The 144,179-nt window shown below is 34.0% G+C and overlaps 7 protein-coding genes and 3 long non-coding RNA genes across 21 annotated transcripts; 7 read left to right on the top strand and 3 right to left on the bottom strand.

Annotated features, from left to right (window-relative positions):
- Positions 1-5,809: 5,809 nt before the first annotated feature.
- Positions 5,810-9,579, top strand: LOC103498064 (potassium transporter 8). Its single transcript, XM_008460529.3, has 8 exons — positions 5,810-6,008; positions 6,075-6,570; positions 6,681-6,734; positions 7,350-7,610; positions 7,693-7,745; positions 7,859-7,982; positions 8,069-8,323; positions 8,403-9,579. The coding sequence occupies exons 1-8, from the start codon at positions 5,973-5,975 to the stop codon at positions 9,446-9,448; spliced, it is 2,325 nt and encodes a 774-aa protein (XP_008458751.1). The 5' UTR covers positions 5,810-5,972; the 3' UTR covers positions 9,449-9,579.
- Positions 9,580-14,772: 5,193 nt separating this feature from the next.
- Positions 14,773-18,543, top strand: LOC103498062 (uncharacterized). Its single transcript, XM_008460527.3, has 7 exons — positions 14,773-15,215; positions 15,346-15,426; positions 15,533-15,709; positions 16,371-16,541; positions 16,805-17,017; positions 17,109-17,197; positions 17,565-18,543. The coding sequence occupies exons 1-7, from the start codon at positions 15,131-15,133 to the stop codon at positions 18,297-18,299; spliced, it is 1,551 nt and encodes a 516-aa protein (XP_008458749.2). The 5' UTR covers positions 14,773-15,130; the 3' UTR covers positions 18,300-18,543.
- Positions 18,544-30,675: 12,132 nt separating this feature from the next.
- LOC103498061 (folylpolyglutamate synthase) lies at positions 30,676-39,164 on the top strand. 3 transcript variants are annotated; one of them, XM_051089625.1, is made up of 18 exons: positions 30,683-31,167; positions 31,272-31,305; positions 31,953-32,111; positions 32,216-32,346; positions 32,423-32,488; positions 32,889-32,998; positions 33,323-33,383; positions 33,546-33,629; positions 33,732-33,788; positions 33,911-33,971; positions 35,603-35,649; positions 35,736-35,813; positions 36,167-36,331; positions 36,426-36,719; positions 37,310-37,388; positions 37,810-37,962; positions 38,110-38,273; positions 38,825-39,164. In XM_051089625.1, the coding sequence occupies exons 3-18, from the start codon at positions 32,102-32,104 to the stop codon at positions 38,879-38,881; spliced, it is 1,617 nt and encodes a 538-aa protein (XP_050945582.1). In that variant the 5' UTR covers positions 30,683-31,167; positions 31,272-31,305; positions 31,953-32,101; the 3' UTR covers positions 38,882-39,164. The 3 variants fall into 3 exon arrangements, with proteins under 3 accessions (XP_008458746.2, XP_008458747.2, XP_050945582.1); XM_008460524.3 differs by lacking the exon at positions 31,272-31,305 and having other exon boundaries at positions 30,676-31,167; XM_008460525.3 differs by lacking the exons at positions 31,272-31,305; positions 38,825-39,164 and having other exon boundaries at positions 30,677-31,167; positions 38,088-38,236.
- Positions 39,165-41,142: 1,978 nt separating this feature from the next.
- On the top strand, positions 41,143-41,598 carry LOC107991628 (uncharacterized). The gene has a single exon (XM_017046829.2). The coding sequence runs from the start codon at positions 41,143-41,145 to the stop codon at positions 41,596-41,598; it is 456 nt and encodes a 151-aa protein (XP_016902318.2).
- A 3,276-nt stretch (positions 41,599-44,874) lies between these two features.
- On the bottom strand, positions 44,875-46,982 carry LOC103498060 (RING-H2 finger protein ATL46). Its single transcript, XM_008460523.3, has one exon. It carries the CDS (start codon positions 46,428-46,430, stop codon positions 45,303-45,305), a length of 1,128 nt encoding a protein of 375 aa, XP_008458745.1. The 5' UTR covers positions 46,431-46,982; the 3' UTR covers positions 44,875-45,302.
- A 15,426-nt stretch (positions 46,983-62,408) lies between these two features.
- On the bottom strand, positions 62,409-64,695 carry LOC103498181 (probable inactive receptor kinase At2g26730). Its single transcript, XM_008460697.3, has 2 exons — positions 63,990-64,695; positions 62,409-62,947 (listed from the first exon to the last, which is right to left on the bottom strand). The coding sequence occupies exons 1-2, from the start codon at positions 64,693-64,695 to the stop codon at positions 62,409-62,411; spliced, it is 1,245 nt and encodes a 414-aa protein (XP_008458919.1).
- A 2,708-nt stretch (positions 64,696-67,403) lies between these two features.
- LOC103498180 (uncharacterized) lies at positions 67,404-76,404 on the top strand. Of its 9 annotated transcripts, none has more exons than XM_051089624.1 (8): positions 67,404-67,809; positions 70,173-70,234; positions 73,565-73,660; positions 73,751-73,809; positions 73,939-74,057; positions 74,337-74,386; positions 75,681-75,826; positions 75,934-76,404. In XM_051089624.1, exons 5-8 carry the CDS (start codon positions 74,012-74,014, stop codon positions 76,133-76,135), a joined length of 444 nt encoding a protein of 147 aa, XP_050945581.1. In that variant the 5' UTR covers positions 67,404-67,809; positions 70,173-70,234; positions 73,565-73,660; positions 73,751-73,809; positions 73,939-74,011; the 3' UTR covers positions 76,136-76,404. The 9 variants fall into 9 exon arrangements, with proteins under 9 accessions (XP_050945581.1, XP_050945573.1, XP_050945577.1 ...); XM_051089623.1 differs by lacking the exons at positions 67,404-67,809; positions 73,939-74,057 and adding exons at positions 67,849-69,556; positions 69,639-69,692; XM_051089616.1 differs by lacking the exon at positions 73,939-74,057 and having other exon boundaries at positions 67,404-67,798.
- A 2,299-nt stretch (positions 76,405-78,703) lies between these two features.
- Positions 78,704-79,628, top strand: LOC127150895 (uncharacterized). The gene is made up of 3 exons (XR_007823451.1): positions 78,704-78,823; positions 78,899-79,090; positions 79,172-79,628. It is a non-coding gene; the product is annotated as an uncharacterized LOC127150895 (long non-coding RNA).
- Positions 79,629-95,815: 16,187 nt separating this feature from the next.
- LOC127150894 (uncharacterized) lies at positions 95,816-98,617 on the bottom strand. 2 transcript variants are annotated; one of them, XR_007823450.1, is made up of 5 exons: positions 98,219-98,617; positions 98,028-98,112; positions 97,842-97,941; positions 97,546-97,595; positions 95,816-96,741 (listed from the first exon to the last, which is right to left on the bottom strand). It is a non-coding gene; the product is annotated as an uncharacterized LOC127150894 (long non-coding RNA). The 2 variants fall into 2 exon arrangements; XR_007823449.1 differs by lacking the exon at positions 95,816-96,741 and having other exon boundaries at positions 96,761-97,595.
- Positions 98,618-99,686: 1,069 nt separating this feature from the next.
- LOC103498059 (uncharacterized) lies at positions 99,687-102,249 on the top strand. Its single transcript, XR_539521.3, has 3 exons — positions 99,687-99,830; positions 100,739-100,820; positions 102,034-102,249. It is a non-coding gene; the product is annotated as an uncharacterized LOC103498059 (long non-coding RNA).
- Positions 102,250-144,179: the final 41,930 nt, after the last annotated feature.

Genomic DNA, 144,179 nt, shown 5'->3' with positions numbered 1-144,179 from the left:
AAACAAAAATAGTGAAACAATAAAAAAATTCAACATAAAAATTTAAGTGGTTTATTAATAGTGTGCTACATATGTTAATAGTTTATTATTAGAGAATAACTTATAATATAGCATAGTGGTGCCTTTGAAGTAAAAGAAATTTACATAACACAATTTCTCTAAATTCTATAGCTAAAATTGTTAACAATATAAATATGCAAAAAAAAAAAAAAAAAAAAAAAAAATTGACAAGAAGAACCATGTACTTGGTTGTTTGAAACACCAAATCGTAGATTTATGGACTTTCAAGAGATTTCCACTTGATTTGAATTATCTTACTAATAACAAAGGTATACTGGATACCTGCAATTTAAATCATTGTTAGACATACCCAAATTAAACTTCTCTCTCCTGCCTCGTAACATCTCATAAAGATCCATCAACAATTTAAAACATTCGGCATGTCCAAATAATGATGAAGCTAGTCATGTGAAACTAGCTTAGTGAACATATGAACATGATTATCAACTTTTCTAATTTTCAAAGTGTACGTCAAATTATAAATTCAAGGTATTTCAAGCAATTTTATCAAAATGAGTTAAATAATAACAAAAACAATAATTTCTTCGTACAACCAAAAGTTTCATTTACCACCTTCACTTAAACACAAATGTCGCATTTGGATATCCAAATCCCTATACTTTAATTTTCTCATGCATTAATGATCTTTCTCTTTAATGATTTTGAAAATTTTTAGTTTCTTTGTCACACCACCATTCTATTATATATATTCTTTTTGAGGAAAAAAAAAAAAAAACAGGGAAGAACACACATGTGATATGTTGTAGTAGTTATAATTATTGATAAATTAATTAAAACCTTCAAAATTGAAGAAATCTCAAAGAACAACATAATTGAATTCATTGTATTTGAATATTCATCATCAATAATCCCCTCTTAAGGTTTATATGATTGTTTTTGTTTAATGAACCTTTTTTCTTGGCACAAAAACAAAAGACAAATGCTAATTTGTTCCTCTCCCCACCTCAAAAATCAAACAGCAAAAACATTAAATAAAAGGGGGTTGTACATATATATATTTGGATGCAAATTAAATGAGGGTTTTTGCCATAGAAAGATGACAAAATAAGAGGTCACTCTTGGCCATGGCTGGATTCCAACCTTGTACTCATCCCCTTCATCATCATACTACTCCTTCCTTCCTCCTACTTTAATTTTTTGTTGGTATATCGTTTTATTCGTGGCTTTCAAAGTTTTTCAATTTCAATCTTTATAAGGGACTAACATGGAAAAGAATTATCCAAATATAAAAGTTAAAATAATATTTTTAAAAAAATTATCGTAAAGAATAAAACTACTAAAATGGTGTTATATTTTTTGAAAAATTAATTTAACTAATTTTAAATTAGAATCCCAATAATAACTCCAAAGCCAAAGCCAAAGCCAAAGAAATAGTGCAAAAAAGTATGGAAGGGACAAACAGTGAATAGTGGTTTTGGTAGTGGAAGGGTGACAGAGTGCCACTTCCTTAACTCTTCTTCTCTCACTTAATTTCATTTTCAATATTTCTATCTTTCCCCCTTTCTAATTTTTTTCTATACATATTCACACCAAAAAGAGAATAAAAGTTTTGAAAATTAATCAATATGATGTTGTCATTTTGGAGGCATGGTTATGGTGTTATTTGGAAATGAAAGAGTAATCTTTCTTTTCTTTTACACCTAATATCATATTACTTAAAATTAATTTTTGTAAAGATATAACGAAATATTAAAAAAAAACTTTGGTACCCTCTAGAGCTTTATACACACCACAATGTGTTGAAACTTTTGGCAACAACATGAAAAATGAGACAATGTCAAACTTTTTGCCTTTATCTTTAGTTTTTCCTCAATACAAAAGGAAACTTAAGACAAATCAGCGATAATATCATTTTTTTTAGCATATTAACATTTGATACTCTGATGGAAGATCAAGACTCTAGCCCAAAGCAAATCACCATCGTTTCAAAGAGCTTCACCCCTTGTGGCATATGGGGACAAACTTCAGATCCGCCAATCGTACAAGATTTAGGTAGTCCATGAAGCCCTCAACCTAATCCACTTGCATTGATATATAGAGAGTCGTCCTAAAGACGAAAGATACATCTGTTTATTCAGCTTCCAATAATACAATGGTTAAGGGGATTGTTAAATGATCTTAGCTAGGACTTGGACAGGAAAATGACTTACTTAACACGTATAACATAAAGTAGTCGATATTATCGCTTTCCCTTTATAATACATAATGGTGATGAGTGTCTTTTTGAAACTAATGAACCAACCATCATATAATTTTAGAGTTATCACACACATAGTAAATTCTTTTAATCAAAGAATGTTAGTATATGGTAGCTATAAATTCTTATGTTTTCATTTTTCATCCCTAGTTTAGTCCTACCATTCTTGAGTCTCTCAAGTTAAAAATATATTATTTTTCTTAACTTAAAAAATATATATACATATTATAAGAGTTTAGTAAAATTGAGGAATGTTGAGTAAAATCTCTCTAACAACTCTTCGTTATTTCAATTATTAAAGTTTCATTTAGTAATCATTTAAGTTCGTTATACCTTTTACTTTAGTTTTTAAAAATTAAGCTTATATACATCCTTTTGATCACTTCTAAATTTATTATTCATTGTTATCTATTTTTTACTCATAATTTAAAAAATTAAAAAAATTAATTTTGAAAAACTTGTTTTTATTTTTAAAATTGGGGTAAGAGTTTAATCATTTTACTCGATCATGATCATCGTGAAAAAAAAAAAAAAAAGCATAATTTTCAAAAATAAAAACAATCCTTCACTTTTCTTTTGTTATTATTATTTAAAAATTAAATAAAAATTTCCTCAATTTCTAGCCATATGTCCTCATTAGATAAACCTTCCAAATATCTTTGTTATATATATAGACAAAATATCTACCATTAAAAATTAGATAAAAAAAATAAATAAAGAATTATAAGTTACTTAAAAGAAATGCTGGTTTTCTATTAATTCAATATACTTTTATGCATTCACATATATTTATATAATATCTTCAAAGTGAAAGATTACTTTTCATATATATATAAAAAAATAATCCTATGATCAATCGTATGATCAATCGTGGAATAATTGACCTAATTTTAACATCACTTCATATTCGAAGTGCTATTTTGAGGCTCCATTTGTTGAATTTTTGACCACATAGCAATTAATATAATTATTTTAGTGCATATATTGCCTTTTACTGTTATATGAATAAGATTTGCATTAATGGGTATATGAATCATTACCAAAGATATATAAATATATAGAATTAGGTTAGGAAATGAAACATTATTTATTTGTTTGTAAGTTTCTTTTTTGTTTTTGTTAGATTGAAAATATAGGGTGTCTTATTTAATTTATTTTTTTTAGATATAGTAATAGAGAATTGTAAAAACTCGTAAAATTAATAAAATATTCGTTATTATCAATAGAATTTAAAATTTTACTATATTTTGTAAATATTTTGATTTATTTTACTACATTTGAAAATGTTTTATAGTTGTATTATTTTTTGTAATAATTTGTTTTCATATGTTATGAAAGGTTTTAAAAAAAGAATAAAATAAACATAGTTCAACTTGATAAATTTATAGGAAGCACAAAACTTGTTGGTCAATCGAGTTTAGTTTTCGAAATGTTATCTTAAAATTTTCATTTTGATTTTATTTTAGTTTATCAATTTCAAAATGTTATAATTTTTATCTTTGAGATTTGAATTATTTTTCAATTTAGTTCATACATTTTAACCATAACTTGACTCACTTTTTCTTATTTTTTTTTACTTTAGTGTTAATATCTGTCAATTAATTTAAAAGAATTACAATTGATCAAGTGACTATTTTTTCCATCATTATTAAAATTAATTTTACATTTTTATTTTTATAATTATTCTAAATCAGCTAATAAACATTAATCCCAAAACTGAAAGCGAGAATTTTTTGTGAAAATTAGATTTATAAATTTTGAAATTTGGACCAAACAGAGAAAAAAGTCAAAACTTAAAACCGACATTTTCAAATTAAAAAAAAAAACTTTAAATGAAAGTAAACTCAAAACTTAAGAAATAAAAATGTAACATTTTGAAATTTAGAAACCAAATAGAAACGAACCCAAAAGTTAAGATTTGAAAAGATATTTTTTTCATAAACTTATGCTATCAACCTTGAAGTCAAAGATTCAATTTCTATCCTACTATATGTAAGACAAAAAAAAAAGACGTAAAAACTATCCCTAAAGTATAGTGGTAATTGCAATTATACTTTTAAACTTTTAATTTCACAAATTGATCGCTCAAAACTCGTTACAAATGCTAAAATTAGATCACTTTAACCTTTAAACTTAAGTGATTGTACAAATTATAACATTTATATTAATTTGAGATTTCAACTTTTATCATTTATTTGTATATTATCTATCTTTATTATAAAATTGAATGCCTAAATTAAACCCTGAGGGTAATTGTATTACTTTCTTTTTGTAATTTTACCAAAATGAAACACACACAACTGGAGAAGAGTGATCTAGAAAGTGCATTTTGCAACCAACCAATGGGCCAATGTGCAATGCCACATAGTACCCATAGAAAATGTGTATTGTGGGACCTTGTTTCCACCCTCATAATTTCTTAAACGTCACATGTGCTCTCATAATTTTCCATGACACTCCAATAGTGTTTCGACACTTCACCGTTTTTTTCTTTCTTTGAGAGTCCTTGAGTTCAGACAACAGGATTTGACTAATGTCAAGAATCAACTCATTAACTTTACAACATTTCGATGGTTATTCTTTTTTATTATTCTTATATGTGACCATATAATGGTTCGAAGAACTGAAATATTACATGGTTTTTTAAAATCAAATGAGTGATAGAAAACGTGGGTAATAGAACGACAAAACAAAAATAAGATTTTAAAATGTAAAAATAGTGAAAAAGAGAGTTAAATTAAAAACTATCGGGACAAAATTTGTTTTGTATTACAAATCAAGCTCATAACGTTCAATCTAAATATGAATTTTGAATTACATTGCAGTACAAACTCATCATATTATGGATCACCAAACACTTTATTTTTCTTCGACTCCTATCATTTCTTTACTATGCTTTTACTATGCATTCATCGATTTTTAAAAATTATTAAATTTTGCTATTCATTCTCTTTTTTTTTTAAATAGTCGATTAGCTTCTTTTCTCGTATTTAAAAAAGAAATAAACTACATGTATTTTTGTTCTTACCGATAATGACTTTATTTATTTTAGTTTGGATAAAAGGAATTATGATAAAGGAACAAATTTTGCATGCTTTGTTTTATTTTATTCTGTCTAATTATTCACTTTCTATTGTCACCTCTTGTTAAACAATAAAATTTCATAAACCCAAGTTTTAACTAAATCTAAATCTAAATTATTCTTTAAAATTATATAGAACTAGTTTTAGAATAATAGAAAATAAATAAATAAAGGATTATCCAATGCATTTCTATCTCACTGAGCAAAAGAAAAAACTCAAAAGAAAATAAAAAACAAAACAAACAATAAACAAAAAAAATCCTAAAAAGCCACCATTTTATTTATGTTCCATTGCTTTCATTGCAAAGGAATTTGAAATTTTCAATCACATTTCATGTTATTTGACACAACCACCCATGTTTCTCTTTTTAATCAATCTTAAAAATCATTCCTTTATTCTCTCTATATATATCTTTTCATGAAACATGAACAATTAACAAATTATGTCCCATTCTAAGAAGAAATTGCCACCAAAAACCCTTTTCTAAAAAAAAAATTCATTGTTCTTTGCTCTTTTTGCATTTTCTCTTGCAATATATATACCTCCATGCAACTGAGAAAAAAGCTTCCTTTCCTTCAAATTTATACCTTTACTCTTTTAATTTAGCCTCAATGGATACAACCTTGTTCTGGGGTCGTCCTGAAAAGGTAAATTATTTCTTATTTCATCAAATGGGGTCTCTAAAAATCTAATTTTTTTGGTTGTTATTGCAGAGAGATTCATGGAGAACAATCTTCACTTTAGCTTATCAGAGCTTAGGGGTTGTTTATGGGGATTTAAGCACTTCTCCTTTGTATGTTTACAAAAGCACTTTTGCTGAGAATCTTCAACACTCTGAGACTAATGAGGAGGTTTATGGAGTTCTTTGCTTTGTGTTTTGGACTTTGACACTTATTCCTTTACTTAAATATGTGTTTATAGTTCTTAGAGCTGATGATAATGGTGAAGGGGGGACTTTTGCTCTGTATTCATTGCTTTGTCGCCATGCTCGATTGAGCTCTCTCCCAAATCATCAACTAGCTGATGAGGAACTTTCTGCATATACAATTGATAGGCCTCAAACTGAAAACAGTAGTAATTTTAGTTTTAGTTCTTGTTTGAAATCAACTTTGGAGAAATGTAAAGTTCTGCAAAAAATGTTGCTTGTTCTTGCTTTGATTGGGACTTGCATGGTTATTGGAGATGGTGTTCTCACACCAGCAATCTCAGGTGACTGCTTTTTTTTTTTTGGTTTTGAGTTTTTCTTTTCTGGGGTTTAAGAATGTTTAGAGTTTTTGTTTTGACTGGTTTGGGGTTACTTGTTTGTTCATATGTTGCAGTTTTCTCAGCTGTTTCTGGGCTCGAGTTATCTATGGCTAAGGAACATCACCAGTGTATGTGTACCTTTTATTTTTGGTCATCCATAAATTTTGGAACTCTTCATCTACTCTATGTAAATTGTGAACCTACATACACATTACTATGTGAAATAATACGTTTATAGGAGGTATGTGGGAAGTAGGGGGGTAGAATCGGTTTTGTTTGGCTTGATTTGGGTCTCCAACTGAAACATGGGTGGACTGGGCTGGGCCTTGGGAACAATGAAACAAAGGGTGTTGTTGTGGTAAAGTGCTCGACACAATTGTTTTTCTTTTCCAAGGATGAGGATTAAATTTTTGACTTAAAGGTTATGTCTTATCGATTACTATTGAACTAAGTTCGATTATCCAATCTCTAGATTAGAAGATCATGTTATGCTAGCTACCATGGAACTAAGCTCACTTGACCATTCTTAGTTTAGCGACATCTACACCAACCTGCAATTTTAATGAGTCTCCCAAATTTTAATATCTATTCTTTATTCTGGGGTTCGGTTTTTATATTCCCATTTGTGTTTCAAAACCAAACCCTACTGAGCATAATTGGGTTTTAATATTTTCAAACCAGAACCAGTAACTGAACAAGTTTCAACCTGAACCAACAAACGATTTCGTTATATTCTCTTGCAGATATCGAAGTCCCTCTAGCGTGTGGTATACTGGTATTCTTATTTGCATTGCAACATTACGGAACACATCAAGTCGGGTTTTTGTTTGCTCCGGTTGTAATTGTATGGCTTCTATGTATCAGTGCTATTGGTTTGTATAATATCTTCTATTGGAATCCCCTGGTTTACAAAGCACTCTCCCCATACTACATGTATAAGTTCTTGAAAAAAACCAAAAAGCAAGGTTGGATGGCATTGGGTGGAATTCTCTTGTGTATAACAGGTGCAAAGACATTGGATCCGACTACAATCGATTCCTTCGACTTGTTTTCTTTGTTTCTGATACACCCTTTTTTGCATTTTAGGCTCAGAAGCTATGTTTGCTGATCTTGGGCACTTCTCACAGTTTTCTATCAAGGTATTAAACTGAAGCAAAACAAAGCACAAATTTTAGCGAACGTGATATGAATGTAAAAACAATGTTTACCGTTTTCTCAAATGTTTCCGTAACAGTAAGTCACAATGCTGCAGCTTGCTTTCACTTTTGCGGTTTATCCGTCCTTGGTTCTTGCATATATGGGACAAGCTGCTTATCTTTCTAAGCATCACAATCTCGACAATGAATATAGAATCGGATTCTATGTTTCTGTTCCTGGTAGTTTGGCTCATTACTAACTTTTTCTTTTGGAGAATCAAATTAGGCCTTTATAAAGTTATGTTAAGTGTTGCCTTTTGTTACAGAGAAGGTAAGATGGCCAGTTCTTGCAATAGCAATACTTGCAGCAGTTGTGGGTAGTCAAGCAATCATCACTGGCACATTTTCGATCATCAAACAATGTTCTGCTTTGGGTTGTTTTCCAAGGGTGAAGATCATCCATACGTCTTCCAAAATACACGGCCAGATCTATATTCCCTTGATCAATTGGATACTAATGATATTATGTTTGGCTGTTACCATTGGGTTTAGAGACACAAAACGACTTGGCAACGCAGCAGGTATTCGTTCATAAATGTTTTTCTACCTATCCATTTTCCAAAATTAACAACACAACTGATCAATTTGTTCATCATACAGGGTTGGCAGTTATTACTGTTATGCTCGTTTCGACGTGTCTGATGTCGCTCGTCATTGTATTATGTTGGCGTAAAAGTGTGTTGCTTGCCATAGCTTTTATACTCTTCTTTGGCTCCATAGAAGCTCTCTATTTCTCTGCTTCTCTTATTAAGTTCTTTGAAGGGGCTTGGGTTCCTATTGCTCTTTCAATGACATTCCTTGTGGTTATGTATGTTTGGCACTATGGAACTGTGAAGAAATATGAGGCTGATGTTGAAAACAAAGTCCCCATCAATTGGCTCCTCAGTATAGGACCCAAAATCGGGATTGTTCGAGTCCGTGGGATCGGCCTTGTACATACCGAACTCGTCACGGGGATCCCTGCCATTTTCTCCCATTTCGTCACCAACCTTCCAGCCTTCCACCAAATTCTAGTCTTCCTTTGCATCAAATCTGTCACAGTGCCTCATGTGAGGCCTGAGGAAAGGTTTTTAGTTGGAAGAGTTGGGCCAAAGGAGTATCGACTCTACCGTTGCATCGCACGGTATGGCTACCGTGACATGCACAAGGACGACTTGGAGTTCGAGAGAGATCTTGCTTGCAGCATTGCAGAATTCATACGGTCCGAGAGAACGGAAAGCAACAATTTTAGACATGAAAACTTGGATGACAATGAAAGAATGACGGTGATTGGTACTTCATCAACCCAACTAGATGGTATACAAATGTGTGAAAACGAAACATATGCTTCGCCAATCATTAGGACTTCAGAGATAATAAAATCGGAGGCGTTGAGGAAAAGAGTAAGGTTCGTTCTTCCCGAGAGTCCGAAAATGGACATCGGTACTAGGGGAGAGTTGGAAGAGTTGATGGAGGCGAGGGAGGCAGGAATAGCATTCATAATGGGACATTCATATGTGAAGGCAAAGAAAGGATCAGGTTGGATGAAGAAGCTTGTGATTAATTATGGATATGATTTCTTGAGGAAAAATTCAAGAGGGCCATCTTATGCTTTGAGCATTCCTTATGCTTCTACTCTTGAGGTTGGTATGGTTTATTATGTTTAGAAAATTCTTGAGTTGTGGGTGTGATTTTGTATACACTAATTTGTGCAATATGCAATCTTAATTAAACGTGTCGGCCTTAGGGAGGTCTCGATGTCAAACACAATGATGAATAACTAAGTTATAGTTATGTATATTTTGAAATTATGGCTTTGAGGTTGAAAGAAAAAACCGATCGACCGACCGACTGTCAGATTGGCCGATTTTGTTGGAAGCGGTCGAAGTCAGTTTTGCAACATATGTACCGACTTGTGGTAGGTTCGGAGGCGGTTTGATCGGAAAATTGACCCCGATCGTCCGCTGCTCACCTCTAATAGAGATGGAGACAAAATATATATACTAAAAATTATAAATTACTTTATTAGAGGTGACAAAATATCTATACCAAAAAGTTATAAGTTATTTAAAAGAAATGCCATGGTGGCTTTTTATGTTGATTCAAACTACTTTTATGCATTAATGTAGATATAAAATATCTTAAAATTGAAAATTTCTTATATATGTATATATATAAAGTATATTTGGTGATAAATAATTGACCTAATTTTAACATCATTTCATATTAAAAGTTCTAATTCAGTGGCTATATTTGTTGAATTTTTTACCAGATAACAATTTAATATTTAATATGATTATTTTAATGCATATAAATTATATTGCTCTTTACTGTTGTATGAATAAGATTTGCATTAATATATGAATGAATCATCACCAAAGATATAGAATTAGGTTGAGAAATGGAAGGTTATTTATTTTATATGTCACAGAAGAAAAATAATATATAAAACTCTTTTTTCTGGAAAAATGTTTTTAATTAGATTAAAGATATGCGCTCTCTAATTTAATTTAATTCTTTAGATATAGTCATGGATATTTTATTTGTAAAATATATATATATATATATATATATATATTTTATCGATTATTTTATTATAGATATAAAGAACGACTTAATACCGATATTATAATTTAGTCAGATCTTTCTTCATTTTTCAGTACTACAAATATAAATTTTTAAAATATTGTTGAGTTATACTCTTTTCGATAGTTATAATACTTTTCATAATATTTTTTTTATATATATAATATGAAAAGTTAAGAAAATGATTTAGACGAGCCAAAATACATGACTAAACTACATAAAAATTTATAGAAAAAATAAAAAACGTACCAATCAAAATCAAAATATTGACATATATAAGATTATTTTTTAAAAAAGATTGCAAATATAGCAAAATTTGTCGGTGGTAAACTTGACTTTCATGGTCTATCAATAATAGACCCTACCGTTGGTGGTCTATTTGAAGCGTTAACTTGAAAACTCATGTATGGATTGTTTGGGAGCTGTAATGGAATGAACCTATAATGCTATGTAATTTTAAATCAAGGTATGAATTAAACATTTTGGGCTAGATCCATAATAAAGAACTCATTTTGTTCTCACAATTCTTAACACAACCTTGTTTCTCACTCTTTTCACGTTTTCGGAGTTCTATCCTGGCTCCTAAGGTTCTCCATTCATTCTAACACTTTTTAGATTCTCGATAGCTTCCAAACGCTCCATATCATTTGAGAAAAAAATTGTAATTTCACTCATGAGCCAAATTAGAATATTAAAAGGTAGTTTAGGAATAAATTGGAAACATATATAAATATGTTAGCAGTATATTTTTCAAAGTTCATATTGTTTAGTTTCATAAATCTTTAAAACTACTAAAAAATCTTTTTTTAAAATAATGTTATCTTTAAAAGTAATGTAAAAAATAAGATAGGAGAAAAAGTATTGACAAAAATAGTATAGTGAAGTCGTCAACCCCATCTAGGACTGGACGAAGTGGTAGACGGGGTCTAGGACTTTGCTTAGTTGGCAAGTCGTGAAAGAAGTCCACAACTTCAACGTGTTGACCGCGTGGACCCACGTTTTTTTTTCTTTTTTCATTATATATATATATGTAATATATTAAATATTCCAATATTCAAATTCTAATTTCCAAGAATATTTTTCATTATTAAATTAACATCAACCTCCAAATTTTATGTTAATAATCTTTTCAAGAAAAATTCCAATTTTCATCTTCATATTTAATATTAATTTAACTTTCCTTATTAAATTGGAAGATTGAAATTTCAAAATTGAATTTAATAAGAAAAATTAAATTTAAAAGGAAAAGTAAATTTAATAAGAAAATTGAAATTTGAATATATATATATATATATATAAACAAAAAGAATAAAAAATATTTGTTAACGGGGAAATGTGAATTTATATATATACACACACATATATAAAAGAATAAATAAATTTATTAATAAAAAAATAATTAAATTAAAATTGGAATGTTTATGTTAACTTAATAAGAAAAGATATTCTTAAAAATTAGAATTCGAAGATCAAAATATTTAATATATATATATATATATATATAATGAAAAATAAAAAGGTGTGGAGTCCATGATCAACTCATTAAAGTCGTGGACCCTATCTAGGACTTCACCTATCAACTTAGTAAAGTCATGGATACTGTCCATGACTTCACCTAGTTGTAGACGAAGTCCATAACTTTACTACGATATTTTTGTCAATGTTTTTTCCATTATCCTATTTATTACTTTACTTTTAAAGATAACATTATTTGAAAAAAAGTTTTAAAAAAAATTCTTAAAATAAATATATATGATGAAGTTTTAGAGCAATGGGCCATGTAGTCACAAAACCCAATAAGCAAATGGAATGGCCTTGAGGAATAATATTTATATAAAAATTGCATATACTTTGTTTTATAAGCAAACTTAATATTGACACACATATGAAACTTTATAATAAAGATTAATTAAGAGATTCATACAAAACATTCCTAAGAGAGAGAAACATCATAGACTTATTATTATTATTATAATTATTATTCCGCACATAATAATTGAGATCTGAACTATGAAATAATAATAATAAGAAAAGAAAAAAAAAAGGCATGTGATTTGCTGAGGATGAAGAAACCAAATGGTCACCAATTAAATAAGATAATATTTGTCAATGCACACAATATTTTTGTTAGTACAAAATTTGTTTAACCATAGAAATCTGAGTCTTTTATTTTAATATTAAAGGTGCACGTCAATTATTGTTAAGTTATACTCGTTTACTATATTGGTAGTGGTACATATAAATCCTAAACTAAGAGTATTTTTTTCATAAACTCATCATAATCTAATAATATATAAAATATTTTTAAAATTACTTGTTTGTTTTTTCGATTTTTTCATATATTATTTATTTGTTAAAATCGAGAGTAAGGAATTTTATTAAAGTCAAAGTAATAGTTTAAATGACATAGAAGTATGTTAGTAACCATGAAATCTATGATTCAAACCATCTTATCCTCAGTTGTATTAAAATATTATAATTATATGTAAGACTTCAAAGGAGAAAGAATACAAAGAGAAAATTGAACTTTTGACTTTAAAATTAGAATTTTGAGGTGAATTGCATACTTGAACAATCTTATAACCTTATAACCTATTGTTCTATAAATAAGTCAAAGATTTAAAAACTATAGTGTTGTAAATTTTATTCTTCTTTTCTTTTCTTAAAAAAGAAAAAAGAAAGAAATCAATTACATTTCAGTGTCAAAGCTTTCTCCTTTGAAATTAAGAGAAAAGAAATTCCAACATTTTTTAAAATTTCAAATCACATTATTTGTTTGTTATTCTTTACCTTTTTCTTTTTCTTATTATTATTGTAATTTGAAATTAACCTTAGTAGCTCCATTTCAAATTTTACATTTTTCACACAAATTAATGCTAATTTGATAACCATTTTTGTTTTTTTTTTCTATTTTTGTTTTTAATAAACAAAAATGATATATATTTGGTAATTGATTTTTGTTTTCTGTTTTTAAAAAACAAAATGTATTTTTGATTTTTTTTTTCATCTTCAACTTTTCTTTGTAATTTTAAAAACAAACTTCTTGTTTAAAAAACCAAAATATTAATTAGTCATCAAACACAATTACATTTAAAAAAAAAAAAAACAAATAGTTTAGGAAATATTCTCTAAATGATTAAACTCACAAAGTTTCAATTTATTTGTATTCAACAAATTTAGAGTTCAACACAATACAATTTCATATCATCCCATTCTATATAATTTGAATTAGTTCGGTGGTTCTTTGAAGTTGATGTTGAAACAAATCTCGTAATTTTGAATACTTTGGTAATAAAGAGTACATTAAAGCTTCAAATGAATGGTGAATTGAACCTTTGATGCTGGTTGTTATTTTTTTCTTTCACAAACTTGGGTTTGAAGTTTTGGAACAAAAGCATAGGGAATTTGATTCCCTTATTATCACATAACATGTATCTTTATGTAGTCTTCTACCCTCTTTTCCCTTTGGCTAAAACAGTAATTTCATATAATTTCTTGTTTTTGTAGATACTATTTATTCTTTTCCATTAAAAAAATATTTTTTTGGTACATTTATATATATATATATATATATAAACTAGATGTTCTGTGAACTAAATACAATAATAAATAAATAAAAACTTAGAATCGTAGATATGAAATTCAAATTTATGTCTAATAAGTCAATTAATTTTCAATAATTCAAGCAAGTTAACGACTTTTTTCACAACATTGAAAGTTCAAAAATTTATTGAACATTCTTAAATTTAAGAGACCAATCAAACACGTTTTAAAAGTTCATGACCTAATTAATAAACTTAAACTTCAAAATTTAAGAAAAAGACTACTAATTTAACTAATACTATATATATATATATATATATATATATATATATATATATATATATATATATATATATATATATATATATATTTCTAAAGTTGTATTCAAAAGTTACTTAAATGTTCAAATCTCTATTTTCACATTTATTAAACCTAAAAACAACCATAATGAATGTTTGCATAAGTTTAGTTGCATTCAACTCTCTTTTGAATTAACATCAACTTCTTGAACGTTGGAAGTTCAATTTTCAACTTTATATATTATAAAAAAGAATATTTTGTTATTTTCAAATATAATAAAGTAAACATGAATAATAGACATAAGTAGATTGTAATATTTTATTATCGATGGAGTTTGTACTAATAGATATAGATAGTCGTCTATCACAATTTATTAATAATAAACAATGATATCTTGTTAGGTTCTAAACTTTTTTTTATTACTTCGAGAATATGATAACAAGAAGAAGAATAATTATTTTAAATGGGAAAAGGGATTACTAATTATTAAACAGAGTCCAAAATCTTAAACTTGTAATAAATGAAGTTATTTCGATGAAGTTTACACTAAAGGGAGGGAATGCGATTCGCTTCTTTCGCATCTCATTACTGCCAATATCATAACAATTAGCGATATCCCATAGCATTGCCTTCTTCGTCTGCCCTCTTTCGGCTTTGGTTTTGGCTTTACTTTACTCTTTTTTACTCTTTGGACAGCTCTCTCTCCTCAATTGCATCTTCTAAAACCACTCAACCTTCTTTGTCTCTTTCACTGTCATTCCTTCTGAGAAAAAGGGTACCACATGCTTGCTATGTAGAGGTGAAAAGTAGTCAACTTTTTTTTTTGGGGGTGTCTCTACTCAAGTGCTTCCTCAAAATGTGTAGCTTCAATCCCTTTAGTTTTTGAGGGTTTTGTTCCTCAATCTTCTTCATTTTCGACAATGGCGAGGATTTGGGTTGCTTTTGCTCTTGTTTTTCTTCTTCTTTTTGGTGGGGTTTCTTCTGTTTCAGCCACGCCTCCTGCAAGTAAGTAATATAGGATAATGATGATGATTATGAAGAAAAGGAATCAAAATGAGAAGGACCCATGTTCTTAATCTTATTATTTTTGCGATTTTCCCTCATTTTAATACGCCATTTCCACTCTTTCGAGCAGAAATTGTACGAGGGGTTCTTTCGAATGTGGTTTCTTCTCTTGTGAAGAAGTTGTGGTCGATGAAATCCAGCGCCAAAACTGGTAATGGATCTTCTTTAGCTGCTTTGCATTCTTCCATTTTTGCTCAGGGAAATGAAGTTGTGTTGTGTATAATTTCTTAACTGGGTTTTCTGTTCATTTTTCTCAGCTGTTTCTAGCCGTTCGATGATGAAATTTGAGAGTGGATATACGGTTGAGACGGTGTTTGATGGTAGTAAGCTGGGAATCGATCCATATTCTGTTGAGGTGTCGCCTAGTGGGGAGCTTCTGATCTTAGATGCTGAAAACAGTAATATCCATAAGATCTCAATGCCGTTGTCTCGATGTAAGCAGCTTTATGGCTTAACATTACATTTTCATGCATTTTTCTTTGCCACATGATAAAGATTGAGCTCTTTAGTATCTTGTTCTTGCTATTCCTGATTGCAAGTTTGAATTTGAAGTTTGGTTTCATTGTTAAGTTTCTGCAGGAGTGTTAATTTTCCACTCTTTCTTGAGCTCTCGATTAACTTTACTTGCAGGGCATTTTATTTTTGTTTTGAAGAAGGTTCCACTTTTTGGTGTATAATATACTTTTGTTAGTTCTCTCTCTTGCCACTTTTAAGTTGGAACTAGCAGTTTTGGACGTTTATTACTTTCATTGCTGTATTTCTGTACCAAATCCAATGAGTTTATTATGTACTTCTGTTGTTAAAGTTTGTGTACCTAAATGAGATGCTTTTGAGCTTCCTTAGGAACACTCATTTCAATTTTTGTTTGGTTAAAATGTGCTTCTTCCTTAATCTTTTATGCATTAATAAACCATTTACTTGTTCCTGAAATCACTGAAGAAAGCATACATACTTCTGTAAAGCCATTAGCCAAGAGATGTGGCATTCAATATTCACTATCTGAATGAAATTTTTTGTTTTATGAAAGTGTCTGTGTATGCTTTGCATGGGCTTTCTAGTGAAGTTGCTGTTATCTTATGTCTTGGATATTTGTAGTTAGCAGGCCTAAGCTGGTTTCGGGATCAGCAGAGGGATACTCTGGACATGTCGATGGTCATCCAAGAGAAGCGAGAATGAACCATCCGAAAGGTCTTACTTTAGATGAAAGGGGAAATATATACATTGCAGATACAATGAATATGGCTATCAGAAAGATTAGTGACACAGGTAAATTGACAAATATTTCAGAAATTCCCTTTCCAAGCACCCAAAATTCATATTTCAGTTCGACTTTTGTGGCAGGATCCAAATTGGTAGCTACTTGTCTTCATTTACTCATATTTTCTGCTCTAAATTCTGCACATCTCGATTACAAATGTTTCTTAAATCATAATGCTTATGAAGTCCAAGACTGTAAGCAAATGGTGGCCGTGTTGATTATCTAAGGGTAAAAACTCTCGTATGTGCGAGCTAATCTTTATTAACTACAGGGGTTACAACGATTGCTGGTGGAAGATGGAACCAAGGGAGTGGTCATATTGATGGTCCAAGTGAAGATGCAAAGTTCTCAAATGATTTCGATGTCGTTTATGTGGGAAGTAGCTGCTCTCTTTTGGTTATAGACAGAGGAAACAAGGCAATTCGAGAGATTGAACTCAACTATAATGACTGCAATACGCAATATGCCGATAGTCTCAACTTGGGTAGAATGAAAAGCCTACATCCCTACCATTTTCATTTTCATTTCTGCTATTTATTCTTATTGGTGACATGAAATGTACAATCTCTCTGCAGGGGTAGTATTGCTGGTTGCTGCTGGTCTTTTTGGTTACCTTCTTGCTTTGCTCCAACGTAGGGTGCAAGCTATGTTTTCCTCACAGAAGGTAGCTCTTTCCCAAAATGTTCTTTTTCCAAACAAATGATTATGTTGTCTCAAATATACCTACATTGTTATGAACGTCTCGGTTCTACCAAGGGGATGTGTGTAGGCTTTGATTGGACTCTGGTTTCCATGATCTTACAATTACTGCCTTTTCATGTGTCTTTGCCATCTCTTGTATTCTAGGAGAATTGTGCGTTTATATTTTTTGTATTAAAGAAAAGTCATTTGTGATGATAATGAACTATCAGACTGTGTTAACAAAATGAAGATCTTATTTGGGGATCTTCAGTTGGCTGAAAAAGAAATGGACTCTTAAAGCCTCATGTCATATTGAAACTTATTCTTCTTTTTCTTTTTTGTGTGGTTAGGATCAGGATGTAAGAAGTCAGCAAATGATGAAAGCAACACCAGTTGCCCCATACCAAAGACCTCCTCTGAAGTCAGTGAGGCCCTCCTTGATTCCAAGTGAAGATGAACCAGAGAAACTGGAGGAAGGCTTCTTTGGTTCTCTCGGGAGGCTTTTTGTCAACAGTGGCTCATCTATGGCTGATATCTTTGGGGGATTGCTATCTGGATTTCGGAGGAAGCCTCTTAATCACCAGATTCATCAGCAGTTTCAACCAGTTAATAGACATCCAAATGCTTGGCCCTTGCAAGAAAGTTTTGTGATTCCAGATGAAGACGAGCCACCATCCATCGAAACAAAAACTCCCACAATAAAGAAAACCTATCCATTTATGACGCAAGATCTCGATCGATCTCACCAGTTCAAGCCGAACAGGAGCTACTTTAGTGGGTGGGATGGTGAATTCCATCAACAGCAACAACAACAGCAAATACAGCATCATCATCAACAGCAGCATATACAACATCACCACCATCAACAGCAGCAGCAATATCACCATCGACAATACTCAGCAGGTCCAACGACCTACTACGAGAAGAGTTGCGAAACAAATGAAATTGTGTTCGGTGCAGTTCAAGAGCAAGATGGACGTCGTGAAGCTATGGTCATAAAAGCTGTTGATTATGGAGATCCGAGATATAACCATCACAACATTCGAGCTCGATACAACTATACTGGTAACCCCAACTCTTATTGACAAGAAATAGAACATATATCAATGCTTTCAGTTAGTATATTGGGGAATATGTGGGAGTAGAGTTAGGAGTCAAGATATGTTTGTTTTTGTTTAATTTCAAAGTCCTCACCATGTTTTTATGGGGAGAAATGCTAGTTTTCTTAGAGTTCATGCATAATCATATATGTTGTTTGCACATCATTGGTCAAAATCAAGGAGATACTCATACTTGTTAATGTTGTATGCATATCGTTTGTTGATATCATGATTACTCATGCGCTTGTTAGCATCCCAACCTATCATAGACAGTAAAACCAATATGAACAAAGGAATTAATTGCAAGACTTCATTTCTGGACAAGAAAAATGTCTTAATGTTCATTAGGTGCAAAAGGGTATTGTTTGAACATATCATATGAGATCTCCTAGATGTCAAATGTTCAGATCTACAAGCTTTGTAATTTGTATTGATAGTTGTTACCAAGTAAAGGCTAGTTGTCAAGTTTGTTGGGTTGTTATTAAATATGATTAATGATTCCTTCTGATTTAACTGAAAAGTCAGTGAATCTAAAACAATTTTTTAACGTTCTGAAAATATGATGAAATTAATAGTTTTAGTGTATAGGTAAACTTTGTAGCTTTCTTAGACATATTATATTAATTAAATGTGGTAACTATCGATGTCTAATATCAATAGCTTCATGATTCTAAGTGCTATTAATGATTTGAAGCAAGACAAGTAAAAAAAGGTTTGATAGAGTTCTCAATATGAAAGTGGAAAAAGCAAAAAGGTAATAACAATGATGCTCTTTAAAGCGTTATAAATGGGAATAAAGTTTTGCAAACTATAGGGACTAGGGGTAGGATAGTAATATTGAAAATTTGTGCATAATTTCTTCAATAATAAGAACAAAGGCTTAAATTTGTAGGCCAAACTTGAAAATGAAGTATGCAATGATGTAAACAAGTCTTATTATATAGGGCATGTAGCTCAAAAATGGACTTGATAATGAAATATATATATTTGCATGTATGCCTTGCCTCCTTATTGAGCAGCCTTTGGCTCCAAGTCCTCTAATCTATAATATAAAAAAAATTTCATTAAAAAAAATCCAATTAAGGGGACCACATAGAATAAAGATCTAAAAAATCACCGATTATTTGAGTTGTACAAGATGAAACATATACGGTCCTCTCGAGAGTTATTTTGATTTACCTATCTCAATAAAATGTATGATTGGTTCAAAAACTGTCTTGAAATTAGGGATTGTAGGTGATATAACATGCTACATAATGAGTCACTCTATTTAGAACACAAGTGCGGAAAGAGAAAGAGGTAATTCCCAAACGATCTCGTCAATTGTATTCTTTACTTGTAAGGTTCAGGGGTAAAAAGGAACATGAGATATTAAGACCCTTAATGATAATTAACTTGATCTAACAACTTGATTGATCACTCTTTGACTCTTGAGCAATTTTGGAATCCAACACAAAATTGGAGATGCAAGGGAGTCATGTATCATCCCATCGCTTCTCATAGTTTCAAGAAACACCAACGTCATCAATTCCTATTAGTTCGGCCTTTTAACCTTTTTTTCTCCTATTTTAATCCCTACTATAAATTTGATTTAAATAAAGTAGACGGATATAGCTTTTGATATGTGTAAAGCGTGTTAGTTCGAGAATGAATGCATACCAAATAAACAAAATACAAACATTGGCAAACCATATCATGCAAAAACCACAACATAGCAACGATCAACATGGCTGTTTTTAAGGTGAGAAATTAAAAAACAAACCTTCTTTCAAAAGAGCCAAAATAGTACATTAGGGATAGTGGACTAGACAGACAATGAACCTTAGATGAGGGAATTACAAATTTAGGGCATTGGGAAATGAAAGCAAATGTTTTTATTTGATTGTATAGTGTGATTATTAGAGAGAATCAATGACCATCGCCGGAGGCACTTGGACCGGAGTGCTTCATTTCCCAAACCCCAACAAACGGATCAATGAAGTAATGTTGGCGGTGCAATGGACGCCCTTGTGCGCAATAAAGCACCAATATTATGGTCAAAACTAACACAACCAACCCATTTTTGGCTTCCAATTTCATTTTGTTTGTTGTAGTCGAAAATACAAGTTGTGCAGTGACGAACCACTATCCTGAAAGTAATTACGACCGATCGAGGTGTTAATACTGCTTACTTCCAAGGTTAAGACCGCTCTCCTATTCAGATGTACACTTGTCAGAACAAGAATAGAAACAAAACCAACAAACTAGATAAATGTAGAGATCGGGACATAAAGATAGTTTTCTTATCCCAACTTGATGAGATTGACAAAAAAAAAAAAAAATAAATAAAGAGGGAGAAGAGAAACTTAAGGGGCAAAAATTAATTACAAAAAGTTTTATAACGTGTTAAAACATAATATTATTAACATAAAAAAGTTACAATATTTGTAAGCATCAAAATAATAATAATAATAATAATTATCATTATCATATTTTCTTCACCTGATTTGTCACCTATTTTTGTGTTTGATATTGCTTGTATGATGATATTTTATTGCTCCCATTGTCTTCTATTTATACTTTTTTGTTGTTGTACCTTCTTCTCTTTTGACTATTGGAAAATTTGGGTTGGTAGGATATGTGTCAAATGTTAGGGACAACATAATTTCTGTAGTGATATAATATTCAACTATTTTTTTTTTTGTCATATTCGAAATCACTGTATTATTAAAATTGATTTTGAATGATTTAAAACGATTTTGGAATCATATTAACAAATTTAGAATTATTACTCCTAAACATGCAATTTCTTTCTTGGGGGTATATAAGTGTTTGATTTTATAGCTTTGTTTCAAGCTAAGGAAGATCAATTTTGTTCATCTTCTCAACTTTGGTTACGTTCTTAACAAATACGATAAGTGTTTTTTTTTTCTCTTTTATCATTTAGACATTTAGATGTATATATACATAAATATTAGGGTGGATATCAATTTATATCGATAAACTTTAGGAGTTGTATCAACAAAAACCTTAAACTAATAATTGTATCGATTTATTACTTTGAAGTGATTCAATATGTAGAAGATTTTCCAAAGAAATTTTATCTATGAATATGTGCAATTCATTCACAAAAGTTTGAGGATTATAGTGACACAATTATAAGTTTCATCCAAAACTTTTTCAAATGGAACATAATGAAAGATGTAAATATATTGATACACTTATATAAGAGTTCAAGATACAAATTTTAAAGTTTACATATACAAGTTTGATATTTTTCCAAAAACAATTACAATTAAACGTTTTAAAAGAATGTTGGTAAAAAGGTGGTTCAAATTAAACTCAAAAAGACTTTTGATGTAATTTGTGTATGTACTGTTGGAGGAATATAGAAGTTGGAAAATAAATTAAAGTGTTGGAAATTTACTTTAATGGTAGATGGATGGAAAATACTACCTTTCATTTGAATTCCAAACTTTGATTTTCTCTATATCTTTTCTATTCTGCCTAATTCTTTTTCTTCTAATTAAAAGATAAAATAAATTAAAAAAAAAATTACATCAGATGGACCAAAAAAATATTTAGAAAACGTAGTCCATAATATTTTTTTTAATATTGTAAATATGATAAATAATTATGATATATCAGACGATTATAAAAAATTTGCTATTTTGTAATTTAAAAATATAGTAACATGAGTTCTATTATTATACAATTTTTTGCTAATTTTGCAAATGACCAAAAAATTAAACATTATAATAAAATTAGGAACATGTTTAAATCTAACAAAATGAACAAAATATTTATAAAATACAACAAAATTTTAGATCTATCATACCGATGTCTACCAATGATGATATTAATAAATACCGATAAAAATCTATACTAATACATGATTAATGGAATATGAAATTTTGTTATAGGTTACAAACACTTTAATTGCATTATGTATTTATAAATGAGGGTTGTATTGGAATTAATCCCCAATTGTCATTCAAATTGTTTATATAGTTGTGTATTAAATAAAAAAACAATAATCAAACATTATTTATATACACATAAAAAGTGAAGGAAATCCATGAATTTAAATATTATTTGATTGATTTGCTCAAGACTTGGACTTTCTGTTTTGTTCTATTACCAACCAAGACGAAGAGAGAATTCAAGAGAGAATAAATAAGTGAATACCTACCTAAATTGCATTGGTAAAGAAGTTTGAACGACAACATTATTAGTTTTATAACTTTTGTTATTTACTAGAAAAAATATATGAGATCATACAAATTTGATTATCGAACTTAAAAAAAAAAAAGGAAATATTAGAATATTGATGTCAAAATTTAGACCGGAGTAAACATACCTAACCCTCATGTGCTTGCCAAAAGCAATGATGCTTCAAAAAAAAGGTATAAATGTAGCGAGCATTGAGTTTATGTATTAGAATGGACTTAGTATCCTGGGAATTATCTTGATGTATTTACGTAGTTGACCTAGCTCAGGAAGTACGTCTCCCCTAAGGCTTTCAAGTTGCTTTAGGTTTATCCTTTGACTTATTGAGTTGAAACTCATGTAAGGGGTCGTCTGCGACTTGTTAGGCCTTTGATTAGGGTTGGCCTCAACCTAGGTCAAGTTCAAGCACCTTATTTTTGTTATATATATTTTGTGTTTACAATAATCACTTGGATCGAGGCATGCGTGTACTACGACAAAATTGAGATTCAACAACATCCAATAAGTGTCACGAACATATTTCATGACACTTAGTTGTGTGACACTTAATTTTTTTATTAACTATAAAAAAAAAGACTATCAACAACACCTATTAAAAATGCCATTAATCAAACAATTAATGACAATAAATAATTGTCAATAGTTAACAATTACTAACAATGATAAATTGTCATTGTTAAGTTTACTATGACATGATATCGTCATCATCAATTGGATCAAAATCAACTAATTTTGTAGCATTATGGTTATTGACGACAACTATAAAATGTCAAACAAGAAAATATAATGACATTTGTTTCTTGTCAAGAATATATGGTATGGATCGTGACACTTATTGAACTTCTTCATTACACACATGATTATCATCATCAACTAATCCTAATACAAAATTGGCATAAACATAATTATGAACTTTTATATATAAGAATAAATTAAAGTTGGACGACGTTCTTACAAAGAAGCAAAATACAAGGAGACTATGGAACATCCCAAAGGGACAAATACAAGTAAACTAACGACCAAAACTTGGTAACTTTAAATCTTTACAAAGAAACTAAATACAAGAAATTGTCTTAAATAACTACATTACAACATGTTTTATCACTAACCAAACATCAATCACTTGCTTGGTAGCTTCACCACTCACGTGAGTTCATGCAAGACTTAGTAAAATCACAACGTATTCATTTTTAGAGTTCAACTTAGTATACCAATATCAACAATATTCACAATAAATCTACTTAGACTTTTTCATTCCCCTCTCCTCATCCCACAAGGTGCATAAAAGTTTAAGCCTTATTTAATATGTATATAAACTTAAAAAAAAATTCTTTAGGCTTTGATTTCATGTTTATAGTAAATCTCCAAAATTTCAATTTTTTTATTATGTCTAATAACTTTTTGATCCATTTAATTTTTTCTACCATTATATTTGTTGAATGAAATTCATGAGCTCACTAGATGTACATTAAATTTTAAAGATTTAATTTCTTACATTCAGTTTTAATTTTATACCTAATAAACTTGTTAAATTTAAATAATATATTCGACATTTGTCTTTATTACACATAAAATTTGAAAGTATCATAATATGTTAGAAAACTTTTTGAAGTTGATTTTTTAAAAACAAATTGAAAATGGGATAACCTATTATATATATTCTTTTTTAAAACCCTATTAAACACGACATGAACCTTTATGGAAAATCTAAAAATAAATGAAATATCAAACAAATAATAGAGTGACACAACTCCTAGCAAAAATCACCTCAAGAAAAAAGTGATTTTCCGATGCCTAAAATGACCGTTGAGAGAGAGTTGGCTAGAAAAACATAGGAACTCTTGACATTGTATGAACGTCGTTGGAAGTTGGTTAAGAAAAGCGTAAGGAGTCCTCCTCTAACTTCCAACACTGGTGGATAATGTGGGGAGTTAAGATCTTTAAAAGTTTCTTTTGAACGAATTCCCAACAAAATTTATATAGGCATCGGGAGTTCGCCATTAATCCCAATGTCGTCAATTCATGAAGTCTAAAGTTGGTTCGTATAAATTGATATGAATTTTCAGATCTCATTTTTGTTAGAGCTCTAAATCCCTTCCTCCTCCATCTCCCTTAGTTGTTGCCTCTCCCTTTCTCCATTTCATGGCTTCAAGCCATTCTTTTCTATTGAAATTTGTTTCATTTTATTTTTCTAAAAGAAATTGAATTGTTTTTTAGATAAATTGTGTTCTTCCATAGATAAATTTGTGTTCCATAAATTAGGTTTTTCGTTGGGTTTGTATGTTATTATTAATGGATACATTTGATTTTGATTAATTAATATACTTTAATTTGATGACAGATGTGTTTGGTAAGTATATAATGTGCTTTTAGGACTTAAGCATAGAAGAAGTATGAGTTCTTAATAGAGATGGTGGATGAATTTGGTTGGATTTATATGCTAATTTGTTTTTTATATATACCTTTGATTGAATTAGCTTGAATTTGATTGGTTGTTAATTTGTTTTGATATAGAAAATGGAAATGTATCAATTCGGTTGATAGAAGTTGTTTTTGAATAATTTAATCTTGGAACCAAAGTGATGGGCTCAAGAGCTCAAGTTTAAGACTATTGTATTACTTAAGTGTTAAAATGGAAGTTACTTGTTATCTGGTGTTAAAATTAATTGAATTTTTATAATTATACAGTATTCTTTTCGGCGTCTGCAAAAATGGAAAATAAAATTGTGATAATAGGACATATGTTATTGTATTTTCTAAATTACAAAAGTAGCAAATTGAAAAACATAGATAATATATATATATATATATATATATTATAGGCTTGGTTTTCAAAATAAAAAACAAAAACCTAAGACCACGTTTGTATCTATTCTGTTTTTTTGTTTTTTTGTTTTTTTTAAATTTTGTTTATTAAAAACAAAAACCATATATAAAAATAACGGATTAAAAAAACTTGTTTTTTTTTTTTTTTTTCAATTTTCCTTCCTAATTTAAAAAGTAAATTTCTTGTTTGAAATAAATAAGTGAATTAGCTACCGTTTGCACCCATTTTTTAGAACTAAAAATAAAAAAACCCAAAATAGAAAATGAATGAGTTACCAAACAACCTTAAGTAATCAAACGTATATTTCTTAAGTGAAAAGAATATTTTTTAAACACTTGAAAAGTCATTCCAATCTATTTTAATTACAAGTTTTCCTTTTAAAAAGAGTAGTGAATTCAACTAAATTGGCTTGGCTAATATTTTTAAACTCAATAACATACCATCAACGGAATGCTAATATAAGTTCAAAATTTTAAATCTTTAAGAGCTCATTTGGTAATGTTGAATGAAAAATTCTTTACGCGTGATAACACTATGATAAGTGTTATGCGATAGTTGATAGGACTAAGCTGTGCGAATGATAGTCTTGAGAGTCCTACGCGATATAGTTTTCAATTATGTGACATATCGATCATAACTACACGATAGTACGAACTATGCGAAATGCTAGAATATCTCATCTCACATTCTAACATCTTAGGCTAGATGGTCAAGCGAGATGAAATGTGATGAATGACATGATCTTTATCACATAATTAAAGAATCAAACGATTTATTACCGTTGTGTATTTAATGTTCAACATAATCTTTCCAATAACTATAAACATTTCCAAAAATTAATACTTCCAATAACTACAAACGTTTCCAAAAATTAATTTCCAACATTGTTTCTATTTGCTTTCCTTGAAAGCCTTTACATCTTTATATTGGGAGTGAAAAATTACAAGTAAGAAAACTCTCTATTACAACTTTCTTTGTGAGATTCTGAGCAAATAGTGTCTATTTTGAGTGTTGAGATTCTGATTGGTTGTGATGCAAAACTAATTGAAGAACACGACTATTTTATTCTTGAACGACGAGACATTTGGATTATGTTTGCATAAAGGAGCAAAGTCATAAAACGTCTTAAAGAGAGCAAGTTTGCGAATCAACCCTTCTAACTAGTTTTTGTTCTTGCAGTAATTTGCGTTTTGCATTTTGACCCGGCGATTAAATCAAGCATTCTGACCACCGAGCATTTTTGGTCATTTGGCGAGGTGATAAGTAGGTGACTTGACCAGGCGAGATACCAGTACATTATGCGAGATACAAGGCAAGGAAGCACACATTCAGCCTAGGCGTTTTGTCTAGGGGTCAAGGCTTCTCAACCTCCTACTACTCCTTCTTAGGTAGTCATTCTTAGTTTTAGTTTTACTTTTTTCTTTAATTTTTTTTATTAAAAACAAAAACTATATATGCATGTAGGGTAACTGATTTTGTTTTTTGTTTTTTAGAAACAAATATTTGTCTAAAACTTCTTTTTTCCATCTTCAATTTTCTTTCATAAGTTTTTTAAAAAAATTCTTAATTAAGAAATAAAAAATTTATTAGCTATTTCTTTCATCTTCCTCCTACATTTCGTCTTTCTTCTTTCCTATTTTTTTTTTCTGCAATTTCTTTCCATCATCTTTCTTATTTTTCAATTCTTTATTTATGTCATTTAATCTTTCTATCGTTTTTCTTCTTTTCCTCTTCTTTTTTTTCTCTGTCATTTCTTTCCATCGTTTTTCTTTTTTTTACGTCGTGTACAAAAAATAGAAAAATCTAAAAGATCGTGTATAAAGAATCTTGAAAAAAAAATCATTTAGATTGGAGTAGCCAAATGTAAACTATCGTGTAAAAGAATAAACAATGAGGTAAAAAAATAAAAAATCGTGTATAAAGAATCTTGAAAAAAATCATTTGGATCTAAGTAGCCAAATGTAAACGATCGTGTAAAACAAGTAAACCATCGTGTAAAGAAAACTAAACGATCGTGTACCAAAAGAATTAAAAACATCTTGTACCAAATTTTGAAAAAAAAAAATAGATTTGGGTCCCCAAATCTTAAATGGTCGTGTAACCAAATTTAAACGTAATCAAATTAAACGATCGTGTAACATAATTAAACGATAGAATTGAAAAGATAAATTGTACTCATATCTAAACGATGACAAATATATTACGTGTGCGTTATGACGGCGTGGTTGACGAGGTATTTTTAGTATTTTACACGGTGGACCTATGGACTTTTTTCGTTTTTGAAATTGTTTTATAGAGCGTAAATATTTTGTCGCTTTTTTATATTTTTTTAAAAGACTCCTTATTTTTAAGAATTAATTTTAAAAACAGTTAAAAGAAAAAAAAAAGTTACTAAACAAACCCTAACTTTTAAATGCAAATTCAAATATATATTATAAAAAATTGAAAAAGTTACCATTTTATTCTTTGAATTATAAGTAATACATGTGTTTTGGTCCATGAGTTTTGAAAATAAACTGTTTAAGAAAGAGTTTAAAATGTCCATTCCACTAAGAGAAAGGAAAATTATAATGATAATGGATCACAATTTTAAAATAGAATTTTAAATTTATTTATTCAGTTATTCAAAAACTGCCTCTTCTTTCCTTCTATCTTAGTATGTTGGCAAAAAATATCCATTTTTTTTCGGCTATTCAACAATAGGAGAGTTACAAAACTCTCCTATATTTATTTTTTTTCTTTCTTTTTTTCGGCTTTACATTGTTTGCTGCTCTCTTTCTTCACCAAACTTTCATTGAAAAAGAACAATTTTGAAATCTAGTCTTGTTTAATTTTCATCTTTAATTTTAAGGGATAAACCTTTTAAGCTCATTAAAAACTCGAAAGATTAAAACATCGATTTTGAAGATTAAGGGATCAAAAACACGTATTACATATAATCGTATAACTCAAGACCAGGGGAGAATTTGAAAAATTGACAAAACTAGTGCCTTTTGCTTTAATATTAAGTAGCATATTTTAGAAAATTTGTAATTTTTTTTTCACAGGGTCAATCTCGGCCGAGATTCCCCCAAGATTCTTTCCAAATTTTAAAAACTCTTTGAAAAAAATTTCTCGGTCTCTCTCGACCGAGTGCGTCACCGAGAGAGTATGTTTTCATTAAAAATATGAACTTGAGGTTAACTCTTCTCGGGCCAAATTTGCCACGAGAGTCCCAAGTTGAAAACGCACTCTCTCAGTGACATCTCAAAGCATTTAGGTTAACTGTTCTCGAGCCATCGTGGCCCCGAGATGCACAAAGCTAAAATTTTTAAGAAATTATGTTAATGATCCTCGGCCAAAGTTGCCCCACGATGACTCTGAACTAAAAAAACATAAGCATTATGTAATATGATCTTGGGCTAAGGTTGCCTCGAGATGTCCCCGAGTTTAAAAATAGAAGCTAAAATGAAAACTAAAAATTAAGACTTAGACAATTTTTAGTTATTTTTAGGAAAATATCTTAACCATAAATTAAAGAAGATTGCCAACATGGAAGCTCCTCCATTACTTTTTTGGAGGTCAGTCATTTCTTAGTCAATATATAGAAGAAAATTATTGAACTTTTTCTTGAGCAAGTTGAGTTCAACCTCACGGCTTCTTTCTACAATAATAGACTTGATTCTTTATGTTTCATCGGATGAAAAGATTTGAAAGATTTTGTGTGTGTTGAATGTTGGTCTGTTGGATCATAGAGGTTGTTGGTTGACCTGTTTGATAGACACACCATAAAGACTTCATTAAAGCTAACACAAATATATCATAGATTAGTTTAAAGTTCAATTTTAGTTATAGAAGGAACAATCCCCATTTCTTTAAGGTTGTTCTTGCTGATAATCTCAAGGAACAAAAGTTTGTAAGCAAAATTATTCTAACATCCAAAGTCTCTTGTTATATTGTTCGGTTTCTTTGTCTTTAATTTAATTTTTAATAAAAAAACGCACTATCTCGGCGGCACACTCAATCGAGAGAGATAGAGAAATTTCCTTCAAAGAAGTTTTTAAATTTGGGAAAAATCACGGTGTTGATCTCGGTCGAGATTGACCTATAAAAAATAAATTACGAGTTTTCTAAAACTACGCTACTTTTGATAGGAGTATTTTTTAAAATAATGGATTTTTTTTAATAATGACAAAAATAGGATATTATGAAAAGAAATTTTAGAAATGAGGTATAACTTCAAACTATTGTAAACAAAGGGAAGTCGTGTACTGGATACATGACTTCCATTAATCCAAGTCACTCATATTTTGACCAATTTAACCTACTCAAGGGAAGTCGTGTACCTTTAAAAAAATAAATTCACAAAAAAAAAAATTAAATATCGAACAATTAAAATTGAAAACTAAAATGTTAATAAAAAAAATCAAATTAAAATTTTGATGCGATCTTAATTTAACAAAGAAACATATTTTTAGCATTGAAAAATATCAATTTAATAAGGAAAAACATTTTTAGAATTGTAAATTAGGATATTTAATATATATATATATATATATATATATATATATATATATATATAAATAAAGAATAACAAGTTTCTTAATAAGGAAACAATTAAATTAAAATTGGAAATGTGAATTTAATAAGATGTCAAGGGATCTCCCGACGCTATATTTTATGCATCAGGAGATCCTCTCTCGACTCATTTCCCCTGACGCCATTCTCAACGCGGATTTGTGCGTCGGAAAAGGATTTTTCGATGCTTTTCATATATCTCCTGACGCTTTTGTGCATCGGGAGACCTCCATTTTCTTGTAATGATCGAAGATTGAGACCCTAGCTGCCCATCTCCGATCACCTTGTTCGTCGCTCACCGTCAATGACTCAGACGAAGTCGCCGCGAGTTTTCATCGGTGTAGCTGTTTCTCGTTCCGTCAAGGAAGATGTAGCTGTCGTGCGCGAAACCCATCGTCCACGTCGAGCTTCTGCATCTCTCTCCGTCTTCCTCCGTCGCACGCCGCTGCACAAGGACGCTGATCCCCTTCGACGAACCCATTTGTTCGCAAGTCCAAGCCGCTCGAGCCGATTCTTCCATTTCCAGTCGAGAGTGAGCCGCCCTCTTATTCTAGCCAAGGCATGAGTATTGTTTTCTCTTTCCTCGAGGCATTTAAGCCACTTGAGTCTTGTAATCATTTCTAATTTTGACTTTACCTTATTTTTGTCGATACTTTCATTTCTATCCTATTTTTTATATTATTTAAAAAAGTCCTTTTGAGATATAAAACAAAATAAATGCTATTTCTCACAAACATTTGAGAGAATTTTTAAAAATAAAAATCGAACCAAAAGAATTTAAACCGGTCAGTCGTAGATGGAGAGCGAAAATGGAAGTTCGTCATATCCAACGATGTCGCTCGTAGCTTTCACTTGCTTATGAAATTCCGCGGTAGGGAAATTCCAACGACATTGATTCGACCTCTCCACCATCCCAATTCCCATCAACAATTTTCAGCGACTTTTTATCTTATTCTTTCTTAATCCATTCAACCAATTCCTCATATTCACAATCCCCAATTCGAATCCTGCCAAAACCATCTCTTTATCCTCTGTTTTCATGGTCCAAACGCTTCTTCACTTCACCCCCACATAGCCCTTTTCCTCATATTACTCTCTCTTTCTCTCTTCCTTAGCTTCTCCTTTTGACCCACAATCCATTTCCCTCACTTTCTCCGCCGCATTACCCTCCCTCCGGTTATCGACAGGAAGCATTTGATGAAAAGACGATGACCCTTTTCTCCCTTCGACCTCTGTTCTTATCTCAGCAATCAATAAATGGTAATTGAATTTCTAATTGTGTTTTATTAACATTTTTCTTTTCATGCCAATTGAGTTATGCCCGCCTTGGCTGTGTTTAATGAATAATTACTTTCTGCATCAAGGTGGAGAAGAATGAAGGAATCTATCTGCATCAAGGTGGAGAAGAATGAAGGAATCTATCTTTCTTTGTTGTCGTTGTATAGGAAATAGGAAATTTGATGTCTAATCGAATGATTTCATAGTTCGACCAGGGAAATAGCTAGACAATGAAGAGAGCTATGAATAGAATGTAAATGTGTAAGAAAATACTACCTAATCTGAAGCGAAATTCTAATTAGTGAATAGAATAGAAGATGCTTTTATGTAAATCGGAAATTCTCGATTGTTTTATGTGTTCAAAACCATGCATTAGAATAAAAGAACTTGCCCCCACCACATGTAAATATTTCGTAGTAGCTTCGTTAGACCGAACATCTTTCTTGGTATATCTAGATAATTGGTAGAGCATAAACTAAAATATTCTGGAACTACCAAGATAGTAATTAAATCATTAACAACGCACACCGCATAAAAACATTCTGAGTAGATGTTAATACAAATAACAGAAACTCTGTTATAGTCATTTTTGTAATGTGTTCTACAGATTGAGAAGTACATAGAGTTGAACATAACAAAATAAGAAATTGAAAGAATTTGTCTGGAAATTTTCTGAAAAGTTAATCATAGGTTCTTAGAGAAGGGATTGGTATATCTGGAATATTATATGCTTTTCTCGCTTTTGAAATCCATAAGCTTTTTTGCAGATTGAAGAATAACAAGTGTTGGGGGAGACAACAAGAAGATGGTGCTCTCCGGTGCCCAGCCCATTCAATCTTTTGGACTGGTGGATGTGTAATTTTAAGCTACCCTGAATCCTCAAGATATTAGAGAACTTGGGGGTCATCTCGTAACCATGGTAGAAGGTATAGATGTCTTAATCTGAAAATAATGTTTGAAAAGAATGTCTTAAGCATTTCTGTTGTGTAAAACTGAAAATGTTTGTGGGTTGTGATTGGTGCTTTTGAAGGTAATGAGACATTGAAAGACTCACAGATGGCCTATGAAGAGGCATTGGATGCACTATCCTCATTGATTGTCAACCGTAGACGCTGTGATAAATCTGGAGATCGATTTGAGTTGATGTTTGAATATGTAAAGGTATTACTTAAACTTAACACTTCATTGTTGCTGGTATACTGGGGCTGATGATCATTGAGTTGATTTAATACAATAGATGCTTGATTTGGAGGAGTCCATGTCGCAAATGAAGGTCATTCATGTAGCTGGCACCAAAGGCAAGGTATCATTATTATTTATGCAAGAAGTGTGAAATTAGAACCCCTGGGCCCTGCTACAATATTTCCTTTACATCTCATGTTAATTTTTCAAGAATTCAAGCAAGGGGATCTTATGTTGATATCTAAGGTAAAGCATTGGGGTGGAGTGTTGGACATATATTAAAAGGATTAACTTTACCTTAATTTATCCATCTAAATTTTTGAACTAAATGTAACTTAACAATTGTCAAATTGTCTTTAATCAACATTAATGTTGCTTCATTGAAGTCCATTTTCTTGCGGACGATTTTCCTCACACTTACTAGCGTCTCTATCTTATTTTTTAAAAATTTGCTTATAAATTTATTATCAAAAATGATGTTGTGTTAACTGAAATTTTTCCTTTTATTGGGACTTGCATAGGGATCTACATGCACCTTTACTGAATCCATATTGCGTAATTGTGGCTTCCGCACTGGCCTTTTCACTTCTCCTCACCTTATTGATATCCGAGAAAGATTTCGCTTGGATGGGTAACTACTTTGCATACTACATAGTTTTGTTGTTCTTAAGGGGAGAACTTGGTCTCTCGGGTAGCTTCGTCTACAAAGAGCTACCTTTTTTGTTTGAGATGAGGCAGATGATTGTCTTCATTGTACAGCCATCGTTTTTCCATTGCTGCAACAGCTTGCATCACATTGTCTTATTTTATTTCTGTATCAAGTGCCTTTACATGCAAAGCTTAAGCTCCTTTTCCATTTTGAAGTTGCAGACTCTTGATTACCTTCTTGATAATAGATTCATTAATTATAAATATTATTTTACTTTATTAATTTTGCTCCAATTTTTTGTTGCAGCATTGATATTAGTGAAGAGAAATTTTTAACCTATTTCTGGTGCTGTTATAATAGGTTAAAGGTATTTCACTAGTCAATCTAATTCAACTGTATTATATTTCTCAGACTACTATAAAGTTGCAAGCTGTAATACTGTATTATTAGTGAAGTGGTTTCATTTTAGATTTCTTGGATTACTATTTTCCTAACCTTTTCTGATTCTATACAATTTTAATTTCTGCAGGAGAAAACTAGTGAGAACATACCGATGCCTCACTTGTTTCGCTTTCTTGCATTACTTGCATTCAAAATATTTTCAGATGAGCAGGTTTGATGCCTAATTTTATTTTGATCTTTTTTCTGGACAAGCTTTCTTTGGTCAATTTATTATGGGGATTAGAAGGATAATGTTTTATTGCCATCAATGAAGGTGGATGTAGCTATATTGGAGGTTGGCTTAGGTGGAACTTTTGATGCAACCAATGTGGTATGATCTTTCTCTTTTGGTTTAAATAATAAACTATTTCAAGTCATTTGTTCTTCATGTATTTTAGGAAGTAGAAACCTCATATCAAGTTATAGCCATTTCATAGATTCTAATGTTTTCAGGTCCAGGCACCCATTGTATGTGGTATAGCTTCTCTGGGTTACGACCACATGGAACTTCTTGGTTAGCCTCTCTTAACCTTGAGAATTCCTTTTCATGGAAAAGAAATGATAGTGTTTGTGTTTACTTTGGCTTATGCATGAGCATAAATGGTTTGCATCCTGTTTGATACGGTTAAGTATGCAATCAGAAAATCTCAACAAGAACTAGAAACTCGGGGGAATAGCCTCTGTTATCAATATATATATAATCTTCAAGTAGGAACAAAGTACACCAAACCACAACGTCTCAAGACCAACTTTAACGAGCTGAAAAATAAAGAGCAAAAGAAAGAAGATAACTCCCCTACAATTTCGAGAGTGCCGAAATACTTCAACCAAACCTTTTTCTACTTTCTATATTGTGCTTTGTCATTACTTCTAGTTGGAGAATGGACAAGAGCTACTTGAACTTGGAAACGTCTTGTATCAGTTATAGATAAGTTACAAGTAGACCCTAGCATGCATATCAGTTATAATGGCTTTCATTACCTTGAAGGTGCTCATCCTAGACCACTCGCCTGAAGGGGAAAAAAAAAGTACATCAATCTCAAGGCTTTATTAGTTCTAAACACTTCCAAGCCTTGATAGTGTCATCTACTATTTGTCTTCTTTTTGATACAACTCAACTCGGTCTTGAGAATGGGCCAGTTCTGAACGAGGAAGTGGGCCGTATATTTTTAGTTAACGGCCCATAAACAAACGGGATAAGTACGACCATGGGTGGACTGGCATATTGGGCTCGTGAAAGACGGCCCAAAAAAATGTTTCACGGAAAATGCATAGACAGTCTCAAAGGGTGTGGAGTTGCAAAATTGCAAAAGAAATGGAAAGGGACAGAAATGTAAATAAGGGCAGGGAAAGGGATCAGTTTTCAGAGCTGGGCATCTTGTTTTACCATTTGTCGTTTTTTTAATTTTGGTTCAAATATTATTTTGATATTTGTATTTTCGACTTTCCACTTCCACTAAGTAATTATTGGTTTATTGTTAGATTGTTTAAGAAATTTTTGTTACTACCTATTCGAATTACAATATTGGAAAAATATTTGAGTCTTAAATTGGTCAAAAATGATAAGCTAATATAATTTGGATGGTGATTTTAATTCTAAACGAAGAGTAGGCAAATTGTAAAAGGCATCCATTAAATATGGGTGTATAGCTGAAATTACACCTTAAAATTTTAAGTGTAAAAATTTAACCTCATCATAGTCATATGTTATTATAATTTAATCGTAATAATTTGTTTTTGAAGTATAGATTATTTTAATTTGATTATAATATTAAGTGTTTGAGATATAAACTATTATAGTTTGAAAAGAAAGTAGTAAACAGTAACAACGATAAATGTAAAATAGTAACAACTATAATAAATAGAGGGTTTTGATAATGTTAATTGTAGTTATTTAAAGAGTGCAAACGAATATGTGTAAGCTAACAGTCAGTGGCTCAAATAATGATCCTGATTATGGAATGCTGTGTACGTACTCAGTGGGATTTTGGGATACTAGGAAAGAAATGAGAGAAGTACTCACTAGTTGTCTAAGTTCAAAAGCAAGCAGTTATTTTGTCATACTTGAACGAACGTGATACTAAGGATGAATATATTAAGACAATGAGTTCTTTGATTTCATTCTGCTTTGAATTTTCTAAATAGGAAACACTCTTGGTGAGATAGCTTCAGAGAAAGCTGGTATCTTTAAGGTTAGCTTCAAACAACTTTCCTTAAAGTATGAGCGACTAGGACTAATCAATTTAATGTTTGTTGTTGTCCTTTCACTTTGGTACAGCATGAGGCTCCGGCTTTTACTGTATTTCAACCTGATGAAGCCATGCGTGTGCTTAAAGATAAGGCTTCGCAGTTGGATGTATGTGAGAGATCTTCATTCCTATAATCACCATAAAACCTGATCTGAATTGTTCATCCTATAATTACCATAATGTTTGAATTTTATTTTACTACATGAATATGAATTGTTCATTCTAGGACATTTGAAACAATGTCACGTTAAATTCGTACAATCTGAATGTTCTGTTTGCTACACTAAATGAGAGCTTAAATGATTTCTTGTAATAATCTATGCTTTTTCACGTCTACATGACTATGTGGCTGAAGTCTGACACTATTATATCAATTTGGGCTGATTGGTACTATACCAGCTAGGAAATGTTTATGGTACAACCTTCCCTCAAAATGAATTGCAACAATTTTGCACCACAGGTGCAACTTACAGTAGTGCCATCATTGGATCCCAAGCTACTTCACGGTCGTAAACTTGGGCTTGAAGGCGAGCACCAGTATCTAAATGCTGGTCTTGCTGTTGCCCTATCCTCCACTTGGCTTCGCAGGACTGGCCATTCCCAACTGTCATATGTAGAGCAAAGTGTAAGTTCTACATGGAGATTTGTTTTCAGTCTTCCATAACATTTTCTTGTGTTTTCTGATTCTTTTTCTTTAAAAAAAAAATATATGTTGTCAGAGGTGTTTGCCTGAGCAGTTCATAGAAGGCCTTACCACTGCCAGCTTTGAAGGACGAGCACAGATTGTTCCTGATAAATATACTGATGTTGAATCCTCAGACGATCTTGTATTTTATTTGGATGGAGCCCATAGTCCTGAGAGCATGGAGGCTTGTGGTAGATGGTTTTCTGCTGCAGTAAGACATAACCAGCTAGGCAATTTCAAAAATCAGTCGGAGGATAATGGTAGTGGTACATCTTCAAATAAACTTCAAGGATATGATAACGATGAAGCAAGGAAGAAATCAGTACAGGTAGACATCTACTTAAGTTCGACTTTTCCAAGCTCATTTGTTTGTTAAGAAAAAGTAGACCATAAGTAACTAAATTAGATAGTTTCAGTTTGAAAACCTATACACATGGCATTATTGGGTTTGAATCAATATATCGAAAGGTGGGAGATCAGGAACAATGAAATTTTCCTTTGCTAACATAAAAAAAACATACTCCGGCAGGGTCTCCCCTCGCCTTCAAAGTGTTATGGTGGTCTATCGCTCACAGTACAAGGGATTCAGACTAGGATTAAAATTAATAGTCATAACTCAGATAGGAACAATTATTGTCTTCCTTTGCGGAAGTGTGAAGTTTCAGGACCATAACCTCTCCTAGTGGAGAAGTGGCTTAACAAGCTGATTGACTCTTATTGATATTTCCTTCGAGTAAAGTATAAGAGACAGAATTTTCCCTTCACTTTAACAGCTATATTCTAAGTACATCCATTAAATGTTTAAGCCCTCCTTTCTAGTTCTACCTTCCATAAAGATAAGCATTTAACTCATATTCACTTATGTGGCGCTTCAACTTCTATAGGTGCTGTTTAACCTAGTATTGTTGGACACTGTAGGTACTACTGTTCAATTGTATGGCCGTGCGAGATCCACAATTGCTTCTTCCACCTCTGATCAAAACGTGTGCAAATAATGGTATGTATTTGTCAAACTCTTGCAACTGAATAGTCAGGTGGTCAGAAGGGATTCACACATAATAATTTCTACATCTATGTGTGTGTGCTTTTTTAAGATATAAAGCCAATATAAAAAAGGCTCAACTCATATGTTGGTTTTTATATCAGTTCTCATTCTGGTTGCTCAAGGTATTCTTGTCCTCAAACCTCTCATTCATTGCAAGATGATTATTTTCTCCAATGTGATCATCCATGTTAACTTTTTTATTAGTTGTTAATGGTAAAGAGAACTTGAACAGATTTTGTTGGCATGCTAAAATAAAATGGACCCAGGGATAAGGATGGATATCTCAGGATTCAAAATGAGAGTGAGTATACTTTAGGTACTAAATATAACATTACTCATAGACTAATAAAATAAGTTTTCTTATATAACTCAGGTATCAACTTCAAGAAAGCACTCTTTGTTCCAAATACATCAGTCTTTAACAAGGTTGGAACCCATGGTTTACGAGAAACAGATGGGCAAGTGGACCTTTCTTGGCAGTTTCATGTTCGAAGGATATGGGAAAACACCAAGCCATGTGACAAAGGTATTATTGGCTTATGCCAATGACTTTCCTGTAACCAAACTAATTTTTTAGAACTGTTTGGATTCCTCTTTTTTTAAGAACCTTTTTTGAACTGTTGGAACCATTCTTTATCCTTCCCCAAACAGCTTACGTACTTTGACATATCAGGAAGTGATTCTAAAGGGACTAGTGCTGTACTTGAAGAAGAAAGTGAAAAAGCAGAAGTGGGTGGTAAGAATTGTGAGAATAGCACAGTGTTTTCTTCTCTTCCACTGGCTATTAAATGGCTCCGGGATAGTGTCTTGCAGCAGAATCGGTCCGTTCGACTTCAGGTAATGCCTTTTCAAGAAAATGAGTTCTTTTTTCTTTTTTTGAAAATGATCCAATATTTTTTAATTGACAATAGTTATTTGGGACAAGTCAAAGTACTTAAGTTGGTTTTTGTACCATTTGTTCATAGACCATAGATCATTACCCCCAATGTAAGATTTTTTAGGCTAAAGGCATACTTTTACTAGCTAAACCCTAAACCCTGCTAAGATAAAGAATGAAAGTAAACTTCAATATCTCCAGGAAGATTCCAAGCACTACCGAAATTGGATTGTACATCCAAAATAGCCCTAAGAAAACATGATCCCAAGGCCCAAGCAGACACTTGACATGTAACCTCTCTTATGGATCCATCACAAGAAAAAGAAAACCAAGATTTACTTTATTGGGTATCAAATGCAAGCTACGAGAAAATAGAACACCTTTTAGAAGTATCGATATTGTTAAAAGAAAATGCATGAATATGTTATACCAAGAGAGTCATTCCAAATCGACTCTTCTTTATCATTGAACTTAGATTAAGGAGGAATATTTTGCGCTTTCTATTTTTCAGGTTCTTGTAACTGGATCCTTGCATCTTGTGGGAGATGTACTGAAATTAATTAAGTGAAGTATGGGATCTGTTTGGAGTTCATTGTGATGGGACTAAGCTTGGCTGGGGGACAAGAACCTGGGTGCTAGATTTCTCTTGAACATTCATCTTCTCAGATTTTGAGCCACAACACCATTTTTGTTAAATAATTAGACCACAAGAATTTAGGTAATATTGGTCATATCAGGGCCACATTTGTTCTCTATTTCATTAATTATTCTTATGCTTCAGAACTGAGCAATAATGAAAATTGGTAATATAGAAACTATTCTTAATGTATCACATTTCCAGGGTTGGTTCACTGTTTCTGCCTAATAATATTCTTAGATATTATATTATCATTAATAGTAACTAATAAGTTTATTGAACAAAAAGGTTATAGAAATATTATAACCCACTACAGCACAAGATCTAAATCTGACATCAACTTGAGTTTTTTTTAACATCATCAAGAATTTAGCATCTTGTCAGTTGGATGACTGAATTGCCTAGGTTGTTGTGTCAGTTATTATTTTATTTTATTATTTCTTTCTTTTTTTTTTTTTTTTTTTTTTTGAGATTGAGTTGATTCCAGTACGAGGTCTCTTTGGGGTAGGTATGCCCTAACAAATTAGCTAATGTTTAGGCTAAATTTGAACTCATGATGTCTTTTGACATGTATTTTGATATCATATTAAATCACAATTAACCTAAAAACTTAAGTAAGTTGGTGTAATCTAATGTTATTGAACAAAAAATAGTATTAAACTTCAATGGTCATTAACAAAGGGGTTATAACAGAGTTATCATTGTTTAAAAATATTTTTAAAATTTTTGAAATTTTAAGATATTTTTGACATAATATTAATTATTTCCATCTAAAACTAACTGGAAGGATACTTTAGTCTTTAATAAAATAGTTTAGGGATGAGTCATGTAGTTTAAGTTGGTAATTTTCAAATTGGTTGATGTGATTGACTCAAATTTGCAAACCTCAAGAAAATAATAATAAAAAAGGAACATAATTTCAATCTAAAAACTATATGTAATCCACGAAGAGCAGAAAATGGAAAAGCATTATGAAGCAACACAAATTAAACTAATGCTGCAGGCTACACAGCTGGAAATTAACAAAATAATTCAATCTGTTGGCATTTGGCAACTTAAAAACCATATATATATAAAATACTAAGCTGTGACTATTTTGTTGATATTTACTAAGTTAATGTTATTTTTAAAATTTTTGAACGTTCATTAATATTTTTTCCACAAAATCATCTAAAACTTAGTGTATATATTCATATCTTTTTAACTCATTTTGGAAGTTCGGGCTATTTTTTGAAACTTCTAAAACTTTAGGAGCATTCTTGATACAAAGAAGTTCATAGGCAATTAAACAGAAATAGATTCTTATCAATAAAAAAAAATATCCTTTACCCTCTCTTTTACAATTTTTATTCAAAACTACATGATTTGATATCTGATTTAATATTTTTATGATAATAAAGTATTAAGTTACAATAAATAAAATGTGAGATGCCAAAATCACAATTAATTTAAATATTTATTCTCAACTTTAATTTAAAATATGAAAAGAAGTATTGTCACCACTTCCTAAATTAAGGAAAAAAAGATTGTTGTACACCAACACTTGTTGATCAACGTCAATGACAAATATTGAAAAAAACAAAGCGAAGGTAAACAAATTCCTACTATTAGATTAGGAAAGGTTCAATAGATTTTATTATATTTTGTAAATAATTTTAATTTTTTTTGTTATATTTAAAAATGCTTTAAATTATAAAAATTATTTTAAATAACCCAATCATCGAAAAATTATTCATAAATATAGTAAAAGAATGAGATATAATACCACCTGAGATGTTTATATTAGAGATTAGACCGTGATATTTAATTATGTATGAAAATGTCTCTAAAAAACTATAAAAAGGCCATTTTTTTCATCCAAAATAGAAAACAGAAAAAAAAGTGACTAAAACATCTGGCTAGTGGCATATATGGTAATAAAGATTCAATTTTTCCAGCCTATTTTCCGTTTCTATTTTCCCCTAATTCTTCCATTTCTAATCACATAATTATATAATTAATTACGACAACAACACCTCCTCTTCCCCCTCCAAAAAAAAAAAAAAAAAAAAAAAAAAAAAAAAAAAGAAAAAGAAAAACCCTCTCCTTTTCAGATTCATAGAGAATAGAGAAGAATCTCTGTTCGAATTGATTTGCAGGAATTGGATTCAATTTCTGCAAATCGATTCCAACACATCCAATTACCTTTTTTGATGTCTCTAGCCCAATCTCCCGACTTCTCTTCCGACGAAAATGGCTTCCATAGCAATGACCTTCACGACGCCGTTTTCGCTACCCATGGTTGTTGTTTCTGGATCCCTTGCCTGAGATCCAATTCCTCACAGTCATGGTGGGAGCGAATTAGGGCTGCCGATAACGACGATGAATGGTGGCTTAGAGGCTGGAAGAGATTTCGCGAATGGTCTGAAATCGTCGCTGGCCCTAAATGGAAAACCTTCATTCGTCAATTTCATAAGAATCGAAACCGTCAATCTACTTTCCGTTACGATCCCCTCAGTTATTCTCTTAATTTCGATGAAGGTCCGGCTCGTGAAGATCCTTTCACCGATGATTTTGTACGACGTGACTTCTCTACTCGATTCGCAGCCATTCCGGCTTCCGCTAAATCGTCTATGGACCTTGTTAAGGACAGTCCGTCCTTAATTTGAGTCCGGAGTTGCGGCGGAATAGACGGCATTGCCTTTGGAATCTCGGTTGGGTCTAGCCGGAGCCCCCGTACGCGGTGGCCTTCGGAAAGATTCCGGCGGAGGAGCAGCGGTGGGGAGATTAGCCGTTTTGGGGACGATGGAAACTATGAATCTGAATTTGGGTTAATTTCTGGCCATCGTAAAAAATTAAAAAAGTCGGTTTTTCTTTTCTTTTTTCTTTTTTCTTTTTTAAGGTTATTTTATTTTATTTTATTTATATATATAATATATATACTTAAAAAAAAAAAAAAAAAAAAAAAAAAGATTGTAATGATTTTGTAAAATTTGAGATTGTAATTTGTATATGATTATTGTGTCTTTGTGAATCCTATTATGATAGAAAGTTTAATAGAGGCCACAATTCACCTACCTCGTTGGATCCTCATTGACACACACACATTTTGTTTGAGACTCGGATTCAAATCTAACTACTTTATCTTTGTTTTCTTCACTAACTATCAATTTTGTGTCAAATATTATTGACATGTTCGATATTTCTTTTGTCTAAAGTATTGGTGAGTGATTCTTTGTATTATTGAAACTTTAATGTGGTAAATGCACATTATAATTGTAAAGTAAAAGAATTTGAAAAAAAAAAAAGAATAAATAAATCGATTTGTAAGTATGTAGTTTAAAAGACTAATTTTGTCGGTTGTAGTTATTTTAAGGCCAAAATATTGATATCTTTTAAGATGCAACTCTACAAAGTTTAAGACCTTAAGTTGGAAATATAACATCATTAAAACTTTAGACCCCACAAAATCAAACACATACACTTATAAAGCTTAGGGTTTAAAATATTAGTTAGATTCATGATGAGTTATTGTGATCGGAAAAAATGTGCCTATTTGATTATTTGTAACCAACTTTTTATAGTAAGTTTCTTTAAAAAATTATTTGACTCATTTCAAACATATTTGGTTAAGAATGAGTTCGATTAATGATAAAATATTTTTAAAAAGAAAATACTTGTTAGAAATGAAGTCAATTACTGCTTTACTCTATTTTTTGGAGTGGGTGATTTTGTAAATAGACTGTGATATTTTATTATATTCTATAAATATTTTAGGAACTTTTACAAAAATAACAAAAAATTATAATAATAAGACTCATGTAGCTATATTTTTTAAATTGCAAAACTAACAAACTTAAAAGCGGATAACCCTCTGATATATCTAATTACTTGTCATATTTGTCATATTTGAAATATGCAAAAAAGAGGTGTTATGAGTTGGTTTTTTCTAAATTTTTTGTCATTTGATGCAATTTTCCATTATTTTATTTCATTTTACTATATTTTAAGTCATATTTATTGAGGAGAAAAATTATAATTGGGTTATTTTTAAAAAATGAAAATAGTATTTGTTAAATAGTCAATAGAATGCCCCATGTTAATTAATAAGACACAACAATGAATTAAAGTATGATAGACAAAAGCCCCTCTTGTTTATAATCCGTAAATAGCATTAATAACTAGTAGTAAAAAAAATATGTCTATTAATATGACAAAACAAATCTTCAATGCTTACATTAAAAAAAACAATATTAAAATATTTCAAAATAAACAAAGCAAAAAAAAAATAAAATCTACCATATGATAAGTTAGATATCACTCGAGATGCATGGATTTAAACACCAAACCTCTTTAATCAACACCAAAGCTCTTTAATCAACTCGAACAACTAACTACTTTGATATAACCTAAATCATTAATTGACTTACACATTTTAAGTATTTGAATTAATCAATAATTTAAAATAGTTGTAAAGTTGAAAATTTTCTTCAAAATCGACATTTGATTGATGTTATTTCATTACTTTACACGATATATATATATATATATATATACACACACACACCCATTTTTACACACTACATCAACCTTTTCTCTTACCTTTAATAATGTTATCCAACAAGACCAAATCTACTTTTCCAACATCTATCAAACATACTAATTTTATTTTCAATTTCCTCTCCCCCACAATCTTTATTAACTTAATTGCTAAGAACTCAAAGGTGTTTTCTAAAATTATTGTCAATTTTTTTAATGCAAAATAATTATGAATGGAAAAGAAGGGTGTCAAGATAAAAAGAAAAAAAAAGGACAAATTCAAACTAAACTGACTTTTTCTCCATTTAGTGTAAACAAAATTAGACACCTCAAAGTATAGCTCAACTAATCACATTTAAGACAAAAGAGAGAAAGAAAGGGAAAGAGGGAATGTGTTGGCAATTCAATTAATTATATGAATATGTATTTAGTTAGATCAACATCTTCACATGGGAAACATACAAAAAGAAATAGAAATAGGACCCCATTTACTCCCTAATACTAATAAACACCCACTTTTTGAATAAGAAAATCTCCTTCATTATTAGCTAACTCACTCGAGCAAGTTTCGAACAAGACAAAAATACTCAAAAGTAGTTTAGGCATATACCTTAACTTCGATTAACAAGAGAGAAATGCTCAACTAGTTTAAGCATATATATTCAATTAGGTGTGTGCTGCAATAGAACTCTTTTCCATCCAAACTGCCACCAAACCAACTATGTTTGGTTTGGTAAATGTTCAAACCTATCTCAATTGTCGAGGAGTCTAAACCTACCGTCGAAAGGTCGGTTTTATTTTTCTAAAATAAATTAATGATGGAATTTTTTTGCAAGCCACTAACCAGCCCCCTTGTCTCTGATCGGCAATCAACTCCTAAAACTCTTACATTTAAAAGGGTGATGCAAAATCATTGTGTGAAACCTCAAACCTTTGATGGATCCCACCATCACTCTCTTCCTATCCCCTTCAAAACCACATTATTTTCAAAGCAAGAGGGGCCTCATAAAAGAAAAGCTTCTTCCAATTGACATAAAAGAAGAATGAAAGAGAGAGAGAAAGGGAAAGTGGTTCAAAAGCTATGGAAAAAAAAAAAAAAAAAGTAAGAGGACATGGTCCACTCATTGGCACATCTTGGACAGATGATAATGTTAGGGCAAGGCAGTGAGAGACAGAATGCTTTTGGAGCCTTCTCCTCCTCTGCTTTGGAAGATTTTAACAAACTAAAATATGCAAATGCTAAAAGAAAGTTCTTTGGAGATTTGAAATAACCCAAAATAAAGAAAAAGGAAAACCCCAAAATGTACAAATTTCAGAATCTGAAACTTCAAAAGTGATTGAATGATGAGATGTGTTTGTACAATCAATTACAGAGACAGTGAAATATCAACAAAAAAAATGAAACATACCAAGAAAAAGAAAAGGAATAGGTATTATGATCTTTGTAGGCCTTCAAAATACAAACATCAAAATGAATCAAAAGATCTACCACACTAGCAGAGTTCATATCTATTGCTCCAAACTTCCTTTGAATCATGTCTACTGTATTAACGTTCGAGACATCATTGCTCTTCCTATTCTATAAGTCCTATATTCACATCATAAGAAAGTCGAGAACAGTTCAGAAGAAAAGTGTACGATTTCTGGTTTCAGTAGTAGGAGGAAGGACTATTGGATTATGGATACTAACTCTTTTGTAATAGTCAATAACTCACAAGTTAGCACCAAGGTAATTTCATAGACAAAAATCTAAATAGATACAACAAACATTGATAAGGATCATTTTCAACTAAAAGAAAAAGAGAAAAAAAAAACAGTTTTGAGGCCATTTTTATCATGGCCCTTGTGTTTGCCTCAACCATGGCGGCAAGTCTGTATTTAGAGAAGAAGGCATACCAATCTGCGGTTCAGTAGAACCTGAGAACTTCCCCTTTTTAGACCAAAGCCAGATCTTCGAAACAGAGTAACTCTCTCCTTTAGCTACACTACTAAGCTTCTTTCCATCCAAATCTGCTTGGACTGGAGAGATGCTGTTTGATTCCGCCTCTTTTGAGGGCTGTTTATTATCACCCTCTCCTCGAGCTTTAGACAACGCAATTCTGAGGTCAGCGTCTATAACAACATATTGATACGATCCCATCGAATAACATCTCCTAGCATCCAAATTACTACTACTGGTCTCACCAACTTCAGTCTCTACCACCTCCGCTGCATCCATCCTTCTGAATTTCCCTAGTCTCACTGGGAAAACCCCTTTCTCATTCACTACCTCTTGAATTTCCATTGTTTTCTGACAATTAGGTAACCTGTGTTCTGCATTACCAGCGCATTCATCTTCTTCACCCAGATCGTCAAAATCGTACATTGGATTTTCAATCGAAAAACCAGGATTAAAGAGTGTTCCACGACAAAGAGGACACGTCGAATTCGACAAGAGCCAAGTGTCTATACAATTGACATGGAAGGCATGGCTACACATAGGAAGTAATCTGAGTTGGTCCTTCTCAGAAAACTCACACAAACAAACAGCACAATCAAATGGCTCCTTGAGACCCACAATTTCTTTATACTGAAACACAGGAAGTGCATCTATAAAAGCTTGATCTAAACCAGAATCATGAAGATGAAAGAGCTGCTGCAGCTGTCTCTGAAGTGCATCAGAAGGTGAAAGTTCTGGGTTTCTATTAGATTGAGAAGAAGCTGAAGAAGATGGGTGTTTTATAAGGAATCTAACAAGAAGATGAAGCAGACCAGAAATGAAAAACAAAACAGCCAAAATAACTATGATAAAAAGAACTGCTGGACTTATCCTCGTACCAGACGAGGATGGAGATGGAACTGCAGGTGGGTTTGGTTCCTTATTGTAAATTCCATCAAAAGGGGTTGAAGAAGAAGCCGCTAAAGGAGGAGGGTAGCTAAAAAACCCATCATTTTGAAAGATTTGATGTCGAATCCGAGCCATTTTTCAAATGGGATTTCTCCAAAAACCACTTTTGACATTCCACAGATCAAAATAACAAAAACTTAAACCATACCCTTCAAAATTCCAAAATCAGTGTAACTCCAACAATGCAAAAACAAACAAACCCCCAAAACTCTTGACCCCAGATTTGCAAAAAGTATAAGCAGCAACAACCAGAAGTGTCACAAACAACAGAACCGACCTCTTTAATCGATAATAAAATGACAATATCTCCAAGTAAAAGCCAAAGGAATGCTAGAAAAATAATGAGAAGGAGAAAAGAATATATAAATAAAATATTGAAAACTCACCAAACTGCCTCACCGCTAATGTAAATTTAAAATTTGAAGCCCTTGTTTCACACCCAAAAGAAAGGATTTGGAAAGAGAAGGATGGAGTTGAGTGGAACAAGAGAAAGAAACCCTAAAACAGAGGTGTTTGGAGAAGAGAGAAGGAGGGTTTTTAGAGGGTTGGACCCTTTTTCTCTCTTATGTCTAAATTGGAGAGAAATGGGAGAACCCCGTAAGAGTAACACTGAGACAAAGTGCTCAGAAGGGAAAAGGAAAAGAGGAGGTGGAGTGAGATACACGAGCTAGGAGAGTGCGTGAGAGAAGAGATTGGTCAACCATAAGAGACAAAGTAGTGTGTGAAAAGAGTTGGAGAGAGGGGAGGTGTGAAGTAGATTCAAGTTCAACCATCTTGTTCCTTTGTAATGTGGAGTCATTTGCTTTTGGCTATATTCTACAAACATGTTCATCAATTTTACCCTTTGGGTAAAAAATGTCTCAAAATGTTTCTAACTTTTCGGTAAACCTTCAAAAAAGAGTTCAATAAATATTTTATAGTTAGTTTCGGATCAAAATAGTTTAAAAAAAAATTTGTTTTAAAAAATATTCCTAAACTTTCTAAAATTTAAAAAATTTCTTAATTCAATAAAAGCTTAAAAATAACTCTTTGGTTAGTATTTAAACATAAATTATTAGTTACTCGTTTAGAAAAATAGCTTTAAAACTTCTTTTAAAAAATTAAAAAAAAAACCTCTACAATTAATACGATCTTCAATTTGTTTTACGTTTCCTTTAAGTACGAAAAGGACTTATTCAAAAACAAACTATATAGGTATCTTCATTTGTTTTATATAAATATTCTCTTAATTTTTCAATTCTTAGCTTCCACCGTTTTTTTTCAAAAATAAAAAATAATAACAAAAGAGTTCAAGATAAAACATATAATCCAATAAAATTTTACAAAATTACAAATCAAAATCGAATCATAAAACATTCCAAAACGACAAACAATCAAATAAAAGATATTTTTGGTTATTAACGTACACTCAACTACTAACACACATTTTTAATAAAATATTTAGGTGTGTCTTATTTATTATCTTTCTTATTATTATAGTTCACATATCTTAATTAAAGAGAAATAAAAAAAATAGCAAATTTGACAAACTATTTACAAAATATAACAAAATTTTAAATTATATCAATAATAGATATTAATAACATTGATATGCTTATATCAGTAACATTGATAGATAGTAATAAAAATTTATCAGTTTCTATTATTAATAGAATTTTAAAATTTGTTATATATCGTAAATTGCTATATTTAAAAAATACCTCCAATTAGAGTGTCAAATTTTATTTATTTATTTTAGATAAATAACAATCAAATAATTAATGAGGAAGGGAGTAAGAGATATTGAAAAAGGGAGTGTAGAAAAAGATAGAAAATAGAGATGTATAAAAGTATTTACTGACTTGGTTTATGTAAAGGTTTATGTAACAGTAATATATATATATATATATATATATATATATATATATATATATATATATATATATATAACTCTTTCACAACTTTAACCATATTTTTGAAACATTTGAAAGTTTAGAAATATTTTTAACACAAAATAATCCAAAACGAGAGGATACTATTTTAAAAACTCATTTTTTTTTTGAAGTATAAGAGTATTTTTGAAATTATTGAAATTTCAAGAACATTTTTTACCCAAAATATAAAGTTTAAGGACATTTTTTTATATAATTTAACATTTGATTTTTAGGTTTTTACATTATGCCTTTGTGTTAACGTGGATTGACCCAATTTAAAAAATGAATAGAAACTACTTTTTGTTGGTATCACAAGGCATACTACTGCAGTAGAAATATCTTTTCCACCGTGAAACAATTAGAGGGTGTTTGGGGTTAGGGTTTGGGCTGTGGGGTTAGGTTAGCCCAACCCTAACCCCCGTTTGGGCCCAATGTTAAGGAAACCCTAGTTTTAGGGTTTCCTTAACACGATTTCACTCTTCCTTTGAACGGCGATACGCGTGTTCGTGAATCCGGTTTCCTCCTTCAGCGCAATCCGTCTTCGATTTATCCTTCAAACCGATTTCATTTCGTCCTTCAGCGCAATCCGTTTTCGATTTTTCCTTGAAACCGATTTCATCTTCTTCTCAACCCTTCTTCCTCGATATTTTTTCCTTTTTCTTTCTTTCTGTCATCTCCCGCATGGAAACCACGAACCGTTTCGTCTTCTACCTCATGTTTTCTAGGGTTTGTGTTCGTTCATCGAATGTCCGGTCGATTTTGGTTTTTTTCCTTTCATCCTTTAATACACTCGTTCGTTTCGTCTTCTCCCTCAAGTTTTCTATGGTTTGTGTTCGTAATCTTTTGTCCGGTCGATTTTGGTTTTTTCCGTTTCATCCTTTAATCCATTCGATGGTTTCGTCTTCTCCCTCAACTTTTCTAGGGTTTCTGTTCGTTCTCTTTTGTCCGGTCGATTTTGGTTTTTTCCGTTTCATCCTTTAATCCATCGTTCCTTTCGTCTTCTCCCTCAACCTTTAATCCATTCTGCCCTTGCGTTTTCGCGATGAAACCGGATTTCGTTACGCCGAATCTCTCTCTAAATCTCTCTCATCCGTCTCTCTCACTCCGAAAGGGCTTCTGTTTTCGTTGAAGCCGACGAATTCGTTGGCTCCGAACACGATTTCCTTTTTGGAATCGTGGGTTTTGGCTCCTTGAAACCTTCTTGCCGTCGTGGTTCGTTTATGCTCTCGGGTCCTTCGATTGGCAATAGGACAGATTCTTCACGTAGCCATTGGAGCTTGGTAGGGAGGTTTGGAGTTCTCAATCCACTTTTTTTTAAAGCCGATGATGAGTTATAATTTGTGCTGAATTGTTCTGTATTGTTTACCAATGTGTTATGTGTTCTGTATTGTTACCTATGTCTTGTGTGTTCTGTATTGTTTACCTATGTCTTGTGTGTTCTGTATTGTTTACCTTTGTGTTGTCTGTTCTCTATTGTTTACCTTTGTGTTGTCTGTTCTCTATTGTTTACCTATGTATTCTGTGTTCTGAATTTTTTACCTATGTGTTATTTTTTAATGAATGTATGTAATTCCGGCCATGATGAGTTCGAATTTGTGTAATACTCAATTTGTGTAACATGTCTTCTCTGTATTGTTACCAATTTTCTTACAATTGTTGTTTTTTTTTACAATTGTTTTATTATTACCTCTCTGTGTACAATTGTTTCATTTTAAAATTTGTTACATTCTTTTTCAATTCTTGTATTGTTCTGTATATGTATTCTTTCTATTATTTTGCCATGTCTTATTGCTTTACTGTTGTCTCTTCCATGTCTTTTTAGTGTATGGATTTGACTTCACATTTCCTTACAAAATTTATTTCACTCTTCTATTCTGTTTTATTGTTCTGTTACAAAATTTATTTTACTCTTCTCTGTATTCTTTCTGTCCAGTGTTGTCTCTTCTTCCTTTCTGTCCAGTGTTGTCTCTTCCATGTTTTTGTAGGGTATGGTTCTGTTATAGGTTTCAGTATATAGCCTTTGACTATGCTATGCTTTATGTCAGTTGCAGAGAGATAGGGCCTGTATTTTATTGATAGTTGGCTGTACTTTGCTATTTTGGTCTTTATATTTTTGTTGACCTCCCTCCAAGTCCTATCAACTTGCCCCATCTTTCCCCTATATATTGGCACCTTTCCTCTTTTGATTCACTGCATTCTTCTCCCTCTTTGTATCATCTCTGTGGTTTTAAGTTATATTTTGTAAGTCCTCTTCTTCTTTACTGTTACCATGTGTCTTTTGTACCCTCTATGTGCTTGTAACTTATCTTTTGTATTCATTACCGTTACCATGTAGGTTGTCTCTTCCATGTCTTTTTAGTCTATGGTTTTTGCTATATGTTTTCTATACATTTCTGTCCTTTATTTATTTTTCTATAACTATGATGGAATTCCATTCATTATTTTGAATGGAATCAAAACTCTGAGGCTACTAAATTAAAATCAATCTTATTTTTACGGTTTTCCGATTCAATCTTCATTTGGAGTTTAATTTTTCGTCCTAAAAAGGTATGTATATTTAATTTTTTTTTCATACGTTTTTTATTGTGTTTTAATTACAAATAATAATCATATTCTTCTCTTATGTAGGACGTTGCGACGAAGGAGTTCGAAATTATTTGAAGAGGTACTCTTGTAATAGCCGTTTGTAGGCTTTGATAATGTATTTTATTTTTTTTCATTTATTTCCGGTTTTGTATAATTTTATAATTAACATTTTGTATATAGAACATTCGGGTTAATTTGTTACATAATGTATCCTTTTAATTTTCTGTTTTTTAACAATTTTTTTTCTATATAGTAATAAAGTTTGTACAAATGTGTTTGAAGCTTTAAAAATTTAGTACACACGTTCCAAAGTTTAATCACATTTTTTTTCATAATTTATTCCAAAGCGTTTTAAACATAAATTCTAACTTTTATTTTTCTACCAACAAATAATTAAAAAGTGTAATAAAAACTATTGTATATAGAATTGAGAGTTCGTGGCCTTATAAAAAGTTTTGCAAGTTGTAAGAACTATAAAATGGACATAGGTTGAGAAAATAGAGATACAAAAACTCTCCAACGAAAATGTATTTATTTCTTTCATAAAAAAACATAAATGATATATTATTTATTTCACTTCAAATATTTGGTATTTTGTTAATTTATATTTGAAGATCAAATGTTGAGATTAGTAATTATGAGCAATATAGAAGTCATAAAAAAATTCATATACATTCTAAATAATTAGGTTATGTAGTATATTGTGAAATAATTAGGTTAAAAAAATATATATACATTGAAAATAGGTTTTTTCCTAAAAAGAAAAAAGAAAATAGGTTATGTAGCATATTGTGACGTTAAAGAAAGAAAAAATGTTGGTGATTTTCAAACTTTTTTCCTATTCTCCATTCTAATGTTCTTAAGCCTCATCTAATACCAATTTTTATATTTAATTTAAAACTAATGAAACTTCAACTATTTATAAAGTTATTTTATTCTCACACATTTGTATGAAATTGTATTTTAACCACAAACTTATTAATATGTTTTCACCACATACTTTTTTCTTTTATTTTTACCTTATTTATGTTTTGTTGAATTTTTTTTTTCAACAAATTTCATTTCTATTTTTAAAATACTTATTTTAGAACTAAAATAGATTGTAAAAATTGTTGAAATAACCTTCTTTATTGTTCGGTTTTCAATGTTCTCGTCAGTCATAATCTAATTTTTTTGTTCTATGTTTATAGTTTTACTAAATATGGATATTACTAAGTTTACATATCTTTTTACAATATATCGATATTGTACTAATTTTAAATAGTACATGTTTTTAGGGAACTTTACATACATTGTAATGGATGAACAAACACTTATTAGAGTTCTAACTGCATTCACGTTGGCCCAACGTCAGATTTTACTAACGTTGGAGCTATTAATGAACAACAATTAGCGTCTCCCACATACACCGCCCGATACACGCCATAGAATTAGGGAGCTTGCTTACTTTCGCATGATACACGAGTCAGATCTTGTGTGTCGGCAAAGCACGCGGATGGATAGGCGAACATTCGCAATTCTATGCCATTTACTTAGAAATGTCGCTGGTCTTTCTTCAACTGAAATTGTCGATGTTGAGGAAATGGTAGCAATGTTCTTGCACGTCCTCGCTCATGACGTGAAGAACCGCGTCATACAACGAGAATTTGTACGCTCCGGTGAGACAGTATCTCGACATTTCAACATCGTATTGTTGGCTGTTCTTCGACTGTACGAGAAGTTGATAAAGAGACCTGTTCCGGTAACAAGTAACTGCAATGATCAACGTTGGAAGTGTTTCGAGGTGGGCATCCTAGAAGTTCACTATAATTGACCTTTAGGTACATCGCAGTTAATTCATTGTGTTCCTTTCAACCTGCAGAACTGCCTTGGCGCGTTAGACGGGACGTACATAAAGGTGAACGTCCCCGCAGGAGATCGGCCTACTTTCAGAACGCGTAAGGGGGAAATTGCCACAAACGTTCTTGGGGTCTGTGACACGAAAGGGGATTTCGTTTATGTCCTCGCCGGTTGGAAAGGATCTGCAGCAGACTCGCGGATCCTACGTGATGCGATTTCACGAGAAAATGGACTACAAGTGCCAAAGGGTATATCTTGTTTATAATAAAACACCGTCGCTTCCTACTTACCTATTTAAAGTTCATAAACAAACCATTTAATAACAGGATATTATTATCTGTGCGATGCTGGATATCCAAACGCGGAGGGGTTTCTCGCCCCGTACAGAGGCCAGCGATACCATTTGCAAGAGTGGCGTGGTGCTGCAAATGCGCCAACAAATGCAAAGGAGTACTTCAACATGAAGCACTCCTCCGCAAGGAATGTTATTGAGCGCGCGTTCGGTGTTCTAAAGGGTCGTTGGGCCATTCTTCGTGGAAAGTCGTATTATCCCCTGCAAGTCCAGTGTCGTACCATTCTAGCATGTGCCTTGCTTCACAATTTGATCAACAGGGAAATGACATATTGCGACGACGTTGAGGACGAGGACGAGGGGGACTCCACGTACGCAACGACCACCGCTTCAGAAGACATTCAGTACATTGAGACAACAAACGAGTGGTCTCAGTGGCGCGACGACCTAGCCGCATCGATGTTCACCGATTGGCAGTTCCGTAACGCTTAGCTAAGACAAATTTAGATAACAAGTTTTTTATGACTTCGTCGCAATTCTATCGTGTCTAACATGTACTGTAAAAACTAATATGGCCTGTTGCATATGTATTGTACGCGTGCCATAATTTGTATCATGCCTATTTTATTTTGGAGTTTAATGGTGAAATTACTTATGTACTGCATGTATTATTTCTAATTTCTGATTCTCAGTATGTCAACCTCAAATCGTGCCCCGAGACATGTTTGGACGAGGGAGGAGGAGGGGACTCTTGTCGAATGTTTAATGGAGCTAGTGTCAATGGGGGGCTGGAAATCAGATAATGGTACATTCCGCCCAGGATACCTTGCGCAGTTGGTACGCATGATGACAGAGAAACTACCTGGATGTCAGGTACGAGCAACAACTGTAATTGATTGTAGGATCAAGACACTGAAGCGAACGTTCCAGGCCATTGTCGAAATGCGGGGCCCAGCGTGCAGTGGCTTTGGGTGGAACGATGAAGAGAAATGCATCGTTGCGGAGAAGGAATTATTTGATAATTGGGTTATGGTATGGAATATAATTTAAACGTCACACAACGTTCACAATTTACATTTAGTAAACAATTTTTCAATTAGTACTCATACATCATATTTTTTTTCTGCCCGCAGTCGCATCCTGCAGCGAAAGGACTCCTAAACAAACCATTCCCGTATTACGACGAGCTTACATATGTATTTGGTCGCGATAGGGCGACCGGTCGGTTCGCTGAGACATTCGCGGACGTGGGGTCTAACGAGCCAGGTGGCGGATATGACAGATTTGATATGGGGGATGGAAACGAGGACTTCCCGCCCGTGTACAGCCAAGGAGTTGACATCTCGCAGGACGATGTACGTGCATCCCGACCTTCTCGCGCTTCAGAGGGTAGGACCGGATCAAGTGGATCGAAGAGGAAGAGGGGAAGTCAGCGAGACTTCGAGCTTGAAGCGATACATCTGGCGCTCGACCAAACAAACGAGCAACTCAGGCAGATTGCGGAGTGGCCAGCACGCAACCTTGCAAATGACAACCACGTGCGCACGGAATTTTTTCGCATATTGCGTGAGATGCCAGAACTTACGAGTTTGGATAGGGCGTTATTGCAAAGGCATCTTTTGTCTCGTATGGACGACCTTCGGGGTTTCGTACTCATGCCTGAGGATGAAAGGGAGGGCTTCTGTAGAGTCCTCCTACGAGACATAGAGAGATAGTTTCTGTTTGTAGTGACCTGTGTTGCTTATTATTTCGTTACGTTTTTTTCTGTATCATGTTCACTATTTATGCATTTTGTATTGTCAAGAACTTCTTTTCTTCATTCGTAATGTTTATTTTAAATGAAAGAAACTAGTCACAATTTTCGAAAAGCGTTATAACGGCTATTTATATAGGTTTAAATTTGGATGACTTCGCTATCGCCCATTAGAAATATTGAATAATTTTTTTATCTTTATAAGAAATTAATTGTAATAAATTTATCACAATATGTTCAGAAATTTATTTTAATTTGGGCAACTGTATATATTAATTTAATAACATTACACATACAACAAATAAAATAGGACAATAATACGCATTCGAGGATTTCGTAAAAAAATATGCAATAATTTTTTTATGATATTTACTATTGAATTTAAAAATATTATACCACATAAAAAATTAATTAACCCAACCCATTTAACAATTTTCCCAAATAAAATTTATCACAAAATCCACATAAACCTACCCACCTAACCCTTCCCCCAAACACATTTTATCATAAAATCCCCATTAAACTACCCACCTAACCCTTCCCCCAAACACATCTTATCATAAAATCCCCATTAATCCTCCCCACCTAACCCTTCCCCCAAACACATTTTATCATAAAATCCCCATTAACTCTTCCCACCTAACCCTTCCCCCAAACACATATTATCATAAAACTATCTTTTTAAACCCTTCCCCCAAACAAGGGTTATGATAAAACTAGGTTTAACTTAACACTAGTTTTATCTTAACACTAACCCTTCCCTAAATCAACCCTTCCCCCAAACGCACCCTTAGAGTTTGAGCACAATCAACCTACTCGTGATTAAAAATGAGAATCATGTCAGAATACCAATTTTTATTTTTATTTTTTTATTTTTTTATTTTTTTTTTGCAATAGGTGAGACATCTTTAACACGATAAGGAATTTTAGGTGGTGGTAGAGTACTATATCAAGTAATTTTCATTCATTTTATAGGATCTAGTCATTCTGAATTAATGTTGTTAGCGTTTGATCATTCAAACAAAAATCTCTTCATTTCTAAACTTTAACCAATTTTTAATGGTTCAACTTAAAATGCTAGATTGACAAAGTCATCAAAATCTTAATTTTATGAAAATGGAGAAAAACTAAATGAAACGTTAAATAAAAAATGTTTCTAACCAAATTTGTAATAAAAAATTAATAAATGAACTTTTTATACTATTTAAACGAATTAATATGTTTATTGTTTATATTATATTTACATCAATAACATTTTTATTAAATTTAACACCAACGGTATTTTTCGATTCATAATTTACTAAAGCTAATAATCTTATTAGACAAAAAAAAGTTTAAATTTAGATCTAATAAATTAACTAATTATTCTAAAAGATAAATGGAACAAGGAAAAAGAATACATTAAACACATTTGAAAATTTAGAGAAACTTACAATATTGTAGTTTAACCTAATTGTAAAGGTTGGATTTGGGAACAATTGGTAAAGAAGAACAAGGAAAATACAATATGATATAATATATATATATATATATATATATATATATATATATATATATATATATATATAATTAAAAAAAATGATATTCCTATAATACTTGAAGTAAGAACAAAAGTAGTTCACAGCCAAATTGAGAGAGATGAAGATAGAAAGAGGAAGATTTTGTGGCATTTATTTGAAGTAATTTATTACCTAAAATCATTGTCACTATTTGCTTTGGTTCAACACATTACTTGAAGATTGGGTTAACTATTTGTTTCTTTCAAGGATCTAACATGTGAATGCTTCTTTTTCTAAATAATAATAATAATAATAATAATAATAATAATAATAATAATAATAATAATAATAATAATAAGATTACATATATTTTACCAAATTACATTTTTAGCACCACACTTTCAAGTTTTGTTTATTTTATTTAAAAAATTAAAAATATTATATTTCAGAGTGTGTTAAACACTTTTTTTTTTCTTTTGCATATTTAAAACCCCTTTTACGGTAGAAAATGTAACAAGTGTATTAAGTATATATCAAATAGATATAGAGGGTATCAAGTGTGTATATGATGTATTTGTATTTTTTTACATTCTCGTATGTGTTTTATGTGTTAAGTTTTTTTTTTTTTTTTTTTGTCATTTTTGTAAAAGTAACCAGTCTAAGTTACGAATTTTATTTTTTGAACTTATTTTGTCAAATCTGCATGAAACTATATTTAAAAAGTGATGTCTAATAAATCTGTCAACTTTTAATTTTGTGTATAATTAATTATTGATTTATTCTACATGCTTTTTTAGTGGAACAAAATGGGAATGTATATGAATTTTCGAATCTCCAACCCGAAGAAAGGAACGGAAATTACCACTTAAGTATGCTTGTGATTGACAAAATTTTCAAGTCCATTAGATTCTAAAAGGCATAATCTAAGTTTTATGTTTGATAAATACGAGAATTTTCTTTTTCTATAGAGTGTAAATAGTTTGTTTTTTTTTATTTAAAAAAATATCCTTTAATACATTTGTTATATTCTAAAATTTTAGATTTAATATAATATTAAAAAAATATGTCATTAATCTATTATATATAAAGGATAAAAATTAAAGAGAATTTATTTAGACGTAGTTTTAAGTTTGAAGACATGAAAAATAGAAATTCAAGGAATATTACATATGGCATATATCCTCTATTTAAAATATGTTTAAAACGATATTAAGACGGTGAGTTTATCGTGAATTTGTGTTACAGACATAGACTATCTTAGTTTGAGTAAAAAATAATGGATATTGCAGCAAAGAGAGATTTAATATAATAATATTATAGTTAATTTTATGATATATATAACAGTTTGGAGTTCAAATAATTATTTTGTACTTTAGAACATGCGAAGTAAATATTTTAATAGATAATTATCATTGATTTATTAAAATAAAATAATTATTTTAAATTTGTCAAATTGATATTTATTAATTATTAATTATTTGCAACCTACAATTATATATAAAATAAAAAGATGAATGACTATCTATGAAAAAAGAGGATGTTTGAGAATAAGTTATTCTCCAACAATATGTTGATATTTATAAACTGTGAAACAAACAAAAGTTTTGTATATCTGTATTAATTTCGGTCTAAAAAACCTTTCGACTTCATTTTGCGAACCCACTCTATGGTTAAAAAAAATTTACGTTTAAAAAATGAACTCTATTTTTTTTTTTTCTTTTCATTGATAAAGGGTTAAAATTTTAAAGCCTGAGTTTGTCTTTTTTCTAAAAAAATATTTAATTTTAATGATAATTACACCTTAGTTTGGTGGAATTTGAATGTCATCCTCCACAAGCAATCATTTGCTTTTTTTCGTTTTCGGCAATTAGGCACTAAAGTGTTGATAATATTTGTAACAATTAATGCATTATGGTTTTCCTTTTTGTATGAGTTGGATTGGATGGATACCCTTTTATGTAATTGCCTTATTGAAAGTAAGTGGGAGGGAAAGTAAGATGAGTAATGAATCATAATTTGATTACAAGTTTGATTTCTTTGCTTTCTTTTAATGCAAAAATTTTGCAAATTGTGTCCTTCAAAATGTGTCATTAAAAGTTAAAAGCCAAAAAATTCTACTTTTTCTCCTTTTTCTTGTTTGTTTTAACAAAAAGTTGTCAACTTTTTCTTTTCATTAATCTCTTCAAATAGTTCATGTTAATGGAATTTATTCTTACTTAATATAATATTGGTCTTAAGAAAAACACTCACTCTCAACCCCCATTCTCTTTTTATTGCAAATTATTGTTTAGTGAATATACATAAATATACGAAATTTGAATTTTGAACTTCTAAGTTGTAATGTATACCAAACCAATATTTGTAAGTTAATTGATACATAACACAATATTTATAAGTAAGTAAGAGAGATCTATTTAATTCAAATATGAGTGAACTCTTATGTCACTAGCTAGACCAAACTATCTTATTCTACTTTTTAAAAAATATATCACATCAAAATTTTCTAATTTTATTAGTTAGCAATATAAGAAGGAGGGGTATGCCGACGCAACTTTACATCGGCATAATCTCGAAATGCGTCGGTAGAAGTTACATTGACGTCGGAAAGGATATCGTGAGAAATGCCCTCTCCCGACGTGAGAACGGGACGGCGTCTACAAAGATTACTACTGATGCACTCTTCACCGACATGGTCAATACGTCGGGAATGCAGAACTACGGATGCGTGTTAACAGCATTGCAAATGCCTCACTGCTGACATCGCCGTATGCATCAGCGTTGTCTAGTACGCGACGTCAGCAGTGCAATCATATTTAATTTTTTTAATTAACCTAAATTAATAAAAAAATAATTTACTTCTAACTTTTATTAATTAATGTAAACTTAATAAAAATGTTAAAATTCTAAATTGAATTACAATTAACATAAAATTGAAAAAAAATTACAAAAATACCAAGTCGAATTTATTATTATTTGAAATATTAAAAAAGTACACGTTCTAGGTTGTTCAAATATAAATTACATCAATAATACAAAGTAAAAATGAAAACTTAGGCATAATTTAAAGCGTCGACTTTAGTTTCTCAACTTCTGCACATTGTTGCCTCAACACCACTGTAGCTAATATGATCATAGGGACATGGGCAGGATGTGCAAAGAGGAAAATCAAACATTATTACGAGTAGCGTTGAGAGAAACACGAGGTTGCTTCAAACAAAAAGAACCCTTACTCTGGTGGTTCAGACAATTTAAAAGACTTTCTATGACTTACCTGTTCGGCTCTCGATCTTGTCATTTTATGTTTCTTTCTTTCTAATCAATTGTCCGAACCACTAGAGTTAAGGTTCTTTCTGTTTCAAGCAAACTTGTATTTCTTCGGACGCGACTCGTAATAATGTCCAATTATCCTCTTTACACATGCTGCCCATGTCTCTATAATCAAACTAGCTATAATAATGTTCAACTTTCCCTTCCTTTGTTTGAGTTCCTCCATTGCACATAATGGTGAAATACACAACAAGTTCGATATCAAAAATAGATATACTATACATACAATAGAACATACATTTGTAGGAAATAAATGAACAGCCATCAATAGATATTCAAAAACATTAACATACATACAACAGAACAACCATCAACATTTATTCAAAAGCATCAATATACATTCAACAACATCAACATACATACAACAGAACCCAATGTCCAGATTTGCAATGTTCTCAATGTTCAGATTTGAAATGTCTATACATACAACAACAATGTCCTCAATGTTCAGATTTGAAATATCCTTAAAAGCATGCTAAAGAAGTAAAGAATGATGGGACAATGCCAATATATATGTTTATTAAATTGATATGAACACAATGATATAAAAGAAGAGATAAAATTTATCTATTTGAAAGGAATAAGAAAATTACCAGTTCCAACATCTAAAGAAATTAATTGAAATAGTTTGAAATATAATTTACCGAAAATGGAAGAACGGTGGCGAGGGAGATGCATGACGGATCGCGGATGGACGACATGTGTTAAAGACCGACCAAGATGTGAATCTCCGACGATAGTTGTGTGTGACGGAGATGATAAAACTTGAGAGGATGGAAGATTGGAGAGGATGGAAAAACGGATGAGAAGATGTGGATTGGATCTTCGAAATTTCAGTTTTATCTCAAAATATATAGGAAAACTTTCAACGCCGTTATCTATTCGTCGGGAATAGTTAGATCAAGTCCCGATGAATCACTAATGTCGTCGAGAGTAGGTGAACCGATCCCGATGCTCCATGCATGGCGTCAGAGATCTTGCTCTAACACATAATTAGTGTTTAAGTTTATCCCGATGTCTCGTGTAACCCGTCGGGAACCATATTCCGATGCTATGGATCTTGCTCTGACACATAATAATTGTTCGAGTTAATCTCGATGTCTTGTGTAACCCGTCGGAAACTATATTCGTATTTCTGACGCCGTTTAATAAGCGTTGGGGCTGACTTCTTTTTTTCCAACGTTTTTCATGACACGTCGGACAAAGATGATATTAAAATAAGGATTTCGCTGTGTCCTGACGTATGAATCCCGACATCAGAAATAGTCGTTTGTCCCGACGTTTCGTTCGTGAACGCTGTTTTGCGCATTGGAAAAATCTCGTTTTCTTATAGTGTAGTTTCTAAACTAGATTTAGTAATTTGTTTTATTTCATACTTCAAAATATGTGAGGTGGAGGTTGAATTCTTTAATTGAAGGAAATAAAGGGATCGAATGATCGAACAAATGGACAAAGAAATTGACAAAGTAACTTTATAGTGTTGGCTTATCCATAAGTCTGGAAATTCAAGAAAGTTAATGAGCTCCAAAAATTATAAAATAAGCTTACGTCTTCTAATTTCAATATACTATCTCAGTTTTACATGTGGTATAATAGTTTAAGAGAGTGCTCTTGTAATCGGGGTCGATGAGAGATTTCTGTATGATTGTAATAAATTATCTGAAACAATTTTAGTTTGTAATTTTTTTTTTTTGATTTTATGAGTTGTAACTGTTTGAGTCTTTTGTTTTTCAACATAAATGTACGTATAATATATATTATATATCTATATATCCAGAAGAAATTAAATTAAATGAGTTTAAATTTTATTTGTTTGGACTATAGATTTTAGGGAAATATTGTACCTATGGGTATATTTGTTAGGAAATATAAAAATAAGATATTCAATGAAAACATGGATTTGTATTTTATGTTTTTAGATATGTGTTTAGTGACAAATTCAGAGATTGGATTCTAATTTTAAAAAATGTTTAAATGTGTATAATACTATATAATTATAAATAAAAAACTAGAATTACCTATTATATTCACTAAGGTTTAGTTGACAATAAAATAATATTATTTTATTTATGAATATAATTTAAATTTAAAAATGACTAAATTGTAAATTCAGTCCCCTTTGGAAAAGGTAAGAGTACTCTCTAATCGTTTTAATAAAGCTTCATATATATATAGTCTTTACCTTTTATAAAATCGTCATAAATAGTATCTAATATGATTATTTTCTATGATTTTATCAAATCAAATGGACTAAACTCAAACTATATAAATAAAGGGACTAAATTCCTTTACTTTTAAAACTACAGAGACCAAATTTGTAATTTAACCTAAACTATTTATATAATTATTATTTTTTAATATTCTATACTTTATAATACATATATGATATTTTAAAAATGATCATTTATAACATGAAATATATTGTATTTATAAATGTTTTTATATGTATTTAATATAATTATGCATTTAAAAATGTAAAATTCAAATTATTAAAAATTGAACGGTTTTGAATCATAAAATCCGATAACTATTTGTAGAAACAGAATATAGGTTGTCTACCAACAAACGTATATTTCTTAAACTCAGAGAATCTGAAAACATAGAAGGCAATATGGATTTTCTACCAAATATGTCCTAAACTTTCTCTATTTCATGTTTAACGAATCCCTGTTCCTTCCATTCCTAAAATTAACGACATAAACTTATTAGATACAAAATTAAAGGGTTGGAGGCATATTAAAATAATTAATATTAAAATTAAAATAGAGTTATAATGATAAAAGTATTAGAGACCAATTAATGTTATTAGTCTCAAAAACTACTTCAAATAAAAAAGAGAAGAAATTAATGAACAGAAATGATAGAATTACTTTCGTCTTCATCTTCCTTGATAGAATCAATCATATCAACAACTTGGTTCATATTGGGCCTTGCATTAGGAGAATTCTCAACACATTTAACGCCAACAACCAACAAATTCACCATTCTCTCTTCACTTGCAGCTTCAGCCATTAAAGACCTATCCAAAACTTCAGCAGTCCATTCTTCTCTAAGAACAGTTTTAACCCAATCTGCTAAACAAATCCCTTTTTCATCTATCACAAGTTTCCCTGTTAGAAGCTCAAGAAGGATGAGACCAAATCCATAAACATCTGATTTGAAGGAGTTATTGGCCGTTTTGTGGCTTTGGATTTGCATTAGCCCATATTCACTTATGCATGGCTCCATGTTACCATTGATGAGTATGTTTGAAGATTTTAAGTTTCCATGAGGTATTTCATCTTGTTCTAAGGCTTTGTGCATGTGTGCTAATGCTTTGGCTGTTCTGCTTGCTATCTCTAGCCTGTTGATCCATGGCAATGGTTTGTTGTTGTGGCTTGATTCTGAGATTTCAAATGAGAAAAATTAGTGCTTTTCGGATTTTGTAATTTGTTACGGATAATTTTGGATCACAACAATAAGGGAAAATGAAAACTGGACTGAGACCCATGACAAGATCATGATGGACCAATCTCTCTCACGACCTCTAAATCGGAGTAGTCCAATTGGTTGGAAAGAAACTTTTGGAGGTTGGAGGTAATTTGAAAGATAAAGTTAAGAAAACGGGATATTATTAATAACCTCTATTTTTTTTTTTTTTTGCTTGAGATAAATTATAAGATATCCTTGTATTTATACCAATTGACACCCTTAAATTTATGACTAGAATTTTGTCAAACTCATTTGTGCTCAAGTGGCTGCAAATAACTTTCTAGACTATTCTTTCCAATCACGCCTTTTCCTCATCTATTCTAGGAGTTCTATGATATACTTTAAACATCTCCTATGAATAATTTCTCTAAAATATTCTAATACTCGGTATTTTTAGAAATTGGAATTTTGTTTGGGCTAGACTTAAATACTTTTAATCCAAATTCAAGCTTATATTTTAACGCAGTCACCACATGAGGTGTGAGGCAGACCTTTGAGTTATCCACCCTTCGATTCATCCTCCCTTTGAGGTTGACATCAACTTTTGAGGCCGAAGAGTCATATAGAGTATGTCCAGAATGGTCCAATTCAATGAAATGACAAATTTTCTTACCAGATTATGAAATAACCGGACTTTGAAAGGGAACAGAAGAAGAAATATGTCAACCTCCTCTATAAATACATCATTATAAGTCCATATCCGCCAACTTAAAATCCTACTCTTGAACTTTCTACTTTTCACACTCTTTCGCTCTCTAACAGTATCAGAGTGTGAATGACCACGTTAGTTTGCAAGTTTTCTCTTTTTCGTTCTACATTCTTTTCCCTTTCGAACAGATTCACAACGGATGGATTATGAAAACCAAATGGGATTGATTTAAACAAGAAAAAACAAAGAAACCAGTTAGTTGTTTAAAGTGAAACATGACAATATAAAAAAGCTTCAAATCTTACCATGGAGAAGGTTAAATAAGCTTCCATTAGGCTGAAATTCATAGACCAAAAGCTTCTCATGATCAGAACTATAAAAGGCAAGTGGTGGAAGCACATTAGGATGCTTCACTCTATCAATCTTCCACATTCTTTTCATAAACTCATCTGTTGAAATCCCCCAATCCTTAAACCTCTTAACAGCAAACACCATTCCATAATCAAACATAACCTTATAAAGACTCCCATGATTCCCTTTCCCAATCAACTCAGCAGGAGCCTTAAGCAAATCCTCAAACTTCAAACCATTCACCACTGAAGTTGTTATCAATGAAGATGACAAACCTCCACTGTCATTTGAAATCATTGAAAACTCCGGCTTGCTAGTTTTATATTCACTTGACAAAGAAACAGTACTAAACTTGTTGTTAAGTCCATCATCACTCACTGCTACAATTCTGTTGCTTGAAAGCCTCGAGTCCCCTTTGTTTTCTTTTCTCCTCCTTTTACATATAATGAAAATTACTATAACTGTTACCAAAATACCAATCAATATGTATCCTGAGTATATCAAGATATGATCTTTACTATTGTGGTTTGATTCATAAACTTCTTGTAGCTTGAGTGAGTGCCATTTTGAGCTCTTCGTAGAATCATCCACAGCAATAGAATTGGGAAAGAGGAGAAGAAATGAACAAACAAGGAACGTCCAGATGGAAACTTGGTTCATTTTTTTCAACTTTTTTTTTTGGGGGAAAATTAAATTGGACAAGTTAACAAGAGAATGGCTAATAAGAAGCAGAGAGGATAAAAGTTAAAGGGTGCGTATAATATAAAGACATTTTGGAATTCTCTAAGCTTACAATTGGCTATGGGTTGTTATTTTATTGGTAAAAAATGGAATCTTTTTTTTATGATTTGCAATATAAAGATGGAGAAAATGCCATTTTTATTTTATTGACAGCATTTGGAAATATACAAGCCGGCTGCTCCAAATAAGAAGTTAGTTGTTGTTTTTTTATATACATCAGTAAATGGAAACTCAGAAGAATGTTTCTGCTATAAATGTTAAGACAAAACTCATTCATTTTGTTTACTATTTGAAGAAGTCTTTTAATCAGCTCTTGATCAGTGGTTGACATTGATCCACTATTTTGATCAAGGAGGAAAAATCCCTTAATTGATCTGTTGGACTCATTCTCGAGCTTATTGATAAAATACCTTCACTATCTGTTGGACCCATGTCTCCTATAAAAAGAAGACAAAGTAGGGATCTATTTGGAGTGACTTTCTAAAAGTTTTAAAAAAGCTTGAAAAACCATTCAAAAGAGGTTTTAAATCTATTCAGGATTCTAGTTCAAAGTTAGTATTATCTTAACAGATGATGAACTTCTTGAAAGAATTAGAGGTCTTTACCAACCTCTTGCTCTCAGGGTCCTTACCACAATTATGATACCTTCACTGTTCGAACAATAACCCTTGTCTCCAAAGGGTCTATACGAAATGAGTTTTCAAGAGTTCTAAAAACATTTTAAATACTTGAAAGATCATTCTAAAGACGTCTTAATAAAGTTACTTAGGATTTAGACTTAAAGACAGTATTATCTTAACACATGATTAACTTCTCGAAGGAATTGGGGGTCACTGCAACCACCTCTTGGGAGTTGGGAGGGACTAAACTGCAAAAATGAAAAAAAAGGAAAGATGGACCACCTTGGATGTTCTAAAAGCTAGTTTCTATGTGTTGTTGAGTAATAAAAACAAAAGGGCTTTGGTATGTGATGTGATGTAATTATAGCTATGGTTCTTTTGGCTTTTTATAGTCTTTGAAATATTCAAGCCTGCTGATAATAAGCCAATAAATTGGACTCAGAATCTGATGTTTTGCAAGGATTAAGCTGAGAAAGAATGAAGCATATGAGACAGAGAGAGGCCCCCAAAACAATTGGAATTGTTCCTTTAATTTGTTACCAAATCTCTCATTGACATATGTCGAGATCTTAGAGATTTTCTTGGTATTTTTATTCAAGTGATTTCCTTTTGTTTAATCGTTTTGGACATCACAAAGGCTTACCATTTCACACCTTAATTTTCTATTATGAAATAAAAAGTTTATTGACCACACAATATAGCAAAGTCACACACGAGTGTCAACAATCAGAATAACATAGATACAAACTTAGAAAAACAATGCATAGTTTGGTAAAGACAATTGTGTGCCTAAAATGGATATTTTTACTAACATAAAAATAAGTAAAATTACAACATTGTACATATCTATAATTATTCTGTAAATACTTATGACACACGAACCTTGTCTTAGTGGATGTTCACTTAGAGTTCCATAAAGTGTGAGTCTCTCCCTCAATGAAACTTAGTGTGTGTTTGGAACACATTTCAAGTATTTAATTTAAAAATTAAGTTATTTTGAAAAAAATTAAAGCGTTTAATAACCATTCAAAATATAATTATTCATCAAAAGAGTTTAAATGAAAATGAGTTTCTTAAAAAACAATTTCTTTTTCTAAGTGGATCCAAACAATCTGATAATTAAAATATCCTTCAAAATATGAATATATCAAATCATAAATTACTTAAACTCTTCTTAAATGAGAGACTCCTCAAATGTAATTTTTCCACCTTCTCATTAATACACTCTCAAAAGAACTAATTAGGCTTCCCTAAGGTAGAGAAGCATTTCTCAAGTAAGGATGTCTTAGGCTCCTCCTACCAAACGAAGACACCCTTCTTATGAAGAAAGCTTCAAGGATGATTTTGAGCAACAACTTCATGTTCAGTGACAATGGGAGTTGCAACATTCAGCTACTGCGGAAGACAAAAGGCTTAAGTAAAAACTATTCAAAAGCGACAACCCTAGCAGGAAAACAACTCCTTGCACTTTAAATAGGCACAACGGAAATAGGAAAGCTTCCACACTCGAATTCTGCAAAGCATAAACCACAAAAAAATAAATCTACATAATTTTCCACCAACGAAAAATATAAAGTTTGCAGAATTAGCATTTTGAGAGACTTTCTATGACAACACAAAAACATCCCAAGAAACAACAAGCAATCCTAATTTCTGCTGGTCAACGTTGAATTTCAGGGGTGAAAACACTGACCAATCGGTTAGGGTTGGATCAGTTTGCAACCAAACCGAATCGACCCGATTAAAAATTAACCCAACTAGTTAAAATATTTTTGTTCGTCTGCATTTCAATCTTTCTCACTACTACAAAATTGAGTTTTAACTATACCAGTAATCGAAATATTGTTTCGTTAAAAATAAATAAAAGATAGGGTAGAAGTAAAATGTGCCATTAAACATAACAAATGTAGAATTTTTAACGAAATAGTTTTTGCAAAAATTTTGCGTCGTTAATTAACGACAAAATTTACGTGTCATTCAAAAGTTATTTAAATAAAAAATAATTTTATACAAGTGTCAAAAAAAGTCCCTAACCATTTGCACCGCCTCTCTGCCCTCCGACGCCGTCTCTCTCAATCCAATCGCCGTCGTCGTCTCCCTCCGCCATCCACCGCTCGCAGACCTTAGCCGTCGTCTCCCTCCGCCACCCACCACTCACAGCCCTCCGACCTCAGCCGTATACGATTTTCGGCCGTCGAATCACTCGAACAATCCAACCGATCGTTGCCGTTTTCTCCCTCCACCATCCACCGCTCGCATTTGATTTCCGGCCGCCGAATCACTCGAACAATCCAACTGCTCGCGGACGTCCGCCGTCGAGTTCTTCATACCACCTCGTCTGCCTATTGAATTATCGGCCTCCGTCGAATTCCTCCAAAAGATTTTTGCCATCGTTCAGCGAGGTAATTCCGAGGTAATTCCGTCGTCTGCCTATTGATTCTGTGTTTTTGTTGAATTTGTGGTGTTTTGGGATATGGGTATTGTTCTTTGACCTCTCTTTTTGGTCTTATGATACCATACCGTTTTTTGGGAATTCTGACATGAATTTGATTCTCTGTTTTCGTAATATCTATTGGGTTTCTTCTTCCCCTTTGTTGGAGTATTGGGAATTTGGTTGGTTGTTATTCAGCTGTTTTTAGGCCCCTTGTTCAAGAAAATTCTATTGGGTGTAAACTGAAGTTGGTGACTGATCTTGGTTTTTTCTATTTCTTGTTTTGATAGTTTTTTTCCTGTTTATTGAGCTTTTTTTAATCCCTTCAATCATGGAGCTATTTTGTTATATAACTATGAAGGAGTGAGCTTTTTGTGTATAGAACAATGAAAAATCACTTGGAACCTACACAATTTTGAATTATAGACAGAAAATTTTCAATGTATAATTGAAAAGTGATCGATACTTTTGAGATACAAACTCTTCAAGTGAGGGAAAAAAGAACTTAATGGAACACAATAAGAGAACCATAAAAAAAGTTGTCTGGTGGAATTGAGAGCCAAGACATTTCTGTGGTGGCCTTTTTCTGTCGTTGAACTTGTTGGGTTTTTTTTTCTTTTTTTACTTAAACTGATAGTGTTTGTTTATTTTGGTTGTAACTTTGGGGTTCTTCTCGTTCGAGTTGTTTTTGGAATCTTGTAGATTTGTGTGTATTTACTGCACATTGAACTGTTAAGGCTTCCTTGGAATGCAGAGTGTTTGGTTGCATTAGATCATCACTCATCTTTAGTGGATCAATTGTGGTTGTGCTCGTGTTATTTTAGCTTCATCCTTTGGGGCTGTTATTTTGTTTTCTATGATCCAAGTTCGAAGATTATGCTAAAGCTTTGTCACACATTCATTGTATTTTGGTTTAATGTGTTATTGAATTTACCATCACCAAAAAGGCAGAAATTTACTTGGTTGTTACATTTGTCAAAGATCTTGAGATGGATATGGTTTTTATGCTTATCTGGTGTACAAAAGGGTGTAAGTGGTTCAGTTAGCTTGGTTCCTAGCTATAAACTGAGATAGTCACGGTTTTAACTTGTATAGTTGACTTAACCAGCACTTATTAACTGTACGAACTACGCTGATTTGGGGTTTTTTTCAGTTTTAAATTTACCCCTCTACTTCTCTGGGAACTTTCTTTTTATAGTTTCTTATAGTTTCCCAGCATCCAAGGAGACTCTAATTTTCCATCCAAGAGAAAGTAACCGCCAAGATCATGCTCATCAGCTCATGCATTAGACACATTTTTTTTATTTGATGTTATATTGAACTTACCATCTTGGAAACTAATGTGATTGATTCATGCACAGATTATCTTCTCTTCTGTATGAGGAATAAGACTATTGAAACTTTTCTAAACTTTGGTGCTTCAGTGTGAACTTTTCATAGTATTCTAAAATGCGTGTTTTATTTTTGCTTTCATTTTTAAAAGGAAGATGACAATATGTGAAGGTCTAATTGCTATCTTTTAACTTCCTCGCGCTTCATAATCTCATTTGATCTTCCATGTCCAGCTCGTGTTGTGGTGTTTCAGCATTATTCTCGCTATTTTCTTGTTACCTACAGTCCATTTGACTCCTTTTATTTACACATGGTACTGTGGCTTAAGATTCGAGTTATCGGGTTTTGAATGGTGTTAGTATATTGTCCAGGTTAAGGTTCAATTAGTAAATTCTCGGTGAGTATCGAGACTTTGATCCCTTTCGAGTTTATTGTTGCTGTGGTTTTCGGTCCAACTTTTAAAATTTTGTTGTGTTTAGGTTCGTATTGTTTGAATGAGGTTTGAGACGGTTTCAGAGTAAATGATAGCTCCGGTAAACTCTTTGAGCATTGTTTTGTGTAACTTAGAAAATGTTATTGGGTCTTAGAGGTGGGTATCAATTTAATTTTATGATTTATGATTGATTTGAGATGGTTGAAAGTCAAAAAAGGATTTGTTTTGCGGTAGGGAAATTCAATCAATGATGATGAGATGATGTAGTTTCATGATATGTGTAGTTCTTTGTCCACATTTTTGAATTATCTTTCTAATCAAAGTTGACAAATATCTTAATGTTTTGTCAATATTATGTCCATAATACTTCATAAACCTAAATTAAAAAAACATCAAAACTAAATACTCTAGAAAAAACGAGTCAATTGTTTTGATTGATTCGTGCATCTTGGCATGGTGAAGTTTTTGTGCCTAGGATACAGTTTGGTTGTGCGTTGGTTTTTTTTTTTTTTTTTTGTAGGATATGGTTTTGTTTATGGTTGAGTGTGGATTGCCAGCATTTCTCTGTTTGGGTTTGCAGGCAAACCAAGCAAGGAACAGACCCCACAGCCTCAATTTTTCACACTCAACCATGTGGTAATGGTAAGAAAATACATATATTTACTGTCAATTTTAGTTTCCTGAGTTTTTTTCTTTTTTTATTTTTGTCATTGTGCTGTCAAAGAATTTGTTCTTGGAAACTCAATCTCGAGTTTTGAGTTTCTTTATTATCTAACGTGGAAGCTGAATGATAATTACACTTGATTTTAATAAATGTACTGTCTTTTCTGTGAAAAATATAATTTCTCTTTAACCTTTCAAGAACCATACTCTTCGAAGCATATTGTATATTAAACTCTTCATTAAGAAGAACCTTTGCTTTCTGTTCTTACTCGAGTAATTATTAAAGCCCTCTTTATGAGAGAAAGATGTCTTGGTTGGAACTTCTTCTTGAACCTGAAATGCTAGTTGACCTTGACAGAACAGAAATTGGAATAGTACTTCCAGAGAGACAATTGAGATGGTTAGAAATTAAACCCTTTTAATGGTTTCACTTACCAAGCCTGCAGTGCAGAGAAAAAGGCAAAAGCCAGAAGGCATTCTCTCTAATAACAGTTAGATGGAAGTGTTGCACCAACATTGAGGTTGTAGGTCCACATTATTTCCTCTAGTCATTTCTGGTCAGTATCCACATCCCATTATCGCTACTTGGTCAGAGCTCTAAAGAAAAATCAGAAAAAAGATTTAGAGTGGGGGAAAAGTTTGGGTTGTATCACATCAGATCCAATGGCAGAGCTCTAGATTTAAGAAGGAATGGTAATGGAAAATGGAATCATGATCTCATAAATGAAGGCTATCCAATTGCATTGTTTCATCATTCCGTTGTTACTTAATGAATAACCATAATGTTTCGAATACGAACATTAAGGAAGGTTGGTCTGATAGTTGAAGAAATGCATACACCCAAAACTAGCTGATGGTTGTTGTTTTTATTGCAAGCCATTAAATTTGTCAAAGATATCCTACAAGATTTTCTCGTCAGTTTTGGTGTGCTTGCATCATCATTTTCAGGCTCTTTTCTCTCGCCTTCTCTGAGACTATCAAACAGAGAAGATTCATTCTGTTGTTACTTAATAAAGTTTTTAGCACAATTTTTATAGTAGCTAAAAAAGAGAGGTGCAGTTGGCAAAGTTTTGAGGAAGGATAAATGAAAGAGGGAAAAAAAGAAGTTGTTGGTGGGTAAGGAATAGGAATTCAGAACCCAAAACGTTGCGTTGAGTTGTTGTGTTGCCGCCGGATACGGTACAACTTATCCTCGAGGACAAAGTAAATAACTGAGTGAGTACATATTTTTGAGTACATATTCTATAGATTGTACAGCTTTGCCTAATTTATCATTTATTATCTACTTGGTTTCATTCCACTTTGTTTAAGTGAAAATGAGAGGGGAGATTGGGGAAAACCTTCAGTCAGATTGTTTTCGAAACTTACATATAAACACTCTTATTTTCACTTAAAATAATGCAACCCGATGACCCAACCCAAGAAATAATGTTTGAGCCCAAGAAATAATGTTTGAGGCAGGATCACTATGTTTTGAAAAATTGTATTTAGTAGGCAGTTTGAGAGTAAAATGTATCAGTTACGCATTTTAAAGTTATCTTGAAATTTGATTTACACTTACGTTGGTTGATTTTTGAAGTCATACTTAAGTATTTTTAAATTGTTTCGAGAGTTAAGTTTCACTTAGACACTTTTGACCTTTTTGGCTTCAGCTATCACATTGACTTTGTTCGGAAAAGTATAACTTCTTTTCCACTCGGTCACAACTGGAGTTTTTGAATTAAAGTTTAAGGTTATTTTGGTCAAGAACATTCCCTCTGAACCTTTTTGGCTTCAGCTAAGGTTTTCAACAAAATTATAATCTTAAGTCTCGTTCTTATTGTTTTAGGGACATATCCAATAGTTTAGTGGCTGTTTAGGATGTCTAGTAAGTAGATTTCTACTTGCCGAATTTTTTTGTTGTCTTAGCATGCTTCATATTCATATGCTTTATGATGATTTTTGAGCTGAATGTGTTGCTGTGATTTTGGATGTTAAAGCATGACGAGTTGTTAAGTTACAAGAGTATTGTGGTGATGAACATACTTACATGTTGACTTTGTTTGGAAAAGTATAACTTCTTTTAAGTTGTGACCGAGTGTGTTGTTTAAATGTGATAATAAAGTATAGTCTAAGTCTAGAAGGCATGTTTAGGTTATGCAGGCCAGCCTATTTAGTGTTAGTTTGGGGTATGGGTATTTGTTAAGCCCCCAATCATCCACACGTACCAGAGAAAGGGCAAAAGAGGAAAAATGGGGAATTGGTACGGAAGTGAATGTTGGCACAAAAATAAATGGTTACTCGAGTGTGGATCATCTGTGAGGGGTTTATGAGGGGTTCTGGAAATTATTTGGAGGTGTGATCATTTTAGGAGCTCTTGAGGCTTTTGGAGAGGGAGGCAGCTCTTGATTCTGCCCTATCTTCTCTTTATGTTTTCCTTCCTTCTTGTTCTTAGTCTTGTGCTGTGTTCTTGCTTTATATGAGTATTTGAGATTATCTTGTAGTCGTTGGACATTTTTCATTGAATATCATCTTCTGAAGTGATTGTTACTGTTTAGAGTTCTTGTTTTGTATTTCTCTAAGTGCAGGGAAGTTGATACCTAACAGTATTTTGATTGTGCTTGTAAATCGTAACGGTTGCTTTGCTATATATCCCACATCTTGTCCTCAAGGTGTGTTTGAAGGGCAAGATAATGTGAGGGTACTAATATGCTAAGCTTCAACACGAGCTGCAAAACTAATAAAACCAGAACACAGAACAACCAGAATTCTGGGAGGAAACTATTGTATTGAATTCTTTCAACACCAACAAATAGTTCTTCGAATGATACCAGCCAAATAAGAGGACTGTCCTCTCCCTAATGAACAAAGATGATAACCAACCCTAGTACAAAATACCCACATATATATTCCCTCCCCTTTTCTGCCACGTGGTTCTAGGACCACTGATCTCTCTAACTACCATGTTGTCTATGTAGAATTTCCCTTTTTACCCCTCCTCTTATACACTTGAGTAATGGGTGACCTAGCATAATAGTGAACAGTAGTAGAGTAAGGGTGTAATGGTAATTAGATAGAGGTAGTTTTGTTATAAATAGGAGTTAGGTTTTGTTGGAAGGGAGGTCATATTTTTGTAGGTTAGTCCATGGCGGGTTGATTGTGGGAGAAAGACAATCATCTCAAAAGGTTATTAACGTACATTATTATTTCTTCACTGATGCTGCAACGCTATCTTTTGTGTTTTTCATATATTTTTCTGTGTTGGATACCTAACACTTTAGTTTATACTTTGAGGTCCTAATATCATCCTACTTTGTGATCTAAGCGCAGAAGTTTTTGTTTTGAGTGTCGGTGAGGAAATTCCATTTTCTGATTCAAGTAATCAGAAAACTCATAAGTTGTTATTATGGGCAAACCAGTATCCCGGTAAGGCTGTATGCTTTGAGTTATCTTCTCTTATGTGTAGCTTCTTATTTTTTCATCAATCCTAAGTTTATTTGTCCGTTGTCCATGAAGGTCGGATGTGAAATCTAAAGCTGAACGCAAATTTGAGAAGAAGGTCCAGTTTTATGAGAGTGAGTTTGGATTTCTGACATTAAACTTGATGGTGTTTGTTCCATAAGTTGCTTTACCGTCTTTGTTTCAAAAAACTTTTCATTTTATTGACTCTATCTGATTTGAAATAACTGGAGCTTCTCTTTTAGAGAAGCATTATTTGAATACAGAAATATAGATTAACAAATGACAAAACATATTTGATAGCATCTTGCTAACGGGATGCAAATTGCAAAAGATGCAGACGAAAATTGGCCACCCAGTGCAGGTTATCAAAAGAATACAAGCCTAATTTTACTTCAGTTGTCAGATTTCATTCTAAAACTTGTTTTTGTACTTTTCCAAAGCAAGTATCAATGTGTTTTCAGTTGATTTTTTTATTTCCGAATAAATGGAAGGTCACCTTTCAGAATTGCAAATCAAGTTATATTTCAATACCATTTTCTTGTTTAGGATTTTCAATTTAACTCTTGGGATGTTTATTTTCATTTTCGAACGTTGTTTGTGGTATCATAAACAATTGAATGCTAAATCTGGCTACATGCAGGAGTTGGAGAAAGTATTGCTACCTTGAATGCTCAAAAGAGTATAACCAAGGTAACATTAGTTATTCATTCTATTACTTTGCGGCTCTATATTTCTTCACTAGTTATGGCCATTCAGTTTTCTTAATATTCCTTTTCATTTTTGTCATTGGTGGCTTTTAATACCCGTCCATTTTTATTATGTGAATAGTTCTCGAACAATCTTTTGTTTCTCCTTTTTATCTTTTAAACTGACTATAGCTCTAATTTTCTTGAAATTTTCGATGTACGACATTTGTTGATAAGCACAATCAACCTCATGTATCCGTTGTAGTTAGTGCCATGTAATAATAATTTGTGTCAAAGTTAAGCCAAGTTTTTTTTAATATAACCAAACGTTGGAAGGTCATAAATTAATGATGAGACCACATAAACACCGATATGAGCTTGCTAGGATATCAACTGGTTCCTTAATCTTCTATTTATTTTTCTCAAGGTAATTACAAACAAAAGACTGAAAAACAGACTTAAGAATCAAGAACCGGATGTCTAAACCAACAACAAAATAACCAAACAGTAACAGAATCCAAACAAGGATCAACACTCGACAATCTGGAAAATAACAAAAGAAAAACAAGAACAATAGCAAGAACAAAGTAACTTGATCCTTCTACTTCTCCTATCTCTCAAGGAGTAAGGCAACCCTTTCCTTCACCATAATCTTCCTTCCTCCTTCTCACCCCAACTTCCTATTTATAACCATCTAACTGCCACATATCTAATTACCTTTATATCCCTGCCCTATACTAATCTAAGTATCTAAGAGAGCTCCCTCAACTTTATGCTTTTTACATAATATATATAGATAAAACCAATATAATACTAATAATTGCATGAGTCCTAGGTTCAGATCTCATGCATTTATTTTTTAATTTTTCCTTCATTGATATAAATCCCCCATCAATAAAATTTATGGATTCATCATTGCACATACGTAGTTACAAGGGTTTATTTGTATACCCTGAAATTTTCATCCTCTACTATGATAAATTTGACGTGGAGTGCTTCAATCTTTCTACTTTACTTTCAAATTTTAATATTTGAAAATAGTCGTTTTAGTTACTAGCATTATTGCTGGTTCAATAATATGAAGTGATTGTCAATAACGAGGAACTTAGGAGTTGGCTCTAGTTAGAATAGGAGCATTTTGATTGGTTCAGTGTTCTAATTCCTTGTATAAAGTATCCCCCCTTCCCCCCAAACCCAAAAAAAGAAGAAAAAGGAGAGGGAATAATTGATGCATTTTTTGTCACCATGCTTTCATTTTGCTCTTTTAGTATTATTCTAAAGTTGAATATATGTAACAGAAGAAAAACCATCGTAGACGTAAAAGAGACTTGAAGGCTTTTGATCTTTCTACACTGTCAGAGTTTCTTCCTGGATTGGAGGCGACAAAACAAAAACCCTCCGCAGCAGAGTTAAAACTAAATTGCAAGTCTAGGCTAAAGTTCATGTAGGTTGCTTGTTAGCGTTATTGACATGTTTTGCATGTTAGCATTATTGACATGTTTTGCAATTTATCCTTAATATTCATTATTGTAATGAGGTTCATTTTATCAGATTGAAGGAGAGAAAGCAAATGGGTACTGTTCTTAATCACCCTGTGTTTCAGGCAGACCCATTGAGAGCTGTTCAGCTACATTTATTGGGCACACAACCAACTGAGGAACCGAAGAAAAAAAAGATGAATAAAAATGGAAGCAAGAAAAGGAAAGAGAAGAAGTTGAAAGCTTCGGCAAGACCTTCATCTATGGAGATGTGACTAATCTCTCACCGGCATTCTTTTGCCATGTAAACCTCTTTGGTAAATACTTACATGCTCATTTTTATCTATTCTATTAACTTGTTTGTTAACATTAACAAGTTGATCTCGCTTGAGCTTTGAATTTTCTCCTGGAATCAGATTCCGGTAGGCTATTCTTGTTTTTGAATGCATAGGCAACCCATCTTGATTCTGTTTGTTTATAGATAGGAGCAGCTTCTCTTGAAACATTGTCTTAATATTTTAAATATTATCTTTGACTGAAATAATGGTCTATTTCTTCTTTTATAAAAATCCAAAAAAAAGGAAAAAAAAAAAAGAAAAAGAAAAAAGAAGCTGCTAAAGACTCCAATATCTATACAAATTTACAATGTTTGACAACAATAAGTTTAAATTTGAGCTCATTATTAAAGAGAATTCAATGGCGAACAAGCTGCCAAACACCAACTCCTGGAATTGCAGTACTCGTGAGAATATCTATGTAGAGAAATGGACGAGTTATTTCTTGTAATTACCTCAAAATTTATTGATTCCCATCATAGTTTGTTGGGTATATCATGAATTCTTTTTAAAATAATGTATTTTTTTTTAAAAATAATGTCAAAAATAGGGTAGAAAGAAAAATATTGACAAAAATAAGATAATTTGGGCAAAATCTGTATGAGGTGTACAACTTCCAAACAAAGTCGTGTACCCGTCCATAACTTCAATGAGATAACATGTGGATTATACACCTTTTCCTTTTTTTTATTAATATTTAAATCTTCAAATTTTAATTTTCAAAAATATTTTTTTATTAAATATCTTTTCAAATTCTAATTTCCAATTTTCAAAAATATCTTTATAAAATATATTTCAGAATTTCAAATTTCAATATCCTAAAATATTTTTTCAAATTCCAATTCTAATCTCCAATTCTTTTAAAAGAGATATATATTAATAAAATATGTTATTAAACAAATATTTGCGATGCATCGATATTAACAAAATATTTAATTTTTTTTTAAAAATCAAAATGATAAAAGTTATGACAAGAATAATTCTATTGTATGGAAATTAGAATATCTAATTTTTTTAAAATCAAAATATCTAATTATATTATACGATAAGAATATCTATTTTTTTTAGAATCAAAATGAAAAGAGTTATGACAATAAATTATTTTGTTAATATTAGTGGATTGTAAATATTTGTCTAATATATCTTTTAATAACATATTTTTGTTAATATATATCTTAAGAAAAGAAAAATATTTAATAAGGAATGATATTTTTTAAATTGAAAATTGAAATTTGGAAAGATATTTTTAGAAATTAAAATTTAGAGATAATATTTTGCGAAAAAAAAAAAAACTTTTAGTCATTGAAATTTACGCTCCTTTCCAAAATGAAGAATAGTGGTAAGTGATAGACGATAGTGGTAAGCGATAGGCGATAACCAATGTGAAAATGAGAATTAACTCTAATGTATAAAATATTATAATATTAGTTTTCTACCCGGAAAACAAAATACAATAGAAAGCTAGTTAGAATTCAACAATAATCAAAATAAAAGTTCATTCCTAAAGGTCAAACTTATCATCACTAAATTGATCCTCATTCGTTGGACTTATAGCCATTGGTATCTTCTTCTTCCTGATCGGAGTCATTCAAATTTATTTGTTTGGGTGTGGTAGACGAGGATGAACATAATAGGTAAAAAAAAAAAATTATATTTGTTTTTTAAATTAAAGCCCAACCCAAATCAAAAAGCTCGTGCCTTTGGGCCTTTTGCGCCTACTGCGCCTGGAGGAAGGCGCGCGCCTCTCCATGAATAAGCGCGAGCTGTGCGCCTTGCGCCTAGGCGCGCGCCTTTTAAAACACGGATTCTAGCTATGTGTTTGTATTTGCTTATTGAATGTTTGTTTTATATGTCCACAACCATTATGTCATCGTCATATCCATGTAATAATTTTATGGAAACGGACGCTATGTTCCTCGAGTTTGAGGACGATTTAGATAACGACGAGGGAGGGTCGTCGTCTGTGGGCAGCAATACGGGTGAGTCTAAGAATTTTTTCATTTTAACTTACAATTATTTCATGTTCTTTTTTCTAACATTATATGTTATTATTGATTTATTGAGCAGAGTCTTCTTCTCAACAACCTGCGACTCCGACTCCTAGGAGACTTGCGCAGTCTCGACTCTTGGAGTTAGAGTGCCACGTTCAAATAAATGGGCACATTCCGATGACGATGGCTCCTGGAACGGAGAAGCCTATTTCCCATACGTCGTTCTCTTCAGCCAGGCGATAGACGTGTGCGTGCGAAAGACATTTCCCGTCCGCTGCCTTTAGTGGGCGGACGTTGGGAGAGAATACATTAAGGTCGTCAAGGGCAACCTCCAGGTAATTAAGTGCACTACACATTTATGATTTCATTTGAAACATATCTAACTTTAATCAATCTAATGTGTTATGTTTGTAATGTGTAGCGATTGTTTGTGCTTGATTTCAATGATCAAGCAATGAATAAGTTTGTTGAGCATTAGATGCTCATGACCTTTAAAGAGTTTCGGGCCGATTGTCACAGACATTTCAAAAAGTACAGCGATCTGGAGGAGGCTCGTGCCAACCCACCAAACGCATTGGTTGGACGTCATGAGGATTGGTACTTCCTCTACGACCACTATATGAGCCGTGCATTCCAGGTATTTGTCATGATTAATTATGATTTAAAGTTTTAATATGTATAAGAAATAAACAATATAATTGTTTTCATGCAGGAGCAATCACGGACGAACAAGGCTGCTAGATAGAAGCAGCCTTACAATCATAGTAGTGGGTCCAAGTCGTTTCTACAATGACAGTACGAGCTCACTGAGAGAAAAGGAGAGCTGGTCGATCGTGTCGAGTTGTTTCGGGAAACACACATTCGAGCTGGGACGTTCGTGTCGCAGGCCGCAAAGGATGCACATGTAAATTATGCCCTTATTAATTATCCTTTTTCATTATATATTTTCGTTTGTTACCTAAAATAGTTTTTAAATTTGTTGCAGAATCAAATGCTGGAACTCCAATCCCAGCCTACCACAGAGGGTAGTCAGCCACTCTCTGAGGATGAGATATGCGATCAGGTGTTGGCTAGACGACCAGGCTACTCAAAAAGCCTTGGTTGGGGACCCAAGCCGAAGGCCCGCAAAACGATGAGTGGGAGCAGTTCGTCGACATCATCTTGTTTGCAGTCCACACAAAAAGAGATTGAATTACAAGCTAAACTTAATGAAGCTTTGGAACGGATTGAAGTGTAAGATAGAAATCACCAAGCGTTAGCTTCACAAGTGGAACGAATGCAAAAGCTTATAGAAGACTTCACTCGTGCACAACAGGGACCACCACATGATCCCTAACTCTGCGGTACGTATATATGTCTCCATTATTCTTAAGTTTTTGCAATGATAGTATATAGTGAACATATGGATATATGTACTAAACTTAGTTACTTTTATATCATTTTAGGACCGAATGTGTAGAATGACGCGTACGCACCTCGTTAGGAGACTTTTTGTTATGTTTGTGTTTTCTTGTATTATGAGAACTACATTTTTTGTATTAAATTTACAAATATTTTGTGAACTTATTTGTATTATTAATTTTAATTTTTTTTTAATTTGTGTTTGTATTTCTTAATTTCTTAATTTATATTGAATTTGTTTTAATTTAATCCAAAATGTCTGGAAAAATATTTGAGCAATCTGAATGTCGTTGTGAATGTTTGAGCAAAATATTTTAGGGAAAAAAATTAGAAATTAAATATTAAAAAAAATATAAAAAGGAATTCCCGACGCAATGAAACGTTAGGAATATGATGCATAAGATACGTCGGGAAAGAGACCCCCACGCCCAAAAGACGTCGAGAAAAAAACGTCGGAAGAGGTTCTTCTCACCCCGTACCAACAAGGCATCGGGAGAGGCGTTCCCGACGCCTTACCAACACCGCATCGGGAGAGGCATTCCTGATGCGTTACCAACATGGCGTCGGGAGAAGCATTCCCGACGCCGTACCAACAAAGCGTCGGGAATGCATCTCCCGACGCGGTTCTCCCGACGTTTGTTCCGATGCTGTGGTATACGTCGACATATCCTTTCCCGACGTATTTTGCATTTTTCGACATTTTTATGCATCGGGAGTACCCTCGTCTCTTGTAGTGATGGTGATCACCAATCTAAAGGTCTAATGCACAAATATATATGTATATTGAACTCAGCAACGACATTTGCTGGTGTGGAAATTTCAATTCAGATGATCCTTTTTTTCTTATTAAATTCATAAACTATGGCAATAACTCCGAATAAACCCATTGAATCTTAAGATTTAGTGAGCAACAAGGACAAATCTACTGAAGAGCCACTAGGGGACATATCAGGAGGTAGTTTTTAACCCTCCCTCAACGGCTAGTTTCAAGTTTAAGGGGCAGAGACTATGGTTCTATCCAAAGTTATCTCAGCTATGAAAGTCAGTAAGCTACTCAACCAGGGTACTTGAAGTATCTTGGCTAGCGTTGTAGACACAAGAGAGCCAGGAGTTTCCTTGTCATCTAAACCAGTGGGGAGAGAATATCCCAACGTTCTCTCTGATGAGCTTTCAGAACTTCCACCTCCTAGGGGGATTGATTTTGCCATTGAGTTAGAGGCAGACATTATTCCTATATCTAGAGCTCCTTATAGAATGACCCTAGCTAAGTTGAAAGAGCCGAAGGTTCAATTACAGGAGTTGCTGGACAAGGGTTTTATAGTCGTTGCCCACTACATATATTGAAGTTTTTGCATGCTCCTAATTTGAAATCGTTGGAAATTATTGGTTTGAAGGGCGAGTTGAATGTTGTACCATTGAAAAATTATGAAAACCTCACCTCTCTATATCTTTCCAAGTTGAGTAAATTGGAGAAGTTGCCCGAGTGTTGGTAACATTGTATGAAAACTCTGCAACTTCTTTTTTTAAGTAAAAAATTTAAAGAGCCTATTAGAATGGATTGGCAACCTCACCTCACTCACACAATTAGAGATTTCTTATTGTGAAAAGCTAACTATGTTACTAGAAGAAATTTACAAGTTACCTCACTTACAAAATTGATTATTTCTCATTGCGAAAAGCTAGCTTTGCTGCTAGAAGGGATTCGAAACATCCATAATTTACAATGTTTAATAATTTGTGGTTGTTCCATATTGAAAAAAAAAACACACGCACGCACGAACACACGCACACACACGCACACATACACACACAAACACATATACAGTTCGATGGGTAAATCTCCCATCGTTTTCATCATAATTCTTTTTTTTTTCTTTCACAAATCTAATTTTTCTTCACAAATCTAATTTTTCTTCACAAGTATGGGATGTTCCAGAAGAAGATTGGCTTGAGATGTTAGAAGCATCTAGTTCAATTGGGGTCGATGAATCCATACATGATATCCCATTTTGTAGAGGCGACGTTGGACCTACTATTGTTAATCATCAAGAGATAGATAACCAATAACAATCCTCAATCGATGGACGACTTTATAAATGATGAACCTGAACAACTAGAATAATCTCCCGAAGAGGGCTCAGAAGGAATTAAATATTTTGATTTAGATGGTAGTGAATAAAATGTATATATTATATATTTAATAAATTTACTTATGGCATGTTATTTAAAAATCTAACAACTAATAGTTGATTTTGCAGCGTAATGATACGTTCAGATCAAGTACAACTGACATTGACTGAAGTTGAACAAACGAATACTCCAGTAGTCAATCCTTCCACTCATCAAGAGAGCACGAGGGCATCAGGTATTAATATGATATGTAAGTTTTTTTTATACATTACTGAAATTATCTAAAATTTCTTTTTTTAAGATATCAATCACAAACTAACAAACGAGGAAGGGGTGTGAGAGGATACGGTCGGAACATAGAATTAGACAAGTTTGTGGAAAAACATGGAAAAATCAAGATTGAGATTAACAAAGTTGAAGGAAAATCAATAAGTGCTTTTTCCCCTAAAATTGCATTAGGCATTGGTACTTCAGTTTGAACCACCATTCCACTAAGTTTGGAGAACTGGAAGGCGGTACCTATAGGCGTAAGGGAGCTCGTGTTTGATCAGTTGGAGGTACATTTATGATTCTTTTATGTATCCTTATATTGTTTTAAATGTAAAAGTGGTCCATTATTTATGCATTTATAATTGAATATGCAGAATCATTTTGAATTTGACTCCACTAACATGGTTGTGAGAAAATACTTGGAAGAAAATGCAGAATACCTTTAGAGAATTCAAAGCAGGCTTACATAAAGATTACCGTGAATTTGATGATCCTATTAAAGCTCGTGCCAATCCACCAGACAAGATATAACACATGAGAATTAGAACATTATGTATGATAGATGGGAAAATATGCATGGAAGGTATGCTTTTCTTAGTTCAACAAATAATTGTTTTACACGAATATGGTGTACTTGTTCTTATCACTAGTTCAATTAGAAAAAACGAGAGACAAACAGAAGAAGTTGCTCAGCTGCCAAGTTCAACCTTACTACTGGGGAGAAGTCGTTCCTCTAAGTTCGACATGAATTAGTATGATGCATTGTAATTATCTTTTGTACTATTGTATGACACTTTTTTTTTTTATAATCTCAATCGCATTGATTTATTTTTATAGAAAAAGAAAAAAGGTTGCAATATTGATGAGGTAGAGGTATTCTATAAAACACATTTTCGTGAAAAAGAAGGATGAATCAATGATAAGGCAAAAGATGCATATGTAAGTTTGTTTTATCATGACTAAGTAAATTCATGTGTTATTTAATAAATTTAATCTAACTAGATCTTTCATATAGTTGGAAATAAAACAAATCATTGCAGAGTCAACTAAAGATGATGTTCAGACGATCTATAGTGAGAAGAAATGCAAAATTATATTAGGGTGTTGCTTGATGCAAATTGTCAAACCAAAAAGTGGTGAACCGTGAGGTAGTAATGTGTCATCTACATGTGAGAAAGAGAAGAGAAGAGAAGAATGAAATGACATACCTCAAAGAATCAAATGAAAAGTTAACCAATGAACTTGGAAAATGGGAACAAAGGTTGGTTGATATTAAAAAAGAGTTGGATCTAGGAGAGGAAGAGGATGCACCTTCAAGCACTTTAGGTTTTTTCCAAGCTAAAATTGAAAATATTATATTGATAAAGCATGCTTCGATATCATGTGTGGCTATCCTGCAGTTACGGTATCAATCATGCATACATTTTACATTTATTTTATATTTGAGTCGAAATACTTTGTATCTATCTTGTAGTTACGGTAGCCAAGCATGTAAATGTGACATTTCACAATTAGGTTTTTGGATGGTTTGTAGAAGTATCACTTAGACACTTAGACACTTAGGCCATTTGCAGCTTGTTTGAACATTCACTTTTTTTAGGACTTTAAGCTTGTTGTTTTGATTGAAAACTACGAAATCTTTAGGTCTTTGGATGCTTTGAAACATACATGACACTTTAAAGCATATGACATTTTTTTTTAACTTTTTGGATGGTTTGTAGAAGTATCACTTAGACACTTTTTAGATTTATTGTAGTTGATTTTGTGTTTTAATTGTGATCACACTTAGGCATTTGAAACTTGTTTTATAGGTCGACTTTGAGAGTTAAGACACTTTTTAGCACATTTGTAGGTGAACTTTAGTTTCAAAGTCACACTTGGGGCATGTAAGTGTTGTTTTGAGAGTTAAAGTATCACTTAGACACTTTTGAGGACTTTTTAGGTTGGTTTTGGGTTTGAAAGTACACTTAAGAAATTTGAATCTGGTATAAACCTTCACTTTAAAAGCATATGACATTTTTTTAGCTTTTTGGATGCTTTGCTGAACTTAGTTGGTTTTGAGTTTGGTAGTCACACTAAGTTATCGTGGGTTGGCCGGTTTTGACACTTTTCAGGACATTATGTAAGGATTTTTTCTGAAAGTACATAGGTCATTTTTTTTTTACATTTTATAGGTACAAATGTAGTTTTACTTTATTTATTTTGATACTTGATTCATTTGAAATAAGTAACTAAGATTTAACATGTTCTTATTCATTTTAATATAAATTTTTTTTAAGGTTTATGTAGTTTGAAGGAGCGGGAAATGATTATTTTTGTGAAGACTTTCTGACTGAACTAACCATTTTTTGTGTATTTAATATTTTTTGGTTCATTTTGGTATGCCAAAATGAAAATTAATATAGCATATGTAACTTGACAGACTAAAGAATAATTATGGTTTGTTATATTTTGACAAAAGTATTAATGATTAAAAATCTTTTCATTTTTAAATTTCTTGTTGCAATGTTCGATATATTTTGTTATAACCATGAATATTCATTATATATTTGAGACCTTTCTGGCAAAAATATATTTCCAAATGAGGTCAATAAACAAATATCTAAATATAAGTTTATTTGCGTCGACTTAAGTTGTTTATAGTTTTAGATATGATTTGTGATCACTTTAAATAACCATTTTTTATTAATATCTAATTATGCACAAACAAGAATTAATTAATCATCAAATAAATCAATTAAGGACAGATATAAACCAAAATCATCTAATAAATACATTTTTTTTGACTTCATATTAATACCTTGTGGGGTAATTTAATTACGAAAGATTTAGAAAAGACACCTAGTTTAGATATGAAATTTCACCGATGTCCTAAAATTTCATTTATTATCTTAAGTAAGATTTCATTTCTTTTTGTTGTACCATTTTAACCTTCACATTAATATTTAATATAATTGATTTTCGAAAATAATTAGGAAATGTTACCTTATCTATACAATATCATATTTATTATATAATTTATAACTTCCATAATTATTGTAATAAATAATATACAATTATATTTGTATTTAATATTAGGATATCATTTAATGTAGATATGCTTCTAATATAGAATAAATTCTTAGCTAATATGGTAATAGTTTATTTATTTATTTCTACAAATTGATCGTTTTCAATTTCATAATCAACTAAAATTGTACATATTTTTCGGCGCTGACAACCGTTTTATTTTTCTCCACTTAATTTTTCCGTCTCCTTCAAGCGATTTTGGTTAGTTTTCGTCCTTCAAGCGATTCTGATTCTTGTTAGTTCTCCACTCAATTTTGATGATGGTTTTGAAAGTTTTCGTCCTATTCTTACATAAAACAGTAAACTACAGTCACGTTCTTGCATAAAAACACCTAGTTTAGGGAAGCCTACAAATCAGTTAAATAGTAAACTACATATATATTTCGTAATGCTACAATCATGTTTTTATCTGTAATATGCCTTTTTTATGCCTTTTTTTTTTTTTACATAAAACAGTAAATCGATTATGTAATACTAGTAAAATAGTAAACTACATATTCTCACTGCATATTATATACCTTTCGGTCATGTTCTTAATTTTTTGTTTATTATATATACATTTATATAGTATTATGTACCATATACAATTCAATATTATATAATTTTTAGTCGGTTTCGTGAACAATATATACATCTATGTAATATTATATACCATATACCATTCAATATTCTGGCCATGTTCTTAAAATTAATTTTGTTTCATTACGACATATTCCATTCATCTGGTACAAAATATTTACACATAAATCTTCTGTGAACAATATATACTATTGTATACCACAAAATAAACTGTCTGTTTTGTGATTTATTAGATATATAACCCTGCATATATACAATAACATGTATATAGTGACATATAGTTCTAATATTTTTTGTTAGGTATGGCCAAAATTGTTGTCTATTTTGATGGTTTTTTCAATTTCAACAACTACGTTAGTTTTAGCGTTTTTGATATAATAGTGAATAAACTTATGTCTTTTAAAGAATTATACAATATCCTTAGATCCAAGTTAGACAGTTATATTGATATATAACTTTGCCTAGGTCCTATAGAATGTCTTAAAAAAGATTGGGCTATAACAATGTTAAATGAGTTTACTATATAATAACATCTAATGTTGGGCAACATATTGTGCTTATTGTTCATTCGGTTGGCCTTTCAGCTATTACTTTGGGTTCTTCATCTTCTATTCATTTCAAATAGACACCCATTCTGATGGGTGGCAATTGTTTTTGAAAATATAGATATGTCTAACATAGATTCCACCTTTGAACTAAAAATACATGACATGTTTTCAATCAAAGCTTTGTTGAAACAGTTCTTGCAAGCCATTGTTATTAGAGACAATTTTCAATATGTTACAGTTAAATCAAACAAGGAAGTGTTGATTTTGCAGTGTGTATTTGAAGATTGAAAGTCATTACGTGTTTCTTGTTGTTTCCATGGGGATAGGACATTATAAGTTCTTACTAAGATCGATTCTGAACATACATGTTCCGTAGATGTTCTCTACATGCTTCTTGTTGTTTCCATGGGGATAGGACATTATAGGTTCTTACTAGGTTCGATTTTGACAAGGATCGGGCTTCTACGAACCATTCCTAGCAAGGAATGAACGAGTCCAGAGGAGAAAAGAATTTACGGAAGAGAGAGCTCAAATTTCGATCAATTAGAGGTATGGCTGAATGGGGCATTGGTTTCCTAAATCGACATAAAAGTGTATCATGGGTTCTCATCCCATTTCCTCCGGCACGAAAGTGGAAAGGGTGAAATTACGTGAGAGAAAGAAGGGTGGAGTCCCCCCGAGGACTGAATAGCAGAACTTAGTGACTAGGAGCAGAAAATACAGTTAGTTGCGCCTTCGTTTTCTTTGATCGGCCTATCCTCTTTCTCAAATTCTTTGCGCCGTTCGGCCACAGAAGGTTCATATGGATTTCAGAGTCAAAAGGCAAAATATGGATAAAAACAAGTCCTTCGGACAGGTCAAATCCCTCAATAAAAGGGTTTCAGATGTGTAGGAAGAGAAAAGAATTTGCAAAAAACAAATTTCACTAAAAAAGTCCTGAGGATGGACACTTTCCACTAAGTCAAAGATGAAACTAGATTTAACTACAGAGGGCGACTAGTCTTCTGAAATATATATTAGCTTTCCATTTTCATTCCACTAAAAGAAGCGAAGTGACTGATTGATGTTGTTGGCAAATAACATCCATAAAGAAATAGGAAGAAAAAGAAAAAAAATCCTATCCCTTTAAGCCTACATAAGGGAAGAGAGAATTCAGAAATTTGCACTATTCAAAGGCAAACTTTCAGTCGCTTCACTTCGTGCCTCCCCATTTTTTCTTGGTCGAACCTCGTAGTCAAGAGTCTGAAGGTGAAGGACTTGTTCATTCCACTGATTGTATAAAAAATGGAACTTACTAGGGCCTCCGGACCACTAAAACAAGTTGTCGAGCTCTTGTCCAGTCCGCATGTGAAAAGCAAATGCAAACCGATCCTTTCAATCCCTTTAATGGATTCATCCCCTTTCCAAGGCATCCTTATCTTGTTCTAAGATTCAAAGCCTTGCTTTCATTCTCATCACATGATAAAGGGTAGCTTTCCTTAGATGTAGAGGTGCAATGTAGAAGTTGCGAGAGCTAAAGCGAGTTCCCAAATAGTTCAATAGGTCTTTCTTTTATTCTCTCTTTTGGCTTCAAGGCGGGTTAAATCAGTCCATGCTTCGAACAATTGAGAAAGAATCGAGTGGTGTGTTTCTGAATTTTATGGTCGAAAGAAGTCAATGAACAAGGAAATCAAGCCTCCTTATTTAGCATCTCATTCGCCTAGCCATGGTGCAGCCTTAGGAAAGACGGACGAAAACTTCCAATTTTCATTTGTCTGACTTCTCCTAGAGTGAGCCTATTTCACTCTTTCTGTACTTCTACAAGAGCTTTCTAGCTTCATGTGATTCAGTCACCTGACTGGGCGAAAGGGAGACTTTTCCTTGTGATGAAAGAACTTCAGCTTCAACTGCGTAGTGTGCTGCCCAGCCAGGGAAGAAGATGAATGCAATGGCCCATTTTCTTTCTTTCTACGTCCCGCGATCTTGTGAGTTTGTAGGTTGATAAGTCAAAACTCACTCACTTTTGCGTTCTCCATAATAAAGGGCATCAAAGACGTTCACTCCAACCTCTTAAATTCTTCGAGCATCCTCTCTAGTTTAATTTCGAGACCTCAGTTTCATATTCAAAATCAATTGTTTCTTTAGTTCATTAGTGGTATTAATTTGAATATGGATTTCTCAAATTCTTTGATAATGAATTCGCTTTGCCCCTCTCATCATCTTGGGTTTAGTTATTTCATAATGCACTCCTTCTAAGTGCCAGAATAAGGAATTCGCTTTTAAATTCTTTGATAATTTTTTTGATCCTTATTTTCTTGAGTAGAGTTATTTCATAATGCACTCCTTCTAAGAATAAGGAATTCGCTTCGCCCTTCTCCTTATTAGTCGAGTTATTTCATAACCTATGGACGGACCTTTAATTTAATCTATATGAATCTAAAAGAGCTCAAATCCCTTTTTGAGTCAAGTCAATCAATCTTTATGATGATGAAAGATCCGTTGATCAACCAGTCTATGACCCAACCCATATTTATTTGAATTGCTCTGTAGAGAAATTCCTACGTGGGATTGAAGAAGAAGGTGCGAGATCAAGATAGGTTTTGACGCAAAGCTCAACCTTTTACCGCGTAGTACAAATGAGAGGATGCTCGTCGGATCGATCGGAGCTTGACCTAGTCTTTGGTTGTCAAGGTAAAGGAGGAAAAGAGGGAGTACGACCAACAACACCAATCGCGGTTGACCTGAGAGAAACTGTGCAAAAGGAGTGAAGTAAGGGATTCCATTCAACCGCATAGTGGGTAAGCACACCCGCTTTCGATGCGAGTTTGCTTTTGTCCTAAATGAAGGGAGGTGTGAGAAAGCCCACAAAGCGGTTTAAAGGTCGAAGTGGGTTGAATCCATACTAGTCCTTGTGCCCTCTTTGAAGTAGAGGTCCTTTTATCTCGGGATTGGAGTTCATTCCCCATTATCTTGTATATGAAGAATAGAATATTCCCATGGAGAAATGCTGGAATTGAAGGAGAAGACTTAAGAAAAAGGAAGGGTGAGCCTACGGAGGCAAAGAAAGCCGTCAACTAATAATTCCTGGTTTAGTGGACTCATTTCTCTTGATTCTGACTTCTAAGACACCTCTTGATCAGAGTTCCCGCCGACCCCTTTCTTGTTATATACTCAAAATAGTGGAAAGGGATCTACCGAACCTTCCCCCTCCTTGATCATACTCATTCCAATGCTTCTTATGCAGACCTATGAGATCAGGCTTGAGTTCGTCTAGCCCTCTTTTTAGATATTATGTTTAGTGAGACGAAAAAGAAGGGCTAAGAGGTGTGGGGTTACTCGGGCCTCTATCTATTCTCTCATTAGGTAAGCATTTTCTCGAAAAAGATTGTGAAGGTCTTCAAAAGAAAGAAGAAATATAGATAGGAATCATTACTCAAAGAAGAAGTCACGGAGAGAAGGGAGAGTCAGGATCAGTCTTGAACCAGATCGATGGGATAACATCTTGATTCCTTGAGTGCTTGGCTCCCTATCATATGATAAGAAGAATTTGACCATAGTCTAATTGAGCTGAGAGGGCCATTGAATTATAGAATAGATAGGAAGACTGTAAAGACAAAAAGATCTTTTTTTCTCATGTAGTGGGTTGGATGATGAAATTTGGAGAGGGGATGACTTTGTCCACTAAGGGAAAGAAGTACTATTCAAAATCTTACTCTTTTGTAAGACCACTTAGAGGTTTAAATCCTCCATTCTAATTCCATTCCATTTGGTTGGAACATCCTATTAGCAGAATGAAAAAGAATGAAAGCATATGAACTCGTACTCTCTCGCCAATCGAGGGTCTTTACCATCTCGAACTAATCAAGTGTTTTCCTCTTCTTTCATTTTCCTTTCATCCAATTTACTTAAGGTAGAATCATAGACAAATACGAGTATGAAAGAGAAGAGCTTGAGCACTTTAATATTTGAATATCTAGAGAAAGGTAAGCATGGTGGAATTCATCAACATTAGGATTCTATAATAAGATCAGATTGAGATCTATGAAAATTCGTCTATTAGATTATTTCATTCGTAGCGAAGAAGATAAAGATCTATTCAAGATAAGAAAAGAGCTTTATTTCAGACTATCTTTACATATGGATCCTTACCTCATTCCATTTAGGATTAGGAATAGGTGTAATCGGAGATTTGACATATTGAAGACCCCTCCGTAGGAGTCTTTTGGCTGATTATTGCAAATAAGGAAGAAAATCCTGAGATTATATACAAGATTTTGAGTCGTGTAGACTTTCATGGCTTCTTATCTGAATTAGGCTCAGTCATCTAGGTGCAGAAAGCCTAGCGAACGAATAAAAAGAAAGAGGACTCAAACTCCTTTATACAATTCAAATTAGTCGCTCTAGGAAATGAGATTTCGACCAAGAAGAACCGAGGTAGAGTCTCGATCCTTACTTGCCTTTTCTTTTATTTTTCATAAGAATAGGAGCTACTAGCTTGGCACCTAGAGATATAGGTGTAACCGAAGACAGTCTCGGCGAGATCAAAATTCCATTTCTGAGTATACTTTCTTTGGGTTAGGTAAAGGGGGAGGGAAGTGAAGCGGAGGATGGAAGTAGTACAAGTTTCAAAAGTAGAAGTAGTTCAAATTCAATGCTTCTAGTAGAGGCTCAAAGGATTTGAGGCTAGGAAATCAGGAATATCGGGAAAGAAAATACAAAAGGCTAGGTGATTTTTGCTATCATCTTCTTACAGAAGAAGAGGGAATCACGCCTGAGAATGAATGACTCTTTCGACTTTCTTCCCCTAGGAAAATTCTTGTGTGATCATCCGATTCCTTTTTAGAGTTTGCATCCAACATTGGAGGAAAACCTGACTTCAAGATTGAATTCTCTCTTCTATTTGACTCGAGGAATCAAAGTCTATATTCTACGTGATAGTACTGTATAGATAGTTTATGGAAAGTCTAACCTTCTTAACCATCGGTTGAGACTCTGTCAGACTTAGGGCTTGCCTCCTTCGAAGATTCCTTGTCGCATAGAAGGAGAGTCATTTTCGCATTCAAGTCAAAGCCTAGGTAGGAGTCTTTTGTATTTTAGGCTGAAAAACTCTCTTTAGTTAGGTTGCCAGACTGAGTCCACTCGAGCCACTATTTTCGTAGCAGAAGTTTTTCCTTTTCTGAAAAGCGTATATAGTATATTCACTTATATATATATATATATATATATATATATATATATATATATATATATATATATATAATAGATAATGATCTTCTCTATCTCGAAGGAGAAGAAGTAGAAGGATCCCAAGCGTTAAGACTGATTCGGCAGGTGTGCCCGCGCATGACCTATTAGCTTTTTATTCACTCAAAGATATGTACTGCTTAGTCGGCCTAGAAGAATTCTATTTCATATGCGTAAACAAGTATTGAAGAGAATGGCTATCACGCTAAGCCGAGTTGACAACAAGCTAAACCAAGAGGGGACAGAGTCGATGTCACGAGATGATGGGATCAGGATCTTCATATGCAATCCTCGAAGCAGTCTTTTTTTGCTTCAAATCTTCATTTTTGTATGCCATTATCCAATGACCTCCATATTTTCATGATATGAGGTATTCAGACGTGGGATGAGACTCATCCCTTTCTGTAGATGAAGCAAGGTAGGATCCAGATCTCGACTCAACCTTATTTCTCTATTATCTTTTATAGATAAAATGGCAATAACAGTAACTCAAAGAATCAGTGAGGTCTATACTTTTTCACGGTCTTTCTTCTTCCTCCCCACATTGCAATAATTCGTTTTCCAGAGTCAGATTACTCGGAGAGGTTAGCATATCGAGGCTTTTCAGTTGCAAGCCCACGTAGGTGTAGAGGTGTGAACGAGGAAATTTACTGAAATCAACAGCTCAGAGGATAAGGCAATGGTTTTTCTCAGCGTATCTTAAGAAAATGCAAAGGAAGTCAAGATGGATGATCCATTTTTAGGGAAAGCCTTTTCCTTTTGTGAGAGGCTCGACTGAAAGGCGAGGAGTTGAGAAGCTCATTGAATATAAGGACTTATCTTTAAAAGGCTCAAAGGCTCGAAGAATTCTCAAATTCATTTCGAATTCCACTAACCCGTCAAAAGGAAGGAGGACAGGTTCATATTCCATTTCATAGATCATTGAATAAAGTCAAAGAATTTGAGAAAGAATATTGATGACTATTAAGGAGTGTAAGAAAGGTGAGAGGCTCAAGGTCCGATAGTAGTAGAGGTGGGAGTTTCCGTTGCTTTTCTTGTTTCGGTTGAATAAGTAGTAAGCTTTCTGTCTTCTCAAATTCATTGATCCTTATCTGTTTTCTTTTTAGATAAGGCAGAGGAAATCATCTCACCATTTTTCTTGAACTGCCTTAAAAGATAGGGGGATCGAAAGTAGGCTATTTGCCTCGGACAAGGAGATCGTGAAAGAGCATACCGAGATCGAAGAAAAGCATCTTTAGATGAAATAGATGCACTCTGGTCTCACCTTTGTCCTCAGCAAGTTTAGGAAGAGCTAGTTGGCTGAATTTCTTTATCTATCCTGCTGATTTAGCAGAAAAGAGAGGTGGCGTTGCTCCGACCTAACTCAGTCTTCTTCTTTTCGCGAGAGATGAAGATTAGAATCAATTCTACGAGTGAACTATATTATTAATATGCAAGAAGCAACTACCTCAACAACAAGAACAAGAGCTATTTCTTAAACCGACATAGCAACTATATCAAGTTTTTGGCTTGCCTAGAAACTTCGGACGATCAAGTCGCTTGAGTTCCAATTTCTTTCATCTTCTCATAGTGATCGGTTGGTTGAGCGGTTGAATTTCTTCCTGTTTGCCTTAATGAACAAGGAGTCTCGCTCAATTATGAACCCCTTTCATTCTCTCTTTCGATAGGGGCAATGTAGATAGAGCAGTTGAGGAAGAAGTCGATGCTCTTGTTCCGATTCTTACAGAATTGGCTGCTATTAAGGCCTCAAAACTCACGGAAAGAGAAAGTCTATGTCTTAGTTTTAGCTCTTGAAGTAGAGGCTTCTTCGATCGATCGAGAATGAGAGAATCTGTATGCATTGGCGTAACGAAAGGCGTATTTATGGATTTCTTGGCTCCTAACTAGAAAGTGAACTCTTCTCTTATTTAATATTCAAACCGCTCCAGAGGAGTAGTCTTCTCAAATATGAATATTAGGATAGGCTTTCCATTTGATCCACTAAAGAAAAGATGGAACTCAAACTTTCCTGACTAAACTTTCTTTCTTGCAAGGCATCATTATCTTGGGCTTCAACAAAGTTTCCAAATGACGAAATGCTATTGCAAAAGAAATCCAGAGGTAAAGGGTCTCATTGCATTGGTCAAGAAAAGAAAAAAAGCCCTTTCTTGCGAGGCAAAGCAATATCGTGTAATGAATACCATCGACAGTACTATAGCCAAGGCATTGCTTAACCCAATTTCGTAAGAGAGAGCTCTTTGAATAGAAAGAAAATATGTGATTTTAGGTAAGCAAGAGAGATCTTTTTGAATTGAGTGATCCACACCCTACCAAAGTATGAAAGAAAGTGAACTCCACGTACCCTTACAAGTACCACCTACCAAATTCATAGGAAGAGAGGGAGGTATGCCAAGCTCAGATAAGAGAGTTCGCTGACTTTCTGACCCAACACCATAAGTCATTGACTCTCATTCTCAACCCTGTCAAAGTCTAAACCCTTTAGGGTGTGGAACAACCTCAAAAACCAAAGGAAAAAAAAAATCAAACTTCTTGGCATCTCACTTTGAACCCTATCCTCTCAAGACCAAGGTGACATGTGACTATTTCCTTTTTTACCATACTGAGACCACATCTCAGTTGGAACCTGTGAACATTCCTTAAAAGCATTCTACCTCAACTTGACCATACCCTATTATCGACTATCCAACAATATTCAATCATTATTTCAAGTCACCATTGCCTTTCTAATAGATAGCTAGTCTTCAAATAAAGAGGAAGACTGAAAAGAGTAAGGAATCGAAACTTGCTAGGTTTGATAGATCCCCTAATCCCTCTCTGAACCTTTCGGGAATGGAGAAAGAAGGGTGAGATGAAAGAGTGCACGAAACGAAGTGGTCGAGTTCTCTTTTCAAGCCTTCCTTGGGATTGGATCAAGGTACTGCATATTATAGAATGAAATAGAAATTTCTTCCGCCTGAAATGAGAAATGAATGGATATGGCTGGACATTAATTGAATGAATTAGGAAAGGTTGGTTCCGTCCATGGAGTCAGTCAGTGGACAAGGAAGAGCCATGAATTACCTCTGAAATATGCTAGAGCCCAGTTTATTGGATAACAGATTCGAGCTATTTCATACATTGAAATACGCAAATGAATTCCAGATCTCAATTCTCCCCACGTAGTGGTTAAGAAAGGGCAATCCATGTTTAGAGTAAGCTAATCGCCTTCCATTGCTAAGCTCATGGAGTCTAAAGGGTAAGGTACGCCCTATCCTCTAATTTTAGAAAACAAAAACGTCAGCTTTGTGCGAGAGTAGTCTTTCTTTCTCCTTTCAAGCCAGCTGGAGCTGAAATGGATAGGGCTCCAGTTGCAGTGGCAGTTGAAATGGAAGTTTTTGTCCTTCTACAAGGGAGTTCTCAAGGGCTATGGATTGGGCAGGCTAGGCTCGATGGTTCTATGGTAACAAGTCCATTTTCAATCTTTGAAGCTCTTCCTGCCTCAATGAATAAAGGTAGTCTCTCAAAAAAAGGCCAGCTCGCTCGTATTCAAGCAGTGCTTGTCTCCTAGGCTTTCTCTCAAGAACATCGATCAGTCTCATTGATAAGGACATATTCACTTTTCTTTGAGCCCGTAGTTAGGATCAAAAAAGTCTGGAGGATGGGTTAATATGGATTTCTTTCGTTGCACTACTAATCCTAGTAAGGAATAAGGAAGGAGTTTCGCTTTCAAATTCTGAGATAATTCTTTGATCCTTTTGTTTTGAAGTCAAGTTATTTTTAATATGAAAGGCTCCTTATAAGAAGATAATGAGTTTTGCTTTCAAGTCCTAACCTTTGTATCCTTTTGTTTTAAATCGAGTTATTTCATAAAATAAAGGGAGATAAATAAGGGATAATAACTTTCGCTCTCAAATTCTGAGATAATTCTTTGATCCTTTTGTTTGGAGTCGAGTTATTTCATAATGCACTCCTTCTAAGTGGCAGAATAAGAAATTCACTTTCAAATTCTTAGATAATTATTTGATCTTTATCAGTCGAGTTATTTCATAACCTACAGAAGAATCCTTATTTATTCCTTGTTTATATCCATATTCGTAGTTGATCTTCTTCTTCTCATCCTCCCTCTAAAGGAGTCATGAAATGAAATATGAACCCATTCCATGAATGGGTCCGTCTCATTGATAAGGACATATGAACCTATGGTCTCATTGATAAGGTGCAAAGAATTTGCGGGATCAAAGAGGTCCTTTGTTAAATCTATTAGTGGATCAAATGGAAAGCCTATCCTTCGGACAGGTCTCCTCTTCACTTTTTTTTATCAGTCTTGCATTTTAGTGGATAAACAAGGGTCTAGATGACCAGTCTCATTGATAAGGGCAGATTCATGAGCTATATACTCCGGAGGAGGTCGTCTTAACCCAAGCAAAGAATTACGAAAAACAATATTCACATTTCATCCTTCAGTTTCTTTTATGTTTTTGCTTTCTCCTGCAACAAATATGCCGTTTTATCGCACCTCAATATGACCTTTTAGACAATAGGCTATAAAATATAAAAGGGCGGAAGAATTAAAAAACAAAATTTTAATTCAGCGCCAAAGAATTTAGAAGAATCAGGCGGTTTCCTCATCCCCTTCGTTTGTTCCTAAAATTATATCATTTTCTCTCATCTCCTCTTCTTCTTCATTTTTCTCCTCTCCCCTTTTTCTTCATTTTTCTCTATTTTCCAGGAATGCTCATTTTCATCTCCGAGCAACTGAACACGGACGCTTCACTTTGCTGTCACGCTCTCGATTTTGACCTCCGATGAATAAGAAGAAGATTTTCTCATTTTCATATGATGGAGGGCAGTGGCGTTAGGGTTTCCTCCTACGAACCCATCAAAGAAAGAAACGATTTGTCACACCCCCTCCCGGACTACCTGCTACCTTAGACCGAAAGATGGCGTGAAGCCGACGAACAACGCTTTTCTGTACCTGTATCTGTCGACTCTGCTTAAAACTTTCATGTGATGAACTTGCCAATCTAGTATATAAACTATTGTACATGCCACAAAACACAGCGGATCCTAGGCTAGTCAAACACAGCTAGTCAAACACATACATGAAATGTACCTCAAAATTTACCGATTTCACGAGTAAACCTAAAGACACCTTAATCAAAATATAACCAACAAAATTTACACAACTACAACTCCTAAAGCTTATACAAACTGTGGAGTATCTATAACATACAAGGGTGTGAACACATCACAACACAACAGACTTTATGCCCAACTCAAAACACGTACTGGCAATCAATAATGAAGCTTCCGCAGACTAAGGCAGTCTATCAGGCACCGGGAAGTCGATCTCTACCTGGAAAATGGGTAAAACATATTGGAAAGGGTGAGCTATGAAGCTCAGTGAGTGACTCAGTTTAAAACTATGAATTTAAAGATAAGAGCACGTGAAAACTTTACACATATAAATCTGTTTATACAAGTCGTAAATGTAAATGTGTAATAGTAAGAATAGCTTCCTTAAATACTCAGCATGTTCATCATTGAAATCTAGCAAGGCATATCAAGTATATCGAAGCATTTTAACTAACATGACGAATCTACGTTGTGTAGGGTACACCTAGTACAACAACGTTTACAAGCACTACGATGTAGTGGGGCCCGCCCAGCACTCCCATCGTCTTTGTCGTAGTGGGGCCCGCCCAGCACTCACGACAGCATCGTTGTTACGGAGTACACTCAATGTCAACAACGAAATCTAACCAGTGTGCACACGGTAATCTCTAGCCTCAGGCTCAAGATCTCAGTCATGTAGTTAATGAAAATTTCATAAATCATCATAAAATATTAAAACATGCCTGCTTATAAATTTTACACAAAGCTCGAACTTTACTCAGCTCTTTCGTGGAAAATTGTAGTTCTTAAAACAAAACTTCATACTAATTCATGCTTTGCTTAAAATATTGTGGTTTAAATACTTTCCAAACATTTAATATCTACGTGCTAGCATAAATTTCTTTAAGAAATCTAGTCTCCAAATGTATACTTGAAAATAGTCATGAAATTCAAATACCTTTCATGGCTTCGTAAATAAACATTTATCGCATTCAATCATAATAACAGTTATGGAAAATATTTCAAAGTTGGTTTTGTCACTCACAGTCTTGGGCTAGATCCTTGGTCTATAAGCTCGGTTTAATTCTTCTCGGCCTGCCAACAACCCAACCGAGTATTAAAACCCTAAACATTCTGGTTTCCTAAAGATATACATAACATGTCGCACCAAAGATGACGCTCACGAAAACAAAGCTTAAGAAATAAAATCCTATTTCAACAATTCTCTAAAATTTCCAGATTTCTAACATAAACTTCAAAGGACTATAAATTTCTCAATACTTAACCAAAGTGAGTGTTCTTTATATCAAACTCTTCATTTTGAGATCCTCTAAAACTTACCTGAAGATATATAAATCTGATTCCCCGTGCATAAACACATATAACCCTCAAAACAGAACCACTTCCAGAATCGCGCGCACACGACCTCTTTAACTTGTTCCTACAATTTAACCAATTTTTAGTCGTTTTTGGTTTACAATTTCTTCATGAAAGTTGTAGTAAATTGAATAAGCTTTCCAACCATACCAAATAGAGATTCTAACTCCATCGATACACTCTGAAATACAAGACAAACCAGAGACCTTCTGATTTCGAGTGAAAACCAACTGCCCTGTTTTCTTCATCAAAAAGCACCAAATGAATATCCGAATTTGCTCCAACGTTATTCATAAAGTTTGTTTAAAAATGATTTAACTTTCAGTAAATGTAAATCTCACCTCTTAATTCCTTTTGAAGAGTTCAAACCGAATTAAAAACCAGTGATGTGCAGAATGAACTAAAATTCAGCCATTGATACACTTTGCTTGAGTTCTCCTCCTCTTCTTCAACCTAAAAATTCTAGTAAAATTTCTCTTCTTCTTCCAAACTCTCTCTTAGAAGTTCTCAGCAAATTGAAGAAGGAAAAAGAAAAAAAAAAAGGGAACTTGGATGTCTTCAAACTTGGCGGTGAAGGGAAGAGAAGAAGAAGAAGAAAAGAGAAAATGAAATTTTCTTCTCCTTTTCTTCTTTTTGTCCTTTCTTTTCTTTCTTTTCTTTAATTAATTTAATAAAACTATTTAATATATAAATATATATATTTATATTTACACTTAATTTCCATTTTCTTTTTCTTTTTTTTTCCACATTTAAAGAAATTAAACCAAGAAAATATCGGGTTTACACGATTCCTCTTCTTAAACTAAGCAAAGAAAGAAACAAAAGTAGGATCAACCTTCAGAGTCCTTTCTTTCTAGAAAACACGAAATGATGCAGCCATTTAATCATAGAACAGAACGGTATTATTTTCTTAATGTCCTTTAACAATTCTTTGCACACATCAATTGAAATATTATTTGCACTTGTTGTTGTCTTAGTTCTCTTTAGTGTTAGATTTTAGGATGTAAATATAACCAACATTTTCATTCTTGCAGAAGCTGAAGCTTGTGGTTATGAAACAAATGAGGTTTGTCCACTTTAAAGATATAAGTTTCCTTTTGAAGTTGGATAGAAACGCAGAAGTTGACCCATGCTTCTTTCAGTCTCTTTATGCCAAAGCTAACAGAGCGTTGGAATGCCCTTACATAGATGACTTGCATAAAGGTCTGTGTTCGGTACAATTTTCTGATGCTTTTCTTTGCATCTTCATTCTTTTTGTTTTCACTTTTTTTATTAGTTTTTCTTAGTTCTTTGAGGTTTCAAGAATCCATATCTACAATAAGTTGATCTAAGTCAGTAGGATCTGCAGGTGTTGAGGCCACTCCAAGATTTTTCTCAAAACTCTTCTCAATATCTTTCCACTTCTTGTTTTTAGCAGCACATTTGCCCAATGTATTTTATCAGGTGCTGCAAATGGTCCAATTTGGAAATGCAATAACAAAACATTTTACTCTTAAATCACTTTGAATCATATTATATGGCTTCACAACAATGTTAGTGCTAGTGCTAAAGTTGTTGATTATGTTATTATTCTATATGGAGGTAACCTCTTTGCTTGTATGAAAAATATTAATATGTATGCTACATTACACTCTTACCTATCTACATTGTTGTTGTGTGGATAATTATCAATACGAACATTAGGCAAGAGCCGTAAGCATTTTTGGTACATTTTAAGTTACTGTATTCCTAAGTTCTTATTGTTGTTGGATCATAAACTGTTTGTTTATCATGGTTTGATTTGCTTCAATTTTATTTTCCTTATATGTAAGAACATCGAATACTGCCTAACTTCTTATTCATTTGTGTATTGATTCTTCCTTTACAAATGCACTGGTGGATGACAAGTTTGTGAGGGACGTAGTCAAGTTCTCCAACAAAACTTCCACTTTTGGACAGGCTTTTGTATATGAGGTATCAAATTACTCATTTCCTATGTAAAATATGGAACTTGTTAATTCTGGTTTGGTTTGTTCTTTAACCAAATTTAATCAATTTGGATTTGGTTATTAAGTGGCTGGTTTTTGCTCTTTTTTCGTTCTCCATTACTTTAAGTTTCTTAAAAATCTTAGCCCCCTAAATTTTGACTACTTTTTGGTTCTTGTTGTTGCTATTTTAATGTTGGTTTTTGTTCTCGTTAGGAATGTTGGTTTTGGTTTTTTATCTGATTCAAGTAATTGAACGATTTCTATGAGTATTTATAACGGTATTTGCTAATGGTATGTTTTTCATTCCAAGAGCTCTTGCAGTTTCCAAGGTTGAGAGCTTTTCTTAAGTAAGATTAATTGTTACGTAAGTGAAGTCCTTAATTTGTTTGGTTTATTTGGTGGCTTTAATTTGTTTTGTTAATTTGATGGCTTTAACTGTTGTAATGTTTATAAGATTACACCTTAAGCTTAGATATGTAGCTATATTTGTAAGTTCTTACAATAGCAAATAACTTTCTGTTATGGTTGCAAGACAATTGAAATTTTTGTTGTTATGAGTTCCTTTCTTTTAGTTGGTTTTAAATCATATTATACAAGTATTTTTTTATTACATGAGGTTGCCTATTTGGACGATAAAATTAAAGTCATAGTATGTAGAAAGGTTCACAAACTTGCAAAACATCTTGGAATACGGTCAAGAATATTTCCTTTGTTAGATTATTTAACATTGGTTCCTGTTATAGGACAACAGTGATGCTATTTTGAAATAGATTTGAGGTTGCAATTTGTTTTGTTACTGCTATTTTTCTTTTATCTTTGTAAATACATAAGAATTTTTATGTATTTGTATTCTCGAAAGAATATTGATTGTTTGTTATTCACTCTCTAATTCAGAACAAAAACTAGTGAAATTCTCAAGATTATCATGGCTCCTCTTTGTCTGCAAACGATTAGCATTGCAACATTTGCAAAAAAGGTAATACCATGTCTTTAACTGGTAGATGCATCTTGCTTTTCTGTTACTCATTATTGTAATTAAGTAGGTGATTACATGTCGAATATGTGTGGTCCTAAACGTGGCTTCTTGCAATCAACCTTAAAGTTATAGGTTGAAAGCCTTGGAGTTATATTTCTAAGTAATAATATGTTCTTGAAGTACAAATTCTTAGAAGAAAGTTCTGGAAGTACAAATGTTGATGGTCGGAGGCATGCTATGTTATAAATTTACATAGGGATTAAAAACCACTCGGATCTAGTGGTAAAAGGTTCTTGTTTATGAGTCCTTGTTTATAAGAAGGTTTTCCTTTATAAGTCCTTGTTCATAAGAAGGTTTTCATATATTTAAAATATTATATTTATGTAGGTCATAGTCATAGTACTTGTGGAAGAGTGTTGTGTTTGACATTTGTGTACGAGGGGTGATTCTAAAAGAGTGAAAAACACTGTCGCATTTCTTTTCTTTGTATTATTTTTAGCCATAATGCAATTTGATCTTTTTTATTTCTTGAGCAAGAGTTGTATCTTAGTTCTTGAAACTTTTCCTCATGTAGTTGGCCCAATGTCTCGAAGCTTCTAGCTTCCTTTTGATATTTTCGATTGTTTCTCAATGTGAAAGTCCACATGATGCATTTGCACTTAGTCATGTTAATGCATTTGCACTTAGTCATGTTAATGTTCTTGTTACCTCACAGGTACTGCATTGCTTATGTTATTGTGCTTTTAAGTTATACTTGTTTTTCCTCTTTTTCCTAAATGTCTCCTTCCATATTGATGGTTAAGCATTTGGATCGGACCAAAGTCAAAATTGTTAATTCACAAGTTTGATGACCAATCAAAACTCTTGTACTTGATAACCTAAAAGAACAAAACATAATTAAACTGACCGTAGGGGGGCATTTGACATGTAGGTTTAGAATTCTAAACTTGCTTTTGGTAGCCTAGCTTGAGTTTAAGAAAACTGTATTTGAGCTGCAGGTTTAGGAAGCCCAAATTTAAAAGGTCTGTGTTTGGAGTGTTTGGAGTGTATGCTTAAGAGGTTGAGATTGAAGTCCAAATTTATGTCTTGGGTTTGTGAAGCATTTTTTTTTATTTGTACTTAGTGGTTGCTTTTATCTATATTTAATTGCTTAATTGACTATTATTAGTATTTCATAATCATATATTAATATATATTTTATATATTCATGTAGGTGTGGGTAAAATGAAACCTTGCCAAAGCAAAAGCAAAAGAAAAAGAAAACCAACAATGACAACTCAATTACATTGATAATATAACCTTGAGTACTCAATGAATCAAGCGTATTTTGAGAGCTAGAAAATTATTATATTCCAGAAAATTACTCAATACTTTATTTTGTAACGTTGATGTTATCAATGGAAGTTATGGTGTTTGGTTTGTTATGAAATATTTCTGTGTTTGATTTCAATTAAAAATGAGTACTTCAATAAAATTTATAAAAATCTAATTAATTTAAAAATTATTGTTATAAATAAATTAGATATTTTATAGTCACAACCAAAAGCTATAGGAATTTTTGTATGGCAAAAAAGAAAAGCTATAAAAAGGTTAATACAATAATAATAATAATAATAATAATAATAGTAATTATAATATATTAAATAGCATTGTTATAACATATAATTATAGCTATAAATAATATATTATAACCTTGACAACATGTCATCATATGTTAACGATAGCATCCTATTTTAGCTATGTAAATATATTATAGTTTTATTAAAAAAAGCTATCAAATGGATTTATAGCAACATATTTAAGCTATATATTTATACACTATTATAGCATCCGTCTTAGCTCTACGAAAAGGCTATAAAAGGTCCCAGACTTTAAATAATATAAGGCTATGAAAGGTCTTTTATAGCCTTTTTCGTTAGCTATCGTAAGCATTATTTATTGTAGTTTTCATTTATTTCACTTTCTCCTTGTTCATTGATTTCTCTCCTATCCACTCCTTTTCCCTATTTGAGGCAAAGGCCCACAAAAGGTTTGGATTGAAAGTCGCTTTATCCATGCTTTCTTTATTGATTATCCCTAGAAATCCAAAGGCATGATATAAGAAATCAATCATGGTCTTGACCCTTGTTTTTGAAGGATTTGCTTTTTTTTCAATCTCAAATATGCCTGATAAGATATCTTTTATTTCATCTTCTTTGGGGTGAGACAGAGCTGATGCTTCAGTCTATTCCCCATTCTTATGGGAATAAAATTTTCCCAGTTCTAATTGACTAGGCGTATCGATTTTCTTGAGTAATCTATCTAGAAATCCAGACATTGAATCTAGAAAAAAGACAAGAAGAAGAAAGCCTACCTTTCGAAGACAATGAGCACATTCCAAAATCACTCTAACTCGAACATCTTTACCCTTGGCCATGAACCTCCCTTTGATTTTTGATTCACACAACTCTTCCTCCGATCCAAAATTCAGAAAAAAGAAGGGAGATTCGACCCTAGTTCTTCCCCTTACAATAACTGGAATGAAAAGGAAATTCATACCAAGACACATCCAAGAATAAAGGATTGATCTCTCTTAATAAACCAGCTAAAGCCCCAAGATAGTACTAACTACCGGTTCCACAGAGAGATATTTTTTGATTTTAGATCTTGCATTTCAAACCCTCCTACCAGAAGCAGCTTTTTAGAGCAGAAGGAAGCTTAGGGTATTACTTACCAGAAAATGTATATATAGTGAATAACCGCGCTTCTATTGTCCGCAAAATTCCTAATTCTATCTGACTTGATAGTTTTGACGTGGATATTCCCTTTTGATGAAAAGAAATATCTCTCTTTTCGCACCTAACAAAGTCTTTTCATTCTCATTCGAAGGATATTAGACAAAAAAAGAATAAATGGCAAGATAGTGTATACCAATAATCAATCTTAGAATATAGGGATTCTCTACAATGAGATTGTAGACCAATTTCTAGGGATGTAGCGCATCTTGGTCGCGCCTTTGCTTTGGGTACAAGATCATCCCTACTTATTACTTATCTTCTTCAGAGTAACTCAGAATGATATCCATCCGAAGATACATTTATCTCTTTTTTTTTTTGATATAGCGGAAGCAAGAGGTCTTCTTTTAACAGCTGGACCAGAATGAGTAGGCCTAGGAAGAAACTGGAGAAGGGAAGAGGAACCCTTAAATTGAGCGAATTAGATCTTTCTTTTTCAAAAGAGGAATTGTTACACAATGAGGTTAAAGAGGCGCGACAGTTAAGGAGAGGAAGACCATGAAGCTGAAGTAGTCTCGGTAGAAAAGTCTGAGTAAGAAGCCCCAGATTGATCAGATTGATAAGCAGGTAGGAAGACAGGTTCAAAGGCAGAACAATCTGTCTTCCTTGAATGAATGAATAAGATCCAGGCTCGAGAACGGTAAGGAGCCACCAACGGTACTTGAAAGATGAATTGGTGGTGCATTCCTCTCATATTTTGAAAAAGAAAGTTTGAGTGGCATTAATTTGAATATGGATTTCTCAAATTCTTTGATAAAGAATTCGCTTTGCCCCTCTCATCATTTTGAGTCGAGTTATTTAATAATGCACTTTTTCTAAGAATAAGAAATTTACTTTATACTCATAACGGAGCCTCTCCTTTACGTTTGGAGTCGAGTTATTTCATAATGCACTCCTTCTAAGAATAAGGAATTCATTTTCAAATTCTTTGAACCACTCCTGGGCAATTGAGTTATTTCATAACCTACGGACGGACCCTTAATTTAATCCATATTCATATGTAAGAATCAAAGAATTATCGAAGGATTTGAAAGCAAAATTCATTATCCCTTATTATTCTTAGAAGGAGCCCTTAGATTTGAAATAACTCGACTCACAACAAAAAGAAGAGGCACAAAGAATTTGTGGAATGAAAGCAAAAGTCCTTATCCTTCAAAGGAGTGCAACTTGTTTATTCTACCATATGTCCGCAGGACTCTCAAACTCTTTGAGCCTTGTTTTTTTTACCGAACCGGTCGCAAATTCTTTGTGCCTTAGTTCTTTTATCCACCCAAAAACCCTTAGAAATAGCCCTAGGGATTTTGAGCTTCTTAGAGCATCAACCTTAGGACGGAAAGCTATTATAACATCCACTGTCAAAAGCCAACTAGCTTTTCGGAAAGTGGCTTTTCAAAAAAGGTACTGAGGCTTCAAAAAGAAGACTGATGCTTGAAGGAAAAGCTTGAAGTACAGCAGCCCAGAGCTAAGATCAAGCGAGACATCCAGAGGGTTCTCAGATGCGAGACAGAGCTTCAGATTCTCATACGATGTGAATATGGATAAAAACAAGTCCTTCAGACAGGTCATGTTCAGAAAAGATCTCGCTTTCTTGGATGTACTCCACAAGGGAAAAACTTCGCCTTTCTCTGAGAAAGATTTAGTTCTTGAATAGAGGGGAATAAGATCTCTATTTCTTAGGCTTTGAAGGTAGAAGCATAGAGGTAGAAAAGGCATTGAATGCAGAGAGGAAAGAAATCCATAACATAAATTATAGGGAATGAAATTGATAGACGACCTTCTCATCAAATTATAAACCAACGTAGGACTGCTGGATGCTTCTGATCAATAGAAGAGGAAGAGGAGTAAGCCAGAAAGAAAGACCACCAAAAGTCAAGACCATCAAGATACACATAGTGATTCGATCTTTTGATATCCCATTTTTTGCAAACCATTTTTTGGGGCTTTCGCCTTACACATGGAAGATTTAATTTCCTGAATCACAAGTCGTCTATACAGTGTTACAATCACCTCATATTGATGAAAAGTACAGAGAAAAATTTGAAATGGAAGGAAGATCAAGCCTATGGAATTTAGACAGAAAGGCATGAAGTTCTTTCGGTTAAAATGCCATGCGACACGGAGGAAATTAGACTAATTGGGCAAACCAAATTGAGACAGAGTGCTCCTACCCCACCATGCCTGTCCCTTTACTGCTACGTGGGCTTCAGAAGAGGGGGTATGAAGCGTGGAAAAGAATGCAAGAAGTGTATGATAGAAGAGGTAACCTTAAGTCAGGAGTGGCGACAAAGCTCTTGATTGATCAACACAAGTGAACTGTGCTTAGACGCTTCGTAAAACTGCACCAATGACGAAGAGAAGCTGATGGATGAGTAGGCTTCCCCTTTCTCTTCATGGAATATGATTTGGGATACGATGGAAGTTTACGTGCCTCTGTAGGAAAGAGATCATCGAAGTATAGCACAAGATCACCTTTTCTTGCTGCCATGGGGTCGACCTATAAACAAGGTAAACCCAATAGGAACAAAAACAGGGGAGGGTATCGCATTGGGCAGAAGACAATAAAAAAATCAAAGGCTCACCCTTCAAATATCAAAGGAGTTAGAAAGAAGAAAGCCTAGGCATAACGATAGCAGAGACAACAGACAAGGGCAACCTATCTGACTAATAAAAAAAAAGGGTGAGATAGACGAGAGGTAGCTTACTTCCAAGCCGGCCGCGAGGAAGAAAGAGATCTTTGTCGATGTTGACTTGGATCTCGAGTGAGGGAATAAGGTAGCCAGAAGGGAGGAGCACAGTCGAAGCTTGGCTGACTTAGATAGGCTAGCTTAGAGCTTGGCTAAAGCAAATGGTTTACCAAGCGCGAAGGAAATGACCTGAGCCACTTGAGCCATATGCAGGGGAACTCGCACGTACTATTCTGATGGGGGGGGGGGGGGGGGGAGAGCTAGTAGGAGCCATCCTATCCTAATAGCCTATATTTGGAGCTTAATATTCCATCCTATTTTCTTACAAGACTCGTTCGAATAAGGGAAAACCTCAGAGATTTCTTCGAAGTCAAATCCTTGTGTTTTCCCTTTCTTGAACTAGAATAGGGAGGGGAAGAAATGTCCATTGAGGGCTTTTCGAACATTCCCCACCCCTCTTTCCATTCTGCCTTCCCCTCTTATTCCCCATTTTTTAAGGTTTATATGGAATTTCGTGACTCCTAACGGAGCGGTATGAACGCTCAAATAATTTGAGATGAGACTGAAAGGTGTGAAGTAGCTCAACTAAGAAGAAGAGGCAGAAAGAATTTGCGAGGAGCAAAGAATTTGCGAAAGGAGAGCGACACGCAAAGAATTTGTGGAGAAGGTCTTTAACTCTTCTTTATGGGAGTGCAACTCAGAATGGAAGAGGTCTATATTCCATTTCATGACTCCTTCGAAGGATGATTCATATTCGTTCAATTTCACTAGTACGAGGGCCTCTCTCTAATAAGGAAGGAAAGGAAATAAGAAGAATTTGACGATCAATCTGGTCTGATGGCTGTTCTCTACTAACCACAAGGATATAAGGACTCTCTATTTCATTTTTGGTGCCATTGGTGGAGTGATTGGCACATGCTTCTCAGTTTTGATTTATATGGAATTAGCACAACCCGACGACCAAATTCTTGGTGGAATCATCAACTTTATAATGTTTTAATAACTGGAATCATCAACTTTATAATGTTTTAATAACTGTTCACGTTTTTTAATGATATTTTTTATGGTTATGCCGATGATGATAAGTGGATCTGTTAATTGGTTTGTTCCGATTCTAATAGGTGCACTTGACATGACATTTCCATGATTAAATAATATTTCATTCTTGTTGTTGCCACCAAGTCTGTTGCTCCTATTAAGCTCAACCTTAGTAGAAGTGGGTAGCGGCACTGGGTAGACAGTCTATCCGCCCTTAAGTGGTATTACAAGCCATTGTGGAGGAGCAGTTGATTCAACAATTTCTAGTCTTCATCTATCTGGTATTTCATCCATTTTAGGTTCTATCAATTTTATCACGTGGAATGACTATGCGTGGAATGACTATGCATAGATCACTCCTCTTTGTGTGGTCTGTTCTAGTGACAAGATTCCCACTTTTATTATCACTTTTGATATTGGTAGGGGCTATTACCATGCTATTAACCGATCGAAACTTTAATACAACCTTTTCTGATCCTGTTGGAGGGGGAGACCCCCATATTATACCAGCATCTCTTTTGGTTCTTCAGTTTTCAATGGCCTTTTTCAGATGCAAATTTGAATTCGAATTGCGCTATATGCTGGGATTGTCTGCTTAATTGTACTCCTACTATGTTCATAAGTGGTTTTCTAGTCAAACCCTAATCTAGTCAAAATAGAGTATCTAAGACATAATCAGAAGGTAACCAACGATATACTAGTAGTCTAGTAGGAACCTCAAAGACTACATATGCAACAACTTATCCTAAATCTTCTATGAATGGCTAGCTAGAATTATTGATGGTAATGGAAGTATGAAAATGAGTAAACAAGGAGAGACTTCTCTTGAAATTATTATGGGACTTGATGATCTAACACTACTACGATATATCCAAGATATGCTTGGTGGAAGAATGAAAATGTGATCAGGTGCTAAAGCTTGTCGTTATCGACTACATAATCAACTTGGTATGATGAAACTAATTCATTGTTTTAATGGTCATATTCGAGATTCAACATGATTACTTCAACTACATCGTGTCTGTGAAAGATTGGATATCCCTCTCATTCTACCTATTACACTAGATGCTAAATCAATTTGGTTTGCAGGATTCTTTAATGTTGATGGTACCATTTGTTTCGCTATGAAGAATCGACTACCACTCAGTGGGATAAGTATTCAAGTCACTAATAAACATCTACAAGATGTAGAGTCTTATAAGGTAGTATTTGGAGGAAATATTCACTTTTCTAGTAGTCAAAATTGTTACTATGAATGGTTTGTACAAAGTCAAAAAGATGTTCTCATTCTTCTATCTTACTCTCAATCAAGTACTTTTCGAAGTCATAAATCACAATGATTCTTCATTATTGAGGAATATTATAGTCTTTACGATCTCAAAGCATTTCACCCTAAGAGTCTGAACCATAAAGCATAGTTAGCTTTCTTAGACAAATGGAAGAAGTTGATGATATAGTCCACCTTTCTTCTATTCATCCACTTCTATTAGTAGAAGAGAGAAGTACCCTGAAGTTTACATCCTCATTCTGCCTAGATCCGGTATCATCAGTCATATGGTTTCTACTTTTTCGAGAAAACTGGTTTTTGGGTATCTAGGCATAGTTTATGCCATGATCAGTATAGGTGTTCTTGGATTTCTTGTTTGGGCTCATCATATGTTTACTATGGGCTTAGACGTTGATACATGTGCCTACTTCACCGCTGCTACCATGATCATAGTACTCCCCACTGGAATCAAAATCTTTAGTTGGATCGCTACTATATGGGGGGTTTTGATACAATACAAAACACCCATGTTATTTGCTGTAGAATCCATCTTTTTGTTCAACATAGGAGGATTCACTAGTATAGTTTTGAAAAATTCAGGGCTAGATATTGCTCTACATGATACTTATTATGTGGTTGCACATTTCCATTATGTACTTTCTAATGGAGCCGTTTTTGCTTCATTGGACGATTTCACCATTGGATGGGTAAAATCTTTGGTCGGACATACCTTGAAACTTTAGGTCAAATCCATTTTTGGATCACTTTTTTTTTTGGGTTAATTCGACCCTCTTTCCCATGCATATTTTAGGGCTTTTCGGTATGCTACATTGCATTCCTGATTACCCAGATGCTTACGTTGGATGGAATGCCCTTAGCAGTTTTGGCTCTTATATATTTGTAGTTGGGATTTTTCGTTTCTTCGTGGTTGTCTCAATCACTTAAAGCAGTGGAAATCAGAAAAGATATGCTCCAAGTCCTTAAGCACTTGAACAAAATTCAACCACATTGGAATGGATGGTACAAAGTCCTCTGACTTTTCATACCTTTGGGGAACTTCCAGCTATCAAGGAGACGAAAACCTATGTGAAGTAAAAGAAGAAAAATTATGAGACTGCTACTAAGAACCTAACAAAACTTTTCAAAATGTGGGTTCTAAAACCTACTAAAACAAAGTTCATATGGATACAAATAAGTCCTGCAACAAGATGAATATGGTATAATAAACAAGTCCTTCGTCTAATATTCCACTCCGGACTTGTCTCATTGATAAGGGCTAAGTCAAAGATGGAACTAATAGATTTGAAGGTCTTTTCACAATTAAATAAGAGTCAGACTTTAGGGAAATACATAAATAAATAAGGCCTTACTAGAGATATGATCAATCGATCTAATAACAACTAAAACTCCCCCAACCGACTTCAACGACAACTCCACTGCGGACTCCGCCTCAAACCGATGATCCATTGGAATCCTCTTCTTTTTCAATGACCCACGGGGTAGGAGAATTTCCATTTTTCATTCTTTTTACCTGTCCTCTGGCGCGAAGCCAAACGACTATTAAGGAGTGCAAGTCAGAACAATATACCGCGTCCAGACGAGTGAGAAATCCATATTCATCTGTAAGGCTCAAAGAATTATCTCGGAATTTGCAAAAGTCATTATCCCTTATTTATCGTCCTCTATTTTTTGAAATAACTTGATTCAAAATGAAAGGAGAGGCTCCATAGGAGTTAAATGAAAACAAAAGTCCTTATCCTTCAAAGGAATGCATGTCAGAACAATATATCGCCTCCGAACGAGTTAGAAATCCATATTCATCTTTAAGGATGAAAGAATTATCTCAGAATTTGAAAGCGAAAGTTCTTATCATTATTCTTCAAAGGCCTAAAGAATTTGAGAAATTTCACTAATCTGTCCTTCAGACTCCTTCGCAAATTCTTTGCTCCTTAATAATTACCTATGTAATGAAAAGCCTATCCTCTCGTAGAAGGAGTCATTCAATTCCATATGAACCTGTGGATAAAAGAGGTCCTCTAGACAAGTTTTTGGTATAATATGTGAATATTTTCTCGTTTTTGGTACCTCTTGTGGGCAATATATCCTTGGGAGGGATTCAACAGAATCAAGCTTTTTACCTTCGGCTCTTGTTGGTAGGGTTTGAGTTTTGGGCATCCATAAAAATATGAGTTTCGCGACTTGGTGATGTAATGACCATAACCTTTCTGGTCAAGCAACTTCAACTCATCTGGAGCTTTCTTTTTCTTGAGGACTTCTACTTGATTTTACGGATTAGTCTTCTTTGTCGGTATTGCAAGTTCAGGCAAGATGAGGTAATGGATGAAAGGAATTTGTCCCCTTTTTATTCTTTAGCATCCCTTTTCGTTGAAAGGAAAGCAAGGGAATGAATGGCATTTGGAAAGGAAATAAGTTGGCTCTTAAGGAGGAGAGGAATGAAGTAGCTCCACCTTCAAGGGATCAACTAGAGAGGTTATTATAGAAGGGTATTAACTGCTTCTCTCGTCGTTGTCAGCTAAGGGTGGAATAAGATGCTCAAAAGGAGGGGTTCAATAAGATAGAAGAGGAGGACTTTCCACATGTTAATATAGACAGTTAAGAGGACCCTCTGTTAGAAGTGTTAAGCTGGACCCTTTCTAAATTGTGAAAAAATATTCATGAATTTGAGAGAAAATTCTTTTCAGCAGTTCAGTAGAAAGCCTCTCACCAAAAGGATGCTTTTAAGAAGGGACTGATTTTTATCGATGCAGTCATTAACTCCAGGCCTACAAAAGGCTACAATCAGTGAAACGAAAAAGTCTTCCAAAAACATCCTAACTCATAATTGAATTAAAGAAGATGAATATGTCTTCTTTTATTTGATGCTTGAGTAGGTTAATATTCTGAAAGGGAAGCTTTAAGCTCTGAGTTTCGAAGGATTGCCAATTGTTGGGGTATTGAAAAGGTTATCTATCAAATTAAGTGAATGGATAGGAAATCTTGATTGAGTTCTGGTTTGTATGGATGACTGAAACCTCATACTTGGGATGAAGTTCCTCTTGGAACATAAAGTCATCCCCATGCCATTGGCTCAGTGTCTAGTAGTAAGGAGGAGTAATCCGACAGTGGTTCAAGCACAGAAGAATGGGGTGAGAATGAGAAAAGCCCTGCAACTGAAGAAAGGGCTTAATAGAGAAGAGCCCACCTTTATGGCTATCCCCTTCTTGGATGAGCAATTTAAGTTGGGTTGGTCGTCCCAGTAGAGATCCAGGAAGTTTGGAATGAGTACGTTGATATAATGTCATCAAAGTTGTCGAAGACTTTGCCCCTTCGATGTGTGATTCATCATAAGATTGAACTTGTCCCAAGAGCCAAATCCCCAACTCGTAATGCCTACCGAATGGCTCCATCTGAGTTAGCTTTACTTAGGAAAGGGTTGGTAGAGTTTTTGCTTGCCGAATGAATCAGACCAGCGAAAGCGTCCTATGGGGCCTTTATGCTGTTCCAAAAGAAGATATAGGGGACACTCCTACTGTGTATTGATTACGGGGCCTTGAAGAAAGTGATAGTTCGAAACTGCCCTCATAACCGATTTCTTTGACCACTCGATATAAAGAAGAAAAATTGAATTTTGATGGGTCAGGCTAATACCAAGTTTGAATAGCACAGGGGGACGATGCAAAGACTACTTGCGTCAGAAGATATGGGGCCTGAGAGTTTCTTGCCCTTTGGCTTGACAAAGGCCCCTCAACTCCTACGGAGCCTTGATGAACAAAAAGTCTTGAACGAGTATCTCGATCAGTTTGTGGTGGTTTATCTTGATGACATTATGGTTTTCAGTCCCAATCTAGAAGAAGACCAAGCTCATCTCTGGTTAGTGAAACTTACTTAAAAGAAGAAGAACAAAAAGGAAGAAAGAGAAAGCTTTGCGAAGAAGAAGAAAGCCTACGAAAATCAATGAACAAGGGCCATAAATCATTTCTTTAGGAAGAAATAGATCAACTTAAAGGAGATTCTATTTTGATGCGTCTAAAAAAAACTAGGAACATCAGAGTTTCAGTTCCACAAATGGAAAGCCTATTGAAAGCCTATGAGAAAAATCATATTCTTTTTTTATGTCGACTATCCACTTAAAGTAGAAAAGGTATAGAAAACATATACTTATCCCTCTTCCAGAGTAGCTTATTCTAACCTCTTTCTTTAGCTTGATCCTATTCGTTATACCCATTGTAACCTCTCGCTCTGCAGAGTACCGCTACGTGGGTCAACCTTCTAGTTCTAGCTGGAGGTCCCATAAACTGATTAGAATAGTAGGAGTCTAGCTCCTTGTTAACTATGTCTTCTTCACACCTGCACCCTATCGGTCAGTATGGTATGTTCTATCCCAAACCTATTCCTCACTGAAACTTCCTTTCTTCCTATGAGATGGATGAGCTACTTTCTTTCTCATTATCGAAGAAGAGAGAATTACCTTGCTTCTAAGAATAGACGAAGATTCGAGCTTTCCTTACGTCATACCTTTGAGCAAGCGAGTGCCTCATTAAAGAGACTTTCTCTTCCGAACCTGGGATTGACTCTTCCTATCTGACACTGGTGGAGTACCCTTCTTTCAATTGAACTTACTCAGTCGAGGCAGATTTCCATATCAGTGTAGTATGAAGAGCTATCGTTCTAGAAAAGCCTTGATTTCACAACATATATACATTTCTCATAAATAGCTTACTCAACGACAAGAACCTCTTAGACGACTACTTCATCAGTAGACACAAGAAGAGGATCATATGTGGGAAGAAGAACTTCCCTGCCATCCTCTCCTCTTCTAGTGGAGTTGGAGCAAACCACTACTTGAGAAAGAAAGAAAGACTCTGACCTTTAAAGACTAAAAGGAAGCTAATCTGGATATAAACAAGGACTGAGGACGTCCTTCTAGAGTATATAGGTAGCTGGAAAAGATGCAAGGTTTTTCTTTTGTGGTCAAATCATGATTTTCATTCAATCCTCTTCATGTTGTAGCCCACTCTGCGGTATTCATGCGGCTAACTAATTCAACCTGAGTAGACGCTCGATCACCCTAGTTTTCGCTTTCTCTGTCTAGTTGGACGACCCTTCCACATACTGGTTAAGAGTCAAGAAGGCCAACAAAGAGAAAGCTTAGAGAAGAAAAGTCTAGATATGTGGGGAACCTAGGGTAACCTTACGACCCTAGGCTTTCCCGCTCCATGGGCATTGGCTATACATAATGGGCTGGGGCATTTCAAAGAACAATAGGGCTCAGAGGCGAAATCTAAATCAAGTTTGAGTGTAATTCAGAGATCCGACTATCCACTAGCATAGCTTGATCCACGGAAAGCTAGAACTCGTAGCAGTTCTTTATTACTCTATTCCATTTAGTCTAGAGATCTGTTGTTGGATGTTTTCTATAAGTAGGGGAGTTTGACTTGGAATTCTCTCTGGGGGAATTTTTTAGGGCATGAGAGAACCGTGGTTTGATCGATTAGATCTAGGGATCACCAGGCAAATGAATGTCATGAAAATACAATGATTTTTCTCTTCATTCCACAAAAGCACCCTTAAAAAAATTGACCTAAAAAGTAGACCGCACTACGCAGATAAAAATGAAAAGATTTTTAGACAATCCGAAGAGGGGACAGAAGTAGCTCGACGATAAAAAGAGGGAGCGATAAGGCTTAAAGAATTTAAGAAGAAGTGAAGCACATTTATCTAAGAAAATCAAAGAAAACAATCCCTTCAGACGGAGAGCAGAGGCAAGGACAAGTTAGAAGCATTCCCGAGTGGAAAAGCTTTCTTTATCATTGAAACTAGTAAGAATTTGCCGACCGTGCTATGATCTTTTGTCTTAGGATCCGAGTGCCAGAGAATATAAAGACGAATTAGGGAAAGAACAGAACTTGAAGACTAGTCAGAATAGCTATCAAGGGACAAGCTCAAAAGATCTATCCAGCGGGGGTAGATTTACTAGCTAACTAGTTTGAATGCTTCCTATTTGCTGTCTTCCACGCCATACTTATACTGCTTGGAAACTCGTATTCTCTTTCTCCTTGTGCAAGCTTCCTTCCTTCCTTCTTCTCAAATTCTTTGACTTAGAAAACAAAGGCTCAAAGTTCATTGAATAAAATCAACTAAAAAATTTAGTCGCTTCTCCTCACAAATTCTTCGCCCCTTGGACTGATTTATTCGACCATATTCATTTCCTTGGACTAATTTATCCATATTTACCTTTTCATCTTCTATGGGAAGCGAAGGGACTGAGTGCAATGAGAAGGAGTTTGACTCTAATCTAAAGGAGTCCATAAGATTAGAATGAACAATGACCTTTCATGGCAGACTAAATCATCAAAATCAGGGCAGTTTTGGCCTCTAGGCGAGTTGACATTGAGAGAATTTCTGAAACCAAAACTCAATCATTCTTTGAGGCTTTAAAATTGAATCAAACCCATTTTCATCCCTCATCATTAGAAAAACCCAGGGTTTCCATCAAGTGCTTCAAAGAAAGCTTGAATACAAATACATCCGTAAACGAGCGAGAAGGGTCTAAACGTGCTATCCTAAGAGTGGAAAAGGTAAGAGGCTCAATAGGAACCAAGGTCACATCTGTAGGAATATGTATGGGTCAGGGAAGGCATGTGAGTATCAGATCTTCTTTGTAATAGAAACTCTGAAAAGGGTAGTCGATTGAAGCTATGAAGTGAGGTAGTGGTCTGCCTACCCAAGCTGTTTATACCTTCCTGGATGATATGAACGCCTATCCCTTGAATATGGTATTCATAATCGATACCGCTGCTTGGGCTTCAACCTTCACTGATTCTACTGGTCTGGAGGACTGATTCGTTCCACAAAACTTCTGAGTATGCTTTAACCTCGACTTATCCATTCCAATGCTCCCACCAGTACTACTTCATATTCCCTTTCAGGTGGTGGGGTTATTGAATTTGGTCTAACCCTCATTGGGGGACCTATCCTTCTTCCCCTTTTTGTCGAGACAGCAGATCCCGCTATTTGGTAGAGCCTTTTGATCCTCTACTTATGGGAGGTTGTTCAAGAACTCTTCTCTTCCTTTACGTACCATATTATATAGATTGATTCGATCATCCTACAATCAAGAGGAAGTCAAAGGACTCAGGCACGAGAAAGAGTCTGGGAAATGAAAGTAACAATCTAAAAGGTTAGATTCCTACAAGAAGAAGCTTAGCTTCGATCCATCTTCGACTTAACATGTTGAACTAAAGATGACGCTCATGAATTCAAAGCTTAAGAAATAAAATCCTATTCCAACAGCTCTCTGCATTTTCTAGATTTTGAACACAAACTTCAAATGACCATAACTCCCTCAGTACTTAACCAAAATTGGTGTTCTTTATATCCAAATCATCATTTAAGTATCCTCTATAATTTAAATGAAGACATGTAAACCAATTTACCAGTTTAAAGCCTAAAAAACACCTCAAAACAACACTACTGTAAAATTGTGCACTCTACAGTCCTTCAATTTGTCCCTGTAATTTAACACATTTTCAGTCATAATTGGCTTTCAGCATCTTCATAAAAGTAATAGGAAATATGCTTTCCAAGAATATGAAATAGAGATTCTAACTCGACGTGTACACACACAACAAAAAAGAAAACCAGAGGATATCGTATTTCGCGTGAAAAGCACCTGCTTTGTCTTCTCTTTCAAATATCACTCAATTAACAAACAAATTAACTTAAACTTCCTTCACGAAAATTGTTCAAAAATTATTTTTCTTTCAGAAAATTCAAACCTCATCTGTTAGTTCTTCTTAAGAAGATCAAACCAAATTTAAAATCTGAGGTGTGGAGTGTGCGTCAAAATCTACCATGGTTGCAACTTCCATTGAGTTTTTTCCCTTCTTCTTCAACCTTAGGACTAAGAAATCTTATTCTTCTTCCTCAGGTTCTCTCCAATGCTTCTCTCAAAAGAAAATTCTAAAAGTTTGGATAATAAAATGGTGAAGAGGTTTGTTTTGGCGGTGGAGGGCAACATGACCGAAAGAGAAGAAGAAAAAAGAGTTTTTCTTCACTCTTTTCCTCTTTCTTTCCTTTTATATTTCCTTTTATTTTTCTTTTTTTTTTAACAAAACCTTTGATTATATAAAAATATCATATAATTAATATCCATTTTCTTTTTCTTTCTTTCCTTTATATTATGTAAAAAAAAATATCCAAAGAGAATCTGGGGTTTACAGAACAAACACATGCTATCACTTTACTACGAGTGGTAATTGCATTTATGCTAACTTCTACCTACATTCAGTCAGTGTGTCTAATGTTATAGCTGGCCGTGATTCATACCATTATGCCTTCTCCAAGCCCACTTTCCTTTGAACCAGAGCAAAAAGCTTTCTCGCTTCGCTCCTAATCTCCATTTCTCGTGGGGGTTCCCTGAAATGCCCATTCTTTGAGACTAAAAGGCTGCTCAAGGTCTTAGATTTTTATGCTACAGAAGTAGGGATGAGGTAGAGGCGAGTTCTTCATTCTTCTTGCATTAGTTCTTGTACCTGTAGTGCTTGCTGTCGTGGAAGAGGTGGTTGTGCCAGTTGCCCTTGTTTAAGGAGAAGGAGAAAGATGCCTGATGCATGCATTGGCAAATATCAAGTTTTTTTTTTCTGAATTGACTTTGATTGAGAAACATTGACCACCTTTCTACCCTTGCTTTGCTTCAGAATATAGTCGAAGGAGCCTCATAGCTCATTTGAGAGCTCAACACTGAGACTTCAAAAGAAAGTACTTGGACAAGTTAATGAACAAAGAGGGGACCTTGCCTCCTAAACAGGGACAGTCTTCTTTTGGTCTCAACTTTTGCCTCTCCATCTAGGATAACTGTATTTGCCTCTCCTTCTCTTACCCTTCACCAACCCAACCAGCTCATTCTGAATATACGAGATAACCCTATCCATATGAAGCTACTTCTGATCATCGCCAGCTTAGGCTTTTATGAAAGTTCTTAAATTCTTCGAGCTTTTGAAGAATAAGGACTTTCGCTTTCATTCAACTCCTACACTGCCTCTCATTTCGTTTCATTTTAAGTCTCTTTATTCAATGAGCTTTGAAGAATAAGGATAAGGACTCCACAAATTCTTTGTGCTTCTTCTTCTTAGTCGAGCTGCTTCGCACCTTTCATTTTGAGTTGAGTTATTTCATTAATGCACTCTTAATCAAGGGATAAGAACATTGCTTTCAAATTCTTTGAAGGTCTCCTTCCTAACCTCAGTTGAGTTATTTCTAATTTTAAGGGCTCATTCTAATGGGCAGAATAAGGAATTCGCTTTCAAATTCTTCGATAATTCTTTAATCCATACAGTCAAGTTATTTCAAAAAATAAAGGGCTCTTTCACAGAATAAAGGATAAGGACATCACTTTCAAATTCTTTGAACCTCTCTTTATCATTTGGAGTCGAGTTATTTCTAAATATAAGGGCTTGTTCTAAGTAGCAAAATAAGGAATTAGCGTTCAAATTCTTCGATAATTCTTTGATCCTTATTTTTTTAGTCAGTTATTTATAAATATAAGGGCTCCTTCACAGTCGTTTCGCTTCGTGCCTAGGATGCCTAGGCTTTCTTCTCTTTTTGTTTAACAATGAATTCATGAATTGTTCCATATTCAGGATAGGCTCCCTTACGTTCCTTAACATGTAGGAGGAGATGTAATGCCTCTAGTTTGTGCTCCCGTAGGTCTTGTTCTATTCTCTTATATAAGATTGACTTCGAATGCTAATGTTTTAAATAGCTCTGAATATCATCACACCTTGCCTACAGTTCCTTGCCTCCTTCCCGTCTGCATTTTCTGGTCTTCTTCGATTAGCTCTTTCATGCTTTATAAACCATAAAGGTCTGATTTATGGATTGACCCTCGTGAAAAAAACTATTTTCAAACGTGCAAACCCAATCACTCATTTTCTCATGACAAGTAGGGTCTCAAAACTTAGAGGCTACAATAAAAGGATGAATTAGACTCGAGTGTGAAGAGAAGGAATGAATTGACGAGTCGGTTAGGAGCGAGCCCCCTATAGGGTAGATGATCGATCGAAAAAGAAAGGTCGCCATTCTGATACTCGATCATCAGGCTTCACGTGTGTTTGATTGATGAAAATCCTGGGATTTTGATGTCCCAATAGTCTCTCTAGGACTCTTCTAAAATCACAATATTTCAACATGCAAAAAGAAAAGCAAGAGACTCGGTTCTTTTCTCACAAACAAAGAGAGGAATAAAGGTCTCTTCTCTTTGTCTTTCTTCTTCTATTAAAAGCGATTATGATCTTTCATACTCTTTCTCTCTAATAGCTTCGCTTCGTGCCTTTTTAGCCATTCTCTCTTCATTCGATCTTTCATGATCTCTTTCCTTACTACTTAGATGTTGTGAATATATGATTATAAGTTTCATAGTCGAGAGAGAGAGAAAAGAGAGGTGAGAACTCTATAATTCCTATAGCTCAAACTAAGATGAAAGCAAGTATTTGAGTAAAAAATCACATGAACAGTAGGTTCTTTCCGTTTGTAAGTGAAATCAAATTCTCTCTTTCATTCATAATTGAAATAGGACAATGCTCTTCACACTCAAATGTGCAGTTCAATCTCTTTCTCTGATTAACTCAATTCTTTTCACTCTTATCATCTTTCATACTGCGTTGAGAGTGAAAATCTTATTATATTAAATGACTTCTCCCATTTCAGAAGAAAGATCAAGCTATCACTAAGAAGCGAGGTAAGAGAGAGAGAATCAAGCTAGGAAGACTCATGGTGATAGCAAGGAAGGGCTATCTCTCTCCTCGAAAGGTTATAAGCCGCTCCACCATAAAGCAGGCATCCAGGTGGAGTTAGAACTTAAAATGTCGAAGCTAGACCAATCAAGGGAATTCTTTAAAGTACTATGAGAAAAGGGAAGAGAAAGAAAGGTAACTGAACTCTGTTAATATGGATAAATCTGTCCTTCGTCTGCTACTGTAAGTGGGAAACCAAAGGCAAGGAAGAGTCCTTCGAACTTCAGACATTGATGAACAACGAAAGGGGAATTAGATGTAGTATTCTAAGTTTCCCTGTCATAAGTACAAAAAAAAATCTATAAGGACGAGAGCTAAATATAGGGGAATTAAATATAGTTTCCTGTGAGCAACTTAAAATTCAGAGTTGGGTCTGGAAGGAGAAGGAAGAAGACGAGAAAGGTGTTTATGATTTTCAAGACTATTACAACCTAATCAAATCAAAACAACCTACTTAAAGGTTTGAAGTACAAGGAATAAGATTAATGTTTGACATAGTCTTTGAAAATCATAAAAACCTCTAGCTGCAGAGTATAAGAAAATAAGTTCAGAAAACTCCTTCAGAGTGGCAAGGAATGAGATTAATGTTTGACATAGTCTTTGAGAATTGGAGACAAGGCTCAAAGATTTTGAGGCATCCAAATAAATAAGGGTTAAGACGACCTCCTAAGGCTAAAAAGAAGATAATGAACAAGGGCTCGACTAAAAGGTGTGAAGCAGCTCCACTAAGAAGAAGAGGGCACAAGGAATTTGTGGAGTTGAACTCGAGTGAGGTTAGGAAGGAGAGGGGGAAAATGGCTCGACTGTAAGGAGAGGGGCAAAAGTGGATGGATTGTAAGAAGAAAGGCGAAGCCACTCGACTGAGGTTAGGAAGGAGAGAGGCTCGCAAATTCTTTACTCCTTAACAAGAGTGCAACTAAGGATGAAGGACTTTCCAAAAGAAAGTCTTTTCATTCACGAGTTCCAAAAGTCTCAAAATTAAACTAGATAGGACATCTCGACTTGAATGAGAGAGCGTAGGACGACTCAACTGAAAGGAGAGGAATTCATATTCTCTTTTCATTCCACAGGTTCATATGGATTTCAGAAAACTGAGGCTCAACTGAAAGGTGAGGAGTTGAGAAGAATTTGAGGAGAATAAAAATATGAGTAAGTAGGGTCTCGACCTAAGCTCTCTCTCTTTTCGTTCTTCGAGTAGAATGACTTAGTAAGAAAGAGAGTATTAACGCTTTCAATGAGATTTTTTGTAAGACACAAGCAGAAGGAATGTTATAATCAAGAGTGAAAGCGTCAAAGATTGATGACTCCCCGTACTCGAGCATGAGTGAACCTACTAAAAAGGGATCATATTTTATTTTTATGGGAGTGCTTCCTCAACAAAAGGATGTGCCAAGAACATCCGCATGTCAAAAGATGAGGGCAGATCAAACTTTCTTTCCACCCTTGCATTCCTTCTCAGTCGTTTATTCATTCAACCAAAATTCGCTCCTCATCATACCTTCCACTCCGTAATGTGTCTTGCTAAATCAAGAAATTGATTCAAAAATAGAGTTCACAGGTAGGTGTCTAGGTCCTGACAGATCTTTATTCAAGAGTACAACACACTCCTATTACTACGACGAGGGATTCCTTATCAGTTGATCCATCCTAGAGAGTTTGACCAAACCTTTCTAACTTGACAAGAGGGACAAAAGTGGCTAAGGAAGAGGGATAAAAGTAGCTCAACATACAAAAGTTCAAGAACAAAATCAAAGTAGCAAGACCGCTCCGTTAGGAGTCTTAAGTATCGGAGGACTCCTAAAAAGTAGTTGTCTTAGAAGTTTAGTCTTCTAGGGTATCAAGGTCACATCAAGTCTAAGCTCTCCCTAAGCTAATATATATGGAAGATACTCGTCCTCCGTAGTTGAATCAGGCTCAAAGAATTTGAGGCGAGACTGAAAGGATCAAATAATTCTTAAAGAATTTGAGAAGCAACTTCACAGGTGGGAAGCAGCTCGACTGAGAAGGAGGGGTGGAGTAGGAGGTTGAAGAAACATTAGAATTTTAGTGTTCTTAATTATTTTTCATCTTTTGCTATAATAATATATGGAGTTTGAACCGATAACTTGGTATATCCGCTGTAGGACCATTCACTCAAATCTATCTATGATTAACTAATTCTCGGACTTGAGGGTGAAGAGTTTGAGAAGCCATACCTAATCGAAAAAGGATGTTAACGAAAAGTATTTCAAGTAGTTATAGTCAAGCTTGACCCGTTGATCATTTGGCTTTTCCGACGATACGAACTTATTTAAGTAATTGTTATTCTATAAGACCATAATGAAAACACCATTTTTGTTTTTCTTCTAAACGAATACGATATTGAGATTTTAGACCGAAACACAATTGGTTTTGATGATTGTTTTTGATTTTGGGCCTTTTACTAGTTAGTCCTGGTAAAGCCCCCAGATGGTGTATTTTTTTGAAACGAGGCCCTCTTTAACGTGACATAAAGACTCCTTATTTGATTTTATTTAAATTTCATAAACTGAAATTCAAACTAAATGAGAAATATTATAAATGAAGTGAAATCCAGTAAAGTATTGTACTATAAAACAAAGAATAATTAGATAACTTGGATCAATATCCAAATCCTATCTTATTGTATACGTAAATAATATAAAAAAAGTCAGAGTTCCTTTCTTGATTTGTCCTACAGCTCAAATTCTTTGAGTCTTTATTCACTTCGTTGCACTCTTTCAAGCCTAGTAAGGGATAACGACTTTCCCTTTTAAATTCTTTGATCCTTATCATTTGGAGTCAGGTTATTTCAAAAAATAAAGGGCTTCTAATAAGAAATAATGACTTTCGTTCCCATTCTGAGATAATTCTTTGATCCTTATCGTGTTGAGTCGATTTATTTCTAAATATAAGGGCTATAATGAAGGAGTTTCACTCTCAAATTCTGAGAAAATTCTTTGATCCTTTATGTTTTGAGTCGAGTTATTTCATTAAGGCACTCCTTCTAAGAATAAGGGATAAGGACTTCGCTTTCAACTCCTAACAGAGTCTTTTATTCTAAATCGAGTTATTTCATAATACACTCCTTCACATAATAAGGGATAAGAACTTCGCATTCAACTCCTAACAGAGCCTTACAGTCGAGTTATTTTATAACCTCAAGACAGGTTCATATTCCATTTCATGAATCATTCGGAGGGAGGACAAGTTCACAATTTCTTTGCTCCTACTATGCAAATTCTTTGCACCTGATAATTGCCTTTTTCTGACTTCTGTTTCTCACTCTTTTCTTCTTTTCCATTCATTGATCAATGAATGTGGAACAACCCCTACCCAAAGACTTTTATATGCGTCTTATTGTCCTTCAAAACAAGTAAGCTCGTAGAGTCTTCTTTCATATGGGCGTCTTCCTTTGCTGGATCGAATGTTAGGGAACCTTTTTTAATTGTCTTTTGTATGAATGTACTAATATCTTCAAAAGATGAACACAATAGTCAAAATATTGAATATGGAAAACCCAATCGCAGAGAAGGTAGAAACTTTCACTCCCCTTGACAAAGGCTTTGGCTTTTAGGCAACTCGAGCTGATGATAGAACAAACTTTTCTAAGGTCTCCTAAATAAAGAAGGAAAGGGCTCAAAGGGACAGTTTCTTTTCAGTCTCGCTATCAATTTGAGGTAAAGCCCTGCCATAGACCGAAAAATCACTTTTTAGATTTACCTAACAACTCACTTTTAACCGAGAAGGAGCTTGATGACTTGAATGACTAACTGGCACTGAAATTGGCTCGCATGCCTCATTCAAGAGACTAGATGCCACAACTTCATAGTATGAGTCTAGGCTTCAAACATCAACCCTGAAAATGGAACTAGTACTTTCCAGTATACCAAGGGCAAGGAAAGCCGAGGCGTGGTGAACTTAAATGGAATAGGACACCGCGATTGGATCTTCAACTCTTCTGACTCCGGCCCTTTATTTTGGTATGCCCTACGCACGATAGAAAATGAGCTCTTTTCGCCCTACGACGGCATAGGTTACAAGCTATTCTAAGGAGTCATTGCATAGAAGTGATATAAAAAATCTCTTTGATCATTTGTATAGATTGAGTTTCAGAAGTTATACGGAAAGTCCTTGCACTCATAGTAGGCTTTCAAAACTAATGAATGGAAAGTTACATCCTTCCTTTAATTGGTAAAAGTAGCCAAACTAGTTCTTCCCTATTATCTATTTTAGCCTAGCCTTCTACGGCCTACAAAAAGTCAGAAAGCTGTGGTTATTCCATAGTGAGACCTATGTTAGAAAGCTTGAGTGCAATAACCTAGGCTTTTTCTTGTCCAAAGCAACCTTCACAAAGGCATCTTTATCTTTGCTCCCATCAAGCATAAAAAAAGAAGCTTTCTTTTCTTGTACGTAATCCTTAAAGCTTGATCTTTCCTTCTAGCCTCCTCTCCGTCTGACTTTCTTCTTCTTCTCTTAAATAATGAGTAGCTGATCAGAGATCTGAGAATGGCCGTGGCCAATAAGTTTATATTAACAAAAGAAGATCATGAAAGATCGAATGAAGAGAGATATCTAATTCCACTGATCTTTCTCTTCCTCTTTCTCGTTCACTCGTATCTTTATATTAGCCTTCCCTTACTGTTCGCGCTTTGTCCCATGTGTCTAGCTTATTTCGTTCATCAACTCTTTCTTGGGAACTTCAGAATCAAGGTCAGACTCCTTCAAGAAAGCCTACCATGAAAAGGGGTTCTCTTCCATCACAAGAAAAAGGAAGAAGCTTCGAAGTTCATAATAAGCAAAAGACTGAGAAGGTAGGGGCTCTGTCCCACCTCTATCGCCCTATGGGAATCGACACATCAAAAGGGTACGAAGAATCAGAGTAGAGCTCTACAACAAGTGTAAAGGAAAGCACTCTACCATTCCTTTTTTCTTCTTCAAGTGGAAGAGGGGTAAGGACAGGATAAAAGTGGCTATGGTCTCCCTAATATTTTACTCAGACACATGAAACCAAGACTAAGCCTATACCCTACAAACTCTTATAGTAGCGACAACGATGTGGTGGCCACTCCCCGATCTCTCATGAGGCATCTGAAAGAGTTCACAGTAGTCAATGAGAAGTTAGAAATGGCTTAAAACGGGGAAGTAAGTAAATTGGTAAATGGGTCTTGCTCATAGCATACAAATAATCTATGTTCGAGCATTTAATAACTGTCTCGCATATTTTATATCCTATCTAGAACGATTGATCTTGCTTCTCATATTTCATACCCTAACTCGGAGTTCCCCCATAACGTAACGTGGGGTTCCACTCCTTCTAAGGAGTTTTTTGCCACTAGATAGCAGTAACCTATAGAAGTATAGACACCCCACCTAAACAAATAGTTCCGATCAGAGGTCATGTTCTGAGTGCCATCTTACTTACCATTCATGCTCTTATCAAGACTACTACCGGTAGAGCCTAACTATTTTTCTTGATATGTAGAGATTCAAATCCTTGAATATGTCGCAAAGCTCAAGCTTTTTCTTCAACAACTATTGGGACCCTAGTCTAGCTGTCATAAGAACAAAAACTGATTCTACTGAATCCCTTAATAAGCAATCTTCTCTTCTGCTGCAGCCGCTGATGAGAGATCTTATTCCTTTTGTACAAATATCCGAAAAAGATGATCTCTGTCTTCGCCCAAACTAATAGTTAAGACCTCCCACATAGTAGAAAGTTCCCACTCTAGCTGCCTCTTTCTTGCTTTATCCCTCTCCTGACTTTTTGCCTAGGCTTTCTTCCTCAACCTCTCCAATCCAAACTTCCTAGAACAATTAAAACTCCAAAAAACTAAAATCAACTACGAGTTTTTTTTTTAATATTCTAGTTTGATTGTATTTTATTTATGTTCTATTTTATTGTTGATTGTTTGGTTCTTTGCCTCTTAGATCGAGGCTTCTTCCGAAATGGAGACTGAGGATTGATTCCTCCTCCCTTCCCCTATTCGCTTATAGGCACCATCCATCCGAGATTCTAAGAAGACTGATTCTATTCAATGGCATAGCCACTGACCATTTACTCTCTCACAAATTCTAACCTCTCCCTCTGCATGGGCTGCTTTAGAGCTTGTTTTCTTGGTAAGAAGCGAGGATCAAGAAAGAGAATTTGCCCAACTTGAATCGTCTCAAGGATGTATTCTTTTAGTGGTCTCATTGAGAATAAAGTCAAAGACTTTACGGTCTGAAGGCTTGACTGAAAGAAGAGCAAGACTGAATCAATGAACAAGGACTCGACTGAAAGGAGAGAAGTCAGAATCGGTAGATTTAAAGTGCTCGAAATTAAACTAGAGAGGACACTCAAATCTATAGTTTTGGTCTATATGAGGACTAAAAAATAGCCGAAGATTAGAATTTAATTATCGACTACTTATTAGATTTCTATCTTCTGATTTCATTCCCCGTTTGCAGAGCTTTATAAAGAGAAAGAGAAAAGCTTCGCTCACCTTGTATCCAATTCTTTCAATTGTGGGAGAGGATAGGTCTAATTCTTGAATTCTGAGAAGTGTAGTGGGAATAGCTAAACTAGAGCTGGCATCCATTAATAAGGAACTTTTCATTGGCAAAATGTACCGGGATTTGGTCGGTCTAATTCAACTTGTAGAAAGAATGGTAGATGAGATGGAAAAACCTACTCATTCACAAAAACAAAGGGGAAACCGTAGGGAAAAGAGTGGAGTGGAGGGCAAAAGATAGGGGAAGAAGATGCTACCAAAGAGCTGGTAACAAGCCTAGTAAACCGCGTAGTGGGGGTTGGCTTCCTTTAAGGCCTAACCCGTGACTTTATAAATTAAGATAAATTGAGTGCATTGATTGCAGATGAGAAAGGGGGAGAAGTTCCCTCCCTTTTGACCCCTGAACACATTCATCTTCTCCCTTATGTGATAGGGCTCTAAAGCCAATCCTTCAATTGATTCTAAAGAATGAGATTATCAAGATCTCACTCTGAAATGAAACTCAATTCACATCCTTGCTTTCCTTGAACTTCTTTCTTTCAAACTACTCCTATGGAGCCTTCCACTCGACTTTTCAATCTTCTTTGAACCTACTATTTCTTTTTTGTATGCGTCTCACATAACCTATTCATAGACAGACGATTCCTCTAGCTTTCCCTAGCAAGAGAGAGTCTTGGATGACGAAGGCTGAACATTCCACACCAAGGGTGAATCCTCAGGTCTGTATGGAGCGGATTGATGAAAAGAAAGTAGGCTAAATAATCCTAATGTGGGATTTGACGTGGACGTGATGGTAGGGTCTGGAACAACCGAAGTGCTTAGAAGGAAGTGCTTTGGAAAGGGCTGGTTTCCTAATCTGAATTCATGAACAGCTAATATCCCCCTACTCTACGACCAAGAGCAAGCTCATCACATCCGTGCATATGTTAGGGCCCCAAAATATGGATCCGTGTGAGGTTAGACCTGGTGCAAAGGTTGCCAAAGGGAAAATGAAATCCGATCAAAGAACTTCATGCCTCTAAGCCCCAATTCTTTTTGGAGTTCTTCCTCATCAAAAAATCTAATAATAGAAGACCTAGTGCTCTCGTGTCTTGTCTTTCTTCTATGCCTCGTCTAGTTTGTGGGATTCCTAATTCTGTTTTTCATGCAAAAAAAGGTTTACACATTAAAGAGAGGTCAAATAAGAGTCATTTCGACTAAGAAGTATTGACACACACCTAAAAAAGGAAAAAGAAAAAAGCCTTGATTTGAGTAGCGATTCGATTGAAGAAGAACTGAAATGGAAACTCTTACTGGTAGTCGCCTCAATGAACAAGGGGCGAAAAGACTTGATGATGCAACTTCCCTCTCTTTACTGCCTCTGAAAGGGCAAGAGAAACTGCCCGTGGCTCGAAAAGCTTGGCCCTATCTTATGATTTGAAAACCCCTTAGTAGGATAGTCGGACTGATTTATGGTAGGCTTGATCTTTCTTTTCTTGTCCTCTTTATTCAATGAGCTTTGATCCTCTTCTATTAATTTAAGTGCACATTTGAATTGGAAGGATAAGGACTTCGCTTCATTCAATTTCTTTGAACCTCTCCTTATCATTTGGAGTTGAGATATTTCTAATTTGAAGGGCTCCTTCTAATTGGATAAGGTAGGAATTCACTTTAATTCTTTGATCCTCGTCAATCGAGTCATTTCATAACCTAAAGGAGCCTTGTTCATTGACTTGAATTTATTCTTGATCTCTCTTTACTTGTTTATTTTATACATCTTAAAATAGAGTAAAAAAAATATATAGTATAGAAGTGGATTTTCGCAAATTCTTTACTCCTTTCATTCTCTATATGATTCATGAACATGTAGAAAAGATACTTATCAAAATTCATGATATGCCAAGAACCAGATTTAAACTGGTGACACGAGGATTTTCAGTCCTCTTCTATACCAACTAAGCCATCCATATTATTTTTGACACATTATCCTTCTTTGAATAGATGACTTTGGTCTATTAAGAAGAAAGAGGTAAAACACTCCGTAAGGAGTTGACATAGACACAAACAAAAAAATCAAGATCAAGCCGTCCAAAGGCTTGACTGAAAGGAGTCCAAGATTCAAGCTAAATCAATGAATAAAGTCATTGAATAAAGTCAACTCAGAAATTCCACACTCAAATAGCTCGACCACGTAGGAGTATAACAGAGGTTCAAAGAGAAGTTCAAATGTCCTTATCAATGAGACTGAACAAACTAGCACAACCCTAAAAAGGAGTGAAGGAAAGAGATTTCCTGAACTTCTTTTCATACCAATGCAAATGCCCTTTTCTCCTTACTTAAATGTCTTGATGTATGATGATAAAAAGAGAATGAATTTGAGCATTGATGACTTGCTTTTAGTTACTGACCTTGTAATAGCAACTCAATTCCCATTTCGATTAGTTTAGTCTCTCATCGACTCTAATTCTTCTTCTTATGCTACTTAATGAAAGAGCAAAATAAGGAGGCCTTGGTCAGAGCTAGTCTGCAAACTCAAAGTAGGTAGGATGGCAGGTAAGAGTAGCTAGTCTGCAGAACCTAATGCTAGGTAGGTAAGAGCTAGTCTGCTGTCGATCCAAAGGAATGTTTCGAAACCAAAAAGAAAAAGAGAAAGATATGAAAACCTCTACTGCAACTAGGCCTGATTCCCCCTTTCTCCCCTAGTTAGCATCTTATGCTACAGAGTCAAAGGGTTCCACAACCTATTCCCCACCTTGAAACCTCTACTCTATTCTTTCTTTCTTCTTTCTGTTTGAGCAATAAATAACCTATCCTAATGGCATCCGCTATTCGCCTATGAAATGAGGAAGTCTCTGGGGAAGTTGAAGTTGGTCTCGTCTCTGTGTTCGCTTTTCTTGCTCTTACTTAGAATATTGTGTATTCTAGGATAAACTCCCACTCTGCGGTAGAAAGAGGCAGAAGCCAGTAAAGTGGCCGTCCCCACCATAAGGCATTTGATGACGAAGGAGACATAAGAAAAGTCCACTATGCGAAAGCACCAATTGAACTCAAAATAAGAGAGCTAAAGTTAGCGAATAAGAGAAGAGCGTCAGCAAAAGCTAAAGGTTCACGCTCGACCCTTGCATTGAATATAAAGAAAATGTAGCAGTCTGAGACCGGGTTTAGGATTCTTCTTTCGAAGAGGTAGGTTGCAGGAGATTTTTGCTTCTATCTCTATCCCCAAGGCAAGAGGAAAGAAGGCTCAATGAAATATGAGTTTCACGCATAAAAGACAAAATGGGTTTCTGGTCCCCACTACCATGAGTGAGTTTTGGCTGCTTGCTTCTATAGTACGGTCGAGGAGGAATAGAGGTAGGATTGATTAGCAAAGTAAGATAAAGCAATCAAGGGCCATATCTCCAACATCTTTCTCCAAAAATAGACCGCACTACATGGATAAAAAGGAAAAGGTTTACAGACTACTCCATCGGAGGCTCAAAGAATATTGAGAAGCAATAGGGAAGAAGGTGAATATGGAATTTCATGACTCCTAACAGAGCGGTCTGAAGGACTTTTTTATATCCATATTAGCTTTCATTCCACTAAAATTCCAAATCTAATTCTTATTCTGAAATATTCTTTTCTCCCTTTATTCACTTTGTTGCACTCCTTTGAAGAATAAAGACTTTCACTTTCAACTCCTAACTCTACCTCTCCTTCTTAACCTCGATCAAGTTCAATGAGCCTTGAACCTCTCCATATCATTTTGAGTCGAGTTATTTCTAATTTGAAGGGATCTTTCTAATTGGATAAGAAAGGAAATTGATTTCAAATTCTAAGATAATGCTTCGTTCCTTATAATTTTGAGTTGAGTTATTTATAATTTAAGAATAAGGGATAAGGACTTTGCTTTCAACTCCCTACGAAGCCTCTACTTATCATTTGGAGTCGAGTTATTTGAAAAAATAAAGGGCTCCATGTAAGAATAAGGAATAAGGACTTCGCTTTCAAGTCCTAACCTTTGTATCTTTACAGTCGAGTTATTTTATAACCTCTAGACCCTTAACTCCTACAGACCCTTGTTCATTGATTCAGCTTGAATCTTGGACTCCTTTCAATCGAGCCTGTCACACCCCCTCCTAGACTACCTGCTACCTTAGACTGAAAGACGACGTGAAGCTGACCGACATCGCTCTCCTCTAACGATATATCTCGACTCTGCTGAACTCTTGAACGCGATAAACTTGCTAATCTATTATATAAACTATTATCCATACAACACAACATAGCGGAACCTAGACTAATCATATATATAAATGAAATGTAGTCAGGAAATAACTGATTTAGCAAGTAAACCTAATGGAGATACCGTAACCAAAACATAACCAACAAAGGTTTACATAACTGCAACTCCTAAAGCTTACACAAACTGTAGAGAATCTATATCGTACAAAGACATATACAACATAACACAACATACTCTATGTACAACTTTAACAACGTATTGGCAATCGATATTGGAGCTTCAGTAGACTAAGACAGTCTATCGAGCATCGAGAACTCGACCTCTACCTGAAAAGTGGGTAAAACATTTTTGAAGGGTAAGCTATAAAGCTGAGTCAGTGACTCAGTTTAAAACTATAAATTTAAAGATAAGAGCACATGAAAGCTTACACATATAAATCTGTTTATACAAGTCGTAAATATAAACATATAATAGTAAGAATAACTTTCTTAAATACAAAGTATGTATATCATTGAAATCTAGCAGGGCATATCAAGTATATCAAAACATTTTAACTAACATGAAAAATCTATGGTTTGTAGGGCATGCCCAGTACAACGAACGTTTACAAGCTCTACGATGTAGTGCGATCCGCCCAGCACTACCATTGTCTTGGTCATAGTGGGATCCACCCAACACTCACGAAAGCATCGTTGTTACGGAGTACACTCAACGTCAACAACAAAATCTAACTTGTGTGCACACGGTACCATATAACCTCGGACTCAATATCTCAGTCATGTAGTTAATGGATACATCAGAAAATCATACGAAAACATTAAAACATGTCTGCAATCTTTATCTTTCGTAAAGCTCAAGCTTACTTAGATTGTTCGTGAAATGTTGTAGTTCTTAAAACAACACTTGCTAACTCATGCTTTGCTTGAAGCATTGTGGTTCACATACTTTTCAAACATTCGATAATCACATGCTTGCATAAATTTTCCTTAAGAAATCTAGTCTCAAAACTCATACTTGAAAATAGTCATGGAATTCAAATGATTTTCATAGCTTTGTAAATAAACATGTAAAGCAGTCAGTCATAAATAATAATTAGGGAAAAATATTTTCATAACTGGTTATGTCACTCATAGTCTTGAGCTAGATCCTTGGTCTGTAAGCTCAGTTTAATTTTTCTCGGCCTGTCAACAACCAAACGAGTTTTAGAACCCTAAATATTCTGGTTTTTTAAAGATAAACTTAACCTGTCACACTAAAGATGACACTCGAAAATAAAGCTTAAGAAATAAAATCCTATTTGAACAACTCTCTACATTTTCAAGATTTGTAACACAAATTTCAAATGACCATAACTCCCTTAATACTTACCAAAATGAGTGTTCTTTATATCCAAATCTTCATTTTGATGTCCTCTATAATTTACCTTAAGGTATGTAACCTAAATTTCCAATAAAAAATATGTGAAACACTACAAAACAAAACCACTCCAAAATCGCTCACTCTAAAGACCTTCGACTTCTCCTTGTAATTTAACACATTTCCAGTCATAATTGGCTTTTAGCATCTTCATAACAGTTATAGAAAATTGAATAAGCTTTCAAACCATATCAATTAGAGATTTTAACGCAATGTATACACACTGAAAAACTAAAAAAACAAAGGATATCTAATTTTGCGTGGAAAACACCTGCTCTGTCTTCTTTGTCAAATATCACCCAATTAACAACAAAATTGACTCAAACATCCTTCACAAAAATTGTTCAAAAATAAATTAGCTTTCAGGAAATGAAAATCTCACCTCTTAGTTCTTCTCGAGAAGATCAGACCATATAAAAACTATTAGTGTGCAGAGTGGGTCAAAATTTGCCATGATTAAAACTTTCTTTGAGTTTTTACCCTTCTTCCTTAACCTTAGAACTAAGAAATCTTCTTCTTCTTCATCAAGTTCTCTCTAATTCTTCTCTCAAAAGAAAGCTATAAAATTTGGATAAAAATGGTGAGGAATTTCTTAGCGATGGAGGGAAAGAGAAGAAGAAAGAAAAAAAATAAAATTCCCTTTCCTCTTTTCCTCTTTCTTCCCCTTTTATTTTTTCTCTATTTTTTTAATAAAACATTTAATTATATAAAAAATATTATATAATTAAATTATATTTTCTTTTATTCTTTTTATATAAAAGAATCCAAAGAGAATCTTTGTTTTATAACTTACCTTCCTCTAAGAAAACATCGTCCTCGAAATTTAGATGTCCTTAACTGAAAAGTGTCGGGTATCTCTTCTTCATATGATTTTCTGGTTTCCAAGTTGCGTCCTTCACTTCGTGATGTCTCCATAAAACCTTTACAAGTGGAATCGTCTTGTTCCTTAAAACTTAGTTCTTTTCTATCGAGAATTCGATCAGCTTCTTCATCAAAACTCAAATCTTCTTTCAACTTAACTGGTTGCTCTCGCAACACATGTGATGGATCTGGTATATATTCTTTAACATGGATACATGAAAAACATCATGTATTCGAGTAAGTTTTGTTGGCAACTCAAGTCTATAGGTTACTGGTTCCACTCGTTCTGTTATCTGATAAGGCCCAATATACTTAGGACTGAACTTACCTTTCCTTCCAAAACGAATAACACCTCTCCATGGAGATAATTTCAAGAAAACTTGATCTCCAACTTGAAATTCTAAGTTTCTTCGTCATTTATCTACATAACTTTTTTGTCGATCTTGGGATATTCTCAGGTTTTCTCTGATTAACTTATTATTGTTTTTTGTAATCTGAACCAACTCAGGACCTATAACCTTCCACTCTCCTACTTCATTCTAGCACGTAGGAGTTCTGCATGGTCTGCTGTATAAGCCCTTATATGGTGCCATACTATACTAGACTGATAGTTGTTATTATAAGTAAATTCCATAAGTGGCAAATGGGTAGCTCAACCTCTCTTAAACTAAAGGACACATGCTCTCAACATGTCCTATAAGGTTTGGATGGTCCTTCAAGACTGACCATTTGTCTAGGGATGAAATGATGTACTAAACTTTAGCCTTGTTCCCATTGCCTTCTGCAAACTAGGCAAAAATTTAGAAGTAAACCTCGGATCCCTATCTAAAAATATGGACACCGGCGCTCCATACTAACTCACAATCTTGTCGACATGTAATTTAGCTAGCTGATCTAACGTAGAAGTCGCTCTAATCGATATAAATTGTGCTGTATTGGTGAGTCTGTCTACTATTACCCATATGCCATTATGTCTACTGGATGTTCGAGGTAATCCAAATAGAAATTCCATAGTGATATGCTCCCATTTTCACTCTGGCACTGGCAAAGGATTAAGGAGTCTTCTTGGCTTCTGTTTCACTGGTTTAACCTGTTGGCAGATCAAACATCTATCAACATGTTTAGCTATCTCTTGCTTCATTCTAGGCCACCAATAAGTCTTTGTTAAAGTTCTGCACATCTTAGTGCTACCTAGATGCATGGCATAAGCTGAACTGTGAGCTTCTTCTAGAATAGCATCTTTAAGCTCACTGATATTCAGAACACATAATCTTCCATGTTTAACAATGGCTCCATCTGTTCTCAGTTCAAACTTTACCTCTAAGCCTTCCTTCGATTTTCCAAGCTTTTTCTGTAAATTACTATCCTCTGACTGCCTTTTCACAATCTAAGTTACCAGAGAAGATCAGACTTGAATTTAGGTAAGAGACTTCCTGACTCATCCGCAGTCACTACTACTTTGGAACCTCTTAACTCACTCGACAAATATGCTCGGATACCATACAAAGCACTCTTTGGATGTCTTGACTTCCTACTTAACGTGTATGCTACTACGTTAGTCTTACCTAGATGGTACTCTATAGTACAGTCATAATCTTTAATCAGTTCTAGAAATTGCCTTTGTCTTAGATTTAACACTTTCTGATCAAAAATATACCACAGAATCTTATGATCTGTGAAAATATGGCACTTTTCCCCGTATAAATAGTGTCTCCAGATCTTTAGTGCTAAAACAACTATCGCTGCTTCAATTGCCTTAAAGCATAAGCTATTACCTTCCCGTCTTGCATAAGCACACAATCTAATCCTTGCCTCGAAGTGTCACAATAAATCACATAGTCCTTCCTTGTGACAGGGAGTGCCAGAATAGGTGTTGTGACTAATCTCTTCTTCAATTCCTGAAAACTCTGTTTGTATTTATCTGACCACTCAAACTTAGCATTCTTCCTTGTCAAAGCTATCAAGGGAAATGTCAGTCATGAGAAATCCTCAATAAAAGGTCTATACTATCTTGCCAAACCCAGGAAACTACGTACTTCTGTCGCATTTGTTGGTCTTTCCCAATTGACAACCGTTTCCACTTTCTGCAGATCAACACTAACTCTTTTTCTGAAAATACATGTCCTAAGAATACTACTTGTTCCAACCAGAACTCACATTTCCTAAACTTAGCATACAACTGTTTATCACATAGAATCTGTAGAACAATCCTTAAATATGCATCATGGGCTTCCTTGTCAATTGAGTAAACTAGTATGTCATCAATGAACATGATCACAAACTGATCTAAATACTAATTGAAGATTCTGTTCATGATATCCATGAAAACCATAGGCGCATTCTGTCACACCCCCTCTCGGACTACCTGCTACCTTAGACCGAACGATGGCGTGAAGCCGACGAACAACACTTTTCTGTACCTGTATCTGTCGACTCTGCTTAAAACTTTCATGTGATGAACTTGCCAATCTAATATATAAATTATTATGCATTCACACAAGGCAACGAATCCTAGACTAATAATATACATGCATGAAATGTATCTCGGAAATAACTAATTTCACAAGTAAACCTAGAGACACCATAACCAAAACATAACCAACAAAGGTTTACACAACCGCAGCTCCTAAAGCTTATACAAACTGTGAAGTATCTATAATATACAAGGATGTATATACATCATAACACAACAGACTTTATGACCAACTCTAAACATGTACTGCCAATCGATAACGGAGCTTCAGCAGACTTAGGCAGTCTATCAGACACCGAGAACTCGATCTCTACCTTGAAAGTGTGTAAAACATTTTGGAAGGGTAAGCTATAAACCTCAATGAGTGACTCGGTTTAAAACTAGAAATTTAAAAGTAAGAGCACGTGAAAGCTTACACTTATAAATCTGTTTATACAAGTCGTAAACATAGACGTATAATAGTAAGAATAGCTTCCTTAAATACTCAGTATATATGTCATTGAAATCTAGCAAGGCCTATCAAGTATATCAAAATATTTTAACTAACATGACAAATCTACGTTGTGTAGGGTACACCCAGTACAACAACGTTTACAAGCTCTACGATGTAATGGGGTCGGTCCAGCACTCTCATCGTCTTTGTCGTAGTGGGGCCCGCCCAGTACTCACGACAGCATCATTGTTACGAAGTACACTCAACGTCAACAACGGAATCTAACCAATGTGCACAAGGTAATCTCTAGCCTCAAGCTCAAGATCTCAGTCATGTAGTTAATGAAAATTTCATAAATCATCTAAAAATATTAAAAAATGCCTGCTTATAAATTTTACACAAAGCTCGAACTTTACTCAGCTCTTTCGTGGAAAACTGTAGTTCTTAAAAAAAAAACTTCTTACTAATTCATGCTTTGCTTAAAACATTGTGGTTTAAATACTTTCCAAACATTTAATATCTACGTGCTAGCATAAATTTCTTTAAGAAATCTAGTCTCCAAATGTATACTTGAAAATAGTCATGAGTTCAAATACCTTTCATGGCTTCGTAAATAAACATTTATCGCATTCAATCATAATAACAGTTATGAAAAATATTTCAAAGTTGGTTTTGTCACTCACAGTCTTGGGCTAGATCCTTGGTCTATAAGCTCGATTTAATTCTTCTCGGCCTGCCAACAACCCAACCGAGTATTAAAACTCTAAACATTCTAGTTTCCTAAAGATATACATAACATGTCGCACCAAAGATGACGCTCACGAAAACAAAGCTTAAGAAATAAAATCCTATTTCAACAATTCTCTGAAATTTCCAGATTTCTAACATAAACTTCAAAGGACTATAACTTTCTCAATACTTAACCAAAATGAGTGTTTATTATATCAAACTCTTCATTTTGAGATCCTCTAAAACTTATCTGAAGACATGTAAATCTGATTCCCCATGCATAAACTCAGATAACCCTCGAAACAAAACCACTTCTAGAATCGCGCGCACACAACCTCTTTAACTTGTCCCTACCATTTAACTGAGTTGTAGTCGTTTTTGGTTCACAATTTCTTCATGACAGTTGTAGTAAATTGAATAAGATTTCCAACCATACCAAATAGAGATTCTAAATTTACCAGTACACTCTGAAATATAAGAAAAACCAGAGACCTCCTGATTTCGAGTGAAAACCAACTGCCCTGTTTTCTTAAACAAAAAGCACCAAATGAATATCCGAATTTGCTCCAACTTTCTTCATAATGTTTGTTTGAAAATAAGTTAACTTTCAGTAAATGTAAATCTCACCTCTTAATTCCTTTTGAAGAATTCAAACCGAATTAAAAACCAGTGATGTGCAGAATGAACTAAAATTCAGCCATGGATACACTTTGCTTGAGTTCTCCTCCTCTTCTTCAACCTCAAAATTCTAGTAAAATTCCTCTTCTTCTTCCAAACTCTCTCTTAGAAGTTCTCTGCAAATTGAAGAAGAAAAAAAAAATGGAAGTTTGATGTCTTCAAAATTCTTGGCGGTGAAGGGAAGAGAAGAAGAAGAAGAAAAGAAAAAATGAAAATTTCTTCTCTTTTTCTTCTTTTTATCCTTTCTTTTCTTTCTTTTCTTTCATTTATTTAATAAAACTATTTAATATATATATATATATATATATATATATATATTTACACTTAATTTCCATTTTTTTTCACATTTAAAGAAATTAAACCAAGAAAATATCGGGTTTACAACTTACCTTCCCTATAGAAAATTTCGTCCTCGAAATTTAGAATGTCCTTAACTTAAAACTATCGGGTATCTCTTCTTCTGATATTTCGGTTCCCAAGTTGCCTCCTCCGCTCCATGATGTCTCCACAAAACCTTTATGAGTGGAATCGTTTTGTTTCTCAAAACTTTTCGAGAATCTGAACTGGTTCTTCAACATAACTCAAATCTTCTTTTAATTCAACGGATTGCTCTTGCAACACATGTGATGGATCTGGTATATATTTTCTTAACATGGATACATGGAAAACATAATGTATTCGTGCAAGTTCTATTGGCAACTCAAGTCTATACGCTGCTGGTCCCACTCGTTCTGTTATCTGATATGGCCCAATATATCTAGAACTTAACTTACCTTTTCTTCCGAAACGAACAACACCTCGCCATGGAGATAATTTCAAGAAAACTTGATCTTCAACTTGGAATTCTAGGTTTCTTCGTCGCTTATCCGCATAACTTTTCTGTCGATCTTGGGCTATCCTCAGATTTTCTCTGATCAATTTAATATTGTTTGTCGTAATCTGAACCAAATCAGGACCTACTAACTTCCACTCTCCCACTTCATTCCAGCACACAGGAGTTCTAGACTGATAGTTATTATTATAAGCAAACTCCATAAGTGGCAAGTGGGTATCCCAACTTCCTTTAAGTTAAAGGACACATGCTCTCAACATGTCCTCTAAAGTTTGGATGGTCCTCTCGGACTGACCATCTGTTTGGGGATGAAATGATGTACTAAACTTTAGCCCTGTTCGCATTGCTTTCTGTAAACTAGGCCAAAATTTAAAAGTAAACCTCGGATCCCTATCTGAAACTATGGACACTGGTACTTCATACTGACTCACAATCTTATCAACAAATAATCTAGCTAGCTGGTCTAACGTAGATGTCGCTTTAATCGGTATAAATCGTGCCGTCTTGGTGAGTCTATCTACTATTACCCATATACCATCATGTTCACTGGATGTACGAGGTAATCGAAATAGAAAATCCATAGTAATATGCTCCCATTTCCACTCCGGCACTGGCAAAGGATTAAGAAATCCTCCTGGCCTCAGTCTTACTGGTTTAATGTGTTGACAAATCAAACATCTATCAACATATTCAGCTATCTCTTGCTTTATTCCAGACTACCAATAAGTCTTCTTTAAAGTTCTGTACATCTTGGTGCTACCTGGATGCATAGCGTAAGCTGAACTGTGAGCTTCTTCTAGAATAGCATTCTTAAGCTCACTGATATTCAGAACACATAATCTTCCCTGTTTAACAATGGCTCCATCTGTTCTCAGCTCAAACTCCACCTCTAAGCCTTTCTTGGATTTCTCAAACTTCTTCTATAAATTATTGTCTTCTGACTGTCTTCTTACAATCTCAGTTACTAGAGAAGACCGAACCTGAAATTGAGCTAAGAGACTTCCTGAATCCTCTGTAGTTACTACTGTCTTGGAACCTCTTAGCTCATTCAACAAAGCTACTCGAATACCACACAAGGCACTCTTCGGAAGTCTTGACTTCCTACTTAATGCATCCGCTACAACATTGGCCTTACCTGGATGTTACTCTATAGTACAATCATAATCTTTAATCAGTTCTAGCCATCGCCTTTGTCTCAGATTTAGCTCTTTCTGATCAAAAATATACTTCAGACTTTTATGATCTGTGAAAATATGACACTTTTCCCCGAACAAATAGTGTCTCCAGATTTTTAATGCTAAAACAACTGCTGCTAGCTCAAGATCATGGATAAGGTAATTACACTCATGCTCCTTGACCTGCCTTGAAGCATAAGCTATTACATTCCCATCTTGCATAAGCACACAACCCAATCCTAGCCTTGAAGCATCACAATAAATCACATAGTCCTTCCCTGTTACAGGAAGTGCCAAAATAGGTGCTGTAACTAGTCTTTTCTTCAATTCCTGAAAACTTTGCTCGCATTTATCTGACCACTCAAACTTAGCATTCTTCCTTGTCAAATCGGTCAAAGGCAATGCCAATCGAGAGAAATCCTCAATAAAACTCCTATAGTATCCTGCCAAACCTAGGAAACTACGTACTTCAGTCGCACTAGTTGGTCTTTCCCAATTGACAATCGCTTCTATTTTTTGTGGATCGACATTAACTCCTTTTGCTAAAACTACATGCCCCAAAAATACTACTTGTTCCAATCAGAACTCACATTTGCTGAACTTAGCGTATAACTGTTTATCACGTAGAGTCTGCAGAACAATCCTCAGATGTTCCTCATGGGATTTTCTGTCAACCGAGTAAACTAATATATCATCAATGAACACAATCACAAACTGATCTAAATACTGATGGAAGATCCTGTTCATGAGATCCATGAAAACCGCTAGCGCATTCGTTAAATCAAATGGCATAACTCGAAACTCATAATGCCCATACATCGTTCTAAATGTTGTCTTAGCAATATCTGATTCTCTAACCTTCAACTGGTGGTATCCTGACCTTAAGTCAATCTTAGAGAACAACGCTGCTCCCCTTAGTTGATCAAATAAGTCATCGATGCATGGTAAAGGATACTTGTTACGTATTGTAACCTTGTTTAACTGTCTATAGTCAATACATAATCTGAGGGTACCATCTTTCTTTTTCACAAATAGTACTGGTGCTCCCCACGACGAAACACTAGGCCTGATGTATCCCTTGTCAACTAGTTCTTGTAACTGCATCTTCAATATTTTTTAGCTCGCTTGGAGCCATTCTATACGGTGCTTGTGAAATAGGTGCTGTTCCTGGTAATAGTTCAATGGTGAACTTAATCTCTCTATCAGGTGGCAAACCTAACAGATCATCTGAAAATACATCAAGAAACTCTTTCACCACAAGAACATCTTCTGGCTTTAGCTTTTCTCTCTGCACTACTACGATGTGTGCAAGAAATGTTGTGCAACCCTACCTCAGCAATTTCTCAACTTTTAAAACTAAGATTAAACTTCTAGAAACGACCTTCCTCATTCCTCTAAAAGCCACTTCAGCAAAGCTTGGTTTTCTGAAAACCACTTCCTTTCTATGGCAATCCATAGATGCATAGTGAGCAAATAAGAAATCCATTCCCAAAATTACATTTAACCTCTGCAACTCTAGTGGTAGCAAGTCCACTAGCAGACTGATACGTAACACCTCATTAACAAGTAAAATGTCACCAACTGCAGTGTATATAGCTAACCCCTCAAAAATATACTAGAAACAAAGGAATGCGTAGCACCTAGATCAGATAAAACATCTGCAGGTACATTACAAATAAGAATCGTACCAGTAATAACGTCTGGTGCGTCCTCCGCTTCTTGTTGAGTCATAGCATAGACTTTTCCCTGTTGCCTCGGTCTTCCAACAACTCCTTTTTGCCTTGCACCACTGGTGCCCTCTGTTGGAACCACTGAAACTCTCAATTGCCTAACTGTCTGGGACCCAACTCTCTGATCTCTCTGAACTGTCATGTTCAACTGCGGACAATCTTTCTTGAAATGTCCTAGGTGTCCGCACTAGTAACATACACCGACACCTACCAAACACTGACCCCGATGGTTTTTGCCACAACTCGTGATGGTATTCGCCTGACGGTACTAGCAATGGACTTCTGACCTGGTTGCGATCGTACTGTTGATCTAATGGGTTGACTAGGTATTCTTTGGCTCTGTCTCTAAAAAACACTACCATAACTCACGTTCCTCGATGCTTGGCCTCTAGAGCGATTCTTAAAGTCTTGACGGCTTGAAATATTTATCTCAGGCGTGAACCTCCGCTGCTCACGTCCTCTAAATCCACTAGCTGTTGAAGTTCCACGACTAAGCTCCACTGCTGATTTCTCTTCTGTTACACTCTGCTCCACACGAAGGGCAGTCTCCACTAACTGAGAGAAATTCGTCCACTTAGCAATGGTTGTAACTGGGGTACGTATTTCCAAACGCAACCCTCTTTCAAACCTTTGGTACATGTCACTCTCAGAAGCTACAATAACGTCAGCATACCATGAAAGCTCGATATACTTCCTCTCATACTCAGCCACTGAAAGTGATCCTTGTCTCAACCCCAGAAATTCATCCCTCTTGGCTTCGCAGTATGTGCTGGGATAATACTTATCTTTGAATATGCCTCTAAAGTCTGCCAGTCTAAAGCACGTGCATCACTGCGCCTTGCTAATATAGATTTCCACCATCCTTCAGCCTTTTTTTGCAACAAAAATGTGGCCAATCTAACCTTTCGCTCCTCAGGACAATTCATCACATCAAAACACTTTTCAAGCATATTCAACAAGTTCTCTGCATCAGCTGGATCTGTGGAACCCTCAAACACTGTAGCCCCTAACTTCTTCAGCCGTTCAATTCCATATGCCTTTTCTGGATCACTAAGCTCTGCTCTATATGGCCTTCCTATTTCCTGTGTAGTTCTCGCAAACTGCTCGTTTCCTGCCCCACCTCGAACTCTTAGGGTACTAGATTCCCCAACAGATGGACCTTGTGTAGGACCTTGCATCCCGTCCTGATTCTGTCGGCGTCGTCTGCCAGTACGTGGTGGCATGACTCCTATAATATGTCAACACATTAGACATACTATAAATACTTAACTCAAATGCATGATACTAAATATCTACTCACATAATTAATAATAATTGGACTCACTTCTACCCTTACCTAGACCATACTCCACTAGTTCCCTTTAAGCTAACTTGACTTTCAATTATTTACTTTCCAGTTTCTTCTTAGAGCTAACCGCTCTACCTTAATACCCATGGAGCAAACTACTCTGATACCAAGTTGTCACACCCCCTCCCGAACTACCTGCTACCTTAGACCGAAAGATGGCGTGAAGCCGACGAACAACACTTTTCTGTACCTGTATCTGTCGACTCTGCTTAAACTATTATACATGCAACAAAACACAGCGGATCCTAGGCTAGTCAAACACAGCTAGTCAAACACATACATGAAGTGTACCTCAAAATTTACCGATTTCACGAGTAAACCTAAAGACACCTTAATCAAAATATAACCAACAAAATTTACACAACTACAGCTCCTAAAGCTTATACAAACTGTGGAGTATCTATAACATACAAGAGTGTATATACATCACAACACAACAGACTCTATGCCCAACTCAAAACACGTATTGGCAATCGATAATGGAGCTTAAGCAGACTAAGGCAGTCTATCAGGCACTGGGAACTCAATCTCTACCTGGAAAATGGGTAAAACATTTTGGAAAGGGTGAGCTATGAAGCTCAATGAGTGACTCAGTTTAAAACTATGAATTTAAAGATAAGAGCACGTAAAAACTTTACACATATAAATCTATTTATACAAGTCATAAATGTAAACGTGTAGTAGATAGAATAGCTTTCTTAAATACTCAACATGTTCATCATTGAAATCTAGCAAGGCATATCAAGTATATCAAAGAATTTTAACTAACATGACAAATCTACGTTGTATAGGGTACACCCAGTACAACAACGTTTACAAGCTCTACGATGTAGTGGGGCCTGCCCAGCACTCCCATCGTCTTTATCGTAGTGGGGCCCGCCCAGCACTCACGACAACATCGTTGTTACGGAGTACAGTCAACGTCAACAACAGAATCTAACCAATGTGCACACGGTAATCTCTAGCCTCAGGCTCAAGATCTCAGTCATGTAGTTAATGAAAATTTCATAAATCATCTAAAAATATTAAAAAATGCCTGCTTATAAATTTTACACAAAGCTCGAACTTTACTCAGCTCTTTCGTGGAAAACTGTAGTTCTTAAAACAAAATTTCTTACTAATTCATGCTTTGCTTAAGACATTGTGGTTTAAATACTTTCCAAACATTTAATATCTACTTGCTAGCATAAATTTCTTTAGGAAATCTAGTCTCCAAATGTATATTTGAAAATAGTAATGAGTTCAAATACCTTTCATGGCTTCGTAAATAAACATTTATCGCATTCAACCATAATAACAGTTATGGAAAATATTTCAAAGTTAATTTTGTCACTCACAGTCTTGGACTAGATCCTTGGTCTATAAGCTCGGTTTAATTCTTCTTGGCCTGCCAACAACCCAACCGAGTATTAAAACTCTAAACATTCTAGTTTCCTAAAGCTATACATAACATGTCGCACCAAAGATGACGCTCACGAAAACAAAGCTTAAGAAATAAAATCCTATTTCAACAATTCTCTGAAATTTCCAGATTTCTAACATAAAATTCAAAGAACTATAACTTTCTCAATACTTAACCAAAATGAGTGTTCTTTAAATCAAAATCTTCATTTTGAGAGCCTCTAAAACTTACATGAAGACATGTAAATCTGATTCCCTGTGCATAAACTCAGATAACCCTCGAAACAGAACCACTTCCAGAATCGCGCGCACACGACCTCTTTAATTTGTCCCTACAATTTAACTGAGTTTTAGTCGTTTTTGGTTCATGATTTCTTCATGAAAGTTGTAGCAAATGGAATAAGATTTCCAACCATACTGAATAGAGATTCTAACTCCACTGGTACACTCTGAAATACAAGAAAAACCAAAGACCTCCTGATTTCGAGTGAAAACCAACTTCCCTGTTTTCTACATAAAAAAGCACCAAATGAATATCCGAATTTGCTCCAACTTTCTTCATAACGTTTGTTTGAAAATGAGTTATATTTCAGTAAATGTAAATCTCACCTCTTAATTCCTTTTGAAGAGTTCAAACCAAATTAAAAACCAGTGATGTGCAGAATGAACTAAAATTCAGCCATGGATACACTTTGCTTGAGTTCTCCTCCTCTTCTTCAACCTCAAAATTCTAGTTAAATTCCTCTTCTTCTTTCAAACTCTCTCTTAGAAGTTCTCTTCAAATTGAAGAAGAAAAAAAAATGGAAGTTGGATGTCTTCAAAATTCTTGGAGGTGAAGGGAAGAGAAGAAGAAGAAGAAAAGAAAAAAATGAAATTTTCTTCTCTTTTTCTTCTTTTTATCCTTTCTTTTCTTTCTTTTCTTTCATTTATTTAATAAAACTATTTAATATATAAATATATATATATATATATATATATATATATTTACACTTAATTTCCATTTTTTTTCTTTTTTTTTCCACATTTAAAGAA

This window comes from Cucumis melo, chromosome 9 (assembly GCF_025177605.1).
Source record: "Cucumis melo cultivar AY chromosome 9, USDA_Cmelo_AY_1.0, whole genome shotgun sequence".
In the NCBI taxonomy this organism is placed as follows: domain Eukaryota; kingdom Viridiplantae; phylum Streptophyta; class Magnoliopsida; order Cucurbitales; family Cucurbitaceae; genus Cucumis; species Cucumis melo.
Note: the sequence above shows the minus strand (reverse complement) of the source record. Positions and strands in the feature narration are given on the sequence as shown.

Bases quoted from the DNA above. Each gene is read 5' to 3' on its own strand.
- LOC103498064 (XM_008460529.3), top strand. From the start codon at position 5,973: ATGGATACAACCTTGTTCTGGGGTCGTCCTGAAAAG. The intron at 6,735-7,349 runs GTATGTGTACCT...ATTCTCTTGCAG, and splicing joins GGCTAAGGAACATCACCAGT to ATATCGAAGTCCCTCTAGCG. The intron at 7,611-7,692 runs GTGCAAAGACAT...TTTGCATTTTAG, and splicing joins AATTCTCTTGTGTATAACAG to GCTCAGAAGCTATGTTTGCT.
- LOC103498062 (XM_008460527.3), top strand. From the start codon at position 15,131: ATGGCGAGGATTTGGGTTGCTTTTGCTCTTGTTTTTCTTCTTCTTTTT. The intron at 15,710-16,370 runs GTAAGCAGCTTT...GGATATTTGTAG, and splicing joins CTCAATGCCGTTGTCTCGAT to TTAGCAGGCCTAAGCTGGTT. The intron at 16,542-16,804 runs GTAAATTGACAA...TATTAACTACAG, and splicing joins CAGAAAGATTAGTGACACAG to GGGTTACAACGATTGCTGGT.
- LOC103498061 (XM_008460524.3), top strand. The intron at 33,972-35,602 runs GTTAGCCTCTCT...TTTTCTAAATAG, and splicing joins CGACCACATGGAACTTCTTG to GAAACACTCTTGGTGAGATA. The intron at 37,963-38,109 runs GTATTATTGGCT...TTGACATATCAG, and splicing joins CACCAAGCCATGTGACAAAG to GAAGTGATTCTAAAGGGACT.
- LOC107991628 (XM_017046829.2), top strand. From the start codon at position 41,143: ATGTCTCTAGCCCAATCTCCCGACTTCTCTTCCGACGAAAATGGCTTC.
- LOC103498060 (XM_008460523.3), bottom strand. From the start codon at position 46,430: ATGGCTCGGATTCGACATCAAATCTTTCAAAATGATGGGTTTTTTAGC.
- LOC103498181 (XM_008460697.3), bottom strand. From the start codon at position 64,695: ATGAACCAAGTTTCCATCTGGACGTTCCTTGTTTGTTCATTTCTTCTC. The intron at 62,948-63,989 runs GTAAGATTTGAA...TTGAAATCTCAG, and splicing joins CTTATTTAACCTTCTCCATG to AATCAAGCCACAACAACAAA.
- LOC103498180 (XM_051089622.1), top strand. From the start codon at position 73,641: ATGGGCAAACCAGTATCCCG. The intron at 74,387-75,680 runs GTAACATTAGTT...TATATGTAACAG, and splicing joins CTCAAAAGAGTATAACCAAG to AAGAAAAACCATCGTAGACG. The intron at 75,827-75,933 runs GTAGGTTGCTTG...TCATTTTATCAG, and splicing joins AAGTCTAGGCTAAAGTTCAT to ATTGAAGGAGAGAAAGCAAA.